The sequence below is a fragment of the Phyllobates terribilis genome, unplaced genomic scaffold (genome assembly GCF_046119375.1).
Source record: "Phyllobates terribilis strain yellow unplaced genomic scaffold, ASM4611937v1 Scaffold_2__4_contigs__length_985480577, whole genome shotgun sequence".
Taxonomy (NCBI): domain Eukaryota; kingdom Metazoa; phylum Chordata; class Amphibia; order Anura; family Dendrobatidae; genus Phyllobates; species Phyllobates terribilis.
In genome coordinates this window covers 848274622-848418800 of record NW_027362762.1, presented here as the reverse complement: position 1 = coordinate 848418800, position 144179 = coordinate 848274622, and the positions used below count along the sequence as shown (strand labels likewise).

The 144179-nt window shown below is 46.2% G+C and overlaps 1 protein-coding gene across 3 annotated transcripts; it reads left to right on the top strand.

Moving 5' to 3' along the window:
- Window positions 1–45393: 45393 nt before the first annotated feature.
- LOC141233053 (cytochrome P450 2J4-like) lies at window positions 45394–124665 on the top strand. 3 transcript variants are annotated; one of them, XM_073667855.1, is made up of 9 exons: window positions 45394–45506; window positions 85390–85552; window positions 86120–86269; window positions 99291–99451; window positions 106223–106399; window positions 106523–106664; window positions 117783–117967; window positions 118118–118259; window positions 124362–124665. In XM_073667855.1, the coding sequence occupies exons 1-9, from the start codon at window positions 45453–45455 to the stop codon at window positions 124538–124540; spliced, it is 1353 nt and encodes a 450-aa protein (XP_073523956.1). In that variant the 5' UTR covers window positions 45394–45452; the 3' UTR covers window positions 124541–124665. The 3 variants fall into 3 exon arrangements, with proteins under 3 accessions (XP_073523956.1, XP_073523957.1, XP_073523955.1); XM_073667854.1 differs by lacking the exon at window positions 45394–45506 and adding an exon at window positions 46019–46257; XM_073667856.1 differs by lacking the exon at window positions 85390–85552 and having other exon boundaries at window positions 45411–45506.
- Window positions 124666–144179: the final 19514 nt, after the last annotated feature.

Sequence of the window (144179 nt, the reverse complement as noted above, 5' to 3'; positions counted from 1 at the left end):
GTGTGCAATGACAGGTGCAGAGCAGGAGGTATCTTCGCATGCATCATGGACAGGGGATTGGCTTGCATGCACAACAGCGGAAGAAGCAATGGTGCCACCCACAGACACTGTTCCTGGACCCTGGGGCTCGGCCCACAAAGCCGGGTGCTTTGCTGCCATGTGCCTGATCATGCTGGTGGTGGTCAGGCTCGTCGTTTTGCCACCCCTGCTGATGCTGGCCTGGCAGGTTGTGCAAATGGCCTTTTTGGGGTTATCGGCAGAGTCTTTAAAAAACAACCAGACTTGAGAAGACCTAACAGTTGTACTGGCAACTTCCTTCATGTTGGTGTTACGGGGAACGGTTGCCTGCCTTCTGTCTGCGGCCACCACACTGCTTCTTCCTGCCTTTTGGGGTGCTCTGCCTCCCTCCCCCTGTGTGCTGCTGTCCTCGCTCTGCATGTCATTGACGTGCCCCCTGGGCCGTGGGGTACTCAGTGTCGGGCCGGTCGTTGCTAAGGGAGTTGTCACAGTGGCGGTGACCCGGTCCGTGACCCAGGGCGGTCAACAAGAGGGGTTATTTTCAGGGGATTTATAGTTTTTATATACAGTTCGTGACGCCACCTGTGGTATGCGGCTATGTGGAGCCGCCGCTGCGGAGCAGGTCCTCTGGAGCTGGTGTAAATGCAGCAGAGTTGGTTCAGCTCTCCACAGGTAGAGCTTAACTCCAGGGCAGTGTAGATGTTGCTGTTATGGAAGTAGCACTCATGGTGCAGTGTAGTGCAGGGGGTGATGGCGCAGCAGTAATAATTGACAGAGACAGTGGGGTGCAGTCTTCCGGATTTACTCACAGTTCTCACTTTGCTGCTGGTTACAACTGGAGATCATAACTTCCCACGTTGTGCTGCGTTCACCGGGCAGGGGATCAGCCAACCCTCAGGTACCTCCGGAGTACATAACAGGACCCCTTTCTGTGTGTTCCTTCTGGCTGTCTCCCTGCACCTCACACCTAGTGTCCCAATTCAGTGACCGCGGACCTTGCTGGGCGACGTCTTCTCTGTCCCCTGGGTCCTCTATGGCCACCTTCTTGGTGAGACAGATGTGGCTTGTGGCTGCAGTACCTTAAATACTGCAGCCTCCGGTTTCCTAGTTGAGGCTTAAAGAACTCCGCTTGTTTAGGGACCGGTCCCCTCTGTGCAACCTGATCCCACCACCTCCTGGCAGATTCGGGAGTACGGGTGGCCTCCAGCCCTACCCGTACTCCTGGGGTCCCTTCCACGTTCCTGGAGCCTTTCTCCTGCTCCTCTCTCCCTTCTCTTGGGTCTCTCTGGCTAGGCCCTCCTCCTGAGCAGAGCTCCAACAGAGCTCCTGCTCCTCTCACTGTCCTCTGACTGAACTGACTCTCCTCACTCCCAAGATGGCTTCCCTCTTTATACTATTCCTAACAAGTGCTCCCCTGATTTACTTCCTCCACCCACACCCACTACATGGTTACCCCTATTTTGGTTCCCCCCACTCCAGCCAGGGACAGGGCTCAGCAGGAAAGCGACGCATCTTGCCCCTCCTGCTGGTCTGGAGTAGTGTAGTGTTGGATGCAGGTGTTAGGGTCCCGGGCAGTACTCCTTCCTTACCTGAGAGTGAGATACCACACCTCTGGGTGAGATGCAGTACCTCTGTGGCGACTGAACCCTCAGGGGCGCCACATCCTCCTGCCAGGTTGGGTCAGTTACTATATCATCCACCACCTCGTCTTCCACTTCCGCACCCTGGTCCTCCTCCTGACTTTCTGGCAATTGTGTCTCATCATCGTCCACCTCTTGTGACACTTTCCCACCGTCGCCTTCGTGTGACCGTGGCTGCTCAAATATTTGGGCATCGCTACACGCGATCTCCTCTTGCCCCGCTTCAAGTGGACTGGGCGAGAGGCCCGAATCTATAAATGGAAAAGTGAACAGCTCTTCAGAGTGTCCAAGTGTGGGATCAGTTGTCTCTGGGTACTCGGCATGGTGGGAGGAAGGAGGATCAGGGTGAGGAATATGCGGTCCAGACTCACGGCTACTGAGACTTGACCGTGTGGAAGACAGGGTGGTGGTGGTGGTGGCTAAGTGACTGGAAGCATTATCCGCTATCCAACCAACAACCTTTTGATACTGCTCTGGGTTCAATAGTAGTGTGCTGCGGTCCCCTAGAAATTGGGACAGGAAGGTCAGGTGAGAAGATGTGGGTGTTTGTTGTGGCACAATTTCGGCTTGCCCACGGCCTTGTCCTCGGCCTCTGCATGCACCATTACCATCACGTCCAGTTCCCCATCCCTTGCCCATTTTAAATGGAGGACAGTATCTCCCACACTCACTACAAATGAGTTTGGAGCAAATTTATACAGTACAGACCAAAAGTTTGGACGCACCTTCTCATTTAAAGATTTTTCTGTATTTTCATGACTATGAAAATTGTACATTCACACTGAAGGCATCAAAACTATGAATTAACACATGTGGAATTATATACTTAACAAAAAAGTGTGAAATAACTGAAAATATGTCTTATATTCTAGGTTCTTCAAAGTAGCCACATTTTGCTTTGATGACTGCTTTGTACACTCTTGGCATTCTCTTGAGGAGCTTCAAGAGGTAGTCACCGGAGATGGTTTTCATTTCACAGGTGTGCCCTGTCAGGTTTAGTAAGTGGGATTTCTTGCCTTATAAATGGGGTTGGGACCATCAGTTGTGTTGTCTAGAACTCTGGTGGATACACAGCTGATAGTCCTACTGAATAGGCTGTTAAAATTTGTATTAAGGCAAGAAAAAAGCAGCTAAGTAAAGAAAAACGAGTGGCCATCATTACTTTAAGAAATGAAGGTCAGTCAGTCCGAAAAATTGGGAAAACTTTGAAAGTGTCCCCAAGTGCAGTTGTAAAACCATCAATCGCTACAAAGAAACTGTCTCACATGAGGACCGCCCCAGGAAAGCAAGACCAAGAGTCACCTCTGCTTCTGAGGATAAGTTTATCAGAGTCACCAGCCTCAGAAATCGCAGGATAACAGCAGCTCAGATTAGAGACCAGGTCAATGCCACACAGAGTTCTAGCAGCAGACGCATCTCTTCAAAAACTATTAAAAGGAGACTTTGTGCAGCAGGCCTTCATGGTAAAATAGCTGCTAGGAAACCACTGCTAAGGACAGGCAACAAGCAGAAGAGACTTGTTTGGGCTAAAGAACACAAGAAATGGACATTAGACCAGTGGAAATCTGTGCTTTGGTCTGATGAGTCCAAATTTGAGATCTTTGGTTCCAACCACCGTGTCTTTGTGTGACACAGAAAAGGTGAACGGATGGACTCTACATGCCTGGTTCCCACCATAAAGCATGGAGGAGGAGGTGTGATGGTGTGGGGGTGCTTTGCTGGTGACACTGTTGGGGATTTATTCAAAATTGAAGGCATACTAAACCAGCATGGCTACCACAGCATCTTGCAGCGGCATGCTATTCCATCCGGTTTGCGTTTAGTTGGACCATCATTTATTTTTCAACAGGACAATGACCCCAAACACACTTCCAGGCTGTGTAAGGGCTATTTGACCAAGAGGGAGAGTGATGAGGTGCTACGCCAGATGACTTGGCCTCCACAGTCACCAGACCTGAACCCAATCGAGATGGTTTGGGCTGAGTTGGACCGCAGAGTGAAGGCAAAAGAGCCAACAAGTGCTAAGCATCTCTGGGAGCTCCTTCAAGATTATTGGAGGACCATTTCCGGTGACTACCTCTTGAAGCTCATCAAGAGAATGCCAAGAGTGTGCAAAGCAGTCATCAAAGCAAAAAGTGGCTACTTTGAAGAACCTAGAATATAAGACATATTTTCAGTTGTTTCACACTTTTTTGTTAAGTATATAATTCCACATGTGTTAATTCATAGTTTTGATGCCTTCAGTGTGAATGTACAATTACACACTGGTTCATTGGCTCTCTAAAGAGCGCCAAACATGCAGGGAGGGGACCAGAGTTCCCGCCCGAACAACCCGGAAATACTCGCCGAGCGCCGAGCATCCCAAGCAGTGAGATGCTCGGGCGAGCACCGAGCAGTAGCGAGCATGCTTGCTCATCACTACATAACAGTCAATAAATTCTAAGCGCACAGACCCTACTTGAAGATGTAACACTCGAACGACCTGAGTAAAATACTCCTGGCTCAAGGGTGCAGAGTCTATGGCGATTATGGGTATTGGTCTAGACAGTTTATGTGGTTTGAGGCCTTGAACCTGGATGAACCTAGCGTCAATCAAGTAAAACCCAGCCCCACTGCCAAGATGGGCTGAACCAACCATCTTATTTTTTCCAAGATGGATCTCGGCTGATAACATTTTTTTTAACCTACCCACAGAGGAAACATGTACACCTGGGTTGCCAACCTCCCAGCAACCTGGGCTCATTAGTTTTCCGGTGGCTGATAAGGGTGTGATATGGAAAGACAAGTTCCCACAAAATGACCCTTTGCACCACAGAAGCCGGGAGAGAAAATGCCCAGGCTTGGGGATCACCCTGAAGGAGAGAAATTACGATCCCCATCCGTTGCTCCTCGGTTCCTGAAGAGTGAGGATGTATTTTAAAGTAAAGCTTACAGGCTTCCCTGAAAACAACAAACTAGTCAGAGTTTCTAAGATATATAAGATGTTAGGCAGATCGGCAGTTGGCCAGGTTTATGACTAAAGACCATAGAATTTGTCCTATGAATCACTGCCTATTACAGTATTTGGGTCAAAAAATGCATAGTATATTTAGTAGTAATCCTATATTCCTACAACAGAAGGCATTCCAGTCTAAACCCAGTAAACCAATGAGGTAAGTATTTACAGTGTTATAAAAAAAATATATAAGCAGTAGCGGCAAGGGTAGCAAGCTATGTCCAATTATTGGAACATACAAGGTAGAGAAGAAGTAATTTAACACTAAAGCATGAATAAGTGTCACGCACTGTGTAAGAAAGATAAAGTGCAACATGAAGGGATGAGGGGAAGGGAGCCCAGACACTAAGGAACGAGGAGGTGGAGACCTCCTAGACTGATCTAATATCACCCCGTCTTCCCTACCGTCCCTATATTGGCTCTCATCAATTGCCGAACAGGAACCTAAACCCTGTATCTCCCTAGAGCTAGGCCCTGGCTAGGGAAGGGGAGACAAACACGGGGAGAAAATAACTTAGCTTGAGCCAACTTCAGAGAGATTACACCAAAGGTTCTCTAAACGCCAGAGAGGAAGTAAGCAGACTGCAATAGCTTCAAGCCTTCTCAGGTGAAAATGTGAATATCACTGGCGCTTCCCTATTTCAAACTGAAAGTATTTAAACACCCAGGCCAGGGTGTTAATCAGCAAGAGGGAGGTAGCCTCTGGGTCCTAGAGTGAGACAGATCTAAGAAGGTGTCTGAAATGCCAAACGAAGAGATCTCCAGCAACCAAATGCAGGGCGACTGTCACATCTGACACACCTGTGACAGTACCCCCTCCTCTATGACACTCAGGACCAGGTTTCTCAAGATAAGAGGTGTGAAATGAACGAACCAACCTGGGAGCGTTCACCTCTGATGCTGAAACCTACATCCTCTCTTCTAGACCATAACCCTTCCAGTGCACCAAGTATTGTAGGGAACGATGTTGGAGATAAGAATCTACAATCCTTGAAATCTGAAACTCCAGATTACCATCAACCATTATTGGGACCGGCGGTAGGGGTGCGGGCTCAAGAAGTTCCACATATTTCTTGAGTAAGGACCTGTGGAAAACATTGTGGACCTTAAGGGCCTGAGGAAGCTCAAGATGAAACGCTGCTGGGTTAATGACGGCAGTTATTTTATAGGGACCAATAAACCTAGCTACCAACTTCCAAAAAGGGACTTTCAACTTAATATTCCTGGTAGACAACCACACAAAGTTATTTACATTCAGGTCCGGACCTGGCAAGTGTTTTCTGTCAGCCATGCGTTTATACCAGTCTCCCATGATCTTTAAATTACTCAGAACCCCCCCCGCCACACCGAGGAGAGCGACAAAGCAAAACGTTCCTCCTCAGGAATTCCCGAAGCTCCTCCCCTCTAAAGGTACCAAACTGTGGATGGTAACCATATGCACCAAAGAACGGTGACCTGCCAGTGGATTCTTGATGATGATTATTAATGGCAAATTCTGCCAGCGGTAAGTAGGATGCCCAATCCTCCTGATTTTCAGAGACGAAACACATGAGATAGGTCTCCAAATTCTGATTGACGCTCTTGGTCTGACCATTCGACTGAGGGTGGCAGGTAGAGGAAAAGGACAGCTGCACCCCCAGTCGAGAACAGAATCCTTTCCAGAACTTGGAAACAAACTGGGTCCCCCAATCTGACACCACATAAGAGGGAACCCCGTGAAGCTTCACGATCTCATTTATAAACACCTAAGCAAGTGTCTTGGCATTTGGAAGTGCAGGTAACGTGACAAAGTGAACCATTTTACTGAACCTATCTACAACCACCAAAACCACCGTTTTGCTTGCAGATACTGGTAGGTCAGTAATAAAATCCATGGAGAAGTGTGTCCATAGCCTACTAGGGATAGGTAGCAGAAGAAGAGTACCAGACGGATGGGTATGCAAAACCTTAGAATGCATGCAAATACTAAAAGCAGATATGTGTTCAATCACATCCCGATGCAACCCCGGCCACCAAAAACAACGAGAGAGGAGTTCATGGTTGCCTTTCCACCTGGATAAGCAGCAAGCACAGAGTTATGATGTTCCTTAATTACTTTGCGGCACAGATTAGATGGTACAAATAAGCTTCATGAAGGGCAGGAGGAAGGGGCGTCCCCTTGAGCCTCCAACACCTCACCCTCCAGTTCAGGATATAATGCCGAAATAACTAGCCCCTTCTGTAATATCGAGGCGGGGTTCTCATGGTCACCGCCACCAGGAAAGATCCGGGACAAAGCATCAGCCTTGACATTTTTGACCCCTGGACGAAAAGTGATAACAAAATAGAACCTAGTAAAAAAACAGGGACCATCTGGGTTGAGACGTTTAGCTGACTGGAGAAATGACAGGTTCTTATGGTTAGTGTGAAAAATACTACTCAGACAACACAGGGTGAGGGTAAAACAGTGTGGCAACACTTTATTGAACCACAAAGCGGACAATAAACACATACAACAGTTCCAGCAAAATACCCAAAATGGTACAACATTACACAGTCCTCACCCTTCCGCTGGCCCGCCTGGGATCGAACAGTGAGATACGTGGCCAGGTGACCTGAGTGTCCCAACCTGGATTTCTTCATAATGTCTCTAAGAGTTCAGTGATATTCACTGGAGCAGATCTGTATTCCTCTTGATAAAGCCATATGTTCTCATTTCTGTCCTCAATAGTCTGTCTTGGCTGTATCTTTGTCAAGTCTCTCTGCTACAGAGGCCTTGTCCCTTAAATAGTCTACAATTGTTCTTTGAAGCGCACATTCACAGGTCAAGGATTAGGGATGATATTTTTCCACAGGGCTGGAGTATCCACTGCTCATCCCCCAAGATTGACTGGCAAACACCCTACTATCAGATATTACTGTTAGATATTTAACATATCTAACAAACATTCATTATTCAGAGTCCCTGTATGGCAAACAATACATTGTAAGAGCTGATATAAGATGTAGATAACAGCCATTCATCAATTACCAATATCACCTCAAGTGATCAGTATTCAGACTTATGCAAACAATTGTCTGTGTTGTGCAACAAAAGAAGCACACAGGTTAAAAAGTCAACATAAAAATAAAGGTGCATTCCTCTTGGCCATCAGAACGTATGTCTGGCATAATTAAGAAGAAAAGCTGTGTTGTCACAGTCAGTAATAACAGTAATAGGATGGACAGCTCCCTTCCACCAATGTCCCCATTCTTCTAATGCCAATTTGATCGCCAAAACAATTTGAACGCCAAAAGTTAACTATTACCCACGTCATAATTTCTCTCAGCCGAGGACAATTTTTTAGAAAACACAGCCCCAATCCCCACATCCGATGCATCAACTTCCACAATAAAGGATTGGGAAACATCGGGTTGACTGAGTATAGGTGCAGTGGCAAAATAATTATTTAAGGAAGAAAAAGCCTGGAGGGAGGCATCTGACCATTTCGAAAAAGCAGACTCCTTCCTAGTCATGTCAGTAAGGGGTTTCACTGAGTAATTTTGGATGACTTTCCTGTAAAAATTAGTAAAGCCCAGAAAATGTTGTAGAGCCTTCAGGGACGGTCCCAATCAAGGACCTCACGGATATTCTCCGGATCCATCGGATTGAAGATGACAACAGGTACCTCAAAATATTGTCCAGATAGACCACTACAAACCTCCCCAGTAAATTATGGCAAATATAATTTATGAAATGCTGGAACACCGCAGGTGCATTGGTCAAACCGAAAGGCATAACCAGACTCTCGAAATGCCCTTCAGGGGTATTGAACGCTGTTTTCCATTCGTCCCTTCTCTGATTCTAACCAGATTGTAAGCTCCCCTTAAATCCAACTTGGCAAATACCTTAGCTCCTACAACCTGGCTGAACAAATCTGGAATCAGAGGAAGAGGGTATGGATCTCGGATGGTAATTTGATTTAATTCCTGGAAATTTAAACAGGGACTCCGACCGCCATATTATTTCTTCACAAAGAAGAGCCCTGCCGCCACAGGCGAAGATGAGGGCCTAATGTGTCCCTTCTACAGACTTTCTGCAATGAAACCCTCCATGGCTTGTCTCTCAGGGCCAGAAAGATTATACAGTCTGGACTTCGGTAGTTTAGCTCCAGGAGTCAGGTTAATAGGACAGTCATATTCACGATGAGGAGGCAAATCCTGACACTCCCTCTCAGAAAAAACATCCTCAAAACCAAACAGAAAAGCAGGTAATATTTCCATAGAGACTGTAGCAAGGGAAATATCTAAACAGTTTTAATGGCAGTAATCTCCCCGGTTTGCCAATCCACCAACGGATTACGTTTCACCAGCCAGGGAAGACCCAAAACAATTGGGGTGGGAAGACTGTCCAGGACAATACAAGGGATTATTTCACAATGAACCTACCCCACCCTCAGTTACATTATGTACAATCTGAGTAAATGCTTTCTGTGCAAGTGTCGCTGAGTCAATGGTGAAGATGGAAATAGGCTTAGCTAAAGTACATCAAGCAAGACCATGAGTTTTCACAAACTCAGCATCAACTATTCCTACTCCGGCTCCACTGTCAACAAACACAGAAATTTTCTCGGTTTTACTCTCTAGCACCACCTCTGCTGTCAGGAAAAACTGGGAACTGCAGGTTGGCGATAAATGCACCCCTTGCTTATCCAACTCCAGACTGCCAATAGTTAATTGAGTCTTCTTTTGCTTAGGAATTGAAGGACAGGTCCCAATAAAATGTCCCTTTTTCCACCCAAAAAAACATAAGCTTTTTTCTTGTGAATCTCCGGGAAAATGTATGATGTAAAGGCATCCCCTAGCTGCATGGGTTCCTAAACCTCCCCCAGTACTGGTTCACCGCCAGACCACTCCCCCGGTACATAACCCCGACAAGAAGTCGCCGGAGAAGGTGGTCTCACCCGTCTATCCCGAAGGTGTCTATCAATAGATATGGCCAACGACATGGCAGCCTCCAAGGACTGAGGGGTTTCATAAACTGACAAAGCATATTTCAACCTTTCATTAAGACCCTCACAAAATTGGCTTCTACTGTAAGGGCTGAGTCATTCCATTTAGAATCTGTTGCCCGTCTACGGAATTCAGAACTGTACGTCTCCACTGCCCGATTCCCCTGCTGAAGGCAACGTAGCCAAGTCTCAGCCAAGGCGACTCGGTCAGGGTCATCATAGATGAGGGCCAGAGTCCCAAAGAAACCCTCTATAGACTGGAGACAAACCGAATGCTGCGGTAAAGAAAAAGCCCAGGATTGTGGATCTCCCTGCAGCAGTGAGATCACAATTCCCACTCATTGCTCCTCACTTTCGGAGGAGTAAGGACGAAGCTTAAAATACAGTTTGCAGGCCTCCTTGAATACAAAAAACTTGTCCCTACCTCCTGAAAACCTGTCCGGGAGGGCAACCTAGGGTTCAGGCTGGACAGGCCTATCTGCAGAGACCCCCACATTAGCGACCAGTAGCCGCTGATGCTGTTGCTGAACCTCACAACGGAGGTCATTCACCTCCAGAGATAGACTGCGCAGCCGCTCTGCAACTGCACCCATACCAAGGAGAAAAGAAGAGAAAAAAAACAAGCCCGAAAAAACACAATTAAACCCAAGTGTCAGTACAAATTAGGGTGCCAACCTCTGCAGCCAGGAAAGGAGAGATACTAGGGGCGGTTAGGGCTTGGACAGGTCCATACTTCCTCTGGCACTAGTGTTCCCTACCTAATGGTGTTGTAACAAACCTATAACAATTTTTACATATTATTTGTGTTTTGAATTGCGTAGTCCTTTTATGCTTTTAGAATATTTAATAAAAGTTAAATTTTAGGGGTCTAATAGAGAAGAAGTAATCGTATGTGGAAGTGTGCAAACAAGTGAATACACAGGTGCACAATTAGATTCAAAGAAATTCATTGTGCACATGTTGTGGCGCCCTGCTGTGCATTGGTGCCACAAAACCCAGAAGGGTGCATGAATGGACTTCTCCACAAGAGGCCCTCACTACATTCATACACCTCCACCTTCCACCTCACACCAGCAGAGGGAGCCCGTTAGGGACATATATAGAGAGGGTGGAGCTAGGCAGCTCAGTTAGTTTGTTTTCAGTTCAGTGTTCAGAGAGAGAGGAACACAGCTCAGTGTGAGCAGAGAGCGCGCCGACGCTCAGAGAGCGCACCAGCTGCCGAGTAGTGAGGGCCCCGAGTGTGGTCGACGCCGAGGAGAAAAAGAGAGTCCAAAAGTGCGCCCTTCACCTGGAGTACCCTGGACCGTACCTAACAAAAGCACCAGTAAAGGTAATGAAGCAAAGCCCCTGTCTCTGTCCGTTACTTCTGCTGCGCCATCGCTCCCCCTGCACCACAACGCCCAGCGCAACCTGCATCGTTTTCACTGCCCTGAGGCCTGCTCCACCTGTGGGGAGCCGTTCCGTCTCAAGCTGCCCTAACACCGGCCTCAGAGGACTGTCGCAGCGCTGGTGATCCTCACCAGACACCACAGGTGGCGTCACGACAAATCCCCTATAAATATCCCCTTTTTGCACTGACCGCCCTGGGTCACGGACCGGGCCAGCCACCGTGATCTCCCCCCAAAAGCGTACCCCACGGCCCTGGGGGCGCGTCATGTTTTGGCGTCACGAACAGGATTGCGTGCCCGTTGTCACCGGGTACTGTGCGCCTTAAAAGACTGTAACCCTTACCGTGGTGAAGTTTTCCCGCCATTCCTGAAGTTTTCCCGCCATATCCGCCATTTTTCCTGTTGCCGCGCGGGAAGAAGAGGGGTGTAACTGCTGGAAGCGCGCAAAGCCTAAGACCCGCCCCGCCCCTGACGTCGTACCAGGAAGCGTCAGGTCCTGGAAGGAGCGAGAGGACGCTCTGACATCAGACGTGAGCGACGCAAGGTCCTGGAAGAAGACCGTCGCCCGCGGAGCTGCGGCCTACCTGTTGAAGAAGGTAGGCTCCGGTTCACTAGAGGCGGCGCAACAATGGCCGACGACCAGCAAGCCGCCGGAGCCTCGGTTAACGCTCCTGATGCCCAACCTGCGCCCGGCGCCGCACAGGCCGGAGCGGCCGCTCCACCAGCAGGGGTCATAACTCCATTGATACCTATGGCCCTGCCGTATATCCCTGGAGCAAAGTGGTTCCCCAGTATGATGGTAAACCGGACACCCTGTCCGGATTCAAGAGGAAAATATGCGGCATACTGGATATGTATTCTATGACTGGCAAGCAGAGAGCCGCTGTAGTGTTAGGACAATTGACTGGTGCCGCTGAGCGAGAAGTTGAAAGCTGGCCAGCCGCGGACCAAGAATCAGTGTCCATCATCTTTAAAAGATTGCAAACAGCGTTTGAAAACCGCACTGAGACAGATCTCCGGATGAGGATCTACCAGTGTGTCCAGAAACCCGAGGACAGTATCTGGGACTATGCCTGGCGTTTACAGGAGGCCCTGCTGGCCCTGAAACAGGTTAGTCCAGCCAGCATCCATGAGGAAAATAAAATGCTGACGGAACAGTTCATCCGGGGGTTGAAGTCCCAGGAGGAGAGCAGAACTGTACAGTGGTGGGCCTTAGACCATCCACATGCCACCTTTGACACCCTTAAGGACATGGCTATAAAGGGCCTGCAGCCCCTGTAAAACACAGACACTGCTATCTAGCATCACCAGGGTGGGGCCACCCCAGTGTCTGCAGCACCCACCGCTCCTTCACTAACGGCCGAAACAAGGATGCAAACAGTGCCCCCTAGCGAACTGGACAGCCTACGCTCTGAAGTGCGCCAGCTAAGTAAAACCCTGGCCACTGTCATGAGCACCCTGCAGCTACAGATGGAGCCTGAGCCGGAATGAAGGATCCTGCTAGCCGACAGCCCTGAGGATGTCCCCTGGATGAGAAGAAGAAGGAGGACAACGCCACCCCGTAGGAGGACAACGTCACCCCGTGGGAGGACCCACGACCAACGTCGTCCTCCAGGAGAGTTCATCTGCTATCGTTGCCAGAAAGCAGGCCACACCACGCGGACCTGCCCTTTAAACGAGGAAACCCTGGGGCCGAGGGCCGACACCCAGGAGTAGACCAACCAGGCCCATCAAACTGGTACCGCCGGTTCGTGGGAGGAAGACCTTTCCTGTCCATTGTGCTGGACGGCATCGTGACACCTGCCCTGCTGGACACAGGATCTCAGGTAGCCATCATGCCTGATGTCCTCTACAAAAGGTTCTGGTCCATAGACGAACTTCACCCGCCAGATCCAAACCTTTCTGTGTATGCCTCTAATGTCCTCCCCCTTAACCTAGTCGGGGTTAATGATATGGCAGTAAAGGTGGGAAGAGTGGAACTGAAGGACCAGGGACTAATTGTAGTAGAGACTAATCCTGATGATACAGACTTGTATATGGTACTGGGCACAAATATTGTTAGTAACGGTTTGGGAGAAGTGTTGTTCATGCTTCAACAGATGGCTGACACCGCCAGACCAGGGCAGAGGAGGGTGCTCCAGAAAGAAATCCCAGCCCTTATGTACCAGCAACAGGTAAAGCTATCAGGTGGTGAAATTGGTAATGTACGGGTGACAGACCCGATACCCATTGTGATCCCCCTGATGAGTGAGATGCTGATTTGGTGTAGAGCAGCAATAGGTCTCAAAGGACGGAGCTACCAGGCGGTAGTAGAGCCCCTTAGCTCGGAGCATAGACCTACACTCTTGACTGCCAGAGGGGTGGTGGATGTACGCAATGGAAGGGTGCCCGTACACCTCCTAAACTATGGGGAGGACGAGATTAGATTACCACGCTAAGCCACTGTTGCCAAACTGTACACAGTAGATAACAACTCCATACACACGGCGGAGTCCTTAGCCTCACCAGACGAAGTGGAGGATAATGACCTGGGAACCCAGGTGGAGGATTGGTGTCAACAGCTCCATGTTGGGACAGACACCACTCCTGCCCATCAGAAACAGGGTGTACACCGGGTGGTTCAGGAATACGAGCAGGTATTCAGTAAACACCCACTTGACTTTGGGAGGATTAAAGGGGTACAACACCATATACCCACAGGTGACCATCCACCCATCAAAGAACTACCAGCACACTACCAGAAGGCGAAGGAGATGTTGCATGACATGAAGAAGGCAGGGGTAGTAAGGGATAGCTGTAGTCCCTGGGCAGCTCCCCTGGTCCTAGTCAGGAAAAAGGATGGAAGCATGAGAATGTGTGTAGATTACAGACAGGTAAATCGCATAACACACAAAGATGCATACCCTTTGCCCCGTATAGAGGAATCCCTGGCTGCATTAAAGTCTGCAAATTACTTCTCCACCCTTGACCTCACTAGTGGGTACTGGCAAGTAGCTGTTGCTGAGGACGATCGGGAAAAGACGGCCTTTACTACCCCGATGGGACTCTGCGAGTTCAACAGTATGCCGTTCGGACTCTGCAACGCCCCCGGAACGTTCCAGAGATTGATGGAGTGCTGCCTGGGACACCACAACTTCGAGACTGTACTGCTATACCTGTATGACGTGATAGTGTACTCCAAAACGTGCGAGGACCATTTGAAGCACCTGGCAGAGGTATTTGAGTCGCTGTCCCGGTATGGGATGAAGCTGAAGCCCTCCAAGTGCCACCTGCTCAAGCGAAAGGTACAATACCTGGGGCACATCGTCAGTCCAGAAGGAGTAGCACTGGACCCGGAGAAGGTCTCTGCCATCCAGAAATGGCCGGATCCAAAGATCCTTAAGGAGGTACGTCAGTTCATGGGACTAGTCGGGTATTACCGGAGTTTTGTGAAGGACTATACCAAGAAAGCGGCGCCTTGGCAAGATCTCCTGGTAGGACAGTCCGGGAAAGGCAGAAACCCCTCCCCCCCCCCCCGTTCCAGTGGGTTAAGGAGCAAGCTGAATCCTTTGAGGTGATGAAGGGGATCCTGACCGGCGAAGAGATCCTGACCTACCCTGACTACAGCCAACCGTTCCTGCTGTACACTGATGCCAGCAACGAGGAATTAGGAGCTGTGTTAAGTCAGAAGCAGGATGGCCGAGAGAAGGTGATCGCCTATGCAAGCAGGAAGCTCCGCCCGACCGAGAGGAACCCAGAGAACTATAGCAGCTTCAAGTTGGAGTTCCTGGCACTTGTCTGGGCCATCACCGAGCGGTTCAAGCACTACCTAGCCTCCAGTAAGTTCACTGCCTACACTGATAATAACCCCTTGACTCATCTGGAAACAGCCAAGTTAGGAGCCATGGAGCAACGATGGATGGCTCGGCTGTCAAACTACCAGTTCACCATTAAGTATTGGGCAGGCCGTAAGAATGCCAACACTAATGCCCTGTCCAGGATGCCTCACGAGTCGGATACTGAAGAAGAAGTGGATGACCTGGAGGAGATTGAGCTACCTGCCTTCCACCGTAATGGAATGGTCCACGAGCAACGAGCCTCCAGGAGGCATCGCGGTAAGACGTTAAACCCTTTGCCTCACCACAGCTGGAAGGAGACCCAGGATAGCGACCTGGTTGTCAGCCGTATCAAAGAACTGATAACCCAGGAAGGTTCCTCCCCGGAGAAGGACGCGTCTCCGCAAGCCAAGCAACTGTGGAATGAGAGAAGCCGGCTGTTCATCTATAGAGAGAAGCTGTGCCGAAGGTACGTCAACCCGAGGACCCATGAGATGGTATGGCAGATCGTATTGCCCAGAACGGACATCCAGATGGTGTTGGAGGCCTATCACGATCAAGCAGGGCACTTTGGCTGGAAGAAGCTAGAAACCCTGCTGAAAGGTCGGTTTTACTGGGTTGGAATGCGCAGTTCCATAGAGAGATGGTGCCGGGATTGTGGACCCTGTAGCCTCAGAAGAAAAGACTACAGCAGCCAGAAGGCACCCCTGCAACCCATCAAGACAACTCGACCCTTGGAGATCGTGGCCCTAGATCATGTCAAGCTGTCACCCAGCAGGTCAGGATATTCCTATGCCCTAACCATGGTGGATCACTACTCCCGGTTCCTGGTAGTCGCCCCCGTCAAGGATCTGACGGCAGAAACTGCGGCGAAGACGTTTCAGGCGTACTTCTGCAGGCCCCATGGATACCCGGAGCAGGTGCTGACAGATCAAGGCACTGCCTTTGAAGCCGAATTGTTCAAGGAATTTTGCCATCTCTACAGGTGTAAGAAGATCCGGACTACACCGTACCACCCCCAAACCAATGGGTTATGTGAAAAGATGAATAACATCGTCATCGACCTGTTAAAGACTTTACCGCTAGAAGAAAGAAACCAGTGGCCAGACAAGCTACCTGACCTGGTAGATCCGTACAACCACATACCTGTAAGTTCCACCAATTGTACTCCAGCATATCTCATGCGAGCAAGACCCGGAAAGTTGCCCATGGACCTGGAGCTTGGTGTAGTAGAACCCGAAGCAGATATGTCCACTGAGGACTGGGACACGACGCGACAGGAACAATACAAGAGAGTACAAGCCTGTGTCGAAGACAGTCTGAATAGGGTGAGAGACAAGCAGAAAGCACAGTACAAGAGTGTGCCAGCAGAACCCTTAGCACCTGGAGAAGTCGTGCTAAAGAGAAAAAGAAGAAACCACAAGCTTGATGACCAGTGGGAGAGGGAACCCTACACTATGTTAAATTCAAGATTTGATAACAGGAAGACCTGTTTAATTACCAAGGACGGAGAAAGAACGACTGCAACAGTATCTAGAGACCATCTGAAGTTGTGTCCAGGTCTGCTAAAGCCCCAGGAAGAAGTGCCTCTCATTGTACCGGAGGAGCCTAAAGAAGCAGAACTCCATACTGAATTAGGAGATTTCCCGGCAGATTGGCCCAAACTAGGAGGAGCAGTGATAATACCTGTGATCCACTTCTACAAACAGCCAGAGGACCCTCCACAGCAAGTAGAACATGTAAGTGCCCCAGAAGAGCCTGCTCAGGAAGAATCCCCGGAAGAAGGATCCCCGGTTGGAGCAGAGCAAGAAGGCCCAGCCAATGGTACACTTTCCAGTCCCGTAGGGAGGTCAAGTCAGTCTTGCAGTCCTTCCACACTTAGAACTGACAGATTGGGAGGTAGTACAAACACCAGTACCACACGTATCCCAGTACTACGTAGGTCAACACGTAGCACGCAAGGTCAGACCCCTGTCAGATACAGAGAGTAAAAAGAGAAACTCTGATTGTATAAATAGTTGCCCCTGGGTTATGTTGTTCTTGTGTAAATTTCATGTATTTAATTATTGATGTGTTTTGCCTTACAATGGACAATTTAGGTGACATGGACAATTAGCATTGCATTTAGTTACCCGTAGAGGTATATATATATATAAAAGACTCTGTGGCTGAGGACTGTGAGCAGCCCAAAAACTGTTCATGTACATAATTGCACTCCCTGGAGTGCCTTGTAAGTAACCACAGAACAAAAACCCGTTTGGTGTGGCCGAAGACGTGGTCCATCACCTGGATCACTTATGCCCTGTAGCCACGCCCAGGGCCTACGTTGAGGGTTTTCGGACAGGTCCCTCGTATTACACATGTTCCTTCATTGGTGAAATGGACACCATTTACTTGAAAAACTCTGAACTTGTTTTATAAATATTTGTTCATAATGTTAACTGTAACGTTCAAGAAAGTGCCTCCTATAAAGGGAAGAAATGTTATTGTTATCCTGTTTTTGAAAAATGCTTCAGTCCAGGAGTACTGAGTTTTACTAGGGGGGAATGTGGCGCCCTGCTGCGCATTGGTGCCACAGAACCCAGAAGGGTGCATGGGTGGACTTCTTCACAAGAGGCCCTCACTACATTCATACACCTCCACCTTCCACCTCACACCAGCAGAGAGAGCCCGTTAGGGACATATATAGGGAGGGTGGAGCTATGCAGCTCAGTTAGTTTGTTTTCTGTTCAGTGTTCAGAGAGAGAGGAACACAGCTCAGTGTGAGCAGAGAGCGTGCCGACGCTCAGAGAGCGGTGAAGACGCAGCACACTAGCTGCCGAGTAGTGAGAGCCCCGAGTGTGGTCAACGGCGAGGAGAAAGAGAGTGGAGCTAAGGGGGCAGAGGAGCCTAGTAAGCTCACCCTGTTATACAAACCAGACACCGGGTCCGAGCCTACAGGGACCCTTTACACCCAGTAGGGATAACCGGAATCCCAGGAGGACTACAAGTCCCTGGCAAACCTGAAGCTAGACACCTACAGGACCAGGAACCACGAAGGCCCCGACGTCCAGGGAAAGTGGTTACCAACCAGAGGTCCTACTTCTGAGCAACAGGTGAAGTAAAAGCAGGACACATAGTCTAGGCTCAGTTGCAGGCTGGCCAGGAACATACACAGAGACAGCAACGGATCAGGAGGCCCTATACCCGCTCACTGGGGCGAAGTCCAAAAGTGCGCCCTTCACCTGGAGTACTCTGGACCGTACCTAACAACAGCACCAGTAAAGGTAATGAAGCAAAGCCCCTGTCTCTGTCTGTTACTTCTGCTGCGCAATCGCTCCCCCTGCACCACAACGCCCAGCGCAACCTGCATCGTTTTCACTGCCCTGAGGCCTGCTCCACCTGTGGGGAGCCGTTCCATCTCAAGCTGCCCTAACACCTGCCTCAGAGGACTGTCGCAGCACTGGTGATCCTCACCAGACACCACAGGTGGCGTCACGACAAATCCCCTATAAATATCCCCTTTTTGCACTGACCGCCCTGGGTCACGGACCGGGCTAGCCACCGTGATCTCCCCCCAAAAGCATCCACAGAGGCCCGGCTGCCGAGTACCCCATGGCCCTGGGGGCGCGTCACATGTCATACAGATAGCAAGTCAGAAATTAAGTTCTAAAATGGAATAGGTTATCATAAAGTCACATTTGCGGAATTCTTGGATAGGATCAATCTACAGGGTGAAAAAAATATATTATCCAAAAAATGAAAATCATGGCCTTGATAATGAAATCCTGAAGAAGGTACAATACCTACACAAATTACACCTAGATCATATAAGACATGAAAAAACAACCACTAGTGTAAAAACATGCATATAAAAAAGGCTCCCCATATAGATGTCATGCAAAATTCCACAAACTGGTGCATTATAATAAGTGCACCTATAAAGATGCAAACAGTTATTTTAGCAGATCTGAATTGGAAACACATGCATAGTTGAGTAGAAGACGGGGGAAAAAAAACACACATACACAAGGTGCTGATCAGTTGCGATTCGGCACTAGGCTGTTATGGCACTCTACACCAGGCTGTTAGGGCACACTGCCCCAGGCTGTTATGGTACTCTGCCCCAGGCTGTTATGGCACGCTGCACCAGGCTGTTATGGCACGCTGCACCAGGCTGTTACGGCACACTGCACCAGGCTGTTACGGCACGCTGCACCAAGCTGTTACGGCACGCTGCACCAAGCTGGTATGATACTATCCACCAGACTGTTATGACACTCCAAAACAAGCTGTTAGGTCAAGCTGCACCAGGCTGTTATGCAGGGCCGGCGTCAGCACCCTGTGTACCCGGGCAAGTGCCGGGGCCCTGAACCATCAGAGGGGCCCACTCACTGACGGGGCCCAAACCGCTTCCCCGACACCTGTTCAGGACCGCCTGCGCTGCTGCTTGATTGCTGGCACTTCAGACATGGCCAGGCGCTGTGCGGCTGTGTCTGGTAGTAATGACGCGGCAGGGGTGACACTGCGCCTTTAGTTTTAGTTATGTGTCGCCCCTTGCCTCGTCATTACTAGCAGACACAGCCGCACAGTGCACTGCGCGCGGCCATGTCTGAAGTGCCGGCAATCAAGCAGCAGCGCCGGCGGTCCTGAACAGGTGCCGGGGAAGCGGCCCGGGCCCTGACGGCAAGTGAGCCCCTCTAATGGTGCAGAGTCTGTGATACGCTGACGGCCCTGCACAGATGAGGAGGAGCAGTCCGGCCCCGACAGCGAGTGGGCCCCTCTGTTGGTCCATGGCCATGTCTGTGGCACGAAGAGCTGCTGGACAGGACACAGGACTGGGGACAGGTGAGCGAGGCTTCCCCAATCCCCATATTAAAAATATTTCTAATGTGTATGTGTGTGCATGTATGATGTGAATGTCTGTATATGTCAATGTGTATGACTGTATATATTTATGTCTGTTTTATATGTTTTTAAGAATTTGTGTTCAAATATGTACGTATGTCTGTATGTGTACGTATCTGTGTATATGTTTGTGTATTTGCTTGTCTGCATATCTGTGTACCATGTGCATGTCTGCTTACTGTGTGTGTGCGTGCATGACGGCATATGTGAAGCATGAGGGGCAGGCTGGGCCCTGTGCTGTATACCTATATTTCTCCGCCGTATCTGTGCATCATGAATGGTTGTATATGTTAAAGCGGCCCACTGAGACTCTTTCGCCCGGGGCCCACGAAAATCTGGAGCCGGTCCTGCTGTTATGACACTCCACACCAGACTGTTATGGCTCTCTGCACCAGGCTGTTATGGCTCTCTGCACCAGGTTGTTATGGCTCTCTGCACCAGGCTGTTATGGCTCTCTGCACCAGGCTGTTATGGCATGCTACACCAGGCTCAGAGTTAAATTGCGTGGCAACCCGTGATCCGGCGTTTATGCAGGCTGGGTCACGTGGCATGGCTGTGATGGCTCTGGAAGTGACCACAGCCTAAAAGCTTGTGCTGGGCTGCAGCCTTTCAACAAACTTTATTTGGCACCGAACCCGAACAGTAAAACAGACTTGTTGGTGTTCAGAGTTCGGTACTGGACACTAAGTGTCTGGTACGAAAACATCGAACTTTACAGTTCAGGTTCTCTCATCTCTTCGCGACGCTTGTTCTGTTTCATGACAACCACCCACAGATGTTATACACTGCTCAAAAAAATAAAGGGAACACTTAAACAACAGAATATAACTCCAAGTAAATCAAACTTCTGTGAAATCAAACTGTCCACTTAGGAAGCAACACTGATTGACAATCAATTTCACATGCTGTTGTGCAAATGGAATAGACAATAGATGGAAATTATTGCCAATTATAAAGACACCCTCAATAAAGGAGTGGTTCTGCAGGTGGGGACCACAGACCACATATCAGTATCAATGCTTTCTGACTGATGTTTTGGTCACTTTTGAATGTTGGTTGTGCTTTCACACTCGTGGCAGCATGAGACGGACTCCACAACCCACAGAAGTTGCCAGGGAAGTGCAGCTCATCCAGGATGGCAAGAAGGTTAACTGTGTCTGTCAGCGTAGTGTCCAGAGGCTGGAGGCGCTACAATGAGACAGGCCAATACACCAGGAGACGTGGAGGGGGCCGTAGGAGGGCAACAACCCAGCAGCAGGACCGCTACCTCCGCCTTTGTGCAAGGAGGAACAGGAGGAGCACTGCCAGAGCCCTGCAAAAGGACCTCCAGCAGGCCACAAATGTGCATGTGTCTGCACAAACTGTTAGAAACTGATTCCATGAGGGTGGTATGAGGGCCCGACGTCCACAGATGGAGGTTGTGCTCACAGCCCAACACCGTGCAGGACGCTTGGCATTTGCCACAGAACACCAGGATTGGCAAAGTCACCACTGGCGCCCTGTGCTCTTCACAGATGAAAGCAGGTTCACACTGAGCACATGTGACAGACGTGACAGAGTCTGGAGATGCCGTGGAGAGCGATCTGCTGCCTGCAACATCCTTCAGCATGACCGGTTTGGCAGTGGATCAGTAATGGTGTGGGGTGGCATTTCTTTGGAATGCCGCGCAGCCCTCCATGTGCTCGCCAGAGGTAGCCTGACTGCCATTAGGTACCTAGATGAGATCCTCAGACCCCTTATGAGACCATATGCTGGTGCGCTTGGCCCTGGGTTCCTCCTAATGCAGGACAATGCCAGACCTCATGTGGCTGGAGTGTGTCAGCAGTTCCTGCAAGATGAAGGCATTGAAGCTATGGACTGGCCCGCCCGTTCCCCAGACCTGAATCCGATTGAGCACATGTGGGACATCATGTCTCGCTCCATCCACCAACGTCACGTTGCACCACAGACTGTCCAGGAGTTGGCAGATGCTTTAGTCCAGGTCTGGGAGGAGATCCCACAGAAGACCATCCGCAACCTCATCAGGAGCATGCCCAGGTGTTGTAGGGAGGTCATACAGGCACGTGGAGGCCACACACAATACTGAGCCTCATTTTGACTTGTTTAAGGACATTACATCAAAGTTGGATCAGCCTGTAGTGTGTTTTTCCACTTTAATTTTGGGGGTGACTCCAAATCCAGGCCTCCATTGGTTAATACATTTGATTTCCATTGATGATTTTTGTGTGATTTTGTTGTCAGCGCATTCAACTTTGTACAGAACAAAGTATTCAATGAGAATATTTCATTCATTCATTCAGATCTAGGATGTGTTATTTCAGTGTTCCCTTTATTTTTTTGAGCAGTGTAGTTATGCAACATATAATGTGTAACTTTAGATCAATAAACTTCACCTTCAAAAAATGCAATGTCATCTCATTCAACAAGGAAACCAGTTGAACTTGGTAGTACTAAACTTGCTTGAATTCACAAAGTAAGTTAGCTCATTATATCTGTATTGAATTCTTTAGCAAACATAACAGGAAAACCCACCAAGAAAAATAGATCTTCAGGTATATGCATACGGTGTATTTTCTAAAGCGCTCAGTAAATGATAAAAATAATGAACATAATGCACTGCAATAGGAAAACGAGTTTCATCTGTGTTAAAGAGGTTGTCCACTACTATGGATAATGCCCCCAATGTATTTAAATGGTGTAAATAAGTTTATTTGTAATTACCTTGTACTCCTCTCATTCTTGCCTGTGAGCGGAGCTATCGCTGACCGCTCACAGGCATCACGAGACCCCCGGCTGCAGCTGGATATTGCATCCGCATATGTCACGTAACCCCACCCACTGCGGGGACCGCGTCACTGATGTCACGCCTCACTTGAGGCGGTAGCGCCTCTCACAGGCAGTAATGGCAACGTAAGATAATTACAAAGAAGCTTCTTTTAACCATAAATATAGATTTGCACATTATTAATAGTACTGGACAACCCCTTTAACTTATGTTACACACTTCAGGCTTCAAAAGTAGTGAAGTTTCAAAAAGAAGTGACCTGACCTTTCTTCACCGGCTCCTGCTGGTAAGCCACCACTATTTTATATATAAAATTAAGATACCGGTGTCAATGGCCCTGCAATCACAAGTGAACAGATGACAAAGAAGACGCTTCAGGAAAAACGTGACAGGGGTTTTCCTGAAGTGTCTTCTGCTTCAAAAACGATGTGAGTACGCACAGGCTATCTGGCTATCCACAGGCTGGCTTTCACAGGAGGATTGTAATGACAGGTATGGGATCATCAGTAGACCCCCGGCTGTCATGGCAACCCATCGGCGACCGACGATCATGTCACAGGTGCGCCGATGGGCAGGTGAAATGACGTGCTTCCCTGCCGGCTCATGTTAAATGCGGCTGCCAGAGATTGACAGCCTATAGAGAAAAAAATGCACTAAAACCACACATTTCACCAGTGTCTTTAGAGCTTTTATGAAATCACGTCCATTTTGCTTGGACTTTTAGGCCATGTTCATATAGCGTAAAGGCTGTGTTTTTTTTCTGCTGCTTTTTTTGCACAGAAATTCTGCTGTGTTTAACTCTCCAAGCAAATTGGATGTCATTTAAAGGGGTGGTCAAAGGTCAAAGAAATTTTTATCTAAATCCCTATTTATTTAGGGATATATTATTTAGGAGATATACTATCCTTTAGACTAAACTGATTGTCCTATACCATTGCTAAGCCATCCTGCACTAGGAACTACTCATATGATACTTTAACACTTTACATTACTTTTATGCTGTACCTTACCATCACAAAATATAGAAGACGCACATCACTATTCACATTACATAAAGAAACCGCATTACACTATACACATAACACGATTGTTGTCCTCAGGGAGTAGGAACGCAGTAGAACAGTCCATCATTATTACAGTAGTTAGACAGTGTAGTTAGGAGACGGTAGGGAATTTTTAATGCAAGTATATTAGAAAATAGTTTAGATTACGGCACTAAATAGATAGGGAATTCGATTAAAATTTCTTTGACCATCGGACTACCCCTTTAATGTGTCTGCTTTGCGTCTTTATGCCCTAATACAAACACATGTAAAAACTGCAGTTTTTTTTTTAGAAAGTAATGGCAAATGATTGTGGCTTGGGCGTGGCTGGGATCATGATCAAAATGCGAAGTACGCCACATGGTTTTTCCCTCTATCTCTTCTGCAAAAGTTGAGAGGTATGACTCTGTATAGGAAGCAGAGCTGTGTATAATACGCAGACAGTGTAAGTGTATAGGGATAGCTAAGCATATACACAGTTCACTATCTGCATATTATACTCAGCTCTGCTGCACACACATGACATGCACTCACACCTCTGCTTCTCTACAAAGCAGATAATTAGAATATATATGCAAATAAACTATATGCTGCTTAAGATCCGTTTCCACAGACAGAGCGCCGGCATGATACGACGAATTTCTGAGTGGTGCAGAAAATCTGTTACATCAAAAACTCACCAAAAGCTGATCATGGGGATTTGGCCTAAGGCCACGGCCCCACTATCAGTATTTGGTTAGTATTCGGTCAATAACAAAACCAGGAGTGGGTGATAAATGCAGAATTGGTGACCTCTTTCTATTATACCTTTTATCTGATTGTTCCTCACCTGGTGTTGGCTCCCACTCCTGAGAAAAAATACTGATCAAATACTGATGGTGGCGCCGCGGCCTTAGATGGTCAGTCCAGGTTATTAAATAAGCAATTAGCAGGCATTTACTGGCTGTTCATTCAGAGTGACCGCACTTTTATGTGCACAGAACTATCGTTAATACAATCATTCTATGCGTGTTTAATGTCATGTTATCGCAGCACATGTCCTGAGTACAATGTGCTGCCAGAAATGATGATTTTTAACCACTTCGCGCCAGAGCCTGTTTTTGCCTTCGTGACCGGGCCAATTTTTTCAATTCTGACCACTGCCAGTTTATGAAGTAATTACTCTGAAACGCTTCAACGGATCCCAGTGATTCTGAGACTGTTTTTCCGTGACATATTGTACTTCATGATAGTGGTAAAATTTCTTCGATATAACTTGTGTTTATTTGTGAAAAAATCAGAAATTTGGCGAAAATTTTGAAAATTTTGCAATTTTCAAACTTTGAATTTTCATGCCCTTAAATCAGAGAGATATGTCACACAAAATAGTTAATAAATAACATTTCCCACATGTCTACTTTACATCAGCACAATTTTGGAACCAAAATTTTTTTTTGTTAGGGAGCTATAAGGGTTAAAAGTTGACCAGCGATTTCTCATTTTTCCAACAAAATTTACAAAAACATTTTTTTAGGGACCACATCATATTTGAAGTCACTTTGAGGGGTCTTTATGACAGAAAATACCCAAAAGTGACACCATTCTAAAAACTGCACCCCTCAAGGTGCGCAAAACCACATTCAAGAACTTTATTAACCCTTCAGGTGCTTCACAGGAATTTTTGGAATGTGGAAGAAAAAAATTAACATTTAACTTTTTTCACAAAAATTTTACTTTAGACCCAATTTTTTTTATTTTCACAGGGGTAACATGAAAAAATGGACCCCAAATTTTTTTGTGCAATTTCTCTTGAGCGTGCTGATACCCCATATGTGAGGGAAAACCACTGTTTGGGCGCACGGCAGGGTTCGGAAGGGAAGGAGCGCCATTAGACTTTTTGAATGTAAAATTTGTCTGAATAATTAGCAGACGCTATGTTGCGTTTGGAGAGCTCCTGATGTGCTTAAACAGTGGAAACCCCCCACAAGTGACACCATTTTGGAAACTAGACCCCTTAGGGAACTTCTCTAGATGTGTGGTGAGCACCTTGAACCCCAAGGTGCTTCACAGAAGTTTATAATATTGAGCTGTAAAAATAAAATTTTCACATTTTTCCCACAAAACCGTTTTTCATCCCTTAATTTTGCATTATCATAAGGGTAATAGGATAAATTGCACCATGAAATTTGTTATGCAATTTCTCCTGAACACGCTGATACCCCATATGTGGAGGCAAATTACTGTTTGGGCACATGGCAGGGTTTGAAAGGGAAGGAGCGCCATTTGACTTTTTGAATGTAAAATTTGTTTGAATAATTAGCGGACGCCATGTCACATTTGGGGAGCCCCTAATGTGCCTAAACAGTGGAAACTCCCCACAAGTGCCACCATTTTGGAAACTAGACCCCTTAGGGAACTTATCTAGATGTGTGGTGAGCACCTTGCACCCCCAGCTGCTTCACAGAAGTTTATAATATTGAGCCGTAAAAATAAAATTTTCACATTTTTCCCTCAAAAAATGTTTTTCATTCCCTAATTTTGTATTATCATAAGGGTAACAGGATAAATTGCACCATGAAATTTGTTGTGCAATTTCTCCTGAACACGCCGATACCCCATATGTGGAGGCAAATTACTGTTTGGGCACATGGCAGGGTTTGAAAGGGAAGGAGCGCCATTTGACTTTTTGAATGTAAAATTTGTTTGAATAATTAGCGGACGCCATGTCACATTTGGGGAGCCCCTAATGTGCCTAAACAGTGGTAACCCCCCACAAGTGCCACCATTTTGGAAACTATACCCCTTAGGGAACTTATCTAGATGTGTGGTGAGCACCTTGCACCCCCAGCTGCTTCACAGAAGTTTATAATATTGAGCCGTAAAAATAAAATTTTCACATTTTTCCCATAAAAAATGTTTTTCATTCCCTAATTTTGCATTATCATAAGGGTAACAGGATAAATTGCACCATGAAATTTGTTGTACAATTTCTCCTGAGTACGCCGATACCCCATATGTGGGGGAAAACCACTGCTTTGGTGTACGGCAGGGTTCGGAAGAGAAAGAAGTGCTATGTTGGCTGGGATAGGCAGCAGACACCATGTCACATTTGAAGAGTCGCTGACATGCCAAAGCAGCAGAAACCCCCACAAGTGACCCCATTTTGTAAACTACACCTCTCAAGGAATTCATCTAGGGAAGTAGTGAGCATTTTTTAATTTTTAAATTTATACCATTGGGCAGTGAAAAAAGCATAATTATATTTTTACCACAAAAAAATGTTTTACCCTCAGATTTTACATTTTCACACAGGGCATTGGGTAAAAATGGTGCCGAAATGTGTCACACAATTTCTTCTAAAAGTGGCAATACCCCATATGTGGCTGTATCGTACCACTTAGCCATACGGTGAGATTTGAGGGGGAAGGAGTGCTATTTGACAATTGGAGAACAAATTATTGTAGAATAGGCATTTGGATTTGGGACCACAAAATTTTCTGAATTTCTTTTGGGGGGCAAGGACCATTTTGCTTTTCCAGAGCCTTTCTGCTACCAGTAACTTGGAAGTCCCTTATATTTTTAACAGATGATGGACCTGAGTGGGGACTAGCTTTTTTTGAGGACTGAGTTGAAGCTTTTATTGGGAACATTTTACGTAACATTTATCCGGCGCTCTAGGCTGAGCACTTACATCGGGGTTTCCATCTAAATTTCCAAGTGATGTAATTCAGATGAAACCCCTGCAGGATCCATTCACTATAATGAGGCAGCAGAGTTACTCTGGACTCCATCTGGCCTTTGTTTAGTGGTGTCCTTTTTTTCAGGAGTGCACAAAACTGTGGCCAACCGCACTTTTATGCACGCCTAAAACAAATGACACCGTGGGATCCCAGGCTAGACGGCGTCCACAGTGGCCTATATCTGCCTCATTACAGGGAATCTTCCATCATGGGTTCTGGCTGAATCACGTATTTCAGAGATTTACACGGAAACTCTGGTGTAAGTGCTCAGCACAGAGCACAGGATAAATGTGAGCAGAGCCTTACTGGGATCTTTGGGAGACATAATAAACAAATCAGTAGCAGGTGAAGAATATTTGTTTTATTTATTTTTTATGCCGTTCCTAGTGTGATATAACTGATTAGATTACTTTATTCTTCGGGTCGGTGCGATTACAGAGATACCAGATTTATATCGGGTTTTTATGACTGACAGCTGTCACACACTAAAATACGCTTTTTTTGCAAAATCTAGTTTTTGCATCACCATATTTTGAGAGCTATAATTTTTCCATATTTCGGCCGATAGAGTCATGTGATGGCTTGTTTTTTGCGGGACGAGTTGACATTTTTATTGGAACCATTTTTGGGTACGTGACATGTTTTGATCGCTTTCTATTCCGTTTTTTGGGAGGTAAAGTTAACAAAAACAAACACTTCAGGAATTGTTTTTTGAGTTTTTTTTTATGCCGTTCTGCGTGTGGTAAAAGTGATCAGGCAGCGTTATTCTTCGGGTCAGTACGTTTACAGCGATACTACACTTACTGTATTTTTTTATGTTTTGGCGCTTTTACACAATAAAACAATTTTATAGAAAAAAAAATATTTTTTTTGCATTGCTTTATTCTGAGCGCTATAACTTTTTTATTTTTCGGCTGATGGAGCTGTATGGCGGCTTTTTTTTGCGGAACAAGATGAAGTTTTCAGTGGTACCATTTTTATTTCTATTCTGCTTTTTGATCGCATTTTTTTCCACTTTTTGTTTGGCGATATGATGAAAAAGCATATTTTTTTGCTCCGTTTTTTATTTATTTTTATTACGGTGTGCACAGAAGGAGTTAATTAGTGTGACAGTTTTATAGCTCGGGTTGTTTCGGACGCGGCGATACCAAATATGTGTACTTTTTTTGGTTTTGTAATAATATACGGATTTATTGGTTTAATATTTTATTTATTTATTTTTATTTATTTTGTGATTTTTTTTTTAATAGTTTAAAAACTTTTTTTTTACTTTTTTTTACATTTTTACTTAGTCCCTGTATGGGACATTAATTTTTATTTTTCTGATCACTGATCTCATGTAATGTAATAGACATATATTACATTACATGAGATCTTCACTGACTGTTTCAGTCAGTCTCCTGTCTGGCATCAGCTACATACAGGCTGAAGCCAGACAGGAAGGACATCATATATGGCAGAGCTGGAGGCGGTCATGTGACCTCCAGCTGCCATAGCAACCCCAGGTCCTCAAACGAAACGGAGGTCTTCGGAGGTAAGTAAGACGACCCCCTGTCTTCCTGCTGTCTCCTATATGCCGCGATCACTATAGATCGCAGCATATAGAAGACAGCAAAGGGTTAACATCACTGGGACCTGATCTAATCAGGTCCCGATGATGTACCCTGTCAGAGCTAACGCTCTGCACCGGAATCGCAGTGCTTCCAGGACCCTGGGGGTCCTGAGCACTGCGAGACCACCCACCGTTTTTAAACGTCGGCGCTGCACAGAGCCCAGGCAGCGCGGACGTTTATCTACAGTGGGCGGTCGGGAACCGGTTAAGATGGAGATGACTAGCCCAGGGGATGGGGATGACTCGGTTACCCGGACCTTTAGCCTTGGGGATGTCGCGGTGGTCGGCTCCCGGGCCCGTACCCTGGGGTCACTCTTTAAAAGCGTTAATGTTTATTAATTTTAAGAAAGTTTGTGACGCCACCTGTGGCTTCTGGTGAGGATCACCAGCGCTGCGCAGTCCAGTGAGGCCGGTGATAAGGCAGCTCGATGGTATAGCTCCCCACAGGTGGAGCTAGGCCTCAGGGCAGCGTACGGAGAGGGGAATGCAGGACAGGCGAGACCCAGCCGGGTCAGAGCAAGAACAGGGACAGACACGATAGTCACTTCAGTACCTTTTACTGATGGAAATTCAGGCGCTCCCCGGAGCACTGTAGGGTGAAGAGTGCATGTCAGGATCCTCCCCAATGAGCGGGTTTTGGGCCTCCTGTTTCTTGCTTCTGCGTAGTAAGTTTCTGACCTGCCTGGAGCTAGGCCTAACTTTGTCTCTGTCCTGCGCTGGCTGACCTTGTGGTAGGGCCTTTCCTTGGAGTACACGCTCCTCAGCTTGCGGGGCCTATGTGTCTCCTGGCTCTGTTACTTATCAGCACTTTAGCGATCCTGGGACTTGTAGTTCCCCAGGGATTCCGGTTTATCTTACTGGGTCATAGAGATCCCGGTAAACTTCGGACCCGGTGTCCGGTAAATGCTTCGGGGTGAGCAAGTTAAGCTCCTCTGCCCCCTACGTACTAACTCTCCACTCGCCTTCGGCCTACTCGGGCCCTCACTAGGCTACTCACACTAACGGCAGCTTGCCGCGCTTTACCGATCTTATGGCGCCGGCACACCTAAAGCTCACTTCTCTGAGCTACAACTGAGTCTGGACTGTGCTCCACTGCAGACTAACCTCTCTCAGGCCTCTACTGCAGGAACTCTCTCAACAGGTTTGCTCTCTGTCGACTCCAGTCTAGACTAACTGCTGCCTGGCTCCACCTTTCCTATTTATCTATCCCTAACGGGCTCCCTCTGGTGGTCTGAGGTGGAAGGTGAAGATGTGTGAATGGTTATGGGGGTCTCTTGTGGAGGAATCCATCAATACACCCTTCTAGGATCTGTGATACCAAGCGCAGCTGGGCGTCACAGTTAAAAGTCATCACACCTCACGTATGAGCTTTTGTCTTATTGAGACATAGGATAGTCAGCGATATGTGCTCCTACAAACCTTCATTCCCCAATCATTGTCTGGTCTAAATGGGCCATAATTTAGTGTCTGCTTGTTATATAGGTAATCAGCATACACCATTTTCAATGTACTGCTGACCTGCAGTTCCGCGATCTAGAAAAGTAAAATTAGAGACGTTACCAGATGTGGGCCTGTGGCATTTCTAATGCTAGTTTGTAATCATGCCACACCACTCTGACTGGCAAGAGTACAGAAAGCTGTCAATCAGTGCCGGATGTGCCTACAGCCGCCTCTCTTAGTGCTTAGGAGCACTGACTGTGGCAGCATTGGGCACGCCTGACTGACTGAAAGCTAGCTGCTCCTGGGAGAAATAAAGTAAATTTTTTCCCGGGTGCTGCAATTTAAATAGTGCGGCCAGGCAGGTACCTTCATAATGCTATTAACCCATTCACTCCCTGTTTTCACTTTCGTGACCAGTCCAAATTTTATAATTCTGACCAATGTCACTTTATGAGGTAATAACTTTGGAACGCTTCAACGGATCCCTCTGACACTGAGACTGTTTATGTATAATGACATATTTTACTTAATGATGGTGGTAAAATACTTTTGATATGACTGGCATTTATTTCTGAAAAATCGGAAATTTGGAGAAATTGTAGAAAATTTTGCAATTTTCAAACTTTGAATTTTCATGCCCTTAAATCAGAGAGATATGTCACACAAAATAGTTAATAAATAACATTTCCCACGTGTCTGCTTCACATCAGAACAATTTTGGAACCAAATTTTTTTTTTGTTAGGAAGTTATAAGGGTTAAAAATTGACCAGGGGCAGCGATTTCTAATTTTTCCAACAAAATTTACAAAACCATTTTTTAGGGAACACACCACATTTGAAGTGACTTTGAGAGGCCTTTATGACAGAAAATACCCAAAAGTGACAACTACACCCCTCAAGGTGCTCAAAACCACATTCAAGAAGTTTATTAACCCTTCAGGTGCTTCACAGGAATTAATGGAATGTGGAAGGGAAAAATGAACATTTAACTTTTTTTCACAAAAGTGTTACTATTTTTTTTATTTTTGCAAGGGTAACATGAAAAAAATGGACCCCAAAGTTTCTTGTGCAATTTCTCCTGAGCATACCAACTACACCAACTACTGTTTGGGCACACAGCATGGCTCGGAAGAGAAGGAGCGCCATTTGACTTTTGGAATGCAAAATTGGCTGGAATCAATAGTGGACGCCATGTCGCGTTTGGAGAGCCCATGAAGTGCCTAAACAGTGGAAACCCCCAACAAGTGACCCCATTTTGGAAACTAGACCCCTCAAGGAATTTATGTAGATGTGTAGTGAGCACCTTGAACCCCCAGGAGCTTCACAGAATTTTATAATGTTGAGTCGTTAAAATTAGAAAACTAATTTTTACTACAAAACTGCTATTTTAGCCCCAATTTTTTTATTTTCACAAAGGTAGCTAGAAAAATGAACCCCAAAATTTGTTATGCAATTTTTCCTGAGTACACCGATACCCCATATGAGGTGGAAAACTACTGTCTTGGAGCACAGCAGGGTTCGGAAGGGAAGGAGCACCATTTGACTTTTGGAATGCAAAATTGTCTGGAATCGATAGCGAACACCATGTCACGTTTGGAGAGCCCCTGATGTTCCTAAAAAGTCTAAACCTCCTTCAAGTGACCCCATTTTGGAAACTACATTCCTTGAGGTATCCATCTGCTTGTGTGATGACAATCTTGATACCACATGTGTCTCACAGAATTTTAAAATATTGGGACGTGAAAATGAAATATTATGTTTTTTCTTGACCAAGTTGATTTAGCCTCAAACTTCTCATTTTTACAAAGGTAAAAGTCGATTGTGCAATTTCTCCTGCGTACACAGATATCCCATATGTGTTCGGAAACTACATTTTAGCCACAGTGCATAGTTCAGAAGGGAAGGAGCGCCATATTGGAGAGCAGATTTTGCTAGAATGGTTTGTGGGTGACATGTCATATTGTCAGAGCCCCTGAGGTGCCAGAACAGCAGAACCCTCCAAAAGTGACCATATTTTACAATCTACTCCTCTGAATGAATTCATTTAGTGGTGCAGTGAGCATACTGACACCATACCTGTTCTATAGAAATTCCTACCATTGGGCGGTGAGAAAAAATAATTACCATTTTTCTACCACTAAAATGTTGTTTTAACCTCATATTTTATATAGGAAAATAGGTAGATAGGTAAATGGTCACTTCACTCATAGATGAATTCCCAGAGGGGTGTCATTTCCAAAATGGGGTCACTTCAGGGGGTATTCTGTTGTGGCATTTTTCAGAGCCGCTAAGTGCCAGAACAGCAGAATCCTGCCTGAAGTGACCCCATTTTGTATATGACACCCCTCTGTGAATTCATCTATGGGTTTAGTAACCATGTTAACCCATGGATGATTTCCAGAAGCAAGCATGCAGTGGAAGTTTTAGATTCTGGAGAAACACCCCCCCCTCGCACCTCTGGAAATTATTAAATGAGCTCTACTCAAATGTTTAATTCACTAAATAAAACAAATGCTTAAATGACCAAAATGGGATACAGTCAGTGAGGCATGATGGTAATGATGGGCATTGTGGGCAATAGTAGCGGGTATCATGTCTCATTCCTCTCTTGGTACATACACAACATTTTCCCTGGGGGTTCCTTCTTGTTTCTGTTGCTGGCATGAGTGCAATAAAATGTCACTCAATGAGTCTTTTCACAACCTCAGATTCTAATGGATGAGCGGGGCTAACATTTTCGAAAACAAGATTTTCAATTACCCTTTCCTGATAATCATGGAAAGTATCTGAATTTCCTGCTTTTTTGTATAACACAAAAGAATTGTATGTGGCCACCTGAAACAAATAAATAATTAACTTTTTATACCAGGTATAGGACTTTCTTGATACGTGGTATGGCTGTAGAACCTGGTCTGCAAGGTCCACACCCCCCATGTGTTTGTTGTAGTCAATGACTGACACAGGTTTTTGCTTTGGAGTAGTGGATCCTAGTTCTACAGTGGCCCTTGTGGCATCTGTGTGGATAGAGCTGAGGACAAAAATATAATTTCTTATCCCTATACTTGAGGGTAAGCAGCTCTCCATTGCGTACAGCCCCTGACTGCCCCTTTTGGAACTTTTCATTGACCAATGATTGAGGAAACCCCTGACGGTTTTTATGAATGGTCCCACAAGCCCTTATTTTGTGTTCAACTAAACTTTTAAATAGTGGTATGTTGGTGTAGTAATTATCCACATACAGATTGTAGCCTTTTTGTAAAAATGGACTTATCAGCTCCCAAATGATTTTTCCAGATGTCCCCAGATAAGTAGGGCATTCTGGTGAGTTTAGTTGGCTGTCTTTCCCCTCATAAATGCAAAAAGCTGATGTGTATCTGGTTGAACTTTCGCACATTTTATACACCTATATTCCGAACCTTGCCCTCTTAAATGGAATAAATTGCTTGAGGTGCAGTCTTCTTTTGAATTTTACAAGGGACGCATCAATAAAAATGTTTTCTGTTGGGGTGTAGAGCCTTAAGCACTTTTCTGTTAAGTCTTCGATGATGGGTCTGATTTTATATAATCTGTCATGTTCTGGGGCATTTCTGGGCAGGCATTGACTATTGTCGTTAAAATGCCAAAGCCTCATGAGCATTTCATAACGGGTCCTAGGAAGAACGACAGAAAACATAAGGGTGGCTTGAACAGGGCGGTTGGACTGAATGCTCATTTTTTTAACAAGCCCCATGGCAAATGTAAGTCCTAAAAAAAATTTAATTTCCAGAACATTAGTTGGCATCCATAAATTTTACCTAGCATAATAGGATTGTGGATTCTGGCTGATAAATTGGGACGTGTATAAACAGGGGCGTACATAGAAATCATGGGGCCCCATAGCAGAAGCTCTAATTGCCCCCCCCCCCCCACAAGAAATAAAAAAGTATTTGTCTGTGTCACAGAAGAGCAGATCTCACAACTTTCCAGCCTTTACTTAGTAATTTTCCTCCTGCTGAAGTACTAGAATATTATTATTATTTATTATTATAGCGCCATTCATTCCATAGCGCTTTACATGTGAAAGGGATATACACTGCTCAAAGAAAATAAAGGGAACACTTAAACAACAGAATATAACTCCAAGTAAATCAAACTTCTGTGAAATCAAACTGTCCACTTAGGAAGCAACACTGATTGACAATCAATTTCACATGCTGTTGTGCAAATGGAATAGACAATAGATGGAAATTATTGGCAATTATCAAGACACACTCAATAAAGGAGTGGTTCTGCAGGTGGGAACCACAGACCACATCTCAGTACCAATGCTTTCTGGCTAATGATTTGGTCACTTTTGAATTTTGGTTGTGCTTTCACACTCGTGGTAGCATGAGACGGACTTTACAACCCACAGAAGTTGTTCAGGTAGTGCAGCTCATCCAGGATGGCACATCAATGAGAGCTATGGCAAGAAGGTTTGCTGTGTCTGTCAGCGTAGTGTCCAGAGGCTGGAGGCGCTACCAGGAGACAGGCCAGTACACCAGGAGATGTGGAGGGGGCCGTAGGAGGGCAACAACCCAGCAGCAGGACCGCTACCTCCGCCTTTGTGCAAGTGGGAACAGGAGGAGCACTGCCAGAGCCCTGCAAAATGACCTCCAGCAGGCCACAAATGTGCATGTGTCTGCACAAACGGTTAGAAACCGACTCCATGAGGGTGGTATGAAGGCCCGACGTCCACAGATGGGGGTTTGCTCACAGTCCAACACCGTGCAGGACGCTTGGCATTTGCCACAGAACTCCAGGATTGGCAAAGTCGCCACTGGCGCCCTGTGCTCTTCACAGATGAAAGCAGGTTCACACTGAGCACATGTGACAGAGTCTGGAGAGCGATCTGGTGCCTGCAACATCCTTTAGCATGACTGGTTTGGCAGTGGGTCAGTAATATGTGGGGTGGCATTTCTTTGGAGGGCCAACGTCACCAACCAACGTCATCCACCAACGTCACGTTGCACCACAGACTGTCCAGGAGTTGGCGGATGCTTTAGTCCAGGTCTGGGAGGAGATCCCACAGGAGACCATCCGCAACCTCATCTGGAGCATGCCCAGGCGTTGTAGGGGGGTCATACAGGCACGTTGAGGCCACACACAATACTGAGCCTCATTTTGATTTGTTTTAAGGACATTACATCAAAGTTGGATCAGCCTGTAGTGTGTTTTTCCACTTTAATTTTGGGGGTGACTCCAAATCCAGGCCTCCATTGGTTAACAAATTTGATTTCCATTGATGATTTTTGTGTGATTTTGCTGTCAGCACATTCAACTTTGTACAGAACAAAGTATTCAATGAGAATATTTCATTCATTCAGATCTAGGATGTGTTATTTGAGTGTTCCCTTTATTTTTTTGAGCAGTGTACATAGCACAAGCAATTACAATAAATTTTGAAGAATACAAGTCAGCGACTGGTAGAGGAGGAGTGAGGACCCTGCCCGCGAGGGCTCACAATCTACAGGGTGAGGATACAGTAGGTGAGGTTAGAGCTGGTCGTGCAGCGAATGGTACAGCGAGGGTTACTGCAGGTTGTAGGTGTTATGATCTGCAATAAGTGCTAAGGAAAGATAGGGGAAAGCTGTCCCTACAGTAAGACTAAGCTGAATCCCTACGATGAAGCGGGCTGCCTGTTCCTAGCGAACAGACCCGCCTTAGTCCTTGGCTAGTCTGAACAAAGACCTATAGCATAAGGGGAGGGGTCTCTAAAAGAGCTAAGGACTGGGACAAAAATGGGACACCTCCTAAACAGAGAAGTTGTTGCAGAACACAAAAAGACAAACTGACAAAAAGGTACTAGAGCTCCCAGAAGGACCAAGCGAACTGACAGAGAAAGGCACCGAAGCACCTGGCTAGAGAAACAGAAAAACACTGAAGTCCAGCACAGCCAAAAGGGCGGAGCTGGAATATAAAGGCAGATGGTCACGTGACCGCAAAACACAAGATGGAATATAACAAACAGGAGAGTTCTAACAGTAGGCTTTTCGGAAAACGTGGGTCTTCAGGTTCCTTTTGAAGGTTTCCATGGTAGGTGAGAGTCTGATGTGTTGCGGTTGAGAGTTCCAGAGTAGGGGGGATGCACGAGAGAAATCTTGTATATGATTGTGGGAAGAGGAGATAATAGGGGAGTAGAGAAGGAGATCTTGTGAGGATCGGAGGTTGCGTTTAGGTAAGTACCGGGAGACTAGGTCACAGATGTATGGGGGAGACAGGTTGTGGATGGCTTTGTATGCCATGGTTAGGGTTTTGAACTGGAGTCTCTGGGCAATGGGGAGCCAGTGAAGGGATTGACAGAGAGGAGAGGCTGGTGAATAGCAGGAGGACAGGTGAATTAGTCAGGCAGCAGAGTTTAGGATAGATTAGAGGGATGCGAGAGTGGTGGAAGGGAGGCCACAGACCAAAAGGTTGCAGTAGTCGAGGCGGGAGATGATGAGGGCGTGCACTAGTGTTTTTGCAGATTCGTGGTTGAGGAATGTGCGGATCCGGGAGATATTTTTGAGTTGGAGTCGGCAGGAAGTGGAAAGGGCTTGGATATGTGGTTTAATGGAGAGATTAGAGTCCAGAGTTACCCCGAGGCAGCGAGCTTACCAGACTGGGGAGAGTGGGCAACCATTGACTTTGATGGATAGGTCAGTTGGAGGAGTTGAGTGAGACGGTGGAAAGATGATGAATTCATTTTTGTCCATATTAAGTTTTAGAAATCTGTCAGAGAAGAAGGATGAGATAGCGGACAGACATTGTGGGATTTTGGTTAGTAGGGAGGAGATATCGGGTCGAGAGAGGTAGATCTGTGTGTCATCAGCATCAGGGGCGGAACTACCGCCCGTGCAGCCGGTTCATTGAACGGGGGCCCCGAGGGAGAGGGGGCCCCTCCAGCCTCCAGCAGGGCCGCCATCAGGGCATGTCTGCCCTGACTCCAGTGTGGGGCCCGGCCGGTAGGGGCCCCCTTGGAACCCCGTTGGGGGCCCCCTCTTGTGAGTCTCTCTCCTCATGGGGCCCCCGGCCCCATGCCAAGCGCCGGGTCCGGGACATCTCAGCGCTGCGCTGCGCTCCTGCGGCAGCGCCTTCATGATTCCCCTGATTTCCGGTCATGTGACGGCGCCGTCACATGGCCGGAAGTCAGGAGAACCTAGTGTCAACGATTTGGACGAGCGCCAGGATTCTGCAGGGATCGCATGGGGGTAAGTATAACAAGTTTTGTTTTTTTCAAAATACAATTTACTAGGAGTGGGGGAAATGGGAGGTGTGTGTGTGTGAGATAAGAGATGCACATGGGGGGGGGGGAGATAATAAAAGATGCACATGGGGTGGGGGGAGATGATAAAAGATGCACATGGGGTGGGGGGGATGAGAGAGGTGCACATGTGGGGGGAGGGGGATGAGAGAGGTGCACGTGGGGGGAGGGGGATGATAAAAGATACACATGGGGTGGGGGGGATGAGAGAGGTGCACATGTGGGGGGGGATAAGAGATGCACATGGGGGGGAGATAAGAGATGCACATGGGGGGGGGAGATAAGAGATGCACATGGGGGAGGGGGATAAGAGATGCACATGGGGGGGATGAGAGAGGTGCACATGTGGGGGAGGGGGATGAGAGATGTGCACATGTGGGGGGGATGAGAGATGCCCATGGGGGGGATGAGAGAGGGGCACATGGGGGGGAGGGGGATGAGAGAGGGGCACATGTGGGGGAGGGGGATGAGAGATGTGCACATGGGGGGTGGTGAGAGCTGCACATGTGGGGGAGGGGGATGAGAGAGGGGCACATGGGGGGTGGTGAGAGCTGCTCATGGGAGAATTGGGAGAAAATGAGCTGCACATGGGGGAATTAGGAGTAGGGGGATAATGAGCTGCACATAATGAATGTGGGGTGGGGGAGAGTAAATGATAAATGACGATGGGGTGGGGAGAGCACGGACATGATATAATGAATTGGGGCAGGGGGTGCATGTAAATAATGAATGCGGGGAGCAGGAAGTATAGAGTAGAGGTTCTAATTAAATTATATATTAAGTGCCTATTTACAGTTAATGGGGGCACCGTGGTGGATTACAATTTATATTTGGAATGGTAGGTTGCATAATAACTAACCATATATTGATGGTGGATGCACGTCTGTATTCAGCTGCGTAATGTAGAAGTTGGGGAATGTGCTCTAGATAACTGTGTTATTTTATGCAGAGACGAGTCCTGGCTGGAAGACGTGATGGCGGTCTGTGCTGGATGAAGGAGAAAAGCGTAGCTGAAGGACTTCACCTAGAGACGTCACCAGTGAGTCAGTGCATTACATGTACACTTACACTATATACTATGTACCGGGCTCCTGTGTATAATGTCACTGGTGATCACTGTATTACCTGTACACTATATACAGAGCTCCTGTGTATAATGTCACTGGTGATCACTGTATTACCTGTACACTGACAATATATACAGAGCTCCTGTGTATAATGTCACTGGTGATCACTGTATTACCTGTACACTGACAATATATACAGAGCTCCTGTATATAATGTCACTGGTGATCCCTGTATTACCTGTACACTATATACAGAGCTCCTGTGTATAATGTCACTGGTGATCCCTGTATTACCTGTACACTATATACAGAGCTCCTGTGTATAATGTCACTGGTGATCACTGTATTACCTGTACACTGACACTATATACAGAGCTCCTGTGTATAATGTCACTGGTGATCACTAGATTACCTGGACACTTACATTATACATACCATGTATAGAGCTCCCGTGTATAATGACACTTATGGTAATATTAGTAATGTGGTGGTAATATTAGTAATGTGGTGGTAATATGTGGTCTGGTCATGGTGTCGCAGTTTTTCTCCCTTCTGTGTGGTATTATTCGGTCACTATGTTGTGGTAATATGTGGTCTGGTTATGGTGTGGCGGTATTCCCTGTATGTGGTATTATTGGTCATTTTAAAAAAAAATTTATATGACACATTCCCTTAAAGAAAACTAAATAAAAATATTTCTAAAAAGAGTATTGGATATTTTAAGAAAATTTTAATAGGTTAGAGTAGGGCCCGGCCAGAAGAGTCTACCTTATCGTGGTGGCGGCTTTAAAAATCTTTTGGCCAAAACAAAAGCTGTTGGCTATGTATGTGGCACCGTCACATGGCCGAACGTCAGGAGAGCCTGGTGGCAGCGACGTGGACGAGCGCCAAGATTCTGCAGGGATCGCATGGGGGTAAGTATAACAAGTTTTATTTTTCTTAAATACAATTAATTAACTAGGAGTGGGGGGGATGAGAGATGCACATGGGGGGGGGATGAGAGATGCACATGGGGGGGGAGATGAGAGATGCACATGGGGGGGATGAGAGATGCACATGGGGGGGATGAGAGATGCACATGGGGGGGGTGAGAGATGCACATGGGGGGGTGAGAGATGCACATGGGGGGGTGAGAGATGCACATGGGGGGGTGAGAGATGCACATGGGGGGGGTGAGAGATGCACATGGGGGGGTGAGAGATGCACATGGGGGGTGAGAGATGCACGGGGGGGGATGAGAGATGCACATGGGGGGAGGATGAGAGATGCATCGGGGGGGTGAGCTGCACATGGGGGGGATGAGAGCTGCACATGGGGGGGTTATGTTTACATAACTTTGTTGCCTTATGAAGCGCAGGGGGGGGCCCCCAAAAATTTCTTGCACAGGGGCCCACTACAGTCTGTGTCCGCCCCTGATCAGCATAGAGGTGATACTGAAAGCCATGGGACTCTATGAGCTGTCCCAGGCCGAAGGTGTAGATGGAGAAGAGCAAGGGTCCTAGGACTGAACCTTGGGGGACACCGACAGATAGGGGGCGATATGAGGAGGTAGTGTGTGAGTGGGAGACACTGAATGTCCTGTCTGTTAAATATGAGTAGATCCAAGATAGGGCCAAGTCTTTGATGCAAACAGAAGAGAGAGTCTGTAGTAAAAGGGAATGGTCCATTGTGTCAAAGGCAGATCCAGGAGGTCCAGGAGGAGAAGGACAGAGTAGTGTCCCTTGGATTTGGCAGTTAGTCAATGCTTGGTGACTTTAGTCAGGGCAGTTTCAGTGGAGTGACGCGGTCAGAAGAGGGAGCATTAGGAGAGGTGGGAGGACAGTTCAGAATAGACATGTTGTTCCAGTAGTTTGAAGGCGTAAGGGAGAAGTGACATGGGGCGATAGCTATTATTATTATTATTAATTTATATAGTGCCATTGATTCCATGGCGCTGTACATAAGAAGGGGTTACATACCAAATACAGATATCATTTACAGTAAACAAACTAACAATGATAGAACGGTACTGAGGGAAGAGGACCCTGCCCTTGCGGGCTTACATTCTACAGGAATAGGGAAGGAGACAGTAGGTTGAGGGGTTGCAGTAGCTCCGGTGTTGTTGGGGGTGGCAGCAAGCAAGGTCATGGCAGGCTGTAAGCTTGTTTGAAGAGATGGGTTTTCAGGTTCCGTCTGAAGGATCCAGGTGTGGTGGATAATCGGACGTGTTGAGGCACAGAATTCCATAGGACGGGGGATGTTCGGGAGAAATCTTGGAGACGATTGCTTGAGGAACGAATAAGTGTGGAGGAGAGAAGGAGGTCTTGGGAGGACCGGAGGTTACGTGAGGGAATATATCGGGAGATTAGTTCAGAGATGTACGGAGGAGAGAGGTTATGGATGGCTTTGAAGGTCGACAGGTAGGTAGCTAAACAGAGAGGATGGGTCAAGGGATGACTTTTTGAGGATGGGTGTGATCGAGGCATGTTTGAAACATGAGGGGAAGACACCAGTTGTTAGTGACAGGTTGACAGGTTAGGGTTTGGATGAAGACTGTAGTGAGGTTAGGGATGAGGTGGGACGGGATTGGGTCAAGTTCGCAGGTGGTGAGGTGTGATTTGGTGAGTAAAGAGGAGAGGTGATCGTCCATAATGGTGGAGAAGCTGGTTTTGGAGGAGGATGGTTGAATAGTTATGAGGAGGGGCTGTGGGGACTTTAGGCAAAAGCTTTGTCTGATGATGTCAATCTTCTGCTTGAAGAATGAGTCACATTCTTTGGCTGAGATGAGAGGAGAGGGAGGAGGCGCTGGGGGACTTAGGAGATAATTGAAAGCTTTGAATAGCTGTTTAGGGTTGTGAGACAGTGAGGATATGAGAGATGAGAAGCATGTTTGTTTTGCTGTAATGAGTGTGGACTTGAAGGTAGTGAGGAACTGTTTAAATGCAATGAAGTTCTCGTTGGAGTGGGACCTTTTCCATTTCAGCAACCCTGGAGGCCCTTTACAGTTCTTTAGTCAGGTTGGTATGCCAGGGTTGCCGGTTGAGTGGGCGAGCTGTGGTATGTGTGAGGGGGGCGACCGAATTGAAAGCTGCAGCTGTCGTGGTGTTATATAAAGTGGCAGCAGTAAAGTGGCAGCAGCATCTCCATCGTGTAATGAACTTATGCCTGTGAGAGAGAGAAAGGATTCAGAGAGTGAGTGTAGGTCAAGGTGGTGAAGTGGTCAAAGAAGGTGGTGGCTATACCTGGGGGTGATAAACGACAGCCAATTGGAGGTTGGAGGGAGAGTAGATGCGCACACAGTGCACCTCAAAAAAAGGGAGAGTAATGGAGGGTGGCAGTGGGATATGGGTGAAGGAGCAGTTGACTGACAGGAGAAAATCTACTCCTCCATTATGCTTGCCATTGGAGCGAGGGGTGTGAGAAAGATGGAATCCACCATACGAAAGTGCTGCTGGGGAGGCCGTGTCAGAGGGGGTGAGCCAGGTTTCGGTGATGCCGAGGAAGGAGAGTTTGTAAGTAATGAAAAGATCATGGATGTAAGAAAGTTTGTTGCACATGGCCTCCTCATCCCCCAATCCTGGTATGTATGGCCTCATCATCCCCCAATCCTGGTATGCATGGCCCCCCTCATCCCCCAATCCAGATATGCGTGGCCTCCTCATCCCCCAATCCTGGTATGCATGACCCCCTCATCCCCCAATCCTGGTATGCATGGCCCCCCTCATCTCCCAATCCTGGTATGTGTGGCCCCCCTCATCCCCCAATCATGGTATGTGTGGCCCCCCTCATCCCCCAATCCTGGAATGTGTGGCCCCCCTCATCCCCCAATCCTGGAATGTGTGGCCCCCCTCATCCCCCAATCCTGGTATGTGTGGCCCCCCTCATCCCCCAGTCCTGGTATGTGTGGCCCACTCATCCCCCAATCCTGTAATGTGTGGCCCCCTCATCCCCCAATCCTGGTATGCGTGGCTCCCTTATCCCCCAATCCTGGTATGTGTGGTCCCCTCATCCCCCAATCCTGGTATGTGTGGCCTCCTCATCTCCCAATCCTGGTATGTGTGGCCTCCTCACCGCCCCAATCCTGGTATGTGTGCCCCTTCATCCAATAATCCTGGTATGTGTGGCCTCCTCATCCCCCAATCCTGGTATGTGTGGCCTCCTCACCCCCCAATCCTGGTATGTATGGCCCCCTCATCCAGCAATCTTGGTATGTGCAGCCCCCTCATCCAGCAATCCTGGTATGTGTGGCCTCCTCATTCCCCAATCCTGGTATGCGTGGCCTCCTCATCCCCCAATCCTGGTATACGTGGCCTCCTTACCCCCAATACTGGTATGTGTGGCCCCATCATCCAGCAATCCTGGTATGTGTGGCCTCCTCATCCCCCAATCCTGGTATGTGTGGCATCCTCATCCCCCAATCCTGGTATGTGTGGCCTTCTCACCCCCAATCCTGGTATGTGTGGCCTTCTCACCCCCAATCCTGGTATGTGTGGCCCCTTCATCCAGCAATCCTGGTATGTGTGACCCCCTCATCCCCCAATCCTGGTATGTGTGGCCCCCTCACCCCCCAATCCTGGTATGTATGGCCCCCTAATCCAGCAATCTTGGTATGTGTAGCCCCCTCATCCAGCAATCCTGGTATGTGTGGCCTCCTCATTCCCCAATCCTGGTATGCGTGGCCTCCTCATCCCCCAATCCTGGTATACGTGGCCTCCTTACCCCCAATACTGGCATGTGTGGCCCCATCATCCAGCAATCCTGGTATCTGTGGCCTCCTCATCCCCCAATCCTGGTATGTGTGGCCTCCTCACTCCCCCAATCCTGGTATGTGTGGCCTTCTCACCCCCCAATCCTGGTATGTGTGGCCCCTTCATCCAGCAATCCTGGTATGTGTGGCCCCCTCATCCCCCAATCCTGGTATGTGTGGCCCCCTCACCCCCCAATCCTGGTATGTGTGGCCTCCTCACCCCCCAATCCTGGTATGTGTGGCCCCCTCATCCAGCAATCCTGGTATGTGTGGCCCCCTCATCCCCCAATCCTGGTATGTGTGGCCTCCTCACCCCCCAATCCTGGTATGTGTGGCCTCCTCACCCCCCAATCCTGGTATGTGTGGCCTCCTCACCCAGCAATCCTGGTATGTGTGGCCCCCTCACCCAGCAATCCTGGTATGTGTAGCCCCCTCATTCAGCAATCCTGGTATGTGTGGCCCCCTCATCCAGCAATCCTGGTATGTGTGGCCTCCTCACCCCCCAATCCTGGTATGTGTGGCCTCCTCACCCCCCAATCCTGGTATGTGTGGCCTCCTCACCCCCCAATCCTGGTATGTGTGGCCCCCTCACCCAGCAATCCTGGTATGTGTGGCCCCCTCATCCAGCAATCCTGGTATGTGTGGCCTCCTCACCCCCCAATCCTGGTATGTGTGGCCTCCTCACCCCCCAATCCTGGTATGTGTGGCCTCCTCACCCCCCAATCCTGGTATGTGTGGCCCCCTCACCCAGCAATCCTGGTATGTGTAGCCCCCTCATCCAGCAATCCTGGTATGTGTGGCCCCCTCATCCAGCAATCCTGGTATGTGTAGCCCCCTCATTCAGCAATCCTGGTATGTGTGGCCCCCTCATCCAGCAATCCTGGTATGTGTGGCCTCCTCACCCCCCAATCCTGGTATGTGTGGCCTCCTCACCCCCCAATCCTGGTATGTGTGGCCTCCTCACCCCCCAATCCTGGTATGTGTGGCCCCCTCACCCAGCAATCCTGGTATGTGTAGCCCCCTCATCCAGCAATCCTGGTATGTGTGGCCCCCTCATCCAGCAATCCTGGTATGTGTGGCCTCCTCACCCCCCAATCCTGGTATGTGTGGCCTCCTCACCCCCCAATCCTGGTATGTGTGGCCTCCTCACCCCCCAATCCTGGTATGTGTGGCCCCCTCACCCAGCAATCCTGGTATGTGTAGCCCCCTCATTCAGCAATCCTGGTATGTGTGGCCCCCTCATCCAGCAATCCTGGTATGTGTGGCCCCCTCATCCAGCAATCCTGGTATGTGTGGCCCCATCACTGCACACACAAAAAAATAAACACTTATACACACCTTCATTCCTCACCTCTTCTCCAGCGCTGCTGTGTCCTGTCTATGAGCAGCTCATGTCAGCATCTGAGCTGCTGGCAGTGGAGAAGCGTGAATATGCATTCTGTTTAGTAGTGGGCACTGACAGCAGGAGCCGCGGCTCAGCGCTCCTCCGTGCCCGCTGCTAAAGAAAATGAATATTCCCTTTTCTCCATGCCCCTCTTGTACTTGTCCTTGTGTTTGAGGATGGACCAGAATGACTGCTGATTTCTGAGCTATCACTGTCTCTGCTACTAAAGCCCTCAAAATCCACATCTCCATCTGACATTGCACTTTCATCACTGTCAGAACATAACAGGACATACGCTTCCTCAGCAGTATAAGTCTGGCAGGTCATTTTATTAGTTTATATATTTTTTGTCGTGACTAATTGACGTGACCTGACGAGACTACTACCAAATTATTGGTAAAACAATTGTGATCAAGCCTAACTCTAGGCTAATCCTAACCCTAGGCTAACCCTATGCTAACCCTAACCCTAGCTTTAGCCTAACTCTAATTTTCTTTATCTTTTTTTTTACTTTGTATCAAATCGCTGACTGACACAGCTCTTGTCAGCAGCACTTGTCACACTGTTTCTCCTCTGATCACTCACTCACAGGAGATTAGAGGAGAAACAGCATTTTTATCAGGCAGATCGCCCGGGAAAGTTTGTTGGTACAATAAACTTTCCCAGTGATCGCTCTCATTGGCTGGCGTGACGCAGGTCTCGATGAGGTCAGGGGTCACAGCCAGCATACTGCACCAGGATCCCCGCGTTATAAAGGTATGTGGGGGTCCCAATCACCGCAAAACCGTCTGTCACTATCTTTTAAATGGCGCAATCGCTGTGGATCACGGCATCTAGAAGATAGGAACGGGTTAACATCATGGGGACCTGATCAGGTCCCTATGATGTCACCTGTCAGAGCTGTCGCTCTGCCCCACAATCGCAGCGCTTGCAGGTCCCTGGGGGTCCTGAGCGCTGCGACACCGCCGACTGTTCATAAACGTACGCGCTGCACAGAGCCCAGCAAGTGCGGAAGTTTATGTACAATGGGCGGTCGGGAACCGGTTAACATGCCGATTACCCCTATATCTGCAGGTTTATAGCATTATTGGATCTGACAGGTTCTGTTTAAAGAGTTAATATGAGTTAGTAATTTACTTTTTATTATTTTATAAAATCATTTAAACTGTATATTTTATTGTCCCTCAAACAGCAAAGGAATTAGTGGTAAGTGTGTGAGAGGTAGAGAAAGGGTTACACATAAAGAGAGGAGGAGTAGCAGACTGTGAAAATACAATACCCATAGAACCACATTCTCTGAATCAGTCACTCCGCATATACTGATTTTGTCATGACCATGCTAAGCTTCTGTGAGCTGCTGCTAATCCTGCTAACCTGTCTGATTACCATCAAATATCTAAAGGTGCTATGGGCCACAAGGAGTCTCCCACCTGGACCAATTCCTTTCCCTTTCATTGGTAACCTCTGGATATTGAACTTCAAACTTCATCCAGAGATTCTTACAAAAGTAAGTCCTTGGTTTCCTATTAAGCATGTACATGTTAGTGCTCATGCACATGATCAATATTCTCGTACAAGTTTTATCCATGGTTTTCACACATAGAATATGATATGAGTGCTCTGGGATGTCCGTTTTTTTTCCTTGGGCTGAGTGGTCCGAGGAAAAAATTCGTGGACATGTCTAAATTTGATCCGAGTGTCGGATCAAAATCGGCTTATGCAACTATATGGGTCTGTAAAAAAAAAATTACCTCCGAGTGCGGTCCAATTCTCGCAGACAGTCAGAATGGAGAACGTGGAGAAATGTCTTTTCTCTCCAAGTCCGAGAAAAACTGATGTCACTGATCAAAGTCTGATCAGAATAATAGGACCGTTTTTCTCAGATGTGGAGACAACTGTTGTGTGAATCTACCCTTAGTGTATTATGTTTTAACCCCTTAAGGACCTTGGGATTTTCCGTTTTTGCGTTTTCGTTTTTTGCTCCCCTTGATCCCAGAGCCATAGCGTTTTTATTTTTTGGTGAATATGGCCGTGTGAGGGCTTATTTTTTGCGGGACGAGTTGTACTTTTGAACGACATTACTGGTTTTACCATATCGTGTACGGGAAAACGGGAAAAAAATTCCAAGTGCTGTGAAATTGCAGTTTTTTGTTTTTTTTTTACCACATTGACTAAATGCTAAAACTGACCTGCCATTCTTATTCTTCAGGTCATTATGAGTTCGTAGATACCAAACATGTATAGGTTCTTTTTTATTTAAGTGGTGAAAAAAAAATCAAAAGTTTGCTAAAAAAGAATGGCGCCATTTTCCAAGACACGTAGCGTCTCCATTTTTTGGGATCTGAGGCTGGGTGAGGTCTTATTTTTTGCGCGTCGAGCTGACTTTTTTTATTGATACCATTTTCGGGTAGATCTAATGTTTTGATCGCCCGTTATTGCATTTTATTGCACTGTTGCGGTGGCCAAAAAAATTCTGGGGTTTAGAATTTTTTTCTTGTTACACCGTTTACCAATCAGATTAATTATTTTTTTATATTGATAGATTGGGCGATTCTGAATGCGGAGATACCAAATATGTGTATGTGAGGGTTTTTTTTAATTAGTTTTTTTGAATGGGGGCGAAAGGGGGGTGATTTAAACTTTTATATTTTTTTATTTTTTTAATATTTTTAAAAACATTTTTTTTACACTTTCTGCATGCTCCAATAGTCTCCATAGGAGACTAGAAGCAGCAGTTATCTGATTGCTTCTGCTGCATACAGGTGATGAGCAGATCGCCTGTATGCAGTAGAAATGCTCATGTGCTATGAGCGCCGACCACTAGGTGGCACTCATAGCAATATTTACATGACAACCACAGGGGTCTGCTGCAGACCCCGGGTTGTCATGCCCATGCATCGGTCACCCGTGATCATGTGACATTGTCATCGATGGACGGGGCTAATGTCACGCTTCTGGCGCAGCGATGTTAGAGTCAGCGATTGAGTTTGCATGTGAGTGTGAACTGTAATAGCAGGAGAGCATTAGGACCCTGTGGCTTTTGCCTGGCTGAGCAGAGAGCAGGGGCAGACCGGGAGACCCTTTGTGTTGTGAAGCAGACTGCTGTGTGAGATGCAGGAACCTGAGTTTGAGGAGAAATGTGAGGATTGAACTTCGGTGAGACTCTCTCCACAAGCTTTCCTGTAGGGGCTGTTAACCCCTTTCCCTAGGGAAGCTGTGTCCCTAATTAAGAACGAGTGTTGAGCTGGGGAAAGTGACGCGCGCCCTGGGCCATGGGGTACTCGGCAGCCGGGCCTCTTATGGATGCCGGTGGGGAATATCACGGTGGCTGGCCCGGTCCGTGACCCAGGGCGGTCAGTAAAAAGGGGGAGATTATAGGGGATTTGGAAAGTTTGTGACGCCAACTGTGGAATGCGGCTAAAGGGTGCTGCCGCTGCGGAGCAGTCCTCTGGAGCTGGTGTTACGGCAGCAGGGATGGTGTGGCTCTCCACAGGTAGAGCTAGCTCCAGGGCAGCGCGGGGTGTAATGGATGGTGGTGCAGGGAAGAGACGGCAGGAAGGTCCCGGAGGAAAGACGGACACTCACACGGTGGTAAGCTTCAGTACCTTTACTGGTGATGGTGCAGGCACGGTCCAGGGTACTCCGGGCGAAGGGCGCACTTTTGGACTCTCCCCAGTGAGCGGGTATAAGGCCTCCTGATCCGTTGCTTTGCTCGCTAAGCTTCTGGCCTGCCTGAAACTAGGCTTAGCTTGGTTACTGTCTCTCTTTGCACCTGCTGACCTGGTGGTAGGGCCTTCTCTTGGAGATCACTCTCCCTCGACGCTGGGGCCTCCGTGACTCCTAGCCCTGGTACTGTAGTCAGCGTTTGGTGAACCTGGGACCTATAGTCCTCCAGGGGTTCCGGTGGTTCCTACTGGGTGTAAAGGGTCCCTGTAGGCGCAGACCCAGTGTCCGGTATATATCTCGGGGTGAGCCTGGTATGCTCCTCTGCCCCCTCGCTACTTCTTCCTTCTCCTCTCGCCTTCGGCCCACTCAGGGCCCTCACTAGGCCTTCACACGTGCTGTAGGCCTCTGTCTGACTAAACACTAAACTGAAACTGAGCTGCCTGGCTCCACCCTCCCTTTATTTATCCCTAACGGGCTCCCTCTGCTGGTCTGAGGTGGTAGGGTGGAGGTGTGTGAATGTGTGAGGGCTTCTTGTGGAGAAGTCCATCCATGCACCCTTCTGGGTTCTGTGGCACCAATGCGCAGCAGGGCACCACAAAAGCTGTGTGACTTTTTGGAGTTTTGTGGAAGTCCATGCGAAGTGGACTAGAGACTTTAGGCTAAAAGGGCTAAGGGACGAGGATTCGGAAAGAGACAAAGAATACCATCTCTGTGACGGAGCTCGTGGTCGATGGCCTGGGAAACAGTGAGTGACCGCGAGAGAAGAGCCGGGGTCCGGTGCCATTCACATTGAGAGGATACTGACAAGCCCTGGTGAAGAGTTCTTCCTGGACCGTAATCTGAGACTACAGGACTTAAATCCCCGGCGTGCGGCTTGGCATCGGCCGAAAAGACAAAGAAAAGTTGTTTTTATTTGGCAGCCACCGCGAATCACAGGCCTGTGAGGGACCACATCTGAGGTTAACGGTACCGTAGCTTTAAGATACCCAGGTATCCCTATACTAGGGGTATAAGAGCAATTGGTGTAGTGTCATGTATTGTTACTGTTAATTTTGGTAGGTTTGGCACTCAGTGTGCAATTTCAGGGATTCCCACAGAAGACCTTCACTAGATTGACACTGTGTTTAGGTAAAATTGATCCAGATCTTTAGTGTAACTCACATAACATGGGAACCTTGGGATTGGCACATTGATTTCAGCTTTTGCTGAGTGTATATAACTATTAAGCTGTGTGCCCACGATGCATTTTTTAAGCGTTTCCACAGTGGCAGAAACGCTTAAAAAACTCATGGTAGAAGGCCTGCCATGTTCCCCAATGATAATCCGCATGTGCTGTGCACATGCTGTGGAAATTTCCGCTGTGGATTATCATTGAGGAAAAAAACGCAGCACTATCAATTATTTTGCGGAAGTGCTGTGTTTTCGTCGCCATTGACTTTCATTGGAACGCATGGAACCGCATCACTGCATCTGTACATGCGGAATCCAAGCGTTCCAATGTGCGGATGGTACCCGGGTGTGGAGGACAGGAGACTCTGCTCCGGACCCGGGTACCATAGAATCTGTAAAAAAAGAATAAAATAAAAAATAAATATGATATTTTACCTTCTGATGGCCCCCGCTGCGCTTGTCCTCCCATGCCAGCAGATCGCGGTGAACTGAAGGACCTGCGCTGACGTCATAGTCATGTGACGGCAGGTCCTTCAGTGTACCGCGATCTGTCGGCAAGGGAGAACGGAGCGAAGCAAGACTCCGGGGGCCATCGGAAGGTAAGTATAGATTTATTTTTTTAATTTTAAACATTCTTTTACGGTCACACTATATAAATCCATGCCGTTTGCATGGATTTATATAGTGTGACCAAGTTGACAAGCACTTTCCAAGTGATGCTAAAAGCGCTTGTCAACCCGCATGCGGCAATGCATGTGAAGAATGCTTCACATCCACTTGTCCCTGGCAGGAAAAACGCATGTACAATCCGCATGTACAATCCGCATGCGTTTTTTTCTGCCAGGGAGATGCAGAAACGCTCAGGAAAAAATCCTGAGCATTTCTGCTTCGTGGGCACATAGCCTTAGAGATAGTGTCCTAGGGGGAACCTGAGACTGATTCATTCAATACTGAATCGTAGTCTCAGGCTAAGTGCCCACGATGCAGAATTCTCCTGATTTTTTCTGCATCTCCCTGGCAGGAAAAACGCAGGCGGATGCCAGGTAGAAGAGTTTGTGAAGCGTTTTTGCATGCATTTCTGCATGCGGGTTATCAAGCACTTTTACATGCGATTTTAGCATCACTTGGAAAAGTGCTTGACAACTTGGTCACACTATATATAAATCCATGCAACTGGCATGGATTTATATAGTGTGACCAAGTTAATAGTTCAAAAAAGAATAAAATTAAAAAGCACATTATACTCACCTTTCGATGGCCCCGGTCTCCTCTCCGGTGCGTCCGGTGTCTTGGGCGGCTCGCGGTGGTGTAAAAAGACCTTCCATGACGTCATTTAGTCATGTGACAGGTCCCGCAACCGCCGACATCACATGACTAAATGACGTCATGGAGGGTCCTTTTACACCATCGCGAGCCACTGGGGAGCCAGGACGCGCTGGAGAGAAGACCGTGGGCCATCAGAAGGTAAGTATAATGTTTATTTTTTATTTTAAATTCTTTTTTTTAACAGGTGCTATGGCACCCGGGTCTGGATGGGAGTCTCCTCTTCTCCAGATCCGGGTACCATCCGCACATTGAATCGCTTAATATCCACATGTGCACATGTAGTTATGCGGATATTATGCGATTCAATGCAAGTCAATGGCGGCAATTACGCCGCGTTTCCGCAAAAATAATGGACAATAATGGATTTTTCCCTAATGATAATCCGCAGCGGAAATTTCCGCAGCATGTGCACAGCACATGCAGATTATCATTGGGGATCATGGGGCCCTTATTACCAAGTGTTTTCGCTGCGGAAACTCTGCAGCAAAAACGCTTGAAAACCGCATAGTGGCCACGCAGCCTCAGGCTATGTACCCACGATGCTGATTTGAAGCAGAAATTTCCTGAGCATTTCTCTTTGGCAGAAAAAAACTCATGCGGATTTTGACATGTGTTTTTTCAGCGTTTTTAAATTGTTTTTATGCATGCGTTTATTTCAAGCGTTTTTCTAAGCGATTTTGAGCATCAATTGGAAAAGGGCTTGATAAGTTGGTCACACAATATAAATACATGCAACAAGGATTTTATCAATGGGTATAGTGAACATTTTGAACCCAGAAGTACGACACAGAATTTGATAACATTAGGTCATCATTAGTGATGAGCGAGTGTATTCGTTACTATTCACACGATTAGTACGGTATTCGGGTTTCTCGTTATATTGCGAGTATTTGTGTACTTGCCTCGCTATATTCGGATGTCCCGCCCTGCAGTTTTGGCGCCCCCTTTGCAGCCATTAAACATGCTGGGCTTCTTAACCAATCACAGTAATGCCGCAGACATCTTGGTTGTGGCATTACTGTGATTGGCTGGTTGCTCAGCGTCATAGGGTCTATTTAAGCCCTGCCCCCACCATTTTGTGCACATTGCGTCCGGAGCCTGCGTTCTACAAGCATACGGGGAGATCGCTGAGCTGCTAGGGAGAGTGTTTAGGCTTCTTGATAAAACAAAAGCCCTTTTAAGGGCTACCTGCAGTGTGTACTAGGTTAGTGTTTAAAGGAGCCGCTCACTAGCTCCATAATACCACCAAAAAATAGCTCTTTTCAGAGCTGAAGACACACAACAAAGTCAGAGTGCAGGGAGGGAGAGATTGTGTATTAGGTAGGGAGAGGTGAAAGTGTTCTTCCAGTGTCCATCTTAAAACAGCTCTTGTCAGAGGCAAAGCAATATTTTTCCAGCACACAGAGTAGTAGCATTTTGTGCTGCCTTTTTTTTTAAAAGCACCGGTCTATTTTCCCCGCTGTTTTAGGGGTCATGGCCTGGCTTCTGCTGTCCACATTAGTCCACTTAAAAAGGCGGTTAGTGCCCAACGCACAACAGTAGTCCAAACATTTCCTACTGCCTGCTACCAAGCACGCACCAGGCCATTTTACCCACTATTTTGGCTGTGACAGCTAGCTTGGCTTGTTTCATCAACATCTGAAAATCTGTCAACAAAACCCAAAATGCCAAAAAAGCCTGTTAAGGGACGTAGACATGGTGTTGTCAGTGGTGTGCGAGAAGGCACTCAGTCTGTGTCAGGTCAGAAGAAGCTTGATGCATCCACTATGTTCCTGGAAAAATTTCCCAGTCTGGAACGTAAATGTGTGTGGAAGCCAGAAGAGCGAGTGCAGATTCTGTCTTGGATAGCAGACAAGGCCTCTACGCATTTGCCAAGCAGCAACAAATCTTCCACGACCACACAGTCTGCTGTCGATACACAGAAGGCTGGCCCATTCAATCCTGAAGCTGGTTCTCCTTCCTCCTGCCATTATCAGTCACAGGAGACCTATGACCTCAAGCTTGGCCACTCCGAAGATTTGTTTGGAACGTATCCTTTGGTTGGCTCTGACCTATCACAGGATTGAAGAGAGACAAGAGGAGGTGGTGTGCGTTGATGCTCAAGTATTTGAGGACCTACGGCCAGAAGAAAGCCACTTGAAGGAACGTCATTTACTGTCTCCAGAAGTGGAAGCTGATGATGATGAGACACAGTTGCCATCAGGTCAGCCTACAATGTCAACTGGGAGGATGAAATGGAAGACGAGGTGATAGATGATGAGTCCACTGATCCGACCTGGACCGTTGGCATGCATAGCCATGACAGCAACACAGAGGAAGATGGATATGTAGCACCAACACAGGCACTTAGGGGTCGTGGTTTCCCCAGAGTGAGAACTGGGTCAATTGTTCCCAAGAGCAGCCCCGCTGTGCGCCAAATCAGGGCCAGGGTTCAGCTGCTGTGTGGAATTTTTTTTCTGAAAGTCCGTCAGAGAAAAACATTGTAGCCTATAGCATCTGCCATACCAAGATGAGCAGAGGCCAGAGCAAAAGCAACCTGAGCACCACCAGTATGTGAAACCACATGGCAGCCAAGCACCCCAGTAGGTGGGCGGAACACCAGGGTACCAAATCTGCATCTGTGGGTCAAACCAATGCCATGTCTCCTGGGCTATGTCCTTCAGTTTCTGCTGTTCAGGATGCAGGCGCTCATACCTCCTGCCCACAAGCTGCGGTTGCTCACACACAACAAACATCAACCACATCCACTTCCTTGTCCCAGCGAAGCGTCCAATTGTCCGAGCCTGAGAGCTTGGAAAGAAAGCATAAATACCCAGCCATGCACCCACAGGCACAAATACTAAACTTTCACATTGCCAAATTGCTAGCTGTGGAGATGTTGTTGTCGTTTAGGCTTGTGGGAACACAGTCTTTCCGTGATCTCTTGGCTCTGGCTGCCCCACGATAGTGTTCCCAGCCACCACTATTTTGCCCGGTGTGCCGTTCCTGCGTTACACAAGCACGTGTTAAACAATCTGAACCATGCTCTCACCAGTGCCGTAACCAGGAAGGTCCACCTAACAATAGACACCTGGACAAGTTGTTGTGGACAGGGACGATACATTTCTGTCATGGCACACTGGATGAACCTGGTGGAGGGTGGGACAAAGGCGCACACTGGAACATCACACATCCTACCCATGCCAAGAATAGGAGGCCCAAATTCTGTCAGGGTTTCCGCCTCTTCATATTCCACTTCCTCTCTCCGCTTGAACTGCTCCTCATCCTCTGCTGAATTACCCTCCCCATCACTGCCAAGCTGGGACCTGTGCAGCAGCGCATCGGCAAAGCGGCAACACGCTCTGCTGAACCTGATCTGTTTAGGTCAGAAAGCAGACACTGCAGCAGAGCGGTGACAAACTTTAAAACAAAAGACTGATCAGTGGCTCTCCCCGCTGCACCTCCAACCCGGTCTGGTCGTCTGCGATAATGGGCGTAACCTGGTGGCAGCTTTAAAGGTCGGCAAGCTGGTACACGTGCCATGCATGGCTCATGTGCTGAACCTAGTTGTTCAGAAATTTCAGAAAACTTACTTGCCGTATCTATTTGAGAAGGTGCGTCGTATTAGCGCCCATTTCCGCCATTCCTCTACCGCTTTTGCTGCTCTTACTGCACTGCAAAAACGCTTGAATTTGCCAAGACACCGACTCATTTGTGACCTGCCCACATGGTGGAACTCAATCTATCATATGTTGGCAAGGATTAGTGAACAGCAGAGGGCAGTAGCTGAATACCAGCTTCAACATGCCTGTCAGACTGAGAGTCGACCACCACACATAACAACTGTCGAGTGGGTGTGGATCGCTGACATTTGTGAGGTTCTTGAGAACTTTGAGTACAGCACCAAATCTTGTGAGCCGTGATCAGGCTATTATCAGCGTAACCATCCCGCTGCTGTTGGTATGGAGCCAGATTTCCCAATGAGTGATATGGCCCAGCCAATATTCTGAGGCAACATTGGATGATGAGGAGGGAGAGGACTTGTTTTTCTGTGCTACCGAGGTGACTCGTAATGCTAAAGAGGGGACACCCAACCCAAGCTTCATGTCTGTCCAGCCTGGATGGGCTGGAAAGGAGGAGGCGAGTCAGCGTGAGGAGAGGATGGGTACTGTTTCTACTGTTGTGGACACATAACATTTGCCTATTTGCAGCTTGGCCCACATGGCACAGTTCATGTGTAAGTGTCTGTGGCAAGACCCTCGCATGATACACATCTTATCCAACAACCTATCTGTGCCTGTAACAATGCCAAGGAGGGATAAGTTGCAGAACATGGTCAAGGGGTACTTAAATGACCATACGTGCGTCCTTTTTGACGCTTCAGTTCCCTTTAATTATTGGGTTGTCTAAGCTGGACACTTGGCCCGACCTCTCCTTATATGCCTTGGAGGTGCTGGCCTGCCCGGCTGCTAATGTCGCGTCAGAGCGTGTTTTCAGTTCCGCTGGGGCAATCATCACTGATAGGCGCACACACCTCTCCACGGAAAATGCAGACAGACTTACTCTGATTAAATTCAACAAGGACTGGATATCTCCACAGTTTGTAACTTCTCCAGATGACAGCAAGCCAACCTAAATTCACCAAAAATGCAGATTCATGCTACTGCTGTTAACCTAACCCCTTCCCATAAGAACCTGTTTCCTTCCTTCGTCAACCATGACTCAGCCCATAGGGCTAATTTTTTACAAACCTTATGCACATTGTGCAGTGGACAAACCAGGACAGTATTCCTACTCCAGCCTAGCTACTATTTGTGATTGGAGGCCCTTGGGATGGTGGCTTCCTGCGTCAACCATGACTCAGCTCATAGGGCTAATTTTCACAAACCCTAAGCACATTGTGCAGTGGACAAATCTGGAATGTACAGTAGTCCTACCAAACTAATATTTGTCATTGGAGGCCCTTGTCACAGGTTGTGCCACATTGTAACTGAGATAGGAGATACACATCAATAGAAATTTACACTGACTGTTGATGACCGACTGATGGCCCTCTGAAAACTTGAATTGAGGGCCACAACTACTACAGTACTCCATCGTAGATAATGTTTGTCAAGGGAGGCCCTTGTCATAGAATCTTCCTGCACCTATGACACAGCCCCCAGGAGTAATTTTTGGAAATACGATGCACATTCTGCACTGGATCAAGTAGTACAGTATCAAGAAGTCGTCTCTTCCTATATAATCTGGGAAATATTGACAATCAAAATCTCTGACCATTTGGAGAAGCTTTTCCAACCCATCCTGGAGGGGGGGCACCATATATCCTTTGTCCATTGACTTGCACAAGTGATATATTTGAGCTCGTCATCCAGTTGACTAGTGCAGCTTTATTTTTCCGGTTCACAGAGTTCAGCCATACCTGAGTATCGCAGGCCGCACTCACTGCTACCTTCTAGTACTCCATGTCTCTTGGCCTTTTTCTCTGTAGTCTCTGCCCTTAAATGAGTTAAATAATAGAGTGAGGGCCCTACAATATGACTAAGTGAGGGCACTCTCAAATGTACACAAGGGGCACTTCCAAAATTTCTAGAGGAGGGCACTTCAAAATGTATGTTACCGGGCCACACGAGGGCTCTGACAAAACTCAGCTTTCCTGCCTACTGCAGGCCCTCTGAACATTTGAATTTAGGGCCTCAGTATCACATGGTGGTGGAAGCGGAGGAGGAGGGTCAAGCCCAACGCTACAATGGGCACATTGTAAACTGCTTTGGAATATGTATTCCACTATCTGAGTGTTAATGATGGAGAGACCGCCCAAATGTCTAAGTAACAGCTGTCCCTCCAAAACGCATGTTACAGAGCCACCTGAGGCTTCTCAGGTCAAAGATCAACATACCTACTGGTGCGTTCTATCTGTGCTTGTAAAGTGCTGGGGAATAGCGACCTAAAAATTATGTAAAATTATGTATGACAGAGGGACCTACAAAGTGTATAAGCCAGGGCCCCCCCAATTGTAAAAGGCGGAAAAAAGCCACAACAATATGTGTGAACAAACGCTAAAAGGGATATTTTTTTTGTTTCTCTGGTTTATTTAGCCTTATATACACAAGTGATTATGCAGGAAAAACTGTTTAACCTTTTTGGCCTGTTAAATGCAATTTAGGTTAGGTTTGGTAGTTGTTCTTGTGTGTCTGTAAAAGTGGCATAATACTGTGACAAACTTATTCCCAGAAACCATATGTCAGTCAGAAATGCATGCAGGCATATTCTCCAGGCTCTTCCCATTCTGTTTCATTACTTTCCCATCCATTTCAGCCTTTTCCTCAGGCCCCCAGAACCCTTTGTAGGGTCCAGCAGAAAATTACTTGCATTTCCCATTGACTTACATTGCATTCGCTATTCGGAACGAATACGCGATTATTACAAAGTACTCGTTACGAGAATAGCGATTACGTATATTATGGTACTCGCTCATCACTAGTCATCATATTGAATAAGTTGTCATTAGTCTTGAGCGCAAATGCTCGCTATTTGAGTTTGCATCGGGTACTCGGGTATCCACCATGTATCGCGGATGCTCGAGTCCCCGCCCCACATGTTTCACGGTTATTAGACACCCAAAAAAAACATGCGGGGATCACTCCTGCATGACAGGAAATCTCCGCAAGGTGCGACTACAGCGATATCAGATTTATCGGGTTTTTATGATTGACAGCTGTCACACACTAAAAAACCCTTTTTTTTTGCAAAGACTAGTTTTTGCATCGCCATATTTTGAGAGCTATAATTTTTCCATACTGCAGCCGACAGAGCCATGTGATGGCTTGCTTTTTGCAGGAAAAGTGAACGTTTTTATTGGTACAATTTTTGGGCAAGTGACATTTTTTGATCGCTTTCTATTCCAATTTTTGTGAGGCAGAATAAGCAAAAAACAACAATTCAGCAATTGTTTTTTTTTTTTTTTTTTTTTTTTTTTATGCCGTTCTGCGTGTGGTAAAATTGATAAGGTAGCTTTATTCTTCAGGCCAGTATGTTTACAGCGGTACCACATTTCTATCGTTTGATTTTTTTATGTTTTGGCAAATTTTTTTTGTATCGCTTTATTCTGTGAGCTATAACTTTTTTATATTTCGGCTAATGGAGCTGTATGGCGGCTTTTTTACAGGAGAAGATGACGTTTTCAGCTATACCATTTTTATTTATATTGTCCCATAGTGGGACCATGTGTAAAATAAATAAATAAATATAGCGGGCCCACATCTCTGTTATCAGTTCCACCCCTTCTTTGGTCCCCATCAGAAAAAAACATTGTCTCCTCCCACCAGCCCAGGAGCAAATTCGCATATGAGGGAGCACAAGGGCTCCCCATCGTTGTGCCCCTGAGCTGGTGGTAGAAGACATGATCAAACACAAACGTTTCTTATCAGACAGAATTCAAGGATCTCCATCACAAAGTTATGTGATGTAAACTGTTGACCTCTAGTAGATAGGAAGTGCTGTATCGCCTGTAATCTTCTCTCATGAGGAACAGATGAATAGAGAGCCTCCACATCAATCCCCACAAGTAGGCTCTCCCTATTCATCACAATGTTATCAATCTTCAATAACAGATCCGCCGTATCTCTCGTATATGACGGCAATGCAGAGACAAAAGGTCTCAAAACCTGGTCAAGGTACTGTCCAATGTTCTGACATAAACTGTCGATTCCCAAAACAATCGGTCTCCCCTTAAGGGGGGGGTCAGGCCCTTGTGGACCTTTGGGAGGCTATAGAATGTCGCCATCATTGGAGATTGAGGTAATAGATACTCATATTCTGTTTTACTGATAACCTTGTCCTCCACCTATCCAGAATTGTTTTTAATGCTGCCTGAAAAGTGTTAAGGGGATTATTTGATAACTTGGTGTAACCTTCTTCATCCCCCAGCAAATTCAAGCACATGGCACGATAATGATCAGAGTCCAGAACCACCACATTGTCGCGCTTGTCAGAAGGCTTTATAACAACGTTGTGGTTCTATTCAAGGTTTTTATTGCCTCTATCTCTGCCTTAGTGCAATTAAATCCCCTGAAGGGTTGCGATTCTTCCAAGGCTTTAAGGTCTCTTGTCACAAGGTTAACAAAAATGTCTATATTAGACTTTTCGTTTTGTGGTGGCAGCATTCTCGTACTCTTCTTTTTCAAATTAGAGACAGGTCCTTCTCTCGTCAGATTTGAGCCTGTCCTAGCTAAGCTCTCCAAAAGTCTTATGTCAGGTATAAGATTAACCGGAACCCCCAATTCATCACTAACAATGTTGTCTTGTCTGCTAAAGTGCTTGTGCCACCTCAGTTTCTGGGAGAATAGGTTGAGACCTTTGACAGTATTAAATAAATTGAAATCTGATGAGGAAACAAAGGATAAGTCTTTGGATAGAACTGATATCTCTATGTCCGTGAGAGTATGTGAAGATAAGTTCATAACCCTTCCTTCTAATTCAGATTCCTCGTAGGATCCAACTTGTTTCTTAGTGGGTAGTTTGTCTGTAAAAACGTCCACCTTGACTAGTTTGAAACATATCTCTACCTCTGAATTGATCCTGGCCTCTCCCTCTGATTCTATTTCTGCCTCAACCGACCTTTGTCCTGCTTTCGTTATCTGAAATCTCAGTATCCGTTGAAGTTTGATCACCTTCTTGTTCAACTTGCAATGTCTTATTATTCAAAAAATATAAGCCTTACTGTCCTTAAAGTCCAGTACGTCGCTAATAAATTGTTTGTTTACGGTCCCTAATGTGATATTGAAAATGTTCAATAATATTCTGTAGTTTTGTTTCTCTACTGGCAAAGTCTGCTTCAGTAGAACATTTTTTTGTTGCCTCAATTTGTTCTTTTAAATTACTGTTGAGGAGGGCAAGTGATTGTTTTTCCCGAACCAAACAGTGTCATAAATTGTAAGGCACTGCTTGTGGCTTCCTTTTCCCATTTACCTATAAATCCTGGGCTTCTATGCCGACTTCCAGGATTTAGAGTAATCCTAAAACCACGTGGCACTATTCCTGCTCTGAGATAGTTCTCCAGGCTCTGCACCTCCCACCATGCTGACACCTGATCCTTACACAGAATTGTAAGTGGGGGGTATATCTTTTTTGAATCACACCTTGATCTGAGAACACCTTCTTAGCATCGACCAGCCACTGTTCCGTATTTCAGCCGTGTGTTAACAATCCTGCCATACCCAAATAAATCACTATATCTTAACAAGCAAAAAATTACGAGGAATAGATGCAGAGGATCTATTCAACCCTCAAGATTCTGAGCTCACAGTATACAGTACAGACCAAATGTTTGGACACACCTTCTCATTTAAAGATTTTTCTGTATTTTCATGACTATGAAAATTTTACATTCACACTGAAGGCATCAAAACTATGAATTAACACATGTAGAGTTATATACTTAACAAAAAAGTGTGAAACAACTGAAAATATGTCTTATATTCTAGGTTCTTCAAAGTAGCCACCTTTTGCTTTGATGACTGCTTTGCACACTCTTGGCATTCTCTTGATGAGCTTCAAGAGGTAGTCACCGGAAATGGTCTTCCAACAATCTTGAAGGAGTTCCCAGAGATGCTTAGCACTTGTTGGCCCTTTTGCCTTCACTCTGCGGTCCAGCTCACCCCAAACTATCTCGATTGGGTTATGGTCTGGTGACTGTGGAGGCCAGGTCATCTGGCGTAGCACCCCATCACTCTCCTTCTTGGTCAAATAGCCCTTACACAGCCTGGAGGTGTGTTTGGGGTCATTGTCCTGTTGAAAAATAAATGATGGTCCAACTAAACGGAAACCAGATGGAATAGCATGTCGCTGCAAGATGCTGTGGTAGCCATGCTGGTTCTGTATGCCTTCAATTTTGAATAAATCCCCAACAGTGTCACTAGCAAAGCACCCCCACACCATCACACCTCCTCCTCAATGCTTCAGGGTGGGAACCAGGCATGTAGAGTCTATCCGTTCACCTTTTCTGTGTCGCACAAAGACACGGTGGTTGGAACCAAAGATCTCAAATTTGGACTCATCAGACGAAAGCACAGATTTACACTGGTCTAATGTCCATTCCTTGTGTTCTTTAGCCCAAACAAGTCTCTTCTGCTTGTTGCCTGTCCTTAGCAGTGGTTTCCTAGCAGCTATTTTACCATGAAGGCCTGCTGCACAAAGTTTCCTCTTAACAGTTATTGAAAAGATGTGTCTGCTGCTAGAACTCTGTGTGGCATTGACCTGGACTCTAATCTGAGCTGCTGTTAACCTGCGATTTCTGAGGCTAGTGACTCGGATAAACTTATCCTAAGAAGCAGAGATGACTCTTGGTCTTCCTTTCCTGGGGCAGTCCTCATGTGAGCCAGTTTCTTTGTAGCGCTTGATGGTTTTTGCAACTGCACTTGGGGACACTTTCAAAGTTTTCCCAATTTTTCAGACTGACTGACCTTCATTTATTAAAGTAATGATGGCCACTTGTTTTTCTTTACTTAGCTGCTTTTTTCTTGCCATAATACAAATTCTAACAGTCTATTCATTAGGACTATCAGCTGTGTATCCACCAGACTTCTGCACAACACAACTGATGGTCCCAACCTCATTTATAAGGCAAGAAATCCCACTTATTAAACCTGACAGGGCACACCTGTGAAGTGAAAACCATTTCCGGTGACTACCTCTTGAAGCTCATCAAGAGAATGCCAAGAGTGTGCAAAGCAGTCATCAAAGCAAAAGGTGGCTACTTTGAAGAATTTAGAATATAAGACATATTTTCAGTTGTTTCACACTTTTTTGTTAAGTATATAATTCCACATGTGTTAATTCATAGTTTTGATGCCTTCAGTGTGAATGTACAATTTTCATAGTCATGAAAATACAGAAAAATCTTTAAAGGAGAAGGTGTGTCCAAACTTTTGGTCTGTACTGTACATACACATAAGCACCTGGTGAATGTGTCGGCAATGCCAAGCGCAGTGACCTTCTACAGCCAGATCCAGACTGTCTATAACACCTGACACACCCATGACAGTACCCCCTTCCCCCTTCTATGAGTGGCCTCCGGACACTCAGGACCAGGTTTCTCAGTATAAGAGGTGTGGAATGCACAAACCAACCTGGGGGCATTCACCTCTGATGCTGAAACCCACATCCTTTCCTCTGGACCATAACCCTTCCAGTGCACCAAGTACTGTAGGGAACGACACTGGAGACGAGAATCTACAATCCTTGAAATCTGAAACTCCAAATTACCATCAACCATGATCAGTGTCGGACTGGAGTACCTTGGGCCCACCAGAGAAAAATCATTCTTGGGGCCCACCAGGTAGTTATGTAAAAATACCACACAGGATAGATCCTATATACTACACCAAACAGGAGAGCTGACAGATCCTCAATATACTACACCACACGGGAGAGCTGACAGATCCTCTATATACTACACCACACGGGAGACCCGACAGATCCTCTATATACTACACCACACGGGAGAGCTGACAGATCCTCTATATACTACACCACACGGGAGAGCCGACAGATCCTCTATATACTACACCACAAGGGAGAGCCGACAGATCCTCTATATACTACACCACACGGGTGAGCCGACAGATCCTCTATATACTACACCACACGGGAGAGCCGACAGATCCTCTATATACTACACCACACGGGAGAGCCGACCGATCCTCTATATACTACACCACACGGGAGAGCCGACAGATCCTCTATATACTACACCACATGGGAGAGCCAACAGATCCTCTATATACTACACCACACGGGAGAGCCGACAGATCCTCTATATACTACACCACACGGGAGAGCTGACTGATCCTCTATATTCTACACCACACAGGAGAGCCAACAGATCCTCTATATACTACACCACACGGGAGAGCCGACTGATCCTCTATATACTACACCACACGGGAGAGCCGACAGATCCTCTATATACTAAACCACACGGGAGAGCCGACAGATCCTCTATATGCTATACCACATAGGAGAACTGTCAGATCCTCTATTAACTACACCACACGGGAGAGCTGACAGATCTATTTATACATTTAACTGTATCGGCGTGCACAGCACCACAGCATCGCTGCATATAGCAGAAATCACAGGCTCCTTTTGAAGCCCGGCCACAGGAAGGGTTTCAAAGGAGCTCTATAATGACAGGTACAGGAGTCATCAGCAGACCCACGGCTGTCATGACAACCCATCGGCGTCTCACGATCACGTCACAGGCGCGCTGATGAGCGAGAGAATGATGCGCACGCATGTCGGCTTGTGTTAAATGCCACTGTATGAGATTGACAGTGATATTTAACATGCGCCATGGATGAAAGACAGATGTCGTAAAGGGGTTAAAACCTGAGGGTCCTCTTCCCCACTGTGTCACTTCTAATTTCCTGTTGGCCCCCTCACCCACTGCGCAAATACTACAAGTAGACACATATTCAATCACATCCCGATGCAACCCCGGCCACCAAAAACTACAAGAAAGGAGGTCCACAGTTGCCTTACCACCGGGATGACCAGCAAGCACAGTTGTGATGTTCCCTAATTACTTTGTGGCGCAGATTAGATGGTACAAATAACCTTCTTGAAGGGCAGGAGGCAGGGGCGTCCCCCTGAGCCTCCAACACCTCACCCTCTAGCTCAGGGTACAATGTCGAAATAACTACCCCCTTCTGTTAAATCGGGGCAGGGTTCTTATGGTCACCACCACCAGGGAAGCTCCGGGACAAAGCATCATCCTTGACGTTTTTAACCCCTCTACGGAAAGTGACAACAAAATTTAAACCTAGTAAAACACAGGGACCATCTGCTTGCTTAGGGTTGAGACGTTTAGCCGATTGAAGATATGACAGGTTCTTATGGTCTGTGATTAGTTATAGGATGGACAGCCCCATCCAACTAATGTCGCCATTCTTCGAACGCCAATTTAATCACCAAAAGCTCCCTATTACCCACGTCATAATTTCTCTCAGCCGAAGATAATTTCTTAGAAAAGAAAGCGCATGGACGCCATATACCAGGGGACTGACCCTGAGACAAAACAGCCCCAACCCCCACCTCCGACGCATTAACTTCCACAATAAAGGACTGGGAAACATCGGGTTGACTGAGTATAGGTACAGTGGCAAAACAGCTCTTAAGGGAGAAAAGAGCCTGCACCTGACCATGTCGAAAAATCGGATCCCTTCCTTGTCATGTCAGTGAAGGGTTTCACAATTACCGATTAATTTTGGATGAATTTCTGGTAAAAATTTGTATAACCCAGAAAATGCTGTAGAGACTTCAGGTTCTCGGGACGGTCCCAATCAAGGACAGCACGGATCTTCTCCGGATCCATCCGAAAATCCAAAGATGACAACAGGTACCCCAAAAACTGCACTTCCTGGACGGCGAAAACACATTTTTCTAGTTTGGCATATAGTTTGTTATCTCTTAATATCTGAAGCACCTGTTTAACATGCCCCTGATGTGTCTCAAAATCAGGTGAGTAAACCAAAATATCATCCAGATAGACCACCACAAACCTGCCCACCAAATGATGGAAAATATCATTAATGAAATCCTGGAACACTTCAGGTGCATTGGTCAGACCGAAAGGCACAACCAGACTCTCAAAATGCCCTTCAGGGGTATTGAATGCTGTTTGCCATTCATCCCCCTCTCTTATTCTAACCAGATTGTAGGCTCCCCTTAAATCCAACTTGGAAAACACCTTAGCTCCCACAACCTGGCTGAACAAATCTGGAGTCAGAGGAAGGGGGTATGGATCTCAGATGGTAATTTGATTTAATTCCTGTGAATCTAAACAGGGATGTAGACCGCCATCTTTTTTCTTCACGAAGAAGAACCCTGCCATCACGGGTGAAGATGAGGGTCTGATATGTCCCTTCTCCAGACTTTTCGCAATGAAATACTTCATGGCTTGTCTCTCAGGGCCAGAAAGCTTATACAGTCTGGACTTTGGAAGTTTAGCTACAGGGGTCAGGTTAATAGGACAGTCATATGCACGATGAGGAGGCAAATCCTGACACCCCTTCTCAGAAAAATGTCCTCAAAACCAGACAAAAATGCAGGTAATGTCTCTACAGAGATTTTAGAAAGGGAAATTTTAAACCATTCTAATGGCAGTAATCTCCCCACTCAATGATCTCCCAGGATTGCCAGTCCACCAACGGATTATGTCTCACCAACCAGGGTAGACCCAGTACAATTGGAGTGGGAAGACTGTCCAGGACAGAGCAAGGAATTATCTCACAATGAACTGACCCCACCCTCAGTCTTACATTATGTACAATCTGAGTCAGAGCTTTCTGTGCAAGTGGCGCTGAGTCCATGGTGAAGATGGGAATGGGCTTAGCTAAAGTACAGCAAGAAAGACCAAGAGTTTTCACAAACTCATCATCCACCATGCTGACTCCAACTCCACTGTCAACAAACACAATTTTCTCGGTCTTGCTCTCTAGCACCACCTCTGCTGTCAGGACAAACCGACAACTGCAGGTTGATGATAAATGCACCCTTTGCTTATCCAACTCCAGACTACCAAGGGTTAATCAAGTTTCCTTATGTTTAGGAATTGAAGAACCAGCCCCAATAAATTGTCCCTTTCTTTCCACAAAAAAAAAAACACGCCCTTTTTTTTGTGCAGATCTCAGGGGAAACGTACTATGCAGAGGCACCCCCTAACTGCATGGGTTCTTCCATCTCCCCCAGTACTGGTTCACCACTAGACCACTCCCCCCGGCAAAGGGGCATTGCCCCGAAAGAAGGCTCCAGAGAAGGAGGTCTCGCCCACCTATCCCGAAGGCTTCTATCAACACACATAGCCAACGACATGACAGCCTCCAAGGACTCTGGGGTTTCATACACTGCCAAAGCATCTTTCATCCTTTCAGTAAAGCCCTGACAAAATTTGCTTCTAAGAGCCGGGTCATTCCATTATGTATCAGTTGCCCATCTGCGGAATTCGGAGCTATACGTCTCTATTGACCGATACCCATGCTGAAGACGTCGCAGCCTGGACTCAGCCAATGAGATTCGGTCAGGGCCATCATAGATGAGGGCTAGAGCCCCCAAAAAAAACCTCCACAGATTGGAGAGGAGACAAACCGAACCCTGCAGCAAAGAGAAAGCCCAGGATTGAGGATCTCCTTGCAGCAATGAGATCACAATTCCTACTCTCTGCTCCTCATCTCCGGAGGAGTAAGGACAAAGTTTAAAATACAGTTTTCAAGCTTCCTGGAACACAAAAAAACGTATCCCTACCTCCTGAAATCCTGTCCGGGAGGGCAACCTTGGGTTCATCTGGACCGTCCTACCTGCAGAGATCCCAACATTAGGGGCCTACAGCCATTGTTGCTGCTGCTGAACCTCATAGCGGAGGTCAGTCACCTCCAGAAACAGCCTGTGCAGCTGCTCTGCCAGCTCTGCAATGGAATCCATGAACCAAGGGAGAACAAAAAAAAAAACACACCCGAAAAAAACCCACACACAAATAAAATCACGTGTCAGTTTTTTTTCTTCTATATATGCATGGCCGGTGTTAATGTCACGCAAGGTGTGGGAAAGACTAAGTGCAACGCGAAGGGAAAAGGGGGAGGTCGCCCAATCACTAGGGAAAGGGGGAGTGGAGACCCCTAGGCAGATCTAATATCAACTTACATATCCTACCGTCCCTATATAGGTTTAGCACCTATCATCGAGAAGGAAACTTAAGCCCTGTATATCACTAGAGCTAGGCCCTAAATAGGGAGGGGGAGGGGTGAGCACTGGTCAGGCCCCACTAAAAACTAAAGACAGCAAGGTAGACAACAAAGGGGAAAACTTAGCTTGAGCAGACACCAGAGGAGCCAACTGTCCTTCAAGGGCACCAGAAAAGAAGTTAGCCGACTGCTAGAGATCCAAGCCTGCACCCAGGAAAATATAAATATCACCAGTGACTCCCTGGAGCATACTGAGCATATTTAAAACCCAGACAAGGGTGTGTCAATTAGCGGCAGGAGGGAGGTAGCCGCTGGGTCCTAAAGGAAGAAGGATTAAGAAGATGTCTGCAATGCCAAGCACAGAAACCTCCTACAGCCAGATCCAGAGTGACTGTCTATTACACCTGACACACCCGTGACAGTGAGTATAATAAATTAAAATATAACTTTTTAATATTCTTTAAAATGCTAATAAATATACTAACACCTATAGGCAATAGGCACCCCACATGTAGTGACACAAACAAATATTAACAATGTGGATTCTTGAACAGATATTTCCACAGCAGTTTATTAAGGTGCTATTTTTACTTGTGACAGTGGTCACATCTTAACACTGTACGTCACATATACATATCAAGAACACAACTGAATTGATCTCACCCACTCCTTTGGATTCAGCTATAGGCTGAAGCAACCATGATATCTAGCACTTTTGAAATGAAAAAACAGTCAGTCCATTAGGTGGAGCTGATCAGGAGGCTTGTTATGCCCTGTGTATTGCTAACATGGCCCTAGAAACCCATAGCTCCAGCCCTGACAAGGGCAGTCCACATCTGTTCCTTCAAGTGGAGAAGCCCTAAAATATATTGTGCGTTTCTCCCTTTTGTGCTCTTCAGGGTTGTAAAGTGCACAAATTCATATTCAGTAAGGCCCTTTCATTAGATTGGCCTCATGTCAAGTTCAGGACTGGTACGGATCAAAACCCCATAGCGGCGATTCTTATACCCCCCCCCCCTTTCCTCCAATCAATTATGCTGCCAGGGTCTCAATCATTAACTAATCCCAAATACCTGTGCATTACTCATCATTTGTCAATTTGAGGTTCGTGCCTCATATCTAGCGGTGGACCGCACGCCTTCAGTAACCTTCTGGTTTAGTCTCTTCCCGGTGGAATGCAGTAGTCCTGTCACGTCACTTCCTGTGCGCAGTGCGACTCAGTGGAGTGCACGCATCACAGATTCTGCCTGGTGGAACGCAGATACCCGGTTTTCTTCACTTTCTGTGCTGTTCAGTGGAGCGCAACCATCACAGGCAGTGCGCCCTCTAAGAACACCCTCGTTGTTCAAGCGCATAGTATGTTTTGCATGCATCACATCCTGCATGTCTTATTCATAAGGTAGAACACGCCTATCCTCACTGCGTGTCAATCATCCTCTTTCCTTAAACCAAAGGCGCGGTATGTACATGCCTGATCATTTGTGATGCCTCCATTATCAGTTTCTTAAAAATGGGGTCATACAGTTACCTTCTGGTCATCAATCCTACATATTATCAGAATGAAGACATCTAAGACATCCACCTTTTGCACTTTATGTTGTTCTTCGATTAGTAACCCTATACTCTCACATGGTAGATATTATTCATTTGGAAATTAAGGGGACAGTATAGTAATGTATAGCATAAATTTCAACACTCCTTTCACAGGTCTGTTCTGTGTCCTATTTAACATAAATAGTCAAGATGAAGAGAGTCATAAATTAACCATTGGCCTGACAATCAGTCGGTCAGAGTTAAAATTATAGTCATGGGTTTAGATGGCAGCATTTACTTCCAAACAAGGCAAATATCAATCAGATGAAGCAGCCGAAATTGAGTTGTTCATTCAATCCGGTGGGTACCATTGTATTGAGGCGAAAAATCCATCTCGCCTCTCATTGTAAAATTAAAAGGTCTCAGTCACTACCTCTGATGGGTTTTTCAACTTTCTCAATACCAATAAATCTGCATATTTTGATACCCCATGTTTGCTATTAATGTGTTTCGCCAGGGGTGTCTCTCTTTTATGTTCAATGTCCCCAAGGTGGTCCCCAATTCTTTTCCTCATTTCTCTTCTCGTTTTGCCGATATATCCCAGTCTGCAATCACATACGGCCCTCTAGACGACCACTTGGGACTTACAGTTAATGAATTTACGGATAGGGAATTTCTCTTGTGTGACATTTGATCTAAAGGTCTTACTTTGTGTCACTACAGGACACGCTATGCAACCCCCACATTTGAAGCAACCCATTAGGTCAGAGTTTAGCCAGGTGGTTGGTTTCTAAGCTGTAAAGTGGCTCTTGACGAGCCTATAAATAGGGATCTTTCCCTACAGTATGTAATGTGGGGATAGTCTCCCACTTTCTTCATTAGATGACCATCCATCTTTAATACAGACCAGTGTTTATTTAATATATCACTAACTTCATGTGCTCCATTAGAGAACGTAGTTATGAATCTTCTGACCTCATCCTGTGCTTCCCTTTTTTGGGGACCAGCAATTCTGATCTCTGTACTCTGTACAGACATCCTCTTTCCCTGAACCTCTGTCTCATATCATCGGCTTGATCTTTAAAGACCGTTTAATTCGAACAGTTACGCCTAGCCCTTAAGTATTGACCCATTGGTATGCCTCCTTTCAGAGGTTCGGGGTGGCTGCTTTCCCACCTTAAGATGGAATTGGTGGATGTTGACATTCTGTAAATACATGTTTCAAGTGCACCATCCTTGTTTTTCTGGATCAGCACATCAAGGAATGCTAGTGTGGAAGGGTTTCTTTCAAAGGTGAAACGCAATCCTATCGGACTCAGATTGAGCAGTTCAATAAACAGAGTTTTTCCGTGGTACCACGCCATATATACACAAAGGAAATAAACGTGTACAACAAAACGTGTAATTGCAATAATTTTCTGGGAAAAATACATTTTCTGGAACAATTTAAAGGGCCCCAACACTTTCGTCTATGACTGTACATATAATACCTATATAAAATACAAGTTCATTAAACAAACTAACAGTGACAGACAGGTGCAGAGGGGGAGAGGGCCCTGACTTCATTGAGTTACAATCTACAGGGTATTGAAACAGCAGGTTGGGGGATTGCAGCTGCTCCAGTGGGAGTGAAGTGGAAGTGGCGTTCATTTCAGGCTGTAGACTTTCCTGAAGAAATTAGTTTTCAGGTTATGTCTAAATGTTTTAATTGTGAGATACAATCATACATCCTGAGGCACTGAATTCCAGAGGATTGGGGATAGTCAGGAAAAATCTTGGAGACAGGTAAGTAACATATAGGGTTGTAGGAAAGACCGGAGACCGGTGTGGGAAGGCATTGGTAGATTAGTACAAAGATGTATGGAGGACACAGATTATGGAAGGCCTTGTAAGTATTTGTTAGTTATTTAAACTGGATGCAATGGGGAACTGGAAGCCAGTAAATGGATTGGCAGAGAGGAGAGGCAGAGGAGTAATGAGGTGGCTTAATCGGGCAGCAGAGATAAGGATTGATTGGAGGGGTATGAGAGTGTTGAATGGTAGGCCAGCTGCAGTAGATGAGGCAGGAGATGATGAGGGCATGTACTAACATTTTTGTTTATTCAGGGTTGAGGAAAGGACTGGATCTGTAAATATTTTTTAGTTGGAAGCGGCACAAGGTGGTAAGGGCATGGATTCGTGGTTTGAAGGATAATGCAGAGTCAAGGGTTGGACTGAGGCAGCGGACTGGTCATATGAAGCATAATGTCATTTATAGTGTGTAACACCGGTGTTCCTGCATGTTTCCCTACCCCCCTCCTGGCAGGGACGCTGTCATGCTCACGTCCCCGGCTGCCCAGCCGTGTCCTTTGCTCCGGCTCCTTTGTCCCACTCCTACTGTGTCCTTAGCCAATAGCTGGGAGGCACTTAGTATCTGTCACTCCCACAGGTGGCGCATGTGGTTCATGGACCCCCTGTGCCACAGGGCTGGGCTTGCCTATCAGGGGCATAGCTAAGTGGTAACCTGGTTTTTACTTGAGCACCAGATGGTGAAGACAGGCTTGAGCTGCAAGTAGCCGCCAGGTACCACTCATAGGCAGCACCCGGTACTGCAGGTGCTGGCACAGACTGGGCTTGGAGTCACAGACATGGCTCGATTTGGATACTGGAACAGGCTCAGACAGTACGGAACCCTGGAACACTAACCAGAGGAAACACTGGTGCAGCTTCACTTACCACCGAAGTGGTTTAAGGTTACATGCACTGCCAGAGCAGCTTCAGGGTTCAAGTACCGCTGGTGCGACTTCTGATTCAGGGACCGCAGGGAGTGGTGTCAGGGTTCATGTGCTGCCGAATCGGCTTTGGGGTTCAGGTATCGACGATGCGATTTCAGGACCTGTCCACGCAAGGAACAGGGGTTCAGGTCCAGGCCCTGGCCAAACAAGGACCAAGGGTTCGGGTTCAAGGGTTCAAGCCCTGGCCACACAAGGACCAGGGATTCGGGTTCAGGACCTGGCCACACAAGGACCAGGGAAACAGGAAGTGGGACCTGGAAACTCACTAGTTGCACCATAACTTCTGCACCTAGTAAATTGATATACCTTTGGAATTAGGGTCTCTGTCCCTGCCTCATGCTGCTGTCAGATTACATAACAAAAACTTGCTGACTATCTTCAGCATAAAGAAAAACAAAGAGTCTGGAAATGATGATATGGCCACTACATAGTCCTTATCTCATCATTATCTAGTCTGGGATTACATGAAGAGTGTAAAAAAATACTTCTTTCTGTATTTTTTCCTATCGAGGACTTCTTATCAGATGTGATTAATCAAAGACTATATTCTTATGAAAAAATGTATCGATTTATTCTCGGGTTGTCCATTAAAAAGAATAATTGCAGAAGGTACATACAATAGTTAAATAGTTAGAGTAATTGTCCATTTGTCCATAATTGGCTTAATAGTTGAGATTCACCCATCTTTTCCTGGGATCCTGGATAGTAGATTGTGTCTGTCTGTGTCCAGCACGTGTGTCAGGATGACACCATGTGTCCATTGGGCCTACATCAGCAGCTGGTTTACACACAGACCCTCGTCAAGCCCCCCCCCGTCTCTAACATGGGCTTTTATAGGCCGGTCATATGACACCTGTTCTTCTAATTATGGTGCTGAACCAAAAATACACAAATAGCGTATGTCAGCTAAAAACCCTAACACGATGGCTGATGCAATCTGTATGGTACAGAATCCATAATTAATATTTAACAATTCCCCCTTTTTGGGGATGACAGACATCAACTGAAATTCTCAAAGAAGATAGGTTCATCATTAGGATAACAGGATCATTTTCCTTTTTCTTCTTCCTTGGCAATATCATTTAATGTTCATAATAATAATAATAATAATAATAATATCAATATCGGATTATTGTTATATACAGTGGTGGCCAAAAGTATTGCCACCCCTGCAATTCTGTCAGATAATACTCAGTTTCTTCCTGAAAATGATTGCAATCACAAATTCTTTGGTATTATTATCTTCATTTAATTTGTCTTCAATGAAAAAACACAAAAAGAATTGTCCTAAAGCCAAATTGGATACAATTCCACACCAAACCTAAAAAAGGGGGTGGACAAAAGTATTGGCACTGTTTTAAAAATCATGTGATGCTTCTCTAATTCGTGTAATTAACAGCACCTGTAACTTACCTGTGGCACCTACAGGTGTTGGCGATAACTAAATCACACTTGCAGCCAGTTAACATGGATTAAAGTTGACTCAACCTCTGTCCTGTGTCCTTGTGTGTACCACATTGAGCATGGAGAAAAGAAAGAAGACCAAAGAACTGTCTGAGGACTTGAGAAACCAAATTGTGAGGAAGCATGAGCAATCTCAAGGCTACCAGTCCATCTCCAAAGACCTGAATGTTCCTGTGTCTTCCGTGCGCAGTGTCATCAAGAAGTTTAAAGCCCATGGCACTGTGGCTAACCTCCCTAGATGTGGACAGAAAAGAAAAATTGACGAGAGATTTCAACGCAAGATTGTGCGGATGGTGGATAAAGAACCTCGACTAACATCCAAACAAGTTCAAGCTGCCCTGCAGTCCGAGGGTACAACAGTGTCGACACGTACTATCCGTCGACGTCTGAATGAAAAGGGACTGTATGGTAGGATACCCAGGAAGACCCCATTTCTTACCCCGAGACATAAAAAAGCCAGGCTGGAGTTTGCTAAAACTTACCTGAGAAAGCCTAAAACGTTTTGGAAGAATGTTCTCTGGTCAGATGAGACAAAAGTAGAGCTTTTTGGGAAAAAGCATCAACATAGAGTGTACAGGAAAAAAAAAGAGGCATTCAAAGAAAAGAACACGGTCCCTACAGTCAAACATGGCGGAGGTTCCCTGATGTTTTGGGGTTGCTTTGCTGCCTCTGGCACTGGACTGCTTGACCGTGTGCATGGCATTATGAAGTCTGAAGACTACCAACAAATTTTGCAGCATAATGTAGGGCCCAGTGTGAGAAAGCTGGGTCTCCCTCAGAGGTCATGGGTCTTCCAGCAGGACAATGACCCAAAACACACTTCCAAAAGCACTATAAAATGATTTGAGAGAAAGCACTGGAGACTTCTAAGGTGGCCAGCAATGAGTCCAGACCTGAATCCCATAGAACACCTGTGGAGAGATCTCAAAATGGCAGTTTGGAGAAGGCACCCTTCAAATATCAGGGACCTGGAGCAGTTTGCCAAAGAAGAATGGTCTACAATTCCAGCAGAGCATTGTAAGAAACTCATTGATGGTTACCGGAAGCGGTTGTTCGCAGTTATTTTGGCTAAAGGTTGTGCAACCAAGTATTAGGCTGAGGGTGCCAACACTTTTGTCTGGCCCATTTTTGGAGTTTTGTGTGAAATGATCAATGATTTGATTTTTGCTTGATTCTCTTTTGTGTTTTTTCCTTGCAAGCAAATTAAATGAAGATAATAATACCAAAGAATTTGTGATTGCAATAATTTTCAGGAAGAAGCTGAGTATTATCTGACAGAATTGCAGGGGTGCCAATACTTTTGGCCACCACTGTAATGATGTAAATTCATGTTATGGTAAGCCGTGACTAATATTCATTTAACATATATAATTATACTTCCCAAAATCTAAATCGAAGTAATCACGGGTCCAATCGTCATCATCTGATGTCATCGGGTCTTCGTCTCGTCTTCTTCTTGGTTCTTTTAAAACACAGTATTTAGATGAAAACTCCTTTGAAATAAATTATAGCGTGTAGATATTGTACAATCCATAATTGTATTCATTATTGTTCTGTCCATAAACTGTACTCTTTATTAGAAAGATCATGTGTGTCAATTGATAAGAAAACAAAGTCCATGGATGAAATGTAGCTTTAATATTCGTGTAATCGATTGTCTTTGGATAATTCTGGAATCCTCCATGTCGTCCGCACAGGTCTCATGTCACTTTTGGAACAGATGTGACGTCTTTGGTCAGCAAAGCAAGTGTTAACTTGACACTTCCCTGCTTAATATAGCACCATAACTAGTACTCAGTCCTTAATGTACAGGACACATATGTCAGGCTGGCAGAATCCTGACACTGCTTTATTATTCACCAGTCAGGTGATAGGAAACCACTGGAACGTGATGAAACTTGAACACAACACAGTTCATTTAGGATCATCGCCCTCTGCAGTCCTGGTTATCAGTGGGTGAATTGTATTGTATTTGACACAGTCTATTACAGGGGTCCTCAAACTTTTTAAACAGGGGGCCAGTTCACGGTCCCTCAGACCATTGGAGGGCCGGAATATAGTTTTTAAAAAAAACTATGAACAAATTCCTATGCACACTGCACATATCTTATTTTGTAGTAAAAAAACAATACAGGAACAAATACAATATTTAAAATGAAGAACAAGTAAAGTTAAATCAACCGGTATTTCAATAGGTAGGTAACTGTACCCAATAGGCAGCATAGGTCCTCAATAGGCAGGTAAATGTCCCCAATAGGCAGCATCGGTCCTCAATAGGCAGGTAAATGTCCCCAATAGGCAGGTAAATATCCCCAATAGGCAGCATAGGTCCTCAATGGGCAGGTAAATGTTCCCAATAGGCAGGCTGTTTCCCCCTTATAATGCCATATGCAGGCTGTTCCACCCCTTATAATGCCCCATGCAGGCTGTTCCCCCCTTATAATGCCCCATGCTGGATGCCACCCCCATATAATGCCCCATGCAGTATGTCACCCCCCCATATAATGCCCCATGCAGCATGTCACCCCCCCATATAATGCCCCATGCAGCATGTCACCCCCCATATAATGCCCCATGCAGCATGTCACCCCCCCATATAATGCCCCATGCAGCATGTCACCCCCCCATATAATGCCCCATGCAGCATGTCACCCCCCATATAATGCCCCATGCAGCATGTCACCCCCCATATAATGCCCCATGCAGCATGTCACCCCCCATATAATGCCACATGCAGCATGTCACCCCCCCATATAATGCCCCATGCAGCATGTCACCCCCCCATATAATGCCCCATGCAGCATGTCACCCCCCCATATAATGCCCCATGCAGCATGTCACCCCCCATATAATGCCACATGCAGCATGTCACCCCCCCATATAATGCCACATGCAGCATGTCACCCCCCCATATAATGCCCCTTGCAGCATGTCACCCCCCCATATTATACCCCTTGCAGGATGTCACCCCCCCATATAATGACCTATGCCTACATACATTAAAAAAAAAAAAATATCCAATACTCACCTCACTTTTCACATGCTGCCGCTGCTCTACTCTGGTCTGGACTGCAGCGTCGCGGTGGCGTCGTCCCGCTCTGCGCTCCCTGTGACGGCACTCGGGAGGGTGCGGTGTAAAGACGTCGCTGCGCCCTCTGACCTGAGACGTCACAGGAAGCGCAGAGCAGGAAGACAGCGGATCTGCAGAGGCACGGGGAGAGGTAAGTATCCGCCTGCTGGGGCCCTGACCAAGCAGGGGAGAAGGGCGAGCGCTGACACCGCTCCCCTCTCCTCCGCCCATAGCCCGGCGGGCCGGATAAAAGTCCTCCGCGGGCCGCATGTGGCCCGCGGGCCGTAGTTTGAGGACCCCTGGTCTATTATAACACTCAGCATTCACAACATCTTTACCTTCTGAGACTTCCGGATATCAGTTGCTTCTTCTTGCTTCTTCACTTTTGAGAATATCTTTGATTTATAAATATGAAAAGTCTTTATTAAGATAGAATTCATAATTGCAATGTCTTGATTGAAGTCTTCATTCCCTAATATGATACCAAATCTGGCAATTTTCCTAACCTATAATATCACAGCGTACCATAGCAATCAATAATGTCCATCTAATTATTATTAAAATATTAAAAATAAATTATGTTTGGAATAATAAAACAATAATACATAGTAATTCATTATCAATCAAGTTCTTCATGTGATAGAATATTTTTATGTCATAAGTGTAATTACCTTTTCCAACCCATAGGTGTCAGTGTGTTTTGAAACAACAAGTGTTTATATCTTTATTAAACCAATAATACCAAAGAATGTATACTCATGAACCAAAATAAATAAATAAATGAATGAATGAATGACTTGTTGTGTTTACTCAGAAAATGTAAACCTTTTTCTTCTGATATTGGAACCATATCATTATATTTAATGAAGCAATATTCTTGTACTAGACATTACTTTATTAAATATTAATGTGTTTTCTCAATTTAGATATTGAACTGAAAATCAAAAAATGAGAATTAAAAATGAAAAAGGGAAAAATAAGAATAAAGTAAGAATAAAAAATAAAAATGAAAAATAAAATTAAGAATAAAAATAAGAATAAAAATAAGGCCTTTATATTTTAATGACAAATGCAGAGTAATTATATTCTCCATGAAAGTACCTTTATATTTCCATTATCTGGATGATTTCATATTTGTCTTAACCTTGTATTACCAAAAATGATTCAATTATGCAACTTTCCATGTAATACCCTTAATTTTACCATTGTACCTTATTAATATTTCTTCTTCATTAGAATGTGTGAAAAATAAGTATTGATCAAAAGTGATTATGTAATCAGGATCAAAAAACACATTTTTCCCCCTTAATACCAAAAAATATTATTTTCTAAAATAATTTATGTATAAGAACCAAATTAAAAATAATTATTCTTCTATAAATATTTTGCATAAATTTAATATCAATGTGTAGCATATATTTGTCTGAAGAGGTGTGTACCTATTTAGGTAACCATTAAAAGAAAAGTAATATCCTTGAATACTGTAAAATTATCATGTGGAAAAATTATTCTAAATGTAAATTTGCTTTATAAACCATTTTGATGTGTGGTTGCCCTTATCCACTATTAGCTAAATCATAAATAACAATTACTAAAGATAGATAGATAGATAATACTTAATTATGTAGCATAATTTTCTCAGAATTAAATATATTTGTGTACCTTCACATAAAGAAACGTTTCTTTTCCTAGCATACATGAGGCCTCTGTCACACAAATCACACAGAGCAGCTGCTGATAAATTCATCACATTTCACTCTGACTGTCACAGATTCGTTCAACTCAAACATTCCACATATGAAGTAATAGATATATATATATTTAACCCAAAATTTTTGTATAATTTATCAATGCACATAGTAGACTATTAAATTTAATGTCTTAATAGTTCTTTGAATATTTCCCCAAGTACATATAATATAATATGAGAGTAATTCACTGAAATTTAGGACGCTTGAAAAAAATACTCTTGACTTGCAAAAATAGAAATATCTTAGATTCTTTTTTACTGGCTACCAGGTTTTAAGTTATGTCAGCTGAAAATAGAATGAATGGGATTCTATACTATTTGCTCAAAGTTCAAAGGCTGCAGCTGTCACACGTCATGATGTAAAGCTACTTTATTTATAAAGCAAACACTTCATGCACAGAAGAATTAATGTTACACATAATATAGTTCAACTAGTTCAACTAGTTATATTGTTGTTTTTTTTTAAATGTTATACGCATAAAATCATGCAATTTTTCCAACTTCCTGTGTGAATAAAGAAATAAATCCATTTTAGAGTTGTTTGATCAAATCCTGCTTTGGAATGAAAACTCTAAGGAAATATAAAAAATAAAATGAAATATCAAATTCATACAGAAACAGAATTATTTAAATATCTTATACAGATATTTGTTCTAATGTAATTCAAAATATTCCTACTTTAATTTATATATGAGGTTCTAATTTATTAGTTAATATTTTGTTTATTATATTACTATAAATATATATAAATACAATTATACACAATCTCTTCTTAGACAAGTGTGTGTATGTATATATATATATATATATATATATATAGTAGAAATATATATGAACTAACAGACTATATATATATATATATATATATATATATATATATATATATACTATTAGAAACTATGTAACTACAATTTTACTGTATAAGAGAATAAATAACTAATGATACATTGTATAACACTTTGATACAACATATAATTACAATCTTTTCTTAGCCACTGCCTAAACCAAATCTTCTGTCTCTGTCAAAAATCTCCAGAAATGCTCTGTTTAGAAAAGACATCTTTCTATACTTCAAAAGCTCAGACTGTTTTTCAGTCTACATTCCATGATGTCACTCTCAGCTGGTCGTCTCACCTGCCTCTGTCCGTCAATTTCGGCCATTTTCCTTTTTAGAGAGTCACAGTTCTGACTGAGTGTTAACTCTTTCTGTGAAGAAATTGACTTTTGAATCATCTGATATGGCTTATAACATATATGAAATCTGCGTATTTCATAGATTTCATTTTGAGGATGATTCATTGGCTTTTAGTAAGATTTCTTTTCTGGTTTTACAAATTTAGCTTGATTTATTTTCTTTTCACGATTTTCATGTTTTCTAACAAAATCAAGCAACTGCGCACATTTAAATAGAGAAGCTTTCTGTGACGCAATAACTCGAGATACTGGATTTAAGAATTTGAATTTTTGTACAAAAGTGGTTATCATTTGTTGTAATTTTCCATTTTTGATGAGAGCTTTGTACAACCGTTCAAATATGGACATGAATGTATCTGTACATTCTTTCCTACCAATCCTTAATTTTTGTAGATCATCTATGTTGGGAAAATCCTTTGTGGCACAATAAATCAAATATTTTAATCTGTCCGAATCATTTTTCCATTCATTAGGAGAGTCATTTTCACAGGGCATTAAATTTAAACGTCTGGAAAAAGTCACAGGAATCCACATTTTAAATAATTGATTCCTCTCCTCATTGGATAAATCAAACTTATCAGAAAAGCTCTCAAATATCTCTGAATTTCTACAGACATGGATTTTGACATCATATTTTGGCGTGATTTTGTATAATTTTAGCAAATTTTTCCTCATTTTAATTTGAAGTTGGGCCTTGGTAGCTCCTTAGTTCTTTGCTATTTTTAGTGGCCCTTGTACGTCAGCTCCTCCTACATCACTCATGTCTCCTCCCAAATCACCTAATATGTCGGTTTCTCGTATGTCAATCATGTCTCCTCCCTTGTCAGGTTTTTGTATGTCCGTCTCTTCGTCAGACCCAAGGTCACCTTCAGTTACAGACACGTGTCTTACTTCTTGCTCAATTTCCACATTACAGTCAGAATCCGTATCACCATTTGACACTATTTCTACACAATTGTCCTGCTAGACCTCTCTAGCACAACACGATTAAATAAATCTACAAAATGTAGAATATTCCTCAATTTTTGTTTGTCTCTATTTACCAATTTAGAAGTTAACTGTAAATTCTGCAATTCCCATTCTCTATATAAACTAAGCCACAAAACATCTAAGTCATTTCCTTCATTAACTTTGAAGTTAATCTTACTTTGTTTAGCAAAAGAAGAAATTATATCCATATTTTGCTTACCTTCAGATTTCTTAGCTTCTGATGATCAGTCCGTACTATCCTCAGTTCATCTGATCTGATCCTTGTAGTACCTCTGGTGTCTGTCAGTCCATCTGTAGAATAGATCAGTCCTCAATCTGTAGGTTCTTTCTGATTCTTGTGACAAAGTTAGTGGATTTCCTGACACGTGAACAACAGCTGTTCAGATCGTCTCTTCTCTCCTCTCCCCCCTTTGTTCAAGAAGGAAATTCTCTTAAAAACACGTATAAATCAGGACTGGCTAAGGCTCGCCAATGTAAAAAAATACTTCTTTCTGTATTTTTTCCTATCAAGGACTTCTTATCAGATGTGATTAATCAAAGACTATATTCTTATGAAAAAATGTATCGATTTATTCTCGGGTTGTCCATTAAAAAGAATAATTGCAGAAGGTACATACAATAGTTAAGAGTAATTGTCCATTTGTCCATAATTAGCTTAATAGTTGAGATTCACCCATCTTTTCCTGGGATCCTGGATAGTAGATTGCGTCTGTCTGTGTCTAGCACGTGTGTTAGGATGACACCATGTGTCCGTTGGGCCTACATCAGCAGCTGGTTTACACACAGACCCTCGTCCTGTGTCCGGTGGAATGGCAAGCGCCCCCCCTGTCTCTAACATGGGCTTTTATAGGGCAGTCATATGGCACCTGTTCTTCTAATTATGGTGCTGAACCAAAAATACACAAATAGCTCATGTCAGTTAAAAACCCTAACACGATGGCTGATGCAATCTGTATGGTACAGAATTCAGAATAAAGAATAAAATGAATATCCATAATTAATATTTAACAAAGAGACAGAAAGATTTACGCAAGCAGACATCCACAGAAGATATGTGGTTAGTTTTCCAAGTTGCTTGAATCAACCTCTCTGCCAAGTGCCTTCAAAAATTCAAAAATGGTGCATAAGTGTACAGAGAAGAATTGGTGTTGTTTTGAAGGCAAAGAGTGATTTCACCAATTATTGATTGACTTAGATTTCTCTTTTAGTTCATATTCAAATTGCCTCTTCAGAGCAAAAGAGGACTTGTACTCAATAGCGCCACCTATTGGAAGCAGCAATTCCATAAGGAGAAACGTTACCCCTTAGACCTCAGTCTTTTAGTTCATTCACTTTGCATTTTGTTTATTGATAAAGATAAACTAACATTTCTAGTTTTGAAAGCAGTCTTAAATGTCCAGCATTTTTTGTACACCTGCTTAAAAGAGCACTCCCATCAAAGTTTTTATTCTCTTAATATATTGCAGTCATCATATTATATAGCACTGTGTGCTTACAATTGCTCATTTTGCCTTTCTACCCATTCAATTCTTCTCATTTCTCTGCTCTATGTAGAAACAGGAAGTTTCTTGTCACTGCATATATGATTCTCCTCTTCAACTCCAGAACAAGCTGGTCCTCTCCTACCCTCTGCCAGGGACATTTGCAGTAACTCATGACTCATACAGGGAAAATTGACTTCCTGTTTCTACATAGAGCTAGTCAGTTTTTTAATAATGTGTTGTCATAGACCTAATGAAAAACAGAAGAATTAACTGGGTAAAATGGCAAAATATGCAATTGTAAGTACAGTACTCAGTGCTATATAATATGATGATTGCAATGTTGTAAGAAGATAAAAACTTTGAAGCTTTAATGGGAGTGCTCTTTTAAGAAAAATAATAAAATAAATAAATTTATATACTGTATATACGGGGGGGGCATTTATATAGATATACCTAAATTAAATGGGAATAGTTGGTGATATCAACTTCCTGTTTGTGGCACATTAGTATATGGGAGGGGGGAAACTTTTCCAGATGGGTGGTGACCACGGCGGCCATTTTGAAGTTGGCCAATTTGGATCCAACTTTAGTTTTTTTCAATGGGAAGAGGGTCATGTGACACATCTAACTTATTGAGAATTTCATAAGAAAAACAATGGTGTGCTTGGTTTTAATGTAACTTTATTCTTTCATGAGTTTTTTACAAGTTTATGACCATTTATAAAATGTGTTCAAGTGCTGTCCATTGTGTTGGATTGTCAATGCAACCCTCTTCTCCCACTCTTGACACACTGATAGCAACACCACAGAAGAAATGCTAGCACAGGCTTCCAGTATCCGTTGTCTCAGATGCTGCACATCTCATATCTTGATGGTATAGTGTGGTATATGGGGTACAAAGATAGTGGGGCCATTCTTCATCAATGGAAACTTCAATGCCACTGGATATCTGAAATTGTTACATGATGATGTGTTGCCCTCTTTATGCACTGAAGATGGCACATTCCCTGAGTTTTCCCAACAAGATGGTGCACCACCACATTATGGGTGTCAGGTCCGAGCATTCCTACATGAACAGTTTCCTGAAAAGTGGATTGGTCGTCGTGGGCCAGTTTAATGGCCACCAAGGTCTCCCGATCTGACCCCCTTAGACTTTTATCTTTGGGGTCATCTGAAGGCAATTGTCTATGCTGTGAAGATACGAGATGTGCAGCATCTGAAACAATGGATACTGGAAGCCTGTGCTAGCATTGCTGCAGTGTTGCTATCAGTGTGTCAAGAGTGGGAGAAGAGGGTTGCATTGACAATCCAACACAATGGGCAGCACTTTGAAAACATTTTATAAGTGGTCATAAACTTGTAAAAAACTAAGAATAAAGTTACGTTAAAACCAAGCACACCATTGTTTTTCTTATGAAATTCTCAATAAGTTTGATGTGTCACATGACCCTCTTCCCATTGAAAAAAATAAAGTTGGATCCAAAATGACCGACCTCAAAATGGCAGCCATGGTCACCACCCATCTGGAAAAGTTTCCACCCTCCCATATACTAATGTGCCACAAAGAGGAAGCAGGAAGTTGATATCACCAACCATCCCCATTTAATTTAGGTATATCCATATAGATGGCCCACCATGTATATGTGTGTGTATGTATGTGTGTGTGTGTGTGTGTGTGTATATATGTATATATACAGTACAGACCAAAAGTTTGGACTCACCTTCCCATTTAAAGATTTTTCTGTATTTTCATGACTATTAAAATTGTACATTCACACTGAAGGCATCAAAACTATGAATTAACACATGTGGAATTATATACTTAACAAAAAAGTGTGAAACAACTGAAAATATGTCTTATATTCTAGGTTCTTCAAAGTAGCCACCTTTTGCTTTGATGACTGCTTTGCACACTCTTGGCATTCTCTTGATGAGCTTCAAGAGGTAGTCACCGGAAATGGTTTTCACTTCACAGGTGTGCCCTGTCAGGTTTAATAAGTGGGATTTCTTGCCTTATAAATGGGGTTGGGACCATCAGTTGTGTTGTGCAGAAGTCTGGTGGATACACAGCTAATAGTCCTACTGAATAGACTATTAGAATTTGTATTATGGCAAGTAAAAAGCAGCTAAGTAAAGAAAAATGAGTGGCCATCATTACTTTAAGAAATGAAGGTCAGTCAGTCTGAAAAATTGGGCAAACTTTGAAAGTGTCCCCAAGTGCAGTTGCAAAAACCATCAAGCGCTACAAAGAAACTTGCGCACACGAGTACCGCCCCAGGAAAGGAAGATCAAGAGTCACCTCTGCTTCTGAGGATAAGTTTATCCGAGTCACCAGCCTCAGAAATCGCAGGTTAACAGCAGCTCAGATTAGAGACCGGGTCAATGCCACACAGAGTTCTAGCAGCAGACACATCTCTACAACAACTGTTAAGAGGAGACTTTGTGCAGCAGGCCTTCATGGTAAAATAGCTGCTAGGAAACCACTGCTAAGGACAGGCAACAAGCGGAAGAGACTTGTTTGGGCTAAAGAACACAAGGAATGGACATTAGACCAGTGGAAATCTGTGCTTTGGTCTGATGAGTCCAAATTTGAGATCTTTGGTTCCAGCCACCGTGTCTTTGTGAGACGCAGAAAACGTGAACGGATGGACTCTACATGCCTGGTTCCCACCATGAAGCATGGAGGAGGAGGTGAGATGGTGTGGGGTGCTTTGCTGGTGACTCTGTTGGGGATTTATTCAAAATTGAAGGCATACTGAACCAGCATGGCTACCACAGCATCTTGCAGCGGCATGCTATTCCATCCGGTTTGCATTTAGTTGGACCAGCATTTATTTTTCAACAGGACAATGACCTCAAGCACACCTCCAGGCTGTGTAAGGGCTATTTGACCAAGAAGGAGAGTGACCTGGCCTCCACAGTCACCAGACCTGAACCATATCGAGATGGTTTGGGGTGAGCTGAACAGCAGAGTGAAGGCAAAAGGGCCAACAAGTGCTAAGCATCTCTGGGAACTCCTTCAAGATTGTTGGAAGACCATTTCCGGTGACTACCTCTTGAAGCTCATCAAGAGAATGCCAAGAGTGTACAAAGCAGTCATCAAAGCAGTCATCAAAGCAAAAGGTGGCTACTTTGAAGAACCTAGAATATAAGACATATTTTCAGTTGTTTCACACTTTTTTGTTAAGTATATAATTCCATATGTGTTAATTCATAGTTTTGATGCCTTCAGTGTGAATGTACAATTTTCATAGTCATGAAAATACAGAAAAATCTTTAAATGAGTAGGTGTATCCAAACTTTTGGTCTGTACTGTATATATATATATATATATATATATATATATATATATATATATATATATATATATATATATAATTATAATATATAAATGAGGTTGTGGGGTTTTTGTGTGAAATGATATCCACTTTTACCTTTTTTTCCTATATGTTTTGTGTTGTTTCAATACACAGAAAGGAAATAAACATGTGTATAACAAAACATGTAATTGCAATAATTTTGTGGGAAAAATACTTCATTTTCTGCAAAAGTTTCAAGGGTGCCAACACTTTAGGCCATGACAGTATATTACCCACCAAGTTCCCGTTCAGTAAAAAGTTTATTCTTGACTGGTGGTCTCCCTCATTGAACTGTGAAACATCTGGTCCTGGCAAACCAGTGTCATTGGTTTGTCTTCTTGGGGGTGTACGCTTTCACCCTTCCCTCCCTAACACTACCAATCACAATGTAACAGCTGAGTTGCGATTGGTAGCATCTAGTGATGAGTGAGGATGTTTTGTTAACCCTTTCGCCGAGTATGCTCGGCCAAGCACCGAGTAGTTACAGCTGCTCGGTGATATGTTCGAATCACTCCAGTGTGCATGATTTGCAACTCTTTGACAGCTTTAATACATGTGAGGAATGTGTAAGAAATAGACATTCCTCACATGTATTAAATCTGTCAAACAGTCGCAAATCATGTTCACAGAGCGACAAAAACTTAAAGCCCGAGCACGCTATAAATACTCGGTGCTCAGCCGAGTATACTCGGCAAAAGTGTTAACAAAACATACTCGCTCATCACTAGTAGCATCTTGTAGGGGTGAAAGCTCAGTCAGAGCACACCCCCCAAAGGAGAACCTGAAGAAACATCCAGTTTGTCTGCAAGCAGAAATTTCACATATTATGCCCCAAAAGCAACAAATGTGAATATATCTGCAATGGAGTGATGCAGAACCAAAAAGGAAAAAAGAATGAATGAAGAGACCACAATTCTGAATGCTGCAGCGTTGCAATTCTCATTATGTGGTACAAAACTGGTTTATTTATTTTTAGATCTACTGGAGCCCGGATAGTCAGACTCTAACCATATAGAAAGTCCTATAATTTCTCAGTTGTTATGCCATCACTTTCTGCATGAGAAATCCTCTAATTACAACTAAATTGTTCTGTGTGATTCTTATGCTTTTCTGGGAACTTACATTATTACTTCAATGTAGTTGGCTAAATCGTATGGGGACATCTACACGGTCTGGCTTGGGGAGACTCCTCTTGTGGTGCTGAATGGATGCAAAGCTGTGAAAGATGGCATCGTCTCTCATTCTGATGCACTGTCTGGCCGTCCTGTAGCAAGTTTTTTGAAGGACCTTCTTGGAGGAAAAGGTATTGTTTACATTTTTTCTCTAAATGCTCTGCTCCCCCAGTGTTTGCATGGTTTTCCTCCAGGCACTCCTGCTCCTCCCACAAAATAAAGACAACCTAATAGGGAACTTTGATTGTGAGCCCTAACGGGGACAGTAATGTTTCAAATTGCCATGCACTAGTTTAAGGTTGTGTTCACATTGCGACAGTGGTGCATACATTTTTTTCCCCCGCAATCTCGTAAATGCTACTCTGTTTTACTGTTGAGGCAAAAAGACACACCATGGCCAAAATGTGTGAACTCAGTCTAAAAGATCAGGGAGAGGTTTTAAATGCATTTGGGCACTTAAGAAGATGGACCACACTAGGGACTTTCCTTTATTATCCAGGGAAAAAGCAGCTCTGACAAACTTGGCATGACTATATATTACATAATCACTCATTTACTATAAATATTTTAAAGTTTTTCCAAGCCTGGAATGCCAATGGCCTGTCCTTAGGCTGATGTCTTTAAGAAAATTTGCTACAGACACTCCAAAATATTATGTCTTATTATGTTAATAGTGATGTTTCTGCATTTCTACATAGGGATTGTCATGGCTAATGGACACACATGGAAACAACAGAGACGTTTTGGGTTGATGACACTAAAAAATCTTGGACTTGGAAAAAGTTCTTTGGAATCACGGATACAAAAAGAAGCTAGGTGTATGGTGGATCTATTTACAGCCAAGAAAGGTCAGCCAACTAGCATGGACAAAAAGAACAAAACAAAAAAAAATTGGCCTTACTCTAGTTATATATTGCTTAAAGGGAGCCTGTTACTTGATTCATGCTGTCCAAACTGCATGCAGCATGAATCAGAGTCTGGCTGCATGATTGCAGTGAGGTATATTTTTCTCTGAAACACCAAGCATGCAGCCAGGCTTTGATTTATGCAGCCCGTAAAAACTTTGATAAACCTGGCCCATAATGTACTGTACCGATATTAAGACTCTTATGACATAAAAGCCATTTACAAATAAATGAGTATTTATTGTTTGAAATGTCTTTTTGATTCTGATCTCCATATCACTTGCATATTGTTTTATTATTAAGTTCAGTGCAAAAACAAAATGTAATAAACTCTCATAATCCCACTAATTCTACTATATAAAAAGTATCGGGGATGTATTAAGTGTTGTCTGGCTCTTCAAGCAACAAGAGTTGAGCCCTTTGCTAAAAAAATATTTGTAAACAGCTTGAACCAGGAACAGATGGGCTTTAGTCACTGAGGATCTTTCTTAATTGATCTTAGCACAGTAAATAGCTGGGGGTGGTATTACAGACTCACTTGGGTGTAATGCAACACCCTATTGTCAAATTCTCAGAATTAGTAATATTAGTCCTTTACAACAACTTCTTTACAAAAGACAGCTTAAAGAGTTAGTCGGATACATAAAATGTCCATTATAAATATCTTTTTTTACACCCTAGCATTTTTGTAAGTTGCTTTATAATAAAATACCCTACACTTCTCGCTAAACAGATAATCACTAAATGTTTTTTTTACTTCAGTTGCTGTGGCATTTCGTTTGAGAGGATTCTCAAGTGAGGCGTCATCAGGAGGCTGGGGCTGCACTCACTACTTGCAGTGTCTATCACCCTGCCTGGAACAAGACATCATCAGGGGGCGATTTTGCAGTCAGTTATAAGGGGCGGTAGTCATGGGCAAGGGGCTTTTGTTCTCCCACACCCTGGCCCCTTACAAATAAACAGTGTCCTGATTCTCCTGTGCTGTGCGTGTGGTGCATAACACTCATGTTTTGGTCGCAGGCCTCTGCTGTCTCCATTTCTTCAACTTTAGGAACCACCACACACACATTACGGGACATCCAATTTGTTTTATAATAAAGAAGTTTACTTAACTGTCCATTTTCATCATAATGAAACATGTAGTATTAGGCACAAACTTTTCAGTTTTCAAAGTCCATAACACAATCAGCACATTCTGATGTCCGCTGTTCACTTGCCCTGAGCTATCCCTTCCTGGTCTGGCATCTCTATCCCCTGGGATCCTCCGTCTGGAACTGCAGCTTCCAAGAGTCCCGTTTTAACTCCCTTATGCGATTCCCCATCCGACTTCAGCAATTAGGAAGATATTGAGGCACGCTTCTCAGTGCCTCAGTTGGACCATAGTCCCCAGACATTCCAGAAATGTCCGCTCCAAGTTTATGCTGACGTTCTCTTGCTGCTGAAGAGCCCGTGCTCCTCATGCCCTCTGAACCTTCAACTACTGCCCTCTCTCCATCTAATCTCTCACTCCAACTCTCACAAATCAGGAAGTGCTCCCCTGTTAACTCGCCCTGCTCCTCCCACACTGGAGCCCTTCCTGAACACATTAATTGTTTCTTAACCTGTACCTAACTACTTCCTGATTCTATAGTGTCCACCATTGCACTTTCCCACTCCTTCGTTATATATAATGCTCTATCTATGCCTGTGTTCTATATATAACCCTAAACGTTCCTTATATGTTATACATAAGGAAGATTACTAGTGTTGAGCATTCCGATACTGAAATATCGGGTATCGGCCGATATTCGCGGTATCGGAATTCCGATACTTAATTCCGATACTTTTACAATATCGAATACCGGAATCGGAAGTTCCCATAATGCCTGCGCTCTGCAGTGTCTCTGAAGGATGACAAGCTGGATGGCAGCGCTCAGCTGCGATCCAGCCTGTCATTAGAATGCCATCCCAGCGTGAGAGAATTCTCCTGATTGTTTAAAAGCCGGCGTGCGGTAAAAAGCCGCCGGCTTTTAAACAATCACACAGCCCCATACTGCTTCCCCGCAGCCTCCGACCCCAATCCTCAGCTCCCCTCGCCACCTCCCATCCCGATCGTAAGTTAGGACCGGGGGGGAGCACAGCACCAAAGAGCGGGGAGCGAAGGACCCGGGCGGGGAAGCCGGCAGTGAAAAGACTTCACCGCCGGCTTTCCCGTTCTGTGCTGCGCTTTCCCGCCGGTAATTTCAAATGAACAGCTGAGGTATCCTGAGGTATCAGGTGATGCCGATCAGCTGTTCATTTGAAGTAGCCGCGGTGCCCTCAGAGGGTTCATGTGAGTTCATGCTTGACTGCATTGCATGAACTCACATGAACTTTCCCACGGCCGCACAGGTCAGCCTCACCTCCCAGACCATCAGCCCGTCATGATTAGTGTGTGCGCGATGTCTGCGGGTGTGTGCGATGTCTGCGAGTGTGTGCGGTGTCTATGCGATGTCTGCGAGTGTGTGAGGGTGTGTGCGATGTCTATGCGATGTCTGCGAGTGTGTGCGGGTGTGCGCGGTGTCTGTGCGATGTCTGGGGGGTGTGTGCATGCAGGCAGGCATAGGCCGATGTGACACTACTACTCCAATCGGCCTATGTCTGTCCCCCGTCCACTCGTGCCAGCAGGATCAGCTCGATGGGAGCAGTAGTTCCCATCAGCCTGATCCTGCTATTTAAATTGCCCTACTGTGTCCCCAATAAATTTTAAATACATTTCATTGGTGGCCAGTGGTTACCTACAATAAATTAGTTCATACATTACCTGTCCCCGCCGATCACCACCTAAAATAAAGTAAAAAATAAAAAACTACAGCTATACTCACCTAGACACCTAATTCCCCGAAGCCATCGATCTCCTGTAATAAAATCTAAAATAATAAACCACAACCTTATCCTTACCCCTCCGTAGTAGTCCACGAGTGTCCCACGATGATCTCCAGTTTAGAGCAGCCACATAGAATGTGACCACTCTGAACCGCTGCCGCCGCTAGAATGATGGGGCCGTAAAGCAGCCCCGTCACTGCATAAGCGGGTTCGCCGGAGTTCAGGCAGCGCTGCTCCGGTTAGCTCCTTTATGGCCCTGCTGTATCGTGAGAAATTCCCACGGTACAGCAGTGCCGTAAATGAGGTCTCCGGAGCTGCGCTGACTGAATGCACTCCTGTGACCTCAGTCAGGGGCTCCCGCTGCCGGGAGCGGACGTGTTCCCGGCAGTGTGAGCTTACAGCAGCCATGCACAGCTGTCACCATCTCCAGATGTGACAGCTGTGCATGGGAGATCAGCGCAGGAACATGGACAGGTAACTATTTTTTTTTAGTAAACTAAGAATTAAATAAAATGGTGTGTCTTATTTCAAATAAATTATTTTTTTCTGGGTGTAGTGTGTTTTTTTTCTTTTTAACACTTTGTAGATTAGTACTGGGGGTGTCTTATAGACGCCCATCATTACTAACCTGGGCTTCATGGCAGCTGGCGCTGACATGAACCCCAACCCTATTACCCCCTGCCACCGCACCAGGGCAGCGTGGAAGAGCGAGGCTAAGTGCCACAATTGGCGCATCCTATGGATGCGCCATTTCTGGGGCGGCTGACGGCTGGTGTTTCTAGCCTGGGAGGGGGCCAATATTCATGGCACCCTTCCTGGGCTATTAATATCAGCCCCCAGCTGTCTGCCTAGCCTTTGCTAGCTATTAAAATAGGGGGGACCCCACGTCGTTTTTTTGGGGGGGTCCCCCATTTTAATAGCTAGTAAAGGCTAGGTATTCAGCTGGGGGCTGATATTAGTAGTCTGGGAAGCTCCGTGGGTATTACCCCCTTCCCAGGCTTCAAACATCTGCCCCAGCAGTCAGCTTAACCTCCGCTAGAGACTAAAATTATGGGGGATCCCACGCCAATTTTTTTTTAAATAAATCCTTTATTTTAACACTAAATGACATTTGAGGAGTTAATAAAGATGCAGTCCCTAAATTATTATTTATTTTTTAATTCATTTTTCCCAAAAATTTTGACGTGGGCTTTGCCATATTTTTGTATGCCAGCCAGGTACAGCATCCAGCTTCTATGAACGCGCCATTTTCCGGGGTGGCTGCGGACTGCAATTTGCAGCTGGGGGGGGGGGGCCCAGAAAGCTTGGGCCTCCCTGCGCTGCAGATTCCATCCCCCAGCTGCCTAGTTGTACCTGGCTGGACACAAAAATAGGGCGAAGCCCCACGTATTTTTTTTTTAAATTATTTCATGAAATTCATGAAATAATAAAGAAAAAAAGGGCTTCCCTATATTGTTGTGTCCAACCAGGTACAAATAGGCAGCTGGTGGTTGGGGGCAGCCCGTTCCTGCCTGCTGTACCTGGCTGGACACAAATATAGGGCGAAGCCCCACGTCAATTTTTTTTTTAATTATTTCAGGAAATTCATGAAATAATTTAAAAAAAATTGATGTGGGGCTTCGCCCTATATTTGTGTCCAGCCAGGTACAGCAGGCAGGAACGGGCTGCCCCCAACCACCAGCTGCCTATTTGTACCTGGTTGGACACAACAATATAGGGAAGCCCTTTTTTTTTTAAATTATTTCATGAAATAATTTAAAATAAATTTGACGTGGGGCTTCGCACTATATTTGTGTCCAGCCAGGCACAGCAGGCAGGAACGGGCTGCCCCCAACCACCAGCTGCCTATTTGTACCTGGCCGGACACAATAATATAGGGAAGCCCTTTTTTTCTTAATTATTTCATGAATTTCATGAAATAATTTAAAAAAAAAATACGTGGGGCTTCGCCCTATTTTTGTGTCCAGCCAGGTACAACTAGGCAGCTGGGGGCTGGAATCTGCAGCGCAGGGAGGCCCAAGCTTTCTGGGCCCCCCCCAGCTGCCAATTGCAGTCCGCAGCCACCCCGGAAAATGGCGCGTTCATAGAAGCGCCATCTTCTGGCGCTGTACCCAACTCATCCAGGGCCCTGGTGCGGTGGCTCACTGGGTAATAAAGGGGTTAGGGCCAGCTTGGCATTATCAGCTGGTCCTAAGCCCGAAATTCATGGGGTCACGCCAATATTAGACATGACCGCCATGAATTTCTAGTGAAGTATTTAAAAAAAAAACACAACACCCAGAATAAAGTCCTTTAATTGAAATAAACACACAATTCTTTATTGTTCTAAATTAAACCATACTTACCATCACGCCCATTCCAGCTGAAGCCAACGATCTCCTGCAATAAAAGTAAAATAATAGAGCAACATCATCCTTACCTTTCCATGGTTCCCAGGACAGCTTCAGCTCTGCTACATCGAGATGACAGGCTGGACCTGCAGAACGCTGCCATCCAGCCTGTCATCCCGCGGACACTGAGAAGCGCAGGCATGCTTGCGCTCCTCAGTGTCAGGCTGTGACGGCATCCCGATGAGCCGAGTCTCTCACGCTCACCGCATGCGCAGGAGAATTCTCCCACGCTGTCAGTGACGTGCATGAGGTGAGCTGAGTTCATTGTCGGCTCATCTGGATGCCGTCACAGCCAGACACTGAGGAGCGCAAGCATGCCTGCGCTTCTCAGTGTCTGCGGGATGACAGGCTGGATGGCAGCTTTCTGCTGCGGTCCAGCCTGTCATCTCGATGTAGCAGAGCTGAAGCTGTCGTGGGAACCATGGAAAGGTAAGGATGATATTGCTTTATTATTTTATTTTTATTGCAGGAGATCGTTGGCTTCAGCTGGAATGGGCGTGATGGTAAGTATGGTTTAATTTAGAACAATAAAGAATTGTGTGTTTATTTCAATTAAAGGACTTTATTCTGGGTGTTTGTGTTTTTTTTAACTTTGACTATGGGGTTAGTAATGGGGGTGTCCTATAGACGCCTCTCCATTACTAACCTGGGCTTGATGTCAGCTGGCATTATAAGCTGACATCAACCCCAACCCCATTACCCCACCACCACTGCTACAGGGCAGTGGGAAGAGCGAGGCTAATTGCCAGAATTGGCGCATCCTATGGATGCGCCATTTCTGGGGCGGCTGACGACTGGTGTTTCTGACGCGCCCCCTGGGCCATATTCTTTAGGGGAATACCCGGAGCCGGATCAGATGGGGGTTGTAGTCTCCGAGTGGCTGTGACCCGGTCCGTGCCCAGGGTGTCAAGCTCAGTGTGTGGCAGTCCTTACTGATGTTACTAAAGTTCTTTTATGTCGACTACGCCACCCGTTGAATTGCGGTCACTACGGCCGCCGCTGCAGCAGGGTCCGCTGAGGCTGATGGTGTTGGTGCAGCTTAGGTAGTATAACCCCCAACGGGAGGGGTATAGCCTCAGGGGGGTCAGGTGCAGAGGATGGTGTTTGTGGAGGTGCAGGGATGATGGTAATGAGAGTCAGAGTCGGGTTGTGCAGTTCAGGGTTCTTTACTTACTGCAGATGTTCCGGTCACTCCGGCCTTGAGTGACCACCCGAGCCGTGCTGCGTCCACCAGGTCCTGGACTCGGCCAACCCCCAAGTAGTTCTGGAGCGTGGTTCTGAGCTCCCGTTCTGTCCTGTCCTCGTCTCTGGCCTTCCCCACCAGGGATCCACCTATGTCCGGCTCCCTCGGGCCTCTTGTTGGCGAACCCTTGCCTCTGGGTTCCCTGACCCTATGCGTGGTCTGCCTTCTGGGTGGATATGGTGGGTGGCCGTGGCAGATGCTGCCCACGGCCTCCGGTCTCTGGCTGAGGTATGCTGTAGCCCCCACCAGTTTGGGATCCGGTACCCTGTTGCCAACTCTTCACCCTGTGCTTGTATTTGGGCTCTCAGAGTTCCTTCTTTCTCCCCCTCTGGGTCTTTCTTGCTCTCCTCTCTCTCTCTTGGGCTGGGGCTGCTCTGCTCTTCTGCTCTCTTCAGGTTACACTCTGACAGACTGACCCTGATCCTAGATGGTGCCCACCTTAAATACTCCCTCTATGTGTGAGCTCAGGTGACCAGCACCCAATGAGCTCCTATCTTTACCCAGACTGCTCCCCCTATCTGCCCCTACACTACTGGGATATTCCACCCCCCTCCCACTCCAGCCAGGAACAGACTCGGTCGTACCTGCACATTTCTAAGTGGGAGTACCGTTGGTCCGTTCCTCGGAAATGGGATGTGTGTAGTGCATGCAGCTGACTGAGCTCAGTTCCACACTCCATCCTTACCCGGGAGTGGAATATCACACCTCTGGTTGAGGTGCAATACCCCTGTAGCAGCCGAATCCTCAGGGTGCTACATTCCCCCCTGGTAAATCACAGCACGTCCTCGGGCTGTAAGATATAAAAACAACATCCAAAACATACAATTTTTGCATAAACAACATAATAAAACATCATATAAAACTTTTCATAAAAAACTTTCTTGTTTCTGGTACCTCTGGTCACGGTGCAACTTGTGACCGGGTAAAGTGCGACAGTCTCTTGTAGTAAAAACAACAGTTTCCTATAAAACCGGTAGGGGGCGCTTTAGGAAGCGCAACTATATACAAAGGGATATGGCCGCTCTCAGTCCTCGGCCAGGTATTAGGAAGGAACGACCGCTCTCAGTCCTCGGTCAGTGGGGTTAAGGGACACACGGGTTAACAGTTCAATTCGCTGGTCCCAACGGGGACTATAATAGCAACAGTTCACTGTGCCCCGACGGGCAACTATATACAGCTTCTACTCTGCTGTACTCAACGACGGCGTCCTCTTGCTCTTTCTTTGTGGACAGTTTCAGTTTCAGACCCGTCCGGGTCCTCTTGCTCCTCTTCACACCGCAGCTCCTCCTCCGTCAGGCGATGCACATGGAGGGCGTAGGGTCCTTTGGCACACTTGTGCCGGGTGAAGGTGACCTCGTCCCCTATATACAGGTCACGTCCTCTGTGTCCCTCCGGTAGGTGGGACTCAACGTCTCTTCTTGTCACGAAGACGTCGCCTGGGGTGCGGTGATCTCGGATGAAGCCCCACCCGTGCTGCATATTAAACTTGATCACAGTCCCGGTGGAAGGGGGACCATGAGCTGCACGGGGATTCCTCCTGGCCCGGCTCTTCTGCTCCGCGCTCCTTATCTGCGCTTGTTGTTCTCGGACCCGCCTCTCTCTCCGCTCCCTCTCAAAGACCTCGAGCTGCTGGCGGCAGCACTCTGCACGCTCCGCTGCAGCTGCCCGAGTCTCCTGAGTGAACCCCATGAGGTCTTCTCCGGTGGGGTCCCACTCAAACTGTGCCTCCTCTAGCGGGGGCGAGATCCTTTTTACGGGCTTTGGAACCGGAATCAGGGGTTCGTCTAGGGGTCTCTCTTTCCGGAGTCGGGGATGGTGAAACTCCGGTGGCCATATAAAGGGCTGCCCATCCGGGCACGTATGTTGGGCGAACAGATCTTCTCCCAGATGCGGCACTCTTGGTTTTATGGGCGCGGTGGTGGTGGCGCCCGGGTTATCCCAGGCCTTGCGGCCAGGCCTGGGGCACCTGGAAAGTGAAGGGCACCGTAAAGACGGCGGCGCCCTGGCTACTTGGCCCTGCGACCAGGCCGGTGGCTCCGCGGAGGTAGGGGGCGCTGTTGGTATTGCGGCGCCCGGGGGTACTAGGCCTTGCGACCAGGCTGGTGGTACTTCCTGCTTGGTCACGCTCGGGGTCGAGGCGTGTGACGTCACAGGGGTCGCGGCTGCGGCTTCCGGTTGAGGCCTAGTCTGTGGCAGTGACGTTGCGGTTACGGGCACGGCAGGGGGTACTTCGGGCTCTGCGACGGGGAGCTGGGGCAGGTACGCGGTTTCCCGGTTTGGGGTAGAAACGTCCCCTTTACCTGCCTCCTTTCGTTCGGCTCCCTTCTCGGCGCCGTCTCCGGCCTTCAGTCCTCCTGCGCCATCCTCAGAGGCGGTCTGTCTCCTCGTCTCGGGTGGCGTGCTCCGCTGACGAGTCTCGGTCCGCTGGGCCATCTCTCGGCTCCACTCCGCCAACGTCTCTCGCTGCACCCGGGCCATCCTCCGTGCGAGGCCCTCCAGCGCAGTCTGCGCACACTCCCGATCTCGGGGGAGCTGTGCCAAGACCTCCACTAAGCCTAGTGGGGTCGTTGCTTCTAGCAGGCTCCTGACCAACGGGTCGGTGCTGCTCTGCTCTCTTCTCGTTGTCTCCAGCAGGCCTTCTGGAGTGGCGACCGGCAACAGGCTCCTGACCACTGGGTCGGTGCTGCCTGGAGTGGCGGCTCGCATCAGGCTCCTGACCACTGGGTCGGTGCTGCCTGGCTCTCCCTCCATCTCCGGGTAGGCTCTTTCTGGACTCTGCTCCAGGCTTCTTGTCTCCGGGTGCGCTCTCTCCAGACTGCTCCAGGCGACACCCATCTTTGTTCTCTTGTTCTCAGTCCTCCCACTTCGAGGGCGGTCCCGGGGCCACTTGGTGATTGTCAGCTCCAGGGGCAGTTCTTTCACGCTGACAGACACCTCTAGCATCACAGTCTCTGTTGGTGGGGGCGGTTTCCACTTTTGGCGCCATGTTCGGTCCTGGCCCACGATGGGAGGCGGCCTCTTACCACCCTCTGGCACGCCCATAATGGCGTCCGCTCTTCCAAGGCGGGAAACCTTTGGAAATGGCGGGAATCGTCTCCCAGTGGCGGGAAACTCTGCAGATGGCGGGAAAAAGCTGTTAATGGCGGACAACCGGCGGGAATCGATCTGTGATGGAGTCCGATGGCGGGGACCCTCCGGGACCGGCGGGAGACTTCTTTTTGAGGTAAACTTGTTCTTTTCTTCAGGCACGCAGTACCCGGGTGTTGCGGGCACGTGATCCTGCCGACTACGCCAAAGTTGACGCGCCCCCTGGGCCATATTCTTTAGGGGAATACCCGGAGCCGGATCAGATGGGGGTTGTAGTCTCCGAGTGGCTGTGACCCGGTCCGTGCCCAGGGTGTCAAGCTCAGTGTGTGGCAGTCCTTACTGATGTTACTAAAGTTCTTTTATGTCGACTACGCCACCCGTTGAATTGCGGTCACTACGGCCGCCGCTGCAGCAGGGTCCGCTGAGGCTGATGGTGTTGGTGCAGCTTAGGTAGTATAACCCCCAACGGGAGGGGTATAGCCTCAGGGGGGTCAGGTGCAGAGGATGGTGTTTGTGGAGGTGCAGGGATGATGGTAATGAGAGTCAGAGTCGGGTTGTGCAGTTCAGGGTTCTTTACTTACTGCAGATGTTCCGGTCACTCCGGCCTTGAGTGACCACCCGAGCCGTGCTGCGTCCACCAGGTCCTGGACTCGGCCAACCCCCAAGTAGTTCTGGAGCGTGGTTCTGAGCTCCCGTTCTGTCCTGTCCTCGTCTCTGGCCTTCCCCACCAGGGATCCACCTATGTCCGGCTCCCTCGGGCCTCTTGTTGGCGAACCCTTGCCTCTGGGTTCCCTGACCCTATGCGTGGTCTGCCTTCTGGGTGGATATGGTGGGTGGCCGTGGCAGATGCTGCCCACGGCCTCCAGTCTCTGGCTGAGGTATGCTGTAGCCCCCACCAGTTTGGGATCCGGTACCCTGTTGCCAACTCTTCACCCTGTGCTTGTATTTGGGCTCTCAGAGTTCCTTCTTTCTCCCCCTCTGGGTCTTTCTTGCTCTCCTCTCTCTCTCTTGGGCTGGGGCTGCTCTGCTCTTCTGCTCTCTTCAGGTTACACTCTGACAGACTGACCCTGATCCTAGATGGTGCCCACCTTAAATACTCCCTCTATGTGTGAGCTCAGGTGACCAGCACCCAATGAGCTCCTATCTTTACCCAGACTGCTCCCCCTATCTGCCCCTACACTACTGGGATATTCCACCCCCCTCCCACTCCAGCCAGGAACAGACTCGGTCGTACCTGCACATTTCTAAGTGGGAGTACCGTTGGTCCGTTCCTCGGAAATGGGATGTGTGTAGTGCATGCAGCTGACTGAGCTCAGTTCCACACTCCATCCTTACCCGGGAGTGGAATATCACACCTCTGGTTGAGGTGCAATACCCCTGTAGCAGCCGAATCCTCAGGGTGCTACATTTCTAGCCTGGGAGGGGGCCAATATTCATGGCACCCTTCCTGGCCTATTAATATCAGCCCCCAGCTCTCTGCCTAGCCTTTGCTAGCTATTAAAATAGGGGGGACCCCACGTCATTTTTTTTGGGGGGGTCCCCCATTTTAATAGTTAGTAAAGGCTAGGTATTCAGCTGATATTAGTAGCCTGGGAAGCTCCGTGGGTATTACCCCCTTCCCAGGCTTCAAACATCTGCCCCAGCCGTCTGCTTAACCTCCGTTAGAGACTAAAATTAGGGGGACCCCACGCCAATTTTTTTTTTAATAAATCCTTGGTCACTGACGTCCTGTTCCAGAAGGGGTGATAGACACTGAATGGAAGTGAGTGCAGTCCCAGCCTCCTGATGACTCCTCGTTTGAGAATCTTTTCAAATTAAACGTGGAAGGAAGTGAGGAAACACATTTAGGGATTAGCTGTACAGGGGGAAGTGTAGGGTATTTTATAATAAAGTAATTTACAAAAATGCTTAGGATGTTAAAATAGATATTTATAAAGGACATTTTAGGTGTCGGCTCACCCCTTTATCAGTTAATTTGATGAAATGGTGTCCTATGTAGCCAAGTACTAAGGGCACCAATTACTTAACGGTGTGAAATCTGAGTTTAGAGCACATAATCAGAAGTGGTTGGATGAAAATGAATAGCTGGGACTTTTTTATAGCGCACAACAAGCAGTCCCACAACTCAAAAGAAATCAGAGGAGGAAACTGTAGTAACAAGTTTTTGATTTGATCGGAAAATCCATTGATGAAGGGCTGGGTCATTCCACCATGATTTTATGGCCCGGCACCAGAGCTCAGTACAGTATTCTTCAGCAGTACAGAAACTATATTAAGAGGTCATACAGTACACTAGATACAAACTGTAACAGTTCACACTGCGTCATCTGATGTCTACTCAGCACAGTATAATCCTGCAGCTGTTGTATACTTCAACAAATTTTAGGTCCAGTAGCTCTTTACAGTAAGGGCCCCGTCACACTAAGCGATGCAGCAGCGATCCCGACAACGATACGACCTGTCAGGGATCGTTGCTGCATCGCTAATACATCGCTGGTGAGCTGTCAAACAGGCAGGTTCACCAGCGATCAGGGGAGCAGCGATATCGTGGAAAGAATCGTTCCACGATGTCCTGCTCCCGTTACCAGCCTGCTGCAAGCAGGAGCAGGCTGGTAACTATGGTAAACATCGGGTTACTAAGTGCGCGTGTGCCCCTAGTAACCCGCTGTTTACCATGGATACTACTCTGCTACGGTGCGCGGGAGCCTCCGCGCACCATAGCAGAGTGGTATCCATGGTAAACAGCGGGTTACTAAGTGCGCGCTTGCCCCTAGTAACACGATGTTTACCATAGTTACCAGCCAGATCGTTGGTCCCGCTGGTCACACACAGCGATGTGTGCTGGCCAGCGGGAGGCCAACGACCAAAAAATGGTCCAGGACACTTTGCAACGATCAGCGACCTCACAGCAGGGGCCTGATCGTTGCAAAGTGTCACACACAGCGACATCGCTGGTGAGGTCGCTGTTGCGTCACCAAAACCGTGACTCAGCAGCGATATCGCTAGCGATATCGCTATGTGAGACGGGGGCTTAAGAGGTAGATTATGCATATTATAATTATTATTTATTTTAATGTTCCCTTAATTCCAAGAAGTTGTACATGGTGAAAGCAGGGTTTATAATGCATACTATAATAATATATAGTAGAGTATGAAACAAGTACTGCACAATAACCATAACTGTGTAACAATGAGTAACATCCTGGTAGACAGGGAAAGAGGACCCTTACCATAATCTACAAGGAAAGAGGGAAGCAGACAGGAGGTAAGATGGTTATCCAGCAAGTTTTATCAGTGAATTAATTAACTTTGGGAAAAACAGCAGAAAATTATATGTAGAATACTTTAGGTAAGTGATCTTTTATTTCTACTGACCAACTTAAACAAGACTATTTTATAGGAAAACCATTCGATCCATCGTTTATAATTGAACATGCTGTGGCAAACATAATCTCCGCTGTGGTTTATGGACACCGTTTTTCTTTTGATGATGTTACATTTCAAGAGCTGATAAAAAGTAACCATTGTATTGTTGAAAACATTGCCTCATCCTGGGCTCGGGTAAGTCATAACATGATCATAAATTAAGTTTGATTATTTCAGTGACTATAATAGATTATAATACTGTATTTTCAAATTTCTCAAAACAGGGTACAAATAGATAATTTCGCCTCATATATCAGTTTTGTGCAGCTAGTAGGGCTCAGGTTCATCCAAGCCTTCACATCCAGGGCTTTTAACTGTAGTATTAACCCCTTTACAACCCAAGGTGGTTTGCACGTTAATGACCAGGCCAATTTTTACAATTCTGACCACTGTCATTTTATGAGGTAATTACTCTGGAACGCTTCAACGGATCCCCCTGATTCTGAGATTGTTTTTTCGTGACATATTGTACTTCATGATTGTGGTAAAATTTGTTGAAAAATTTGAAAATTTAGCAATTTTCAAAATTTGAATTTTTATGCCCTTAAATCAGAGAGATACAGTACAGACAAAAAGTTTGGACACACCTTCTCATTTAAAGATTTTCCTGTATTTTCATGACTATGAAAATTGTACATTCACACTAAAGGCATCAAAACTATGAGTTAACCATGTGGAATTATATACTTAACAAAAACGTGTGAAACAACTGAAAATATGTCTTATATTCTAGGTTCTTCAAAGTAGCCACCTTTTGCTTTGATGACTGCTTTGCACACTCTTGGCATTCTCTTGATGAGCTTCAAGAGGTAGTCACCGGAAATGGTTTTCACTTCATAGGTGTGCCCTGTCAGGTTTAATAAGTGGGATTTCTTGCTTTATAAATGCGGTTGGGACCATCAGTTGTGTTGTGCCGAAGTCTGGTGGATACACAGCTGATAGTCCTACTGAATAGACTGTTAGAATTTGTATTATGGCAAGAAAAAAGCAGCTAAGTAAAGAAAAACAAGTGGCCATCATTACTTTAAGAAATGAAGGTCAGTCAGTGTGAAAAATTGGGAAAACTTTGAAAGTGTCCCCAAGTGCAGTCCAAAAACCAACAAGCGCTACAAAGAAACTGGCTCACATGAGGACCGCCCCAGGAAAGGAAGACCAAGAGTCACCTCTGCTTCTGAGGATAAGTTTATCCGAGTCACTAGCCTCAGAAATCGCAGGTTAACAGCAGCTCAGATTAGAGACCAGGTCAATGCCACACACAGTTCTAGTAGCAGACACATCTCTACAATAACTGTTAAGAGGAGACTTTGTGCAGCAGGCCTTCATGGTAAAATAGCTGCTAGGAAACCACTGCTAAGGACAGGCAACAAGCAGAAGAGACTTGTTTGGGCTAAAGAACACAAGGAATGGACATTAGACCAGTGGAAATCTGTGCTTTGGTCTGATGATTCCAAATTTGAGATCTTTGGTTCCAACCACCGTGTCTTTGTGCGACGCAGAAAAGGTGAACGGATGGACTCTACATGCCTGGTGGTTCCCACCGTGAAGCATGGAGGAGGAGGTGTGATGGTGTGGGGGTGCTTTGCTGGTGACACTGTTGGGGATTTATTCAAAATTGAAGGCATACTGAACCAGCATGGCTACCACAGCATCTTGCAGCGGCATGCTATTCCATCCAGTTTGCGTTTAGTTGGACCATCATTTATTTTTCAACAGGACAATGACCCCAAACACACCTCCAGGCTGTATAAGGGCTATTTGACCGAGAAGGAGAGTGATGGGGTGCTACGCCAGATGACCTGGCCTCCAGTCACCAGACCTAAACCCAATTGAGATGGTTTGGGGTGAGCTGGACCACAGAGTGAAGGCAAAAGGGCCAACAAGTGCTAAGCATCTCTGGGAACTCCTTTAAGATTGTTGGAAGACCATTTCCGGTGACTACCTCTTGAAGCTCATCAACACAATGCCAAGAGTGTGCAAAGCAGTCATCAAAGCAAAAGGTGGCTACTTTGAAGAACCTAGAATATAAGACATATTTTCAGTTGTATCACACTTTTTTGTTAAGTATATAATTCCACATGTGTTAATTCATAGTTTTGATGCCTTCAGTGTCAATGTACAATTTTCATAGTCATGAAAATACAGAAAAATCTTTAAATGAGAAGGTGTGTCCAAACTTTTGGTCTGTACTGTATGTCACACAAAAAAGTTAATAAATAACATTTCCCACATGTCTACTTTACATCAGCACAATTTTGGAACCAAATTTTTTTTTTATTAGGGAGCTATAAGGGTTAAAAGTTGACCAGCGATTTCTCATTTTTCCAACAAATTTTACAAAACCATTTTTTTAGGGACCATATCACATTTGAAGTCACTTTGAGGGGTCTTTATGACAGAAAATACGCAAAAATAACACCATTCTAAAAACTGCACCCCTCAAGGTGCTCAAAACCACATTCAAGAACTTTATTAACCCTTCACATGCTTCACAGGAATTTTTGGAATGTGGAAGAAAAAAATGAACATTTAACTTTTTTCACAAAAATGTTACTTTAGACCCAATTTTTTTATTTTTTCAGGGGTAACAGGAAAAAATGGACCCCAAAATTTGTTGTGCAATTTCCCCTGAACACGCAGATACCCCATATGTGGGGAAAAAACACTGTTTGGGCGCACGGCAGGGCTCGGAAGGGAAGGAGCGCCATTTGACTTTTTGAATGTAAAATTTGCTTGAATAATTAGCAGACGCCATGTTGCGTTTGGAGAGCCCCTGATGTGCCTAAACAGTGGAAACCCCCCACAAGTGACACTATTTTGGAAACTAGACCCCTCCGGGAACTTATCTAGATGTGTGGTGAGAACCTTGAACCCCCAGGTGCTTCACAGAAGTTTATAATATGGAGCCATGGAAATAAAAAAAATCAAACTTTTTCTACAAAAATTATGTTTTAGCCTTAATTTTTTTTATTTTCATAAGGGTAAGAGGAGAAAATGGACCCCAAAAACTTTTGTGCAATTTCTCCTGAGTACGCCAATACCCCATATGTGGGGAAAATACAGTGTTTGGGCTCACGGCAGAGTTCAGAAGGAAAGGAGCACTGTGTGACTTTTTGAACGCCATGTCGCGTTTGGAGAGCCCCTGATGTGCCTAAATAGTGGAAACCCCCCCACAAGTGAACCCATTTTGGAAACTACACCCCTCAAGGATTTTATCAAGGGGTATAGTGAACATTTTGAACCTAGAGGTACGACACAGAATTTGATAACATTAGGTCATCATATTGAATAAGTTGAATAAGTTGCATTAGTCTTGAGCGCAAGTGCTCTCTACTTGAGTTTGCATCAGGTACTCAGGTATGCACCATGTATTGCGCGTGCTTGCGTGACATACTCGAGTCCCCGCCCGCATGTTTCACGGTTATTAGAAACCAAAAAAAATAACATGCGGGGATCGCTCGTGCAAGGCAAGCAATCCCCGCGAGTTTTTTATGGCCACGAAGCATATGGGGCGGAGACTCGAGCATGTCACTCGAGCACCCGCGATACTCAGTGCATACCCAAGCACCCAATGCAAACTCAAGTAGCGAGCACTTGCGCTCAACACTAGTCGCCATATCGTCACCTTTTTTTTTACTTTTGAAAAAAATCCCAACCCTAACCCCAACCCTAGCCTAACCCTAACCCCAACCCCAACCCTAACCCTAGCCCAACCATAACTCTAACCCTAGCCCAACCCCAACCCTAACCCTAGCCCAACCCCAACCCTAACCCTAGCCCAACCCCAACCCTAACCCTAGCCCAACCCTAACCCCAACCCTAACCCTAGCACAACCTTAAACCTAACCCGAGAGTTTATTTTTTACGCCGTTCCTCGTGCAGTATAAGTGATTAGATGACTTTATTCTTCGGGTCGGTGCGATTACAGTGATACCAGATTCATATCGGGTTTTTATGATTGACAGCTGTCACACACTAAAAGACGCATTTGTTTGTAAAATCTAGTTTTTGCATCGCCATATTTTGAGAGCTATAATTTTTCCATATTTTGGCCGACAGAGTCAAGTGATGGCTTGTTTGTTGCAGGATGAGTTGACGTTTTTATTGCTGCCATTTTCAGGCCCGTGACATTTTTTGATCGCTTTTTATTCCGGTTTTTGAGAGTCAGAATAAACAAAAACCAACAATTCAGGAATTGTTTTTTGTTTTTTTTTGTTTTTTTTTCATGCTGTTCCACGAGTAGTAAAATTTATAAGGTAGCTTTATTCTTCGGGTCAGTACATTTACAGCGGTACCACATTTATATTGTTTTTCTATGTTTTGCACTTTTACACAATAAAAGCTATTTTACAGAAAAAAATATTTTTTTGCATCGCTTTATTCTGAGAGCTATAACTTTTTTATTTTTCAGCTGATGGAGCTATATGGTGGCTTGTTTTTTTGCGGGACATGACGTTTTCAGCGGTACCATTTTTATTTATATTCGTCTTTTTGACCGCGTGTTATTCCATTTTTTGTTTGGCGGTATGATGATAAAGCATTGTTTTTTGCTTCGTTTTTTATTTATTTTTTTTATCGTGTTCACTAAAGGGGTTAACAAGTGGGACAGTTTTATAGGTCAGGTCGTTCCGGACGCGGTGATACCAAATATGTGTACTTTTTATTGTTTTTTTTTGTTGTTTTTTTCTTCATAATAATATTTATTAATGGGTAAATTATATTTTTATTTTTGGTGGATTATTATTTTTTTTTATATATATATTTGTACAATTTTTTTTTTTTTTGCACTTTCTGACACTTTTTTTATCTTTATACTTTGTCCCACTATGGGACTTTCACTTTTTTTATTCTGATCGCCTGTATAACACAGGAATGCAGCACCATCCCTGTGCTATACAGGCTGTCAGCGCTGCACAGGGAGAAGATATTTTGGTCATGCACTGCGCATGACCAAAACATCTTCCTGCTGTCTGGTGACTCGGATGTTGTCATGACAACATCGGGTCATCATGGCAACATCTGGAAAGCCGCGGCAGACAGCGCTGGAGGCCGGAAGAGGAGGTGAGTATTGCGATCACCTCCCCTTGCCACCGCAATGCTGCGATTGACTTCGATCGCAGCATTGCGGATGTTAATGTGCCGGTAGCGGTGCGGGACCGCTTCCTGCACATAGCACCGGGTGTCAGCTGTGACAATCAGCTGACACCCGGCGGCGATCGCCCACGCACAACCTGTTTGCAATGACGTATTAATACGGGTCAGGCTCTTAAAGCCCAGGGCGCAGACGTGTATTAATACGTCTTGGGCTCTAAAGGGGTTAAAGGGGTGGTCCGAAGCACAAATGAATTTTCATCCTAAATGCCTATCTCTTTAATATTTTAAACTAATATATTTTCTAATGTACTTTAATTAAAAAGTCCCTATAATTCCCTCACTACATTACACTACACTACACTATCTGTGGTTTTTTTACCACTTCCTTTTTGATGACTCTTTGATTGAGAATCCCAGTGCATGCTGGGATACTAAAACAAAGTGTCATCAGGGGCCAGAGGCTGCAGTCACTGCTGCAACCTCAGCCCCCTCTCCTATGCAAAGCGTAATCAGTGACCTCCATTTCAGGAGTAGGCTAGTCCCTACTCTACTGAACACGCGTCTGTTGTCAATTCCGACGTACCAACGCAAGCTCAATAGATTCCGAACAATATGCACAGTAGCAGTGCACTTGCTCACCGACTCTGATCAGAAGTAACAAGCTGGCAAGAGAGCGCACTGTTAGTGCGTGTTGTAAGGTGAATACCTGGCGTGCAGAGACCAGTGCTATCCCCGAAAGTGATGTCATAATACAGGTGGACATATAAAATACTTGTTGAAAATGTCAACATAGTTAAATCAATAGAATACGTAAAGGAAATAATACCCTTTGTAATACATCTTACTAGAGCAAAATTCTTCATTCTCCACTTAAAGGGTTATTCTCTATCCACCAGTCATGTCATAAATCTCTGATAGATGTGGGTCTAACTCGAGAATAGGGCCCTGTCATATTATTACAGGGAGACATTGATTGGGGAAATCTTAAAATCAAAAACTTTATTTTTAAGCTATAAGTTGTGCCCCTCCCCCTCAATTGAGCTCTCATAGTACCACTAAAGATGAGCAAATAAATTAGAGTGTAATTGAATTCTACTCAAATTTTACAAAAATTCGCATTCACCAAAATTCAGATTTTTTTTTTTTTTGTATTTCGTTCCCGGATATAGCAATATGGCGGCCACTGACCTGTGAAGGGCCATCAAAACATTGAAAAATATAAATTCTATACTCACCTCACCGCTCTGGCCCCTCCACTCCTCATCGTCACCCATCTGGTCTTTGTCACATCGTCTGATCCCTACTGCTTGTGCTAAAGGCCTCTCACACAGAGTCAGACTTACGGCTCTGATGAGGCCTTGGCCAGTACTGAGTATATATGTGTGCAAGGTGAAAGCGCATGCCGTGACCTTCCGTGCTTGAGCAGAATTCTCCCGGCAGGGATCAGAAGATGCAACGAGGACCAGATGGGTAATAGTAATGTGCCGGAGAGTTGAGCAGTGAGGTGAATATAAAGATTTTTTTTTAGATTTTACTTATTACATTTATTATACTCTAGGGTCCAGAGAGTCCCCAGTGCATAACAAGGGACATTAAATTCATGGAGAATAACTTTTCTGCAAATCAAATTTCCCGGGAAAACCCTTACGAACAGGCAAATTTAAGTTTTGCTTGATCTGCTCATCTCTAATTACCACTTATCTTGGATATTTCTCCTGCTCTTCTAGTCTTCAACAACAGAATGAAATTTCTTCTGCACATGAACTCTTGTTGGGAAACCGTAGTTGAATACTGTATATAACTCCTTTTGTATAGATGTATGATGCTTTTCCCTGGCTGATGAAGCATGTTCCTGGTCCACATCAAGCTGCCTTTCGACACATGAACTATTTAAATGAATATTCTAAAAAAGAGATTGAAATTCACAAGGAAAAAATATCATCAGAAGAACCTCAAGATGTCATTGACTATTACCTGTCCCGGATTGAAAAAGTAATATTTACTAATAATACTTTTATTGTAACTAAGTTTACAAGGCAAATCTTTACTGTATACATTGTATAATAAAATATTTCATTTCTATGTAGCTATCATAATATTATTTATTCTCTATAGAGCAAAACGTACACTGACTCCACATTCGATGAAGAAAACCTGCTGGCAGTTATCACTGACTTTTTTGGGGCTGGGACCGAAACGACGACCATTTCTCTGCTTTGGGGTATTCTATACATGGTGGCTTATCCTGATATACAGAGTGAGTAAAATAGTAACAGTGCATGTAGTACAAACAAAAGAATACAGCAGCCTGTGGATGTATGCAAACATTGAGTATATGACATTTGGACTGAATTCTTGATGACGCGCCCCCTGGGACATATTCCTTTTTGAGGGGAATACCCGGCACCGGATCAGATGGGGGGTTGTAGTCTCCGAGCGGCTGTGACCCGGTCCCGTGCCCAGGGCGTCAAGCTAAGTGTTATGTGGCAGTCCTTACTGATGTTATAAGAGTTCTTTTGTGTCGACTACGCCACCCGTTGTAATGCGGTCACTGTGGCCGCCGCTGCAGCAGGGTCCGCTGAGGCTGATGGTGGATGTGCAGCTTGGTGGGATAACCCCCAACGGGAGGGGTATAGCCTCAGAGGGGACAGGCGCAGAGGATGGGGGTTGTGGTGGTGCGGTGCAGCCGGCAATGAAGACAGACTCGGGTTGTGCAGTTAAGGGAGTTTACTTACTGCGGATGTTTCGGTCACTCCAGCTGTTAGTGACCACCCGAGCCGTGCTGCGTCCACCAGGTCCTGGATCCGGCCAACCCCCAAACAAGTCCGGAGCGTGGCCCTGAGCTCTCCCTCTGTCCTTTCTTCAGCCGTCCCCACCAGTGATCCACCTAGGTCCAGCTCCCTCGGGCCTTCTGCTGGGCAACCCTTGGCCTTAGGTTCCCTGACCCTCCATGTGGTATGCCTTCAGGGTGGATGTAGTGGGTGGCCGTGGCAGATGCTGCCCACAGCCTCCGGTCTCTGGCTAGGGATGTTTTTGCCCCCACCAGCTTGGGTTCCGGTACCCTTGTGCTGACTCCTCACCCGGTGCTCTAATTTGGGTTCTTGGGTCCCTTCAGTCTTCCCCCTCTGGGTCTTTCTCTTTCTTTCTCCTCTCTCTCTCTCCAGGGCTGCTGTTTCCTTTTCTCTCTCCAACTGACTTGTTCTCAGCGTCTGACCCTGATCTAAGTTGGTGCCCTCCTTATATATCCCTCTATGTGTGAGCTCAGGTGACCAGCACCCAATGAGCTCCTATCACTACCCAGACTGCTCCCCCTATCTGCCCCTACACTACATGGGATGTACCACCCCCCTCCCACTCCAGCCAGGAACAGGCTCGGTTGTACCTGCACATTTCTAAGTGGGAGTACCGTCGGCCTGCTCCTCTGGAATGGGATGTATGTAGTGCATGCAGTCTATCTGAGCTCAGTTCCACACTCCTTCCTTACCCGGGAGTGGAATATCACACCTCTGGGTTGAGGTGCAATACCCCTGTAGCAGCCGAATCCTCAGGGTGCTACATTCCCCCCTGGTAAATCACAGCACGTCCTCGGGCTGTAAGACATAAAACACCAAAAACATACATTTTTTTTCATAAACATAATAAAACATATAAAACATTATATATATATAAAACTTTTCATATAAACATTCTCGTCGTCTCTTGTTTCAGGTTCCTCCTCCGGACACTGTGCAACGTGTGTCCGGGAAAAGTGCGACAGTCTCTTAGAAAAATCTGGTTTTCTTATAAAACCGGTAGGGGCGCTTTAGGACGCGCAACTATATACAGGGGAAGTTGGCCGCTCTCAGTCCTCGGCCAGGTAGAGGGAAGGGAATGGCTGCTCACAGTCCTCAGCCTGTAGGATGAAGGGGTTAACGGGTAAACAGTTCCCTGGTCCCAACGGGGACTATTTTAGCAGCAACAGTTTCAGTTCCTTTATACCCTGATTGGGTAACTATTTACAACTCCTGCTCTGCCGCACTCAACGGCGTCTTCCTCCTGCTCTTTGCTTATAGCTGGTTGTTACTTCAGACCCGTCCGGGTCCTCTGGCTCCTCCTCTCCGTACCGCAACTCCTCCTCCGTCAAGCGGTGTACGTGGAGGGCGTAAGGTCCTTTGGCACACTTGTGCCGGGTGAAGGTGACCTCGTCTCCGACGTAGAGGTCACGGCCTTTGTGACCTTCCGGCAGGTGGGACTCGACGTCTCTGCGAGTCACAAAAACGTCACCGCGGTTGTTACGGTCCCGAATAAAGCCCCACCCATGCTGCGGGTTGAACTTTATCACTGTCCCGATGGTGCGGGGACAATGCGCTGCACGGGGGTTCCTCCTAGTCCGGCTCTTCTGCTCCGCGCTCTGGATTTGGGCCTGTTGTTCTCTGACCCGCCTCTCCTCCCGTTCTCTCTTAAACTCTGCCAGCTGTTGACGGCAACACTCTGTACGTTCAGCTGCGGCTGCCCGAGTTTCTCCGGTGAACCCCATCAAATCTTCTCCCGTGGGGTCCCACACGAATTGGGCTTCTGCTAGAGGAGGCGAGACCCGAGCCACGGGCTTCGGAGCCGGGATTAGGGGCTCACACAAGGGCCCTAGTCTTTGCTGCCGCTCCAGCTCAGGGTACCCTTCGGGCCTTATGAAGGGCCGCCCGTCCGGCCATGTGAGCTGGCCGAAGAGGTCCTCCCCCAGGTGTGGCACCCTAGGTATTGCGGGCGCGGGCGCGGTGGTGGTGGCGCCCGGGTTGCCCAGGCCTTGCGGCCAGGCCTGGGGCACCTGGAAGGTGAAGGGCACCGTTAGGACGGCGGCGCCCTGGGCTACCTGGCCTTGCGGCCAGGCCGGAGGCTCCGCGGAGGTAGGGGGCGCTGTTGGTGGTGCGGCGCCCGGAGGTACTAGGCCTTGCGACCCGGCTGGTGGTACTTCCTGCTTTGTCACGCTCCGGGTCACGACGCGTGACGTCACCGGGGTCGCGACGGCGGCTTCCGGTCGGGGCCTAGTCGGTGGCGGTGTCATGGCGGTCTCGGGTACGGCCGGGGGACCTTCGGGCTCTGCGACGGGGAGCTGGGGCAGATAAGCGGTCTTCCGGTATGGGGTATAGGCGTCCCCCTTACCTGCTGCCATGCGTCTCGCTCCCTCTTCTGCGCCGTCTCCGGCCTTGGGTCCTCCCGCGTCATCCGCAGAGGCAGTCGGTGTCTTCTTCCAAGGGAGCGGGTTCCGTGGACGGGTTCCAGCTTGCTGGGCCATCTCCCGGCCCCACTCCGCCAGGATCTCCCTCTGCACTCGGGCCATCCTTCCCGCGAGGCCCTCCAGGGCACTCCGCGCGCACTCCCGATCTCGGGGAAGCTGCGCCAGGATCTCCGCTAAGCCTAGCGGGGTTGTGGACTCCAGCAGGCTCCTGACCATCGGGTCGGTGCTGCTCTGCTCGGCTTCCGGCAGGCTCCTGGCCAGCGGGCCGGTGCTGCTCTGCCCTCCTTCCTCGGTCTCTAGCAGACTCCTGGCCAGCGGGCCGGTGCTGTTCTGCTCTCTTTCCATCTCCAGGTGAGCTTTTCTGCTGCTCCTTTCCAGGCTTCCTGCCTCCGGGTGCGCTCGCTCCAGACTCCTCCAAGCGACACCCATCTTTTCTCTTCTCTTTCGTCTCCTCCCACTTAGAGGGCGGTCCCGGGGCAACTCGGTGACTGTCAGCTCCAGGGGGAGTTCTTTCACGCTGACAGACACCTCCAGCATCACAGTCTCTGTTGGTGGGGGCGGTTTCCACTTTTGGCGCCATTTTCTGTCCTGGCCCACGATGGGAGGTGGCCTCCTGCCCTCCTTTGGCACGCCCATAATGGCGTCCGCTGCTCTTCCAAGGCGGGAAATCTGCGGTTTTGGCGGGAAGCGTCGCCCAGTGGCGGGAAACTCTGCAGATGGCGGGAACAAGCTGGAAATGGCGGACAATCGGCGGGAAACGACTGGTGATGGAGTCCGATGGCGTGGACCCTCCGGAACCGGCGGGAGACTTCTTTCTGAGGTAAACTTGCACTTTTCTTCAGGCACGCAGTACCCGGGTGTTGCGGGCACGTAATCCTGCCGACTACGCCAAAGTTGACGCGCCCCCTGGGACATATTCCTTTTTGAGGGGAATACCCGGCACCGGATCAGATGGGGGGTTGTAGTCTCCGAGCGGCTGTGACTACGACTACGCCACCCGTTGTAATGCGGTCACTGTGGCCGCCGCTGCAGCAGGGTCCGCTGAGGCTGATGGTGGATGTGCAGCTTGGTGGGATAACCCCCAACGGGAGGGGTATAGCCTCAGAGGGGACAGGCGCAGAGGATGGGGGTTGTGGTGGTGCGGTGCAGCCGGCAATGAAGACAGACTCGGGTTGTGCAGTTAAGGGAGTTTACTTACTGCGGATGTTTCGGTCACTCCAGCTGTTAGTGACCACCCGAGCCGTGCTGCGTCCACCAGGTCCTGGATCCGGCCAACCCCCAAACAAGTCCGGAGCGTGGCCCTGAGCTCTCCCTCTGTCCTTTCTTCAGCCGTCCCCACCAGTGATCCACCTAGGTCCAGCTCCCTCGGGCCTTCTGCTGGGCAACCCTTGGCCTTAGGTTCCCTGACCCTCCATGTGGTATGCCTTCAGGGTGGATGTAGTGGGTGGCCGTGGCAGATGCTGCCCACAGCCTCCGGTCTCTGGCTAGGGATGTTTTTGCCCCCACCAGCTTGGGTTCCGGTACCCTTGTGCTGACTCCTCACCCGGTGCTCTAATTTGGGTTCTTGGGTCCCTTCAGTCTTCCCCCTCTGGGTCTTTCTCTTTCTTTCTCCTCTCTCTCTCTCCAGGGCTGCTGTTTCCTTTTCTCTCTCCAACTGACTTGTTCTCAGCGTCTGACCCTGATCTAAGTTGGTGCCCTCCTTATATATCCCTCTATGTGTGAGCTCAGGTGACCAGCACCCAATGAGCTCCTATCACTACCCAGACTGCTCCCCCTATCTGCCCCTACACTACATGGGATGTACCACCCCCCTCCCACTCCAGCCAGGAACAGGCTCGGTTGTACCTGCACATTTCTAAGTGGGAGTACCGTCGGCCTGCTCCTCTGGAATGGGATGTATGTAGTGCATGCAGTCTATCTGAGCTCAGTTCCACACTCCTTCCTTACCCGGGAGTGGAATATCACACCTCTGGGTTGAGGTGCAATACCCCTGTAGCAGCCGAATCCTCAGGGTGCTACATTGACATATAGAATAAACTTATAAAATGAAGGTACATGGCACATAAATTGTTCAATTCATGAGAGCCCAGCAGCCAGAGGGTATGTAACAGAAATACACGTAATACAATCCCACCAAAGACTAGCGCTCTTCACAATGGTTCAGAAAAGTTTCAGTGTTTGAAAGTTAATGGAACATCAACATCAGAAAGGGGTATTTTCTTTTATGTGCAATACTTAAAGGGAATCTGTTAACCTGCAGATATGCTGAAAGTTAACAGTGTTCTTATGCAGCCCGGCTCCTGCACACAGCCGAATGAAGCAGGGAGAAAATTAACTTTATTCTCCCTGCCAGCATTTGGTTTCAGTCATGGAGGCGGGCGCTCCGCTGGTTCAGTCATCACTCTGAAAATACAAAGCGGCCGCTGTAACTGTGCCCCCGGCCCTGAATGATAACTGAGCCCTAATTCAGAGGGAGTGTCAATCAGGGCCGGGGGCGCAGTTACAGCGGCCGCGCTGTATTCTTAGAGCGTTGACTGAACCGGCGCTGCCCCTGCCTTTATGACTGAACAGCGAATGCTGGCAGGGAGAATAAAGTTCATTTTCTCCCCGCTGCATTCGGCTGAGTGCAGGCGCCGGGCAGCATTATAACGCTGTTAACCTGCAGATTAACAGCATATCTGCAGGTTAACAGCGTTGTTTCTGGTGACAGGTTCTTTTTAAGGAAAACATTTTTCTTTAAAATTTTCTGCTGTTTTCTTTTTATTCAAGTACGTACTACTATGAGTGTAAAAATTTGATGCAAAACATTGATCTTCACGTACAGTGATCATGGAGAGATGGAAATCCTGAAAGGGACAGCAGGGTAATTAGTGGGTGCTGGATTGGAATCACAGTTTTATGTTCACTTGATAAGTATGTTGCAGGCAGAAAGGGAAAACACATGTGGGAAATATGAAGTCTAGAATCAGCAAAACTTAAGGAAACCAAATCTAGACAGCCAAGTAGTCATCCCAAAATTAGAAGGTTGAAAGTTGTAGTGCATTGGTTTAGTTTATCGGCTTCTGGGAAGTTGGGTAACAACACATGGATCAAATAAATATGTTCAAGCTTTATCCAATCTGGATTTACATCATTGCTCCCAAAAATTACCTGAAATTTGATTCATTTCCTGAATCATTTTTTAACTACCTTATGTGGGGTTACCGCTACCTGAGTGACCACAGAGGCTGTGACCCTATTTACAGGGAAAATCAATTGAATAATTTTCCATTTCTGTCTTGCCTGTGCATTAGTTGTAAATGTTATTCTGACATTCTTTCATCAACCAGGTAGCTCAAACTGAACTAAGCTAACTTAAAAGTGTTTTTTTTCCATGTTCACTTGACTTTCCCACATAGCCTGGGGCCATCAACTCTAGCTCACAGAAAGATGCAGCATTGTTAGGCTATGTTCACACATAGCCTAACAATTTCTGGCAGGAAATCAGCTGCATTAAAAAAACGCAGGTTTTGCTGCGTATTTTGATGCATTTTTTGCTTGTTTTTTCAGCATTTTTTTCACTCTCCTTCTGTCTCTATTTATACATGTACATAAAGTCCTGTGAAAAAAAAGAACACTGTTCTATTTTGCCATCAAAAACGCTGATGCAAATTTTGGTGCTTTTTTGATGCGTTTTTTCACCGCTTTTTTCACCACCTATTACTTCCTATGGGTGAAAAAACGCTGAAAAAATGCTGAAAGAAGTGATATGCTCTATTTTCTAAAAACCCAACCAAGGCACAAAAAGCAACAACAAAAAAAAACATGATGTGTGAACAGAGAATTCTGGTTTCCCATAGACTTTGCTGGTACTGCAAAAGGCAGCAGAAAACTTGCATACAAATCTGCAGCAAAAGACGCTGAAAAACACAACATGTGTGAACATAGCCTTACCGTTAAGAGTCATGCTAGCTTCTTAATTCCAGAGCACACCCCTTCCCCAGCCTCCTGACTCCCTGGTTATTAGGAGGGTGGGCACTTCTGACTAATTGACAGTCCAGGCGAGCAGCATCATTGCCCCACTGTTCCATGTGTGCACTCCTGATGCTGCTATATCAGGCAGTGGCTAACCATATGAGTGGGCACATGAGTGAACATATAGGATATTTGTGGGCATGAGTTAGCACAAGGGTGAAAGTTGAAAGAAAGAGATCATGGGAGAATATTAACCCCTTTCCGACCTTGTCAGTAATAGTACGTAGCTGTGCCCTGGGCCTATATGGCCAGCTACGTATTAATACGCGCGCTGCGATCGCGCCCGCACATAAGCGGTGCGGGGCGATCACCGCCGGGTGTCAGCTGATTGTCACAGCTGACACCCGATGCTATGTGCTGGGAGCGGTCCCGCACCGCTCCCTGCACATTAACCCCAGCAATGCTGCGATTGAAGTCGATCGCAGCATTGCGGTGGCAAGGGGGAGGTGATCGGTATACTCACCTCTCCTGCCGGCGTCCAGCAATGTCTGCGGCGGCTTCTGGATGTTGCCATGATGACCCGATGTCGTCATGACAACATCCGGGTCACCAGGAGGCAGGACGTTCCTTTGGTCATGCGCAGTGCGCGACTAAAGTAATGTCTCCCCTGTGTGCAGCGCTGACAGGCTGCATGACAAAGGGAGCTGCTGCTCTCTATGCTATACAGCTGATCAGGCTGCAAAAAGTGAAAGTCCCATAGTGGGACAATGTGTAAAAGTAAAAAAAAAAAGTAGAAAAGTGAAAAAAAAAAAAAAGAGAAAAATAATCCCCAAAAAATAAAAATATATTGAACCCATAATATTTATTTATTATGAAAAAAAACCCAAAAACAATAAAAGTACACATATTTGGTATTGCCGTGTCCGGAACAACCTGACCTATAAAACTGTCCCACTAGTTAACCCCTTTAGTGAACACGGTAAAAAAATAAAATAAAAAACAAAGCAAAAAACAATGGAATAACACGCGATCAAAAAGACGAATGTAAATAAAAAGGGTACCGCTAAAAACGTCATCTTGTCCCGTAAAAAACAAGCCACCACAGAGCTCCATTGTCCGAAAAAAAAAAAAGTTATAGCTCTCAGAATAAAGCGATACAAAAAAATTATTTTTTCCAGAAAATCGTTTTTATTGTGTAAAAGCGGCAAAACGTAAAACAACTATATAAATGCGGTACCGCTGTAAATACACTGACCCGAAGGATAAAGCTGCCTTATCAATTTTACCATACACAGAACGGCATAAAAAAAATGAAAAAAAAAATTCCTGAATTGTTGGTTTTTGTTTATTCTGCCTCCCAAAAATCAGAATAGAAAGCGATCAAAAAATGTCACATGCCCGAAAATGGTACCAATAAAAACGTCAACTTGTCCCGCAAAAAACAAGCCATCACATGACTCTGTCGGCCAAAGTATGGAAAAATTATAGCTCTCAAAATATGATGATGCAAACACTAGTCTTTGCAAAAAAAAGCGTCTTTTAGTGTGTGACAGCTGTCAGTCATAAAAACCCAATATGAATCTGGTGTTGCTGTAATCGCACCGAAGAATAAAGTAGTCTAAGGAATGGTGTAAAAAAATAAACTCTAGGGTTACGGTTGTGCTAGGGTTAGGGTTGGGGTTGTATTAGGGTTGGGGCTAGGGTTGGTTTTTTTTCAAAAGTAAAGAAAAAAAAAAAGATGACAATATGGCGACCAGTGTTGAGCGCAAGTGCTCGCTACTTGAGTTTGCATCGGGTACTCGGGTATGCATTGAGTATCGTGGGTATTTGAGTGACATGCTCGAGTCTCCGCCGATATGCTTCACTGCCAAAAAAAGGTTGCTGGGATCGCCAGCCATGCACGAGCGATCCCTGCATGTTTTCTTTTGGGTGTCTAACAACCGTGAAACATGCGGGGTGGGGACTCGAGCATGTAATTCGAGCACCCGCGATACTTGGTGTGTACCCGATGCAAACTCAGGTAGCGAGCACTTGCGCTCAAGACTAAAGACAACTTATTCAATATGTTGACCTAATGTTATCAAATTCTGTCGTACCTTTGGGTTCAAAATGTTCACTATACCCCTTGATAAAATTCTTGAGGGGTCTAGTTTCCAAAATGGGGTCATTTGTGGGGGGTTTCCACTATTTCGGCACATCAGGGGCTCCCGAAATGCGACATGGCGTCTGCTCCTTCCCTTCTGGACCCTGACGTGCGCCCAAACAGTGTATTTTCCCTACATATGGGGTATTGGCATACTCAGGAGAAATTGCACAACAGTTTTTAGGTTCCATTTTCTCCTCTTACCCTTGTGAAACTAAAATAATTGGGGCAAAAAGATCATTTTTGTGGAAAAAGTTAGATTTTTTTATCTTCACGGCTTCATGTTCTAAACTTCTGTGAAGCACCTGGGGGTTAAGGGTGCTCACCACACATCTAGATAAGTTCCCTCAGGGGTCTAGTTTCCAAAATGGTGTCACTTGTGGGTGTTTTCCACTGTTTAGGCACATCATGGGCACATCCGCTAATTATTCAAGCAAATTTTACATTAAAAAAGTCAAATGGCGCTCCTTCCCTTCCGAACCCTGCCGTGCGCCCAAACAGTGGTTTTTCCCCACATATGGGGTATCGGCTTACTCAGGAGAGATTGCACAACAAGTTGCATGGTGAAATTTCTTCTGTTACCCTTATGAAAATGCAAAACTGAGGGCTGAAAAACATTTTTGTGGGAAAAATGTGAAAATTGTATTTTCACAGCTCCATGTTATAAACTTCTGTGAAGCACCTGGGGGTTCAAGATGCTCACCACACATCTAGATAAGTTCCCTGAGGGGTCTAGTTTCCATGGTGTCACTTGTGGGGGGTTTCCACTGTTTAGGCACATCAGGGGCTCTCCAAACGCAACATGTCGTCCGCTAATTATTCAAGCAAATTTTACATTCAAAAAGTCAAATGGCGCTCCTTCCCTTCTGAGCCCTGCTGTGCTCCCCAAACAGTGTTTTTCCCCACGTATGGGGTATCTGCATACTCAGGGGAAATTGCACAACAAATTTTGGGGTCCATTTTTTCCTGTTACCCCTGAAAAAATAAAAAAATTGGGGTCTAAAATAACATTTTTGTGAAAAAAGTTAAATGTTCATTTTTTTCTTCCACATTCCAAAAATTCCTGTGAAGCACGTGAAGGGTTAATAAAGTTCTTGAATGTGGTTTTGAGAACCTTGAGGGGTGAAGTTTTAGAATACTGTCATTTTTGGGTATTTTCTGTCATAAAGGCCCCTCAAAGTCACTTCAAATGTGATGTGGTCCCTAAAAAAATGGTTTTATAAATTTTGTTGGAGAAATGAGAAATCGCTGATCAACTTTGAACCCTTATAGCTCCCTAATAAAAAAAAAAAAATTCGGTCCAAAATTGTGCTAATGTAAAGTAGACTTGTGGGAAATGTTATTTATTAACTATTTTATGTAACATATCTCTCTGATTTAACGGAATAAAAATTGAAATTTTGAAAATTGTGAAATTTTCAAAATTTTTGCCAAATTTCCAATTTTTTCACAAATAAACGCAAGTGATATCGAAGAAATTTTACCACTATCATGAAGTACAATATGTCATGAAAAAACAGTCTCAGAATCAGCGGGATCCGTTGAAGTGTTTCAGAGTAATTACCTCATAAAGTGACAGTGGTCATAATTGGCCTGGTCATTAACGTGCAAACCACCCTGGGGGGTAAAGGGGTTAAAATTTAGCGTTTGTCTGGGCATACAATATTGATCATCGAACTTGAAGATAGGTCATCGATATCAGATGTGTGTTATTAGCTATGGCAGTGGCCATATATGACATAAAACGGAGCTGAACAGCACAGCTTTATTCAATGTGTAGCAGCTACTGATGGGTACTACAGATTCATTTGAATAGGAGCTGATCTTATATAGTTACATAGGTTGAAAAAAAGACATAGGTCCATCAAGTTCAACCTTTCTCCACCAATTATACATTATTTGTCACTAAATTATCTAGAACCCTCAAAATCATCCTCCATTGTGGTGCAGGCGTCCTGTGTTGATCTGATTATGATGACCTATCTAATGGATATGTCATCAATATTTTATGCCAGGGCAATGTCTAAAGTTTGGTATGTGCTGCTTTAATCTTCTATGTCTTACAGAGCGTGTACAGAAAGAATTAGAGACTGTACTTAATGGATCCCAGGCTTGCTATGAAGACCGAAAGCATCTTCCTTACACTAATGCAGTGATTCATGAGATTCTACGTTCTGGGAATATTGCAGCTGTGGGAATTCCAAGGACTTGCATCAAAGATTTAAAAGTTCGTAACTATTCCCTGAAGAAGGTGAGTATTGTGATAAATAGTAACAAATATGAAGATTATGAAGAAAATGTGCCTTCATATAAAATGATATTCTGCAGTTCTAACAGTCTTTGTCATTGATACTGTAAGTGATGAAATCCTCTTTTCTTGCACATGTACATCTCCCATAAGGATACAATGGTTCTGGCCAATTTGGACTCCGTGCTATATGATCCACAGTACTGGAAAGCACCCAATCAGTTCAACCCCCAGAATTTCTTAGACAGTGATGGGAACTTTTTGATGAATGAAGCTTTCATGCCATTCTCTGCAGGTAAGAATAGTTGATCATTTGTGCTTTTTAAAAAAATACAAATAAAATGGGAAATTGAGTGGAAAACAAGCATTTAACATACAAATAGGGTCAGCAATGCGGATGTGCAGTATTTCTGCATATCAGAACCACTTTCAAATTATTTTCATTGTCCAGGCACTTTTTTTTCTTGCAGGTTAAGCAGTTTTTTCTTTGTAGGTACCCTTACTGTTATGAACTGCTACAAGCACTAAGGAAAGATAGGAAAACTGTCCCTACAATAGGACTAAGCTGATTCCCTACGATGCAGCGGGGGGACCTGATCCTTGTGAACAGACCCGCCTAAGTCCTCGGCTAGTCTGAATGCAGACCTATAGATATAAGGGAGGGGTCCCTACAAGAACTAAGGACTGGGATATAGTTGGACACCTCCTAGCAGAAATTGTAGCAGAGCAAAGACAAACAAACAAAAAGTACTAGTGGTCCAAAGACCAAGCAAACTACAGAGTTAGGTACAAGGCACCTGGCTAGCTTAAGAGTAAATTTAACACTGAAGTCCAGCAAGGCCAGGAGGGCGGAGCTGGATTAAATAGGCAGAAAGTCATGTGACCAACAAAATAGAAAAAGAACTAACAGGAGGGTTCTATCAGTACACCCTCTTCTATGAGGATCCTCCGGATCCTCCAGGCGCAGGTCTATCAGGAAACCTCCTGTGAAACGCTCCGACAAGTCTAGGAGCAGAGACATCATCCGCCTTTACCCAGGAGTTATCCTCGGGACCGAAACCTTTCCAAGCGACGAGATACTGCAATCTCCCTCTATGCCATCTAGAATTAAGAATGCGAGAAATTTCATATTCACCGTCTTCCACCACCGGAGGAACAGAGACAGTGGCGTCCCTATCCGAAACCTCAGCTTTTTTCAATAAGGAAACATGAAACACTGGATTAATCTTCCAGGAGGTGGGAACCTCCAACCTAACAGCAGATTGGTTAACTACCTGAAGTGGCCCTACAAATTTCGGGCCCAATTTCTTAGAAGGAATCCTCAACCGCAGATTCTTAGAGGACAACCAAACCATGTCACCAACCGTAAACAAAACCTCTTGACGTTTCCTGTCAAAGTACCTCTTAGATTTTTCGTTAGCCTCTTGAAGGTTACAACGTACATCAGTCCAAACTCTCTCCAAATCACCGGAAAAATTCTCCTCCTCCGGCACAGTCGATACCAATTTGGAGAATGACCCAAACGACGGATGTCTCCCAGTACAACAAAAAAATGGAGAATACCCAGCAGAAGAGGATGTATGGTTGTTAAGAGCAAATTCAGCAAGTGGCAGAAACTCAGACCACCCCTCTTGATTGTCAGCCACAAAACAACACAAAAACTGTTCAACATCCTAGTTCTTTCTTTCTGTCTGTCCATTAGACTCAGGATGATATCCAGATGAAAATGACAAATGAACTCCCAACCTGTCACAAAAGGCACGCCAAAAACGAGCCACGAACTGAGGTCCCCTATCGGAAACAATGTCGGTAGGAACGCCATGGAGTCTGACAATTTCCTTAACAAAAGCCTTAGCAACTGTCTTAGCGCAGGGCAGTTTGATGAAAGGAACCAAGTGACACATCTTGCTAAAATGGTCCACGACCACCCAGATGACAGTGAAACCCTCAGAGGCAGGAAGGTCAGTAATAAAATCCATAGCAAGATGCGTTCAAGGTGCACTAGGAACCTCCAGAGGGCAAAGCAACCCCGCAGCAGGAGCATGTGAAGACTTAGATCTAGCTCACACAGTACATTGACGCACCCACTTAATGACTTCCTTCTGCCACCCAGGCCACCAAAAGCTGCGACCTACAAGTCTCTTAGTCTCAGAAATTCCTGGATGACCTGCCAACCAAGACTCATGACACTCCACAAACAAATCTCTCCTAAAGTTCCTAGGCACAAACAACCTCCCATGGGGAGTGTTAGATGGGGCATCCTCCTGGGCTTTCAGAATTCCATCTTCCAAAACGGAGTCCAATGCTGCTATCACAACACCTTCCTGTAAAATGCTCTCCTCCTCCTCGGTAGCAACCATGGGAGAAAAGCTGCGAGATAAAGCATCAGCTTTTACATTCTTGGTACCCGGGATGTAAGTAACAGAAAAATTAAACCGCGAAAAAAAAAGTGCCCACCTAGCCTGACGGGCATTCAAGCGCTTGGCAGCATCAAGATAGATCAGATTCTTATGATCAGTGAAAACCTGAATGGGAAATTTAGCACCTTCCAAGAGATGACGCCGATGTTCAAATGCGAGTTTAATAGCCAGCAATTCCCGATTACCAACATCGTAATTAAGTTCGGTCTCAGAAATTTTTTTTTAAAAAAAGGCACAGGGATGTACTCCATCCTTGTTTTCCTGAGACAAAACAGCCCCGACCCCCACCAAAGAAGCATCAACCTCGACCAAAAAAGGCTTGGTCTCATCAGGCTGCATGAGGATGGGGGCAGAACTGAACCTCTCCTTGAGATACACAAAAGCTTCAATGGCCTCCGTAGTCCACTGAACCGTATTCGCACCTTTCCTGGTGAGATCGGTCAGCGGCTTAACAATTATGGAAAAATTCTTAATGAATTTTCTGTAATAATTGGCGAAACCCAAAAATCTCTGTATCGATTTCAAACCAATAGGCCTAGGCCATTCCTGTACCGCCTGAACCTTCACCGGGTCCATCTCAAAGCCCTTGCTGGAGATAATGTAGCCCAAAAAACGAATTCTCTGCACAGCGAACTCACATTTCTCCAGCTTAGCAAAAAGCGAATTGTCACTTAACAACTGCAATACCTCATGTATGCTCTGCCAATGAGACTCCAGATCCGGCGAATAAATCAAAATGTCATCCAAATACACCACCACATTCTTACCAATCAACGGTCTTAGGATGTCATTAATAAGGTTCTGAAAAAACGCTGGTGCATTGGTAAGACCAAAAGGCATAACCAGATTCTCAAAATGACCCACCGGAGTGTTAAAAGCAGTTTTCCATTCATCACCTTCCTTCATATGTAACAAATTGTATGCCCCCCGGAGATCAATTTTAGAGAACCACTTGGCCCCCACTAACTGGTTGAACAAGTCAGGAATTAATGGCAGTGGTTAGGAATTGCGTACGGTAATTTTATTAATTTCGTGAAAGTCCAGACATGGACGTAAACCGCCGTCCTTTTTTTTTACAAAAAAAAATCCAACAGCCACAGGAGACTTAGAAGGTCTAATGTGACCGGTGGCCAAGCTTGTCTGTATGTATTCCTCCAAGGCCTTTCTCTCAGGGATAGTCAGATTAAATAAGCGACTCTTGGGAAGAGTAGCTCCAGGAACAAACTCAATGGTGCAATCATAGTCGCTATGAGGAGGCAAAACTTGCGACTCCTCCTCAGAAAAAACCTTCCAAAAATCCTGAATAGGTACAGGTAATTCCCCTCTTTCCACAGCAGCAATGCGACCGTTACAACATTTATCATGACACTTAGGACTCCAAGACTTAATTTCATGGGTAGACCAGTCCAGTACAGGATTGTGCAATTTTAACCAAGATAACCCCAAAACCACTGGAGAAGGCAAATTATTTAATACCGCCAAATCCAAATTCTCTTGGTGAATACCATTAATGGTGAGGGGAAATTCAAAAACCTTGTAATACATTTCAAGGGAGAGCCATCAACAGCAACCACAGAAATAGGAGATGACAAAAGTTTGGATTCTAATTTAAATTTTTCCAAAAATCCCTTATCAATCACATTGAGTGTAGAACCACAATCCACAAATATCCGAAATTCAATCAACTCCTCCTGGAATGAGGTGCTTCCAGAAAGAAATACTCCTTTTGAGTTTAAACAAGCTATACGGGCGTAACTGACCTCTTTTTTTTTTTTCTTTGTTCAAACGAAGCACACAGTTCTTAATAAAGTGGTCAGATTTACCGCAATAAAAACATAATCCCTTAGCAAACCTGCGGTCTTTTTCCTGAGAGTGGGGTGACATCGCCCCAATCTCCATCGGTTCTCCACCTTCCGAGCAGACCCTCTGAAAACTAGGAGCTGCCATAGCAGTAGATTTCTCTTCATTAATCCTAGTGCGCAGTCTCCTGTCCACACGTATAGCTAATTGCATTGCCTCCTGCAAGGTTCCAGGTTTTGGGAAGGCAATCAGCAGATCCTTAACCCTTTCACCTAGACCAGCAAGAAACAGACATTTTAATGCTGAGTCATTCCATTCCACTTCGGCCGACCATCTTCTGAAGTATGTACAATAATTTTCCACATCACCTGATCCCTGCTTCAAACGTCTTAATTCCGTTTCTGCAGATGAGACTCGATCAGGATCATCATACAACAACCCCATAGCAGAAAAAAAATCTTCCACAGATCTAAAACATGGATCATTAGGTTGTAGAGAAAAGGCCCATCCCTGTGGTTCTTTGCGCAAAAGTGACATTATAAACCCAATGCGCTGTGTTTCATTCCCAGAGGATCTGGGTCTTAAACGAAAATATAATAAACAAGCGTTTTTAAAGGAAAAAAAATCTTGCTGTTTACCATAAAAAAAATCTGGCAGTCCTACCTTCGGTTCGACAAAATGCGCTCCAGGACAGCTACTCACGTGTTGCTGGAGCTCGGCCACCTGCAAAGACAGTCCCTGCAGGCGTTGAGCCAACTCCAGAACCGACACCATGCTGATATCTGGATTACTTTCCTTAGAGTGTTTTATTTTGGGCTGGACTTACTGTTATGATCTTCTACAAGCACTAAGGAAAGATAGGAAAACTGTCCCTGCAATAGGACTAAGCTGATTACCTACGATGCAGCGGGGGACCTGTTCCTTGTGAACAGACCCGCCTAAGTCCTCGGCTAGTCTGAACGCAGACCTATAGATATAAGGGAGGGATCCCTACAAGAACTAAGGACTGGGATATAGTTGGACACCTCCTAGCAGAAATTGTAGCAGAGCAAAGACAAACAAACAAAAAGTACTAGTGGTCCAAAGACCAAGCAAACTACAGAGTTAGGTACAAGGCACCTGGCTAGCTTAAGAGTAAATGTAACACTGAAGTCCAGCAAGGCCAGGAGGACGGAGCTGGATTAAATAGGCAGAAAGTCATGTGACCAACAAAATAGAAAAAGAACTAACAGGAGGGTTCTAACACTTACAACATATATACTAAGAAAATGCATCAGTTCACTGAAATCCTTAAATTCTGCTATTGCTACACACACAAAAAAGTGAGGTGCTTAGTTAACGGCTTTGATAAAAAAAAAATGTATAAGCCATCCAACCTCGGTAAGGTGACCTCATGGATGGACCATATTAGGGGTGGACATACCATTAGTGCAATGTGTGCAGGGGTCCAATAGAAAAAGGGGGCCCAAGCCACCTCCAAATCAGGGGGATTTCTGCATTATGATGAGCTATTGGACTGCAAATGGCCCATATATTGTTCTTGCACAGGGGCCTCTTGTGTCTGTGTCCACTCCTGGACCATAGACCTTCTGACTCTCCTCTATCTGTGCCCAAACAACTCAATTGTACTGGGGAAGAGAAAGGATCCAGCTTAGTTCTGATTAATACCTTTTAATGTACCCTAGACTATATCGCAAATGTCTAGTAGGCTGGGATCACCTCCTTTTGGGATTATTTGAGAACAGAGGCCTGAGACCTTCATTTGATCATTTAAAGTGGCTGAGAGAGGGAGGAGAAGCAGTCCATTTTGGTTTGCTGTACAACGGACATACCTTTGGACAGGGGAATTTCAATTTAACCAAAAAAGGTTATTCTTTGTAAACTGAAAAAATATATACCGGTAGTTTTCAATTATTCTTCCTGGATCAATTCCTCCCCATTGTCAATAACTCTACTTGCAATCATTCAATAGGAACCATCATTATTTACTTCTTATCGATATTCGCTATAATATAGAGCCAGTGTACATCTTGTAACCTACCATTCAGCTACTTTCTTTAGCCTTCCTGTTTAGATATCAATGATCCAGTTATTGGAGCAGTGATAATCTATTAATTTCCCCTTTTGTTGTGCTCTGCAGTATGCCTTACTGTATAATTTATTTCTTCTACCTACAGGTTCTCGGGTATGTCTGGGAGAACAACTTGCTCGGCTTGAGCTCTTTATCTTCTTCAGCACTCTGATGCAATCATTCAGCTTCCAGCTACCAGAAGGAGTGACTAAAGTCAACACAAAACGTATCTATAAGCTGACATTACAGCCTAACCCTTTCAAGATCTGCTCTGTCCCCAGATAACCTGTAACAACAAGTCTACTGTGTCCTATTATTAAGAATAAATATTGTGCTTATTGTTTCAATAGATTTCCAACACAAATCAAAATTTAAAAGTGAATGTGAAAAATAATACAGTTTTAGTTTAATCACCTGTATCATGGGTATATGTAAATGATGCACCAGCACTGTTACACTTTATGAAGTACTTTTCCTATGTTTGTAACACTATTTTTGTTGTCATTTCAAGGGTAAATTCTAACTAATTCTGACACCTTGAAGGGTTTGGTCTGTAATGACTCCACATGTTACCCACCCACACAATATAAAGTGGTGTGAAAAAGTGTTTTCCCCCTTCCTGATTTCTTATTCTTTTGCATGTTTGTCATATTTAATGTTTCAGATCACAAAACAAATTTAAATATTAGACAAAGATAACACAAGTCACCAAAAATTGAGTTTTTAAATGAAGGTCTTTGTTATTAAGGGAAAAATAAATCCAAACATACAGGGCCCTGTGTGAAAAAGTGATTGCCCCCCCTCTTAATACATAAATTAACTGTGGTATATTACATCTTTGGGAATCGGAGTTCAATTTCCCTAGCCACACACAGACCTGATTACTGCCACACTTGTTCTCAATCAAGAAATCAGTTAAATATGACCTGTCTGATAAATTGAAGTAGACCAAAAGATCCTCAAAAGCTAGACATCATGCTGCAATCCAAAGAAATTCAGGAACAAATGAGAAACAAAGTAATTGAGATCTATCAGTCTGGAAAATGGTATAAAGCCATTTCTAAAGCTTTGGGACTCCAGCGAACCACAGTGAGAGCCATTATCCACAAATGGTGAAAATATGGAACAATGGTGAACCTTTCCAGGAGTGGCAGGCCAACCAAAATTACCCCAAGAGGGCCGGTACGACTCATGCAAGAGATCACAAAAGATCCCACAACAACATCCAAAGAGTTGCAGGCCTCACTAGCCTCTGTTACGGTCAGTGTTCATAAATCCACAATAAGAAAGAGACTGGGCAAAATGGCATTCATAGCAGAGTTGGAAGACAAAAACCACTGCTGAGCAAAAAGACTCGTCTCAGTTTTGCCAGAAAACATCTTGATTTAATGGTGATGGTATGAACTTGATAGTGGTAAAAACTATAACACAATACAGAATGATGACAGTCAGTACTGGGTACATTAAAAAAGCTAGCACTAACATAGTGATAATACAGATTACAGTAAACAGGAGTAACTGGGGTAAAGATCACTGCCACATGCTCTATTCTATACATGCTCTATTCTATACAGAATGCATCAACCTGAGTACAGTGCAAGAGGCATTAACAAAATGGTGCATCTCAGAGCACAATACACTTCACTTTACAGTATTTCACATAAACATGAAACTGTATTTGTTCTTACCGAAATCATCTGACAAGGGAAAAGTTGTATAGAGTGTAGAGCCAGACACACATCTTATCTGCTTCGGAGGGGGGCAGTCCCTCTGCAGACATTATTCTTAAAGGGGACAGACTCTTGTGACTATAAGAGTATTACTAGATGATGTGCAGCTTCTAAACAACATAAACAGACAACTGATGACCTCTACAGGTCGTAACTAGCATAACTCTATGAACATTTCCTTAGCTGCTCATGAGTAGACAGAACACTTCCCGCTTGGCATCAACGGATGCCATCATTTGACTCTTTCGGGGAAAGCAGCAACACAAGTTCGGTAACTGGCCTGAGGAACAGTTTGTTCTTCCCAAGCTTACCAACTCTCACCTCCACTTTGGTACTTTCCCATCCTTGCTGGGAAAGGGTTTGGTGACTAGTCCGAGTGGCCACTCATTTCGATGCGATTGACTGTCTTTCTCGAGTACAACATCGCCGGGTTTGATGTTAGGATGGTCTTTCTGTCACTTCGTCCCGGTGTGTAGAGCGGAGAGATACTATTTTCTCCATCTGTCCCAAAAGGCATTAGACAGGCTTTGTACTTGCCTCCATTGTCTTCTGTAGAGGTCTTTGTCGTTGAACTCTCTAAGTGGAGCACTTGGGACACAGGTTTTCTGTGTGAGCAATACTGCAGGAGTAACGACTATCGGGTCTCCGGAATTGCTGGAAAGTGCTGTCAGCGGCCTGGCATTTATGATAGCTGAGGTCTCAGCCAAGAATGTAATCAAACTCTCATGTGTGAGTCTGGTGTTCGCTTGCAAGAAGATAAAGTCTAGTATTTTGCTTGCTATACCTATCATCCTTTCCCAGGCACCTCCCATGTGCGAAGAATGTGGTAGGTTGAAAGTCAAAGTGCATCCTTGCTCACCTAAGTACCTTTCTACATTAGCAACATCTAGATTGGAAGGGATTTGGAGTTCTCTTGCTGCTCCAACAAAGTTTGTGCCTCTGTCAGAGCGAATATGCTTCACAGGGCCTCTGATCGCAATGAAGCTTCGAAGTGCATTTATGAAGCTCGATGCTCCTGTAGATTCGATTACTTCAATATGGACAGCTCTGATGGACAGACATGTGAATAGAACTGCCCAACACTTTGCTTCGGCATGGACTTTCCTAGTGCGTCGTGTAGCCACGGACCAAGGGCTGGACACACCTAGTCCGATGTTGGTGAAGGGGGGTTTAGTACTAAGTCTGTCGGGTAGAAGATTGGCCATCTGCTGCTTTTGAAACATGCCACGAAGTTTGTGGCACGTAACGCAGTTAAAGATGAGTTTGCTTACTCTTCTCTTCGCTCCAATTATCCATAGACCGGCTGTACATAGGTTCCCTTCGGTAAACAAACGTCCTTGGTGTCTCACTAGGGCATGATGATGTTGAATGAGAAGGGTCGTGACATGATGCCGTCCCGGAACTATTACCGGGTGTTTCTCTGAAACTTCTACGCTTCTTGAAGGCGGCCACCTATTCTCAACTGTCCGTTTTGGTCGACTATTGGGTCGAGCTTCTTCAGCGCGCTGTTTCTAAGAACAGGTTGTCCCTTGTTGAGATTGTCTATTTTTTTGTCGTAGACTTCCCTTTGTACTACACGAAGTATCGTAATCTTGGTCTTTTCTAGGTTTGGGGCAGTGAACGCAAGTTTGCAGTGATGCTAACCTTTACAAGGTCTCTGACTTGTAGGTATTGCAGACTTGTAGGACTGAGCCACGTGAAGTAGGCAAGCGATGGCTCGAATGAGTGACTTCCAGGTTGAGAACCTGCTGAACCGATGAGATTCGAGGCAATGACCTGAAATCACTGTATGTAGGGCAGACACTTGAGGACGAAACTCTTCATCAGCATCCGGATCCACTAGTTCAAATGTATCAGGCTTGCTCCTATGGGGCGTCGAATAGTACAAGGAGGAAGGGCCTGTGAACCACGTAGTGCCTTTAAGATGACTGGGTGCGACGGATCTAGTCGTATAATCTGCAGGATTGTGGTGAGTAGACACGTAGTGCCACTGATTAGAGCAAGTGGATCTTCTTATCCTCAGTACCCGATTGCTAACGTAGATGTAGAAGCGTCGCGTCTCGTTGCAGATGTATCCCAGCACCACCTTGCTATCCATGTGGAATTGTGCATTTTTGATCTGCAAATTCAACCAATCCAAGATAAGTTCGGCCAACTCAACTGCAAGGACGGCAGCACAGAGTTCCAGTCTGGGTATTGTGTGTTCACGGAGTGGCGCCAGCTTTGTCCGACTCATGATGAACCCGGTATGACTTTGTTCGCTCACGTCTGTGGTCTTGAGATACGCTACTGCTGCGATCGCTTTGACTGATGCTTCACAGAAGATACAAAGTCTTTGAGTCTTGACTTCTGTGGATGGCACGAGAGCATAGGGCCGTTTCACACGAAGGTCGGTCAAGGCTTCAAGAGACTTCCTCCCACTCTGTCCACAAGTCTGCCTTTTCTGCTGGGAGTGGATCGTCCCAATCAAACTTCCCTTGGGTGAAGTCTCTCAACATCATTTTGTGGTGCGTATGGCATATACAGTGTGTGTGGTGCGTACTGCGCATACAGTGTGTGTGTGGTGCGTACGGTGTATACAGTGTGTGTGGTGCGTACGGTGTATACAGTGTGTGTGGTGGTGCATACGACGTATACAGTGTGTGTGTGATGCGTTCGGCGTATACACTGTGTGTGTGTATGTGGTGCGTACAGCGTATACAGTGTGTGTGTGTGGTGCGTACGGTGTATACAGTGTGTGTGTTGCGTATGGCATATACAGTGTGTGTGTGGTGCGTACGGCGTATACAGTGTGTGTGGTGTGTACGGCATATACAGTGTGTGTGTACAGCATATATAGTGTGTGTGGTGCGTACGGCGTATACAGTGTGTGGTGTGTACGGCATATACAGTGTGTGTGTTGTGCGTACGGCGTACACAGTGTGTGTGTGGTGCGTACGGCGTATATAGTGTGTGTGTGGTGCGTACGGCGTATACTGTGTGTGTGTGTGGTGCGTACGGCGTATACAGTGTGTGTGTGTGGTGCGTATGGCGTATACAGTGTGTCTGTGTGTGGTGCGTTTGGCGTATACAGTGTGTGTTGCGTATGGCGTATACAGTGTGTGTGTTGCATACGGCATATACAGTGTGTGTGTCATGCGTACGGCGTATACAGTGTGTGTGTGGTGCGTACGGCGTATACAGTGTGTGTGGTGCGTACGGCGTATACAGTGTGTGTGTGGTGCGTACGGCGTATACAGTGTGTGTGTCATGCGTACGGTGTATATAGTGTGTGTGGTGTGTATGGTGTATACAGTGTGTGTGTGTGGTGCGTACGGCATATACAATGTGTGTGTGTGGTGCGTACGGCGTATACAGAGTGTACACTGTGTTCCAAATTATTATGCAAATAATATTTTCTCAGATTTTCCCAAATTACCTATATGAATTGTAGTCATTGTAATTTTCCAGTCAAATAACTATTAGAGTACAATTGAAAGGTTTTTGTACAAACTGCCTATGATAACAGTATATTTTTAAAAAAATAAAAAACTCAAACTGCACTCAAAATGCATGTTCCAAATTATTACGCACAGCAGAGTTTTCAACCTTTTCATTTTAATAAAGAACAAAAAAATGGTCATTTTTGAAATTATAAGCATTAGCAGGTTATTACACACTGAAATCAAACAGTTTTCAACTTAAAACTTTATTCTAGGTGATGTTACACTTGCACTTAGGACCCCTTGTTCGAAAGGAGCTTCTGAACTCTCTCATCCATTGAATTTGTCAGGTTTTGCATGGTTTCTGCTTTAATTGTTTTGCATGAGGACAGAATACCCTCCCAGAGCTGTTGCTTAGATGTGAACTGCCTCCCGCCATCATAGACACTCCTTTTGATGATGCTCCAGAGGTTCTCAATGGGGTTGAGGTCAGGGGAGCATGGGTGTCACATCATAAGTTTGTCCCCTTTTATGCCCATTGCAGCCAGAGATGCAGATGTGTTATGTGCAGCATGAGACGGGGCATTATCATGCATGAAATGATCTTGATGGTCCAGGTGGATGGAGTGGAAGATGGCTGGTTGATGGACACCCCATGCAAACACGGCTACGGCGCTAAAAAGGAGGAGGTGGAGTAATGTTTTGGGCTGGAATCATGGGGAGAGAGATTGTCGGCCCTTTTAGGATCCCTGAAGGGGTAAAGATGAACTCCATAATGTATGTTGAGTTTCTCAAACAGCACTTCCTTCCATGGTTCAAGAAGAAGAACCGTGCATTCCGCAGCAAGATCATTTTCATGCATGATAATGCCCCGTCTCATGCTGCACATAACACATCTGCATCTCTGGCTGCTATGGGCATAAAAGGGGACAAACTTATGGTGTGGCACCCATGCTCCCTTGACCTCAACCCCATTGAGAACCTCTGGAGCATCATCAAAAGGAGTGTCTATGATGGCGGGAGGCAGTTCACATCTAAGCAACAGCTCTGGGAGGGTATTCTGTCCTCATGCAAAACAATTAAAGCAGAAACCATCCAAAACCTGACAAATTCAATGGACGAGAGAGTTCAGAAACTCCTTTCGAACAAGCGGTCCTATGTGCAAATGTAACATCACCTAGAATAAAGTTTTGAGTTGAAAACTGTTTGATTTCAGTTTGTAATAACCTGCTAATGCTTATAATTTCAAAAATGACCATTTTTTTGTTCTTTATTAAAATGAAAAGGTTGAAAACTCTGCTTTGCATAATAATTTGGAACATGCATTTTGAGTGCAGTTTGAGTTTTTTATTTTTTTAAAAATATACTGTTATCATAGGCAGTTTGTACAAAAACCTTTCAATTGTATTCTAATAGTTATTTGACTGGAAAATTACAATGACTGCAATTCATATAGGTAATTTGGGAAAATCTGAGAAAATATTATTTGCATAATAATTTGGAACACAGTGTATATGTGTGTGGTGGTGTGTACGGCGTATACAGTGTGTGTGGTGCATACGGCATATACAGTGTGTGTGAAGTGGTGCATATACAGTGTGTGGTGCATACGGCGTATACAGTGTGCGTGTTTATGTGGTGCGTACGGCGTATATGACGCGCCCCCTGGGCCTGTGCTGTGCAGGGGGATACCCGGAACCGGATCGCTGGGGGTTGTAGTCCTCCGTGGCGGTGACCTGGTCCGTGCCCAGGGCGGTCAAACCAGTGGCAGTCTTAAGTAATAACAATGTCCGACTACGCCACCCGTGGATTGCGGTCAGTGGGGACCGCCGCTGCGCTGCAGACCGCTGAGGCTGATGTAGTTTGCGCAGCCGAGTATGGGATAACTCCCCACGGGAGAAGTATTGCCTCAGGGCAGCTAATGTGGATGATGGGAGTGATGGTGTGAGCGTCCCAGTAGTAATGGTGCTGGTGCGGCGATGAAACACAGAGACGTGTGGTGCAGTTCAGGGTCTTTACTGATGGTATAAAGCAGACACTCCCGGGAGTACTGGTTAGCAGTAGGGGCCTGGTCAGTCTGTGAGCAAGCAGGATCTCCCCTGGCCAGGTGGAGTTGTAGGCCTCCCCGACTATCTGCACTCTTTCCTGGCTACCTTGCTCTATGCGGGTAGAAGTAGCCCACGTCCCTGAGTATACCGTGTGGTGCTCACCCGTATGGCCGGTGACTTGGGGCCTTCCGTTAGCCTCCGCTTCACGATGGCGGTGCTGGTCCCTTGCTTGTGACCGTGCCTCCGGGCTTCTAAGGCCAGAGGACATGGAATCCCCTGCCGGTTGGATTCTGCTGCTGGACCTGGATGTCCCCACAGCCTCGGACTCCTTGTCCGGGTTTAGTGTCTTCAACCAGGGCGAACTCTGCTCAGCTCCAGCCCCTGGTATTCAGCTACTGTTCCTACAGAGCTCCTAGGTCTTCCTTTCCCTGTGTCTGCTGTCCTCCAGACCAGACTGCGTCTCTGTCTGGGACATCACTCACTAATCCCGCCCCAGACCCAGTTTATAAGGGCAGATTCCTCCCCTCCCAGGTCTGGGTGGGCCGTGTTGCATGCTTAGGGCTCCTGACCAGAGAAACCTCCCACTTGCTCTCAGACATAATATTTCTATTACTGTGGTAACCAGACCCCTGGGGTGCCACATTCCCCCCTAGTAAATTTTAGTACTCCGGGACTAAACACATTTTTTTTAAAGAAACATAAATACAGGGTATAACAATAATACAATAACATATTTACAAGAAGCTTTAGTTCTTTAAAGGTCACGGCGTGTCCGCAACCGGGTGTCCATATCACCCAAGGTAAAGTTTTAAGCGAAGTAGGGGACCTGTCCAAAGCAAACCCCTTGCGTTGGCCCTGGGCGTGGCTGCAAGGCTGAAGCTAGCTACTTTGGGCCGCAAGTAGGCCATGCCAGACAGGTTTTCTCTTCCGCGGCCGTCTTCGCAAGAGGCACCAAGGTGCAACTATCTACAAAACTGTTCCGGTTATCCAGTGTCCATAACCTGTTAATCCAAAGAACCCTGCAGGGTAACTGGAGAAACAATATTAATAACAGGCAACAAACATAAACCATAAACATTTTCAAGAAACAGGTAAATTCACAGTGCATTAATTTAGATTCTCCAGCGAGCGGGCATTTGACCTCTAGTGACTCTAGTGGACCTACGGAGCTCACTAACTGGTCCTGCACTACAGGGTGTAGGAGGTGTTATGGGTAAGCTGGGCAGCTGTCTGCGTACTCTTTGGCTCACTAGGGGCACGGCAGGCTCACTACTAGCAGAGGGTTGATTCTCCTGCGCTACTGGTGTAGATTCTTCTGCCTCCTGGGCCGGCTGCTCTTCTAGCTCTACCTGGTCTTCTGTAGGCACTTGAGGGGCTGGCTGGAGAAAGGTGAGGACGGGCACCACGATAGCGTTGTTTACTTGTGTCCAGGACCGGGGAAAGTCTCCGAGTACGGTGGTGATCATTTCCTCCTTTTCCTCTACGGGTTGAGGGTCTTCCTGATCTTCATCCGTGCTTTGCAACTTCTCAGGGCACTTTTTCAGATGGTCTCTGGAGACAGTGGCTGTGGTCTCTCCTCCATCCTTGCTGATGACGTACACCTTTGGATTATTGTGGCTTGAGGGCAGTACGGTGTACGGGTCCTTTTCCCACTGGTCATCCAACTTATGGAGCCGCCTTTTCCTTTTCAAGACCTGCTCTCCAGGTACCAGGGGAACAGCGGGAGCATGCTGGTTATAAGTCCTCTCCTGCCTTTCTCTTGATTGACAGAGACTTCGCTCGACGCTCTCCTGTACTTTCCGGTACTGTTGCTGCCGTTCTGTATCCCAGTCTGCCTCTGGTGAGGTGTCCTCGGGTGTCAGGACTCCCATATCCAGGTAAACAGGCAGCTTACCAGGTCTTGCTCGCATTAGGTAAGCCGGGGTACAGTTGGTGGAACCTACCGGGATGTGGTTATACAGGTCTTTAGCAGATCTATCACCACCTGGTTCATCTTTTCGCAGAGTCCATTGGTTTGGGGGTGATAGGGCGTTGTTCTTATCTTCTTGCAGCCATACAGGTTGCAGAACTCCTGGAAGACCTCTGCTTCGAAGGCTGGTCCTTGGTCCGTCAGCACTTGGTCTGTGTACCCGTGTGGGCGGCAGAAGTGCAGCTGGAAGGCTCTGGCTGCTGTCTGAGCCGTCAAGTCCTTGACAGGGACCACCACCAGGAACCGGGAGCAGTGATCCACGATGGTTAGGGCGTAGACATACCCGCTTCTGCTTGGAGCCAGTTTAACATGGTCCAGGGCGACCAGTTTCAGCGGCTGCCTGGTGATGATGGGCTGCAGGGGAGTCCTCTGGCTGGCACGGTCCCTTCTTCTTAGATTGCACAGGCCACAGTCTCTACACCACCTCTCAATGGCTCCTCTCATGCCTATCCAGTAGAACCGTTCACGCAGCAGGAACTCCAGCTTCTTCCATCCGAAGTGCCCTGCCCCATTGTGGTAGGCCTCCAGCACCATAGCTGCGTCCCGTCTCGGTACCACCACCTGCCAGATCAGTTCATGTGTCCGGGAATTGACCATTCTGCGGCACAACTTCTTGTAGAGAAACAGTCTGCTCTTCTCTGTCCACAGTTGCTTGGTCTCTTCCGGAGCGTCCGGGTCCAGGCGGGCGTCAGCCTGGGTCAGCATCTCCTTCACCAGACGGACTGCAGGGTCACTGTCTTGCGTCTCCGCCCAGTTATAGTGGGGTAAGGGGTTGAACATAGCGGTTCGCTGGCCCCTCACACGGTGGGAATACTGGGTAATCCCATGACGGTGAAACGCAGGGAGTTCGATCTCTTCCAATTCTTCTGGATCCTCCCCTTCGTCCGGTAGGTTTGGCATCCTGGACAGGGCGTCTGTGTTGGTATTGGAGCGTCCTGCCCGGTATTTGATCGTGAACTCAAAATTGGACAGGCGGGCCATCCATCTCTGCTCCAGGGCACCCAGTCTTGCAGTGTCCAGGTGTGTCAACGGGTTGTTGTCCGTGTACACGGTGAACCTGGAAGAGGCAAGGTAATGCTTGAAACGTTCGGTTACTGCCCACACCACTGCCAGGAACTCTAGCTTGAACGAGCTGTAATTCTCAGGGTTTCTTTCCGTGGGTCGCAGTTTTCGGCTGGCGAAAGCAATTACCCGTTCTCTCCCCTGCTGGATCTGGAACAGTACGGCTCCTAGCCCGATGTTGCTTGCATCCGTGTGGAGGATAAAGGGCTGGCTGTAATCAGGGTACGCCAGGATTTCATCCCCCGTGAGGGCCATCTTCAGCTGGCGGAAGGACTCCTCTTCTAGCTTTTCCCATTTGAAGGGTGGCTTCTGGTTTTTGGCCTTCCTGGACTGGCCTATCAGGAGGTCCTGCATAGGAGCTGCCTTCTTGGTAAAACCGGGAATGAATCTTCGGTAGTAGCCTACCAACCCGAGGAACTGCCGCACTTCCTTTATGCTGGATGGTCTTGGCCAGTCCTTAATCACGGTGATCTTGTCAGGGTCGGGGGCCACTCCGTCAGCACTCACCACGTGTCCCAGGTACTGTACCTTTGGCTTCAGTAGATGACACTTCGAGGATTTTACCTTTAGGCCATAGTTTGCCAGGGCTTCAAACACTTCTGCCAGGTGTTCCAGATGGTCCTCATAGGTCTTGGAATAGACGATGACGTCGCCCAGGTATAATAGGACCGTCTCGAAGTTCCGGTGTCCCAGACAGCATTCCATCAACCGTTGGAAGGTTCCTGGTGCGTTTCAGAGCCTGAACGGCATACAGTTAAATTCGCTGAGTCTCATCGGGGTGGTGAATGCGGTTTTCTCCCGGTCCACCTCTGCTACAGGAACCTGCCAGTACCCGCTAGTGAGATCCAAAGTAGAGAAGAAGTTAGCAGATTTTAATGCAGCTAAGGACTCTTCTATCCTTGGTAACGGGTACGCATCTTTGTGTGTGATACGGTTGACCTTCCTGTAGTCTACACACATTCTCATGGTGTTGTCTTTCTTTTTCACTAAGACTAGTGGAGCTGCCCAGGGGCTACAGCTGTCCCTAATTACCCCAGCCTCCTTCATGTCTTTTAGCATCCCCTTGGCGTGTTGATAGTGTGCAGGGGGTACGGGTCGGTATCTCTCCTTTATAGGAGGGTGGTCTCCCATGGGGATGTGATGTTCTACCCCCTTTACTCGCTCGAAGTCTAGCGGGTGTTTACTAAACACTCTCTCGTACTCTTGAACCACCCGGTAGACTCCCTGTTTTTGGTGTGAGGGAGTGGAGTCAGTACCCAAATGCAGTTGCTGACACCAGTCCTCCATTGGTTTCTTAGAGCCGTTACCTTCCTCTGGTTGAGATGGAGGCAAGGGTTCCACGGCCTGTACAGAGTTCTGGTTGATGGTGAACAATTTGGCTAGCGTGGCATACCGGGGCAGGTATACTTCTCTCTCCCCGATATTTATGATGCGGACGGGCACCCTCCCATGGCGTACATCGACCACCCCCGTGCTGTCAAAATAGTGGGCCTACTGTCTGAGTAGACGGGTTCTACCATTGCTTGGTAGTCTCTACCTCTCAGACCAATAGCTGCCCGGCACCAAATCATCATCTCACTTTTTGGGGGCATGGCAATAGGGAACGGGTCACACATTCTCACGCTACCTATCTCACCACCAGATAGTTCCACCTGTTGCCGCTTCATCAGTGCCCAGATCTCTTTTTGGAGCACATGCTGCTGGCTGGAACTGGCGTTCTTGGCAACCTGCTGCAAAATAAGAATCACCTCTGCAAGACAGTTTTCAATTATGTTAGTACCTAGGGTTATTTTTGGGTGACTCTCGCGACGGTCAATGTCCACAATGATCAGTCCTTGTGCCTGCAGTTCAACTTTACCGACCTTGATGGTCACTTCCTTAAATCCTATCTGTGGCACGGGCTGACCATTGCTGGTGATAATGCTCAGGTCGTCATCTGGGTAGCGGGTTATGTCCGAGTCATTCCAGTACCGCTTGAAGAGCACGTACGGGATGGTGGTGACCTGTGACCCGGTGTCTAGTAGGGCACTCATAGGAATGCCATCCAGTACCACAGGCAAGACCGGACGTCCCCCTACGTATTTGTCACGCCAGTTTGATGGGCCTGATGATCTTATGCCTGGGGGTTGGCCCTCTACCCCAGGTTGTGCCCGTTTAAATGACAGTACCTTGCCATATGTCCAGGTTGATTGCAGCGGCGGCAGATGGGTCGTCCGTCCTCGTTGTATCTGTCGCTGGGTCTTCCTCTGGCCGGTGGGGTCCTCCTCAGTCGGCGCCACGGGACGTCCTCCGGTCCGGATGCCAGCTGGATCTTTCCTGGAGAAGAGACCTGTAAAGACTGCACAGTTCGGTTAGCGCGGCAACACTCTTAGTCAGCTCTTGGACCTGATGGTGCAGGTCTGTTGCCGGGTTATTGTTCAAAGCCTGCGCATCAGCTCCCACAGGCCCTGCAGACAAGGGCGCCGCCTCCTGGTGATAAGTGATAGCAGGACGCCTGTGGGTCACAGCGCCACCTGGTGCCGGTTCTCGGAGCACCCGGATGGCTCTGTCCTTGAACTGTGCAAAGTCCAGGTCAGGGTCCTGTAAGGCCATTGCCCGCAACTGGGTTCGGTGGGCATTGCACAGTAGACCCTCAATAAATTGTTCGGTCAACAGCTTGTCTTCATTTCCCACACTGTCAGGGTATGCCTGTTTAATGGCTCTCAGGGCCTCTTGTAAGTTTAGAGCATAGTCTCTTATACTTTCATGTGCCCGTTGTTTGCACCCGTAAAATCTGAGTTTTATCTCGGCTGAGGTGCGGGTGTCAAATGTGTCTTTCAGCCGGGCTAGTATCTCTCTGACAGTCCTCTTCTTCCCAGGTGACTAGGACTTTACCTCCCTTTGGGCTGCCCCGATTAACTGGGCCACCAGAATGCTCACTTTTTGCTCTTCTGTGAGGGGGTATACTTGGAAGAGGCTATCAAGTCTTTCCCTAAAGTCACTTAGAGTATGTGACTCCCCTGAGTACTGGGGTAGCCAGGTTGCCCCCGGTATATAGGGCATGGTGAAGGGCATGACTGCAGCAGCGGTTGCGCTGGCGGCCGGTGTGGCGGTGGAGCTCCCCTCGGTGTCCGACATCCTCCTTCCCCCCTAGTGGACCGTGGCCTACCTTGCGATGCTCTTCTTCCGTAGGCCGCGGCTCCGCAGTCGATCGTCGGGGTTGAGGACCTGGCGTCGCGCTCCGATGACGTCAGCGTCGCTCTTCCTTCCTTCCAGGACCTTACGCAGCGCCGGAGCGTGGGGCGGAGCGTGGGGCGGAGCTTCGGATCTCGCGCGCTTTCGGCGTCCACGCCCCTCTTCTTCCCGCGCGGCGTCCCGAAGATGGCGTCCGAAGGCGGGAAGCAGCTGCGGATGGCGGGAAGAAGGCAGAAGACGGCGGGAAATGGTCCAAGATGGCGTCCGATGGCGGGAAACAACTCTGGACGGTGGGAAACTTCACCACAGGTAAGTTCAAAAGTCTTTTTCAGGCACGCAGTACCCGGTGGTTGTGGGCACGAAATCCTGCCGACTACGCCAAAGTTGACGCGCCCCCTGGGCCTGTGCTGTGCAGGGGGATACCCGGAACCGGATCGCTGGGGGTTGGAGTCCTCCGTGGCGGTGACCCGGTCCGTGCCCAGGGCGGTCAAACCAGTGGCAGTCTTAAGTAATAACAATGTCCGACTACGCCACCCGTGGATTGCAGTCAGTGGGGACCGCCGCTGCGCTGCAGACCACTGAGGCTGATGTAGTTTGCGCAGCCGAGTATGGGATAACTCCCCACGGGAGAAGTATTGCCTCAGGGCAGCTAATGTGGATGATGGGAGTGATGGTGTGAGCATCCCAGTAGTAATGGTGCTGGTGCGGCGATGAAACACAGAGACGTGTGGTGCAGTTCAGGGTCTTTACTGATGGTATAAAGCAGACCCTCCCGGGAGTACTGGTTAGCAGTAGGGGCCTGGTCAGTCTGTGAGCAAGCAGGATCTCCCCTGGCCAGGTGGAGTTGTAGGCCTCCCCGACTATCTGCACTCTTTCCTGGCTACCTTGCTCTATGCGGGTAGAAGTAGCCCACGTCCCTGAGTATACCGTGTGGTGCTCACCCGTATGGCCGGTGACTTGGGGCCTTCCGTTAGCCTCCGCTTCACGATGGCGGTGCTGGTCCCTTGCTTGTGACCGTGCCTCCGGGCTTCTAAGGCCAGAGGACATGGAATCCCCTGCCGGTTGGATTCTGCTGCTGGACCTGGATGTCCCCACAGCCTCGGACTCCTTGTCCGGGTTTAGTGTCTTCAACCAGGGCGAACTCTGCTCAGCTCCAGCTCCTGGTATTCAGCTACTGTTCCTACAGAGCTCCTAGGTCTTCCTTTCCCTGTGTCTGCTGTCCTCCAGACCAGACTGCGTCTCTGTCTGGGACTTCACTCACTAATCCCGCCCCAGACCCAGTTTATAAGGGCAGATTCCTCCCCTCCCAGGTCTGGGTGGGCCGTGTTGCATGCTTAGGGCTCCTGACCAGAGAAACCTCCCACTTGCTCTCAGACATAATATTTCTATTACTGTGGTAACCAGACCCCTGGGGTGCCACATATACTGTGTGTGTGGTGCGTACGGCGTATACAGTGTGTATGTGTGTGTGGTACGTACGGTGTATACAGTGTGTGTGTGGTGCGTACGGCGTATACAGTGTATGTGTGTGGTGCGTACGGCGTATACAGTGTGTGTGTCGTGCGTATGGCGTATAAAGTGTGTGTGGTGGTGCGTACGGCGTATACAGTATGTGTGTCTTGCATACGACGTATACAGAGTGTATGTGTGCGTGGTGGTGTGTATGGCGTATACAGTGTGTGTGCGTGGTGCGTACGGAGCATACAGTGTGTGTGTGGTGCGTGCGGCGTATACAGTGTGTGTGTGTGTGGTGCGTATGGCGTATACAGTGTGTGTGTGGTGCGACGGTGTTCCATTGGTGGTACCGCGCAAGAGGCTGGTACCACCAGCGGTTTCCATATTGAGACATCCATCACTTGGGTGTCCCAATATGGCAGTCGGCAACCTTCCGCCGCTTGGAATTCTGGGATCCGGAGACATCTGGACGGAACAGGATGAGAAGACATCACAAGGTAAGTATATATTAGATGTAAACTTCTGGTTTCAACAGCTTTGGGCCTACCCAGGAGAGGCGTGACTAAGCAGCTACCTTGGTGTTCTCTCTAGTGGTGAGGTCAGGCTTGTGTGGCAGGTAGCTGCCAGGTGTGTGTGTGATGCGTACGGCGTATACAGTATGTGTGTTTGAGTGGTGCGTATGGCGTATACAGTGTGTGTGTGATGCGTACGGCGTATACAGTGTGTGTGGTGCGTATGGCGTATACAGTGTGTGTGTGTGTGCGTGGTGTGTACGGTGTATACAGTGTGTGTGTGGTGCGTACGGCGTATACAGTGTGTGTGTGTGTGGTGCATACGATGTATACAGTGTGTGTGTGTGTGTGGTGCGTACGCCGTATACAGTGTGTGTCGTGGTTACGGCATTTACAGTCTGTGTGTGTGTGGTGTCTATGGCGTATATAGTGTGTGTGGTGCGTATACAGTGTGTGTGTGTGTGGTGCGTACGGCGTATACAGTGTGTGTGTGTGTGGTGCATACGATGTATACAGTGTGTGTGTGTGTGGTGCGTACGCCGTATACAGTGTGTGTCGTGGTTACGGCATTTACAGTCTGTGTGTGTGTGGTGTCTATGGCGTATATAGTGTGTGTGGTGCGTATACAGTGTGTGTGTGTGTGGTGCATATGGCGCATACAGTGTGTGTGTGTGTGTGTGTGTGTGTGTGGTGCGACGGTGTTCCGCTGATGGTACCGCGCAAGAGACTGGTACCACCAGCGGTTTCCATATTGAGACACCCATCACTTGGGTGTCCCAATATGGCAGTCGGCGCACTTCCACCGCTTGGAATTCTGGGATCCGGACACATCTGAACGGAACAGGATGTGAAGACATTACAAGGTAAGAAAATATTAGATGTAAACTTCTGGTTTCAACAGCATTGGGCCTATCCTGGAGAGGCGTGACTAAGCAGCCACCTTGGTGTTCTCTCTAGTGGTGAGGTCAGGCTTGTGTGGCAGGTAGCTGCCAGGTACCATTCTAAGGTGGTGTGCGGCAATAGCAGCTGAACCCAGTGGTCAGGTAGCTGACACTGATTAAGGCTCCGTTCAGACTTAGTAGGTACAGTTCAGGATCACTGACATGGAGATACAAATAGGGAAACGTTCAGATACTGGCCGCACTGGGACAAGGAACTTCGGGGACAGGACTGGCTGCACCAGGACCAGGGGACAGGAACTTCGGTGACAGGACTTGCCGCACCAGGACCAGGGGACACTATTTAGGCCCTAGCCGCTCTTGGACCAGGGGATGAGGTTCAGGCACTGGCTGCTCTGGGACCAGGGAATGATGTTCATGCACTGACTTCTCCGGGACGAGGGTTCAGACACTGACCGCTCCAGGACCAGGGGACGAAGGTACAGGCTCTGGCCACTCTAGGACCAGGGTACAAGGGTACATGCCCTGGTCGCTTCAAACCAGGGGAGGAGGGATCAGGCAATGGCCACTCCGGGACAACGAGACTTCGGATACAGGACTGGCCACACCAGGACCAGGGAACTACAGACACAGGACTGGCCACACTGGGTCCAAGGGACTACTGACACAGGACTGACCACATCAGGCTATTGGCTGGGAGACATCTTGCAGGTGTACTACTTATGCTAAATGCATCTCAGCAACAAGCTGAGGGCATTTAACAAAAAACGCTTGCTGCCCCTTTAAGGACAGGACAGCGTGCGCACACAGGAAGCAGGAGCATGCTGGAGACCATGCTGAGGGCCAGTGCGGTGAGTAAGCCGGCGTCCCTGCATGGATGGAGAAGGAGACACCATGCAGGGGCACCGACAGCAGGGCAGCACATTGTATGATTTTTAAATAATTAAATTGCATTTTATTGCATGAAATCACCTACCAACCAGCAAGAATTCTGGTTCTCACAGACCTGTTAGTTTCTCTTTAAGAAGCCATCCTACTCTGCACTTATTACCTGTATTAATTGCACCTGTTTGAACTCGTTACCTGTATAAAAGACACCTGTCCCTACACTCAATCAATCCCAATCCAACCTCTCCACCATGGCCAAGACCAAAGAGCTGTCTAAGGACAGAAGGGACAAAATTGTAGACCTGCACAAGGCTGGGATGGGCTACAGGACAATAGGCATGCAGGTTGTTGAGAAGGCAACAACTGTTGGTGCATTTATTAGAAAACGGAAGAAACACAAGATTACTTGGTCTGGTGCTCCATGCAAGATCTCGCCTCATGGGGTAAGGATGATTCTGAGAAAGGTCAGGAATCAGCCAAGAACTACACGGGAGTACCTGGTCAATGATCTGAAGAGAACTGAGACCACAGTCTCAAACATTATATGTTAGTAATACACTACACCGTTATGGATTAAAATCCTGCAGAGCACGCAAGGTCCCCTTGCTCATGCCAGAACATGTCCAGGCCCATTTGAAGTTCGCCAATGACCATCTGAATGATCCAGAGGAGGCATGGGAGAAGGTCATGTGGTCACAAGAGACTTAAATAAAACTTTTTGGTATCAACTCCACTCGCTGTGTTTGGAGGAAGAAGGATGAGTACAAATCTAAGAACACCGTCCCAATCAGCAAGCATGGTGTAGGAAACATCATACTTTGGGGGTGCTTTTCTGCAAGGGGGGCAGGACGACTGCACCGTATTGAAGAGAGAATGGATGGGGTCATGTATCACAAGATTTTGACTAACAACCTCCTTCCCTCAGTAAGAGCATTAAAGATGGGTTGTGGCTGGGTCTTCTAGCATGACAATGACCCAAAACACACAGCCAAGGCAACTAAGAAGCATTTCAAGGTCCTGGAGTGGCCTAATAGTCTCCAAATCTGAACCAAATAGAAAATCTTTGGCAGGAACTGAAACTCAATGTTGTCCAGCGACAGCCCCGAAACCTGAAAGATCTGGAGAAGTTCTGTATGGAGGAGTGGGCCAAAATCCCTGCTGCAGTGTGTGCAGACTTGGTCAAGAACTACAGGAAACGTCTGACCTCTGTAATTGCAAACAAAGATTTCTGTGCCAAATATTAAGTTCTGCTTTTCTATTGTATCAAATTATTAATTTGCAGGTGAAGTATACCTACAATAAAAATTACAGACCTCTCTATTCTTTGTAGGTATGAAAACTTTCAAAATCGGCAGTGTATCAAATACTTATTTTCCCCACTGTGTATCTATATTTTTTCTTTTTCAACCATTACTGTGAACTTTTGGATGTGTGCTTTGGGTCGTTGTCTTGCTGGAGGACCAAGTTTTCTTACACTGAGTAGGACATTTCGCTCTAAAATCTCTTCATAATTCTCTGATTTCTTGATTCCTGTGATACGGTCAAGGCCTCCAGTACCAGACACAGCAAAGCAACCCCACAGCATTATGGATCCTTCACCATGCTTAACTTTTGGTAAGGTGTTCTTTTCCTTATAAGCTTCATTGCACTGTCTGTAAACAAACTGTTGCTTTGCATTGCCAAAAAGCTCTATTTTTGCTTCATTGTTCAAAGAACATTTTCTCATAAGGATTGTGTTTTGTCAAGGTACTCTTTGGCAGAGATCAGTCGCAATAGGTTCTTCCTTGGACTTCGCCTATAAAGCTCTGCTTGGTTTAGTTTGCTTCATATGGTATTTGTTGAAACCATGACACCAGACTGTTACAGGTTGGCCTTCAGGTCTTTGGATGTTTGACGTGATGTTTTTTCCACTATTCGCACCAACCTTCGAAGACCTCTCTTGTCAATTTTCCTTTTTCCCCTACGTCCAGGGAGGTTCTTGACGGTTCTATGCTTGGCAAACTTCTTAATAACATTGCGCACTGTTGAAACTGGGATACCAAGGTCTTTGCAGATGGCCTTCTACCCTTTGGAAGCCTTGTGTTTGCTAAAAATAGCAGTTCTGATGTCCTCAGACAGCTTCTTTGTCTTCACCATCATGACAAAGGAACAGGGCCTACCATGTGGCTTTTTAAAACACTGAAGTCATCATTCATTGGCTAATTCATGTCACATGGGCACTGACAATCACAGGAAAATCTCTTTTGTGATTTATCACAGGCGAGTCAAAATGTGTTTCCATATTAAATTAATGTGGAGGGTGCCAATATCAGTGACAGAGCAAGCTTTAGATTTTTCTATTTTTCCTTCACATTGTTTTTTGTTTTAAATTATTGTTTATCATTTGCTCATTTGTATTTAACACGACTGCTCTATACAAAAAACTGTTTCACTTGATTCATTTTTTTCAGGAGATATTCCACATTATGTACTTAAACTTCATGGGTGCCAATAACAATGAGTAGGACTGTATTTCCACTGCTCCTGAGTCCAGAGACAGCGTACTTCACACCATCCTTTGAACTTTTGGCATTGTGCTTGTTCTGTTTATTTGGTCTCCTTGTTAAGGCCAGGATATTCTTCACCCACTCCCAATAAGGAAGGGGGATTTTCAGAGCCCTTCCCAGACTGCTGTCGCCGGGTAGCTGGCGTCTGGTGACGCGGACGATGTTAGAGTCAGGATACCAGAGTAAATTCTAAGCTAGTAGCATTAAACCAAAAAGAAA

Coding starts and splice junctions, on each gene's coding strand:
- LOC141233053 (XM_073667854.1), top strand. CDS start 46,081: ATGACCATGCTAAGCTTCTGTGAGCTGCTGCTAATCCTGCTAACCTGT. Junction 99,452..106,222: donor TTGCCTCATCCTGGGCTCGG/GTAAGTCATAAC, acceptor CCTTTTGTATAG/ATGTATGATGCTTTTCCCTG. Junction 118,260..124,361: donor TTTCATGCCATTCTCTGCAG/GTAAGAATAGTT, acceptor TTCTACCTACAG/GTTCTCGGGTATGTCTGGGA.